This window comes from Crotalus tigris, unplaced genomic scaffold, assembly GCF_016545835.1.
Source record: "Crotalus tigris isolate CLP2741 ecotype Arizona unplaced genomic scaffold, ASM1654583v1 scf7180000017564.2150845, whole genome shotgun sequence".
Lineage (NCBI taxonomy): Eukaryota > Metazoa > Chordata > Lepidosauria > Squamata > Viperidae > Crotalus > Crotalus tigris.
This window is the reverse complement of record NW_024096475.1, coordinates 1,830,947-1,940,888: the sequence shown is the minus strand read 5'-3', so window position 1 is coordinate 1,940,888 and position 109,942 is coordinate 1,830,947. Positions and strand designations below refer to the sequence as shown.

Genomic DNA, 109,942 nt, shown 5'->3' with positions numbered 1-109,942 from the left:
CCGCTACCACTTTTCTAGGATGGTTGCTTGCCACCTGCCAGGTGCCAATGTACCACAGGTGGTACCCGTACCACTGGTTGAAAAGCCCTGTCCTATAGGAGTGTTCCCTAACAGTGATATATATGAGTCAATCTTTTACTAGATTGTAGGCAAGTGTATTCTTAGCAATGCCTTTTGGGGGCCATTATTTATATTCTATTCCTTCTTCCAAGTTTGATCCTGGAGTTCCTTCTCCTAGGTGGAGAAGGTTGGTTGGTGTTCTTCAGACCTTCAGAACCCCTATTGTGAATTGCTGTTAGCTTTCCTCCTTTCCTTCTTTGACCTCATCAGCAAAAGTAACCCTCCTAGAAGCTCTTTCCAGGTGTCTCTCTCAGGCTTAGTGGAGCTGCTGAGCCTTCTACCAGATTGTGACGGTGATCTTTCAAGGGTGACATCCATTTGAAATGGGGCCTGATAGTCTATCCTACCTTGGAAGATTGGAGCTTCATGCGCCTCCTCACTTGTAGTAGCTGAAGGATCACTCCAGATTCTGAAGTGGATATAATATAATTCTAATATAATGGGGATGAGTTGGAAAAAAAATGCCAATGGGAATTACCGTACTTAATTGGGTCCATTGGGATAATATTGTTTCGTTTTTTTTGCTATTACCGTAGAGTTATCTTTAATTTCCTGACTTGAGAGCTTTGATCCTTGTCAGGTCAAAGAAGAAAAGAATGCTAGTAAAAGAATAAAATGGAATAGTTAGAATTTATAATTTTGGAAGATAGAAAATATGAGCTTGATAAAAAATAAACTCGGTGGAATACTCCCCTTGTTAATCCTCTCCTGCTTGGTTGACTAATGTCAACATTGCAGGATCTGCTCTGATGTATTGAAGCTTCACATATACGCCCTTGACCTTAATGCCTTTTTGATGAATTCAGTTGTGAAACAGATATAGCTCTTTTACCTTGATATTTAATGTGACCTTCGGTTACTTCAGAATTGCCTCGCTGGAGACTGAGGATTGCAAAACTACCTGGCAGTTTGGCAATTGCATTAAATACTGAGCTAGAGTAACTACATTTTTGGGGGTGGTTGTATGGCCAGAGAGTACAGAAAAAAAAAATTACCCCAAGAAACTGTTCCCTTCTTGATCAAGCTGTGCTAAAAGGAACTGCCACTTTTTAAATCTTACAATAAATAAATAAATAAAAGCCCAAGGCTCAAGGTAAATGTGGCTCTGGTAAATTAGTAGTTAATGATAGAATTTCATCACAGGTTGTGCAGTAATGTTTCCATAGTTTGCTAATTACAAGGTTCCTTTATTTCTCCTTCTGATATTATCTTAGGTCAGGGGTAGGCAAGCTTGGCTCTTTTATGACTTATGGACTTCAGCTCCCAAAATTCCTGAGCCAGCCATGCTGGCTCAGGAATTCTGGGAGTTGAAGTCCACGAATCATAAAAGAGCCAAGCTTGCCTACCTCTGTCTTAGGTGATTCTTTTCAGATGCCAGCCTAGATTTGATTATAAGAACCAGAGTATATCTTCAGCACAATTTGGTAATAGCACGTTTCTTAAGCCTGCTCAGTTCTTATGGTAGACCAGGGGTCTTCAAACCTGGCCCTTTTATGACTTGTGAACTTCAACTCCCAGAATTCCTCAGCCAGCATGCCTGGCTGAGGAATTCTGGGAGTTGAAGTCCACAAGTCATAAAAGGGCCAAATTTGAGGATCCCTGTGGTAGACAGATCATTTGGAGTGCATGTAGGAATAATGTTAATGGAAACATTGAAAATAAAACAGGTGGAATACGGACCCTTTCCATTGATATACCAAATTTGAAATATGCCTGAAATAGACTGTAGTAGTGGTCTTAGATTGGAAATACACAACTGCATGCACCTTGAAATAAGGCAGTCCAGGAAAATAGTCTACCGTTTGTTCTGCCGATTGTATAAATTGGCACAAGTTTTCTTTGAATAGTCTGAAAATCAAATGCTAAATGATCATGATTTCATACATATGTTGCAACAGTTGCAACATGCAGAGTGATTGGGAACAGAAGCTTGTATGGGTAACAATTACATGCTTTTGTGGGGTAGAGAGAGAAAAGAAAAAAAGATTAGAGAGCACCTATGTACTTCTTCCTGCAAGCAGAGATGTTGACATGGGCTGGGTTTGTACATTTCACTAAGCTACAAATCTTTATTTAGAAACTACAAATAGTCTTTAGCCTAAGCCAAGGTTGCCTACCCCTGGCTTAAGCCATACAAGCCACATTATGACCAAGATGGTTGATGAAGGCTGTCACTCTTAAAATGCTTCTTATGAGGTAAAAAAAAAGTAGACTAGATGATCAATTTAGTTACCCACGTGCCATGTGTAACGTTTTCTCCCAATCCAAGGACAGTGACAGTCATTTTTTACCTAATTTGTTCAGCATAGCACAAGCCTAACTAAAGCCCCATTTTACTCCAAACTTGTTCACATGTTCTTCACAAGCTAGAATAACTACTCTAGAAACTGCCTTGCATGCTAACATACTGTTGACCATAACCCACATGTTAGGAGGTATATGCTGCATACTGACAAAAACTTTTCAATAAATCAGTTAGGAACAGGAGACTAATACTGTGTTTTTGGATTTGTTGGTTCTTATACTGTCTATCCCTTTCACAATTTTAGTTATCTTTCGTTTAGAGTCGTAATGTTTACATCCTGATGAATACAGTTTACCTCTTGTTTTCTCCTTTATCCATCCCTCATTACAAAATCTCTTTTTCATACATTCCCAAATCCATTAGTGTTCAAAAAAAATGCAGATTTTTTTTTTTTAGATTCCAGGTCTCTTCATTGGGCAAGACTGAGCTAAAAGTAAGTTGAGGATGGCAAAGAGGAAAGGGATTTGATGTTATCAATGCCAAAAGGATAAACCCATTCTGCCCCTTTTCTTTAATCTTCTGATAACATTAGTAACAGTAAAAGTTGTTATTAATTGCTGTGTTTTTACTAAGGAGCATCAGATGGCATTCTTTCCACCCAAATAGCATTCAAAAAAGCCCAGGAGCATGGAACAGGCTGAAAGAATGGTGACTGGGTGACGTTGTTGTTAGGAGACAATAACCCCGGGTGCAATTCGTAGGGACCTGGTCTCTTTAGCAATTAGCTCTTTGGAAATGATCTCAGTGATTCATAAATAGGGGCATTTTCGGTCATTTCCCTCCCTTTAATGAGACTCTTTTCTTCATTGTCCCTCCTACCTCCTGATCCTTGTTTGATCATTTTTGATAAAATAGCTATGTGATTAATGGAAAAAAGTTCATTATACCTCGTCCCTAATGCCTGGTAGATAAAGGATGAGATTTGTGGGACTTTCAGTTTGCTGCCGCGGCCACTAGGAATGACAAGCAAGGAGGGGATCTCCGCTTGATCGCGGGAGGGCGGTAGCCCTTCCGCTCCATCTGATGCAGCCTTCCAAACTGGCAGATGAAAGACCAGCCGTAGAAATATAGTTTGTCATTAGGCTGCAGACAGCTGACGTCAAACTTATCACCAGGCACCTACAAAGCAGCACAGATGAGACTGGGTGAGATCTGAACCTCTCTTCAATCCTAATTATTTTGTTCACCTGTATAAGCTGCCCAAAGTATTTTCCCCCTGTGGAGAGAGGGGAAGGAAATTCTATCCCACTCTCTCAAACTTTTCTATCCCACTTTCTAAAACTTTCAACCTTTTCACAGATTATATCACTTTTAGGACATGGCAGTATTTGAGTATCACCAGTGCTTAGCAAGGTGTCAAAAACTTGAATTTATCCAAGTTTATTAACATGCACCGCTACCAGCTAGCTCAGGGGTCTTCAAACTTGGCACTTTTAAGACTTGTGGACTTCAATTCCCAGAATTCCTCAGCCATCATGGCTGGATGAGGAATTCTGGGAGTTGAAGTCCACAGGTCTTAAAGTTGCTAAGTTTGTAGACCCCTGAGCTAGCTGGTCAGCTCTTCTTAGCTCTCCTTTCACAGTGTAGTAAGAATGCACCCCCCATCCCTTCCCTGTACCCTTAAAGACACAGGAATCAAGTGCAAAGCAAGAAAGGCTCACAAAATAAACACATAAACTCTGGGGGGTTTTTCTTTCTTTAAGCTGCCTCAGATGTGTCATGTGTCACAATGTTGCAATCCCAGACTGAAAAGCTCAGGCAATTGCGAAAAGCTTTAGCTTTAAAATTAATCCTGTTTATCTTCAAAGAAAACTTTCTAAAAGCTATAGACAAACTCAAGATAAGGGGGTAAAACTGATTACATTTGTTTAAAGGGATTAAACTTACGGAAGTCAACACTTTGGACTCATTGCTAGCCTAAAATACAGACTAAAATATTCCAATAACCAAAGCACACAAAGGATCTTCTGAATTACAAAATGCTGTAAAAACTGTACAAAAATCCTTATGATAACCCAATCAAGCTGCCAGCTGATCCAGAACTAAATAAACCCACCTCCTTTCCGACATGCCGGCTTTTCATTTCATCAGTGCTGTTTGCATTCTCCTGGCTGGAGAAAATGAACCAGGGGACCTTTTCTTCCAGCAACAGCTGCTGCTTCTTCTCTGTCCCTGTTTCCTCCCTGCCTGCTGACCTCTCCTTCTCTTTCCTTGTTATCTTTTTTTCCCCTGTCCTGACCAAACCACCTCCTTTTATAGCCTCTCCTCTCCTTCCCCTTTTTTCTTCAGTTCACCTCCATGCTGCTTCCAGAAGTGCCAATCAGCTGGAGCCCTGCCAGCTCCTGGGGCTTCTGCCGAGCCCAGACAGTCCTGCTGCTGCAGCTGCCTCTCCCTCAGGCTTGGCTTACTTCAGCTCATTCACCTCCCATGCTACACTTGGCTAGCAGTCACGTGGCAAATTATCACATGGCAAATTACCACAGGTGGTACATGTACCACTGGTTGAAAAGCCCTGCTCTAAAAACAGTGGCGACTGACTATCCAGGGGAGTTTAAAACGCTGAAAAAATAACTTGATTCTAACTGGATTTTTATTTTCCTAAAATTTGAGGACTAAAAGATTTCTTATTTTTATTGAAGATTTGGTTTTTACTTACAAAAAAGAAGTAAAATTGAGAAGGATTATAAAAATTTTGGACTTAAAAAAAAGAAAAACAAAAATCTTAAATGATGTGGGCAACATCTTGTGGCTAAACCTGATATTACAACATTGTTTAAAAGAGACTTGGCTAGAAGCCCAGACAATAGATAAAACTTTTGCAACCTGGACAGATATCAGCTATGAGAAGCCCAGCTGTGTTTTATACTTAGTGAGAAAATTATTTTCATTCCCTGATTGTAAAGCTTTTAATTTAACACACTAAGAAAACATAGAAGAAGATCAGGAACAGATTCTTTTTATGTTGAAAGCAATTTATGAAACTATTCTTACAATTACTGAAGAAATAAGAAGCTACAGAAAAGAACAAGATGTCAGCCTAGATATATGAACCCAAAATTTGATTATAACTAAAGAACCAACTCTACAGAACAATTAAATACTATGATAGAAGATTTAACTGATCAACAAACACAGTTAATGGAAAACCCAGAAAAAGTACTGACAACACTGAAAATAGAAAAGACTTTTTATATAAATCAAAAGAAACCTGAGGATCAAGAAGAACAGACCGAAGGGAAGATAAACATTTCAGGACAACTACATCCAGATGGGAAAATAGAGACACAATTGGTTAGTCCTTTCAAAAAAATGGAGACTGGATGGCCTCTTTGATCTCAAACAACATATATAATAACAGAGGGAAAACTATTTGATGACTTAAAAGCACGGATATGGAAGGCAAGTTGGCAAGGAAAGAAGCTAGAATAAGGCTGAAGAAAATTGGGGTTTTGACTCAGTGAGGATTAAAATAGAATATACTCAAATAGACAGATGTGTACTTTGAATACTAGATTTTGTTATGAACTGAGATAAAGAAAACTTTGGTCATTTAAAATTTGGAAGTATAAATATCAAAAAGTTAAATTTGAATATTGATTGGTCCATAAAGGTTGAATGTAAAAATAATCAAGATATATATAAGCTAAAAATCTACTGATAAATGTAATAAACGTGTTTTTATTTAGCTGATATAAGAACAGTACTAGCTTAAATATGAGATAGTAGACACTAAGAGAAAAAGAGAGGAAGTATTTGATGTTGAAATGAGAAATTTTGGTTGCTAAATTTAAGACATTTGGAAATTAATAGAAAATAAGAATGTTACACTATATTATTAATTAGATTATGTAAGATGGTGAGAAATAGAATACATTCAAATAGATAAGACGTGTATCCTGAATATTATAGACTTCGTGATGAATTGGGATAAAGGGAATTTTGGTCACTTGAAACTTGGAAATTATAAATATTAAATGTTAAATTTAAATATTAATGGGAAACTAAAAATTGGGAAAAAGTAATTAGGACATTGCTTGTCTATAAAGACTGAATGTTAAAATAACCAGGATATATATAAGCTAAAAATTATTGATAAATGTAAGAATGTTACTTTTATTTAATTGATATAATAAGAATTGTATTAGTTTAAATATGAAACAGTAAATACTAAGGGGAAAAGAGAGGAAATATTTAATGTGGTAGTTTGAAACTTTCACTAAAGATGTTTGTATGACATTGAATTTTCGATTAACTCAGCCGCCACATTGCTTTTTAAATACTTAAATGTAAAATTAGAAAATCAATAAAACATTTAAAAAAAAGGATGAGATTTATATTGGTATTTCCTGATTGGGTTCACCTGTCCACTAATGTAATAGATCAGAAAGATTTGAATACGGGTAGTCATTAACTTATGATCGCAATTGAGCCCAACATTTCTGTAGCCAAGTGAGACGGTGAAGTGAATTTTGCCCCATTTTATGACCTTTCTTGCCACAGTTGTTAAGTTAGGAACATGGTTGTTAAATGAATCTGCCTTTCCCCATTGACTTTGCTTATCGGAAGGTCACAAATGGGGGATCGCATGATGCCGGGACACTGCAACCGTCATAAATATGAGTCAGTTGTCAAGCATCTGAATTTTGATCAGGTGACCATGGGAATGCTGTGACGGTTGTATGAAAAACAATCAAAAGTCACTTTTTTCAGTGATGTAACTTCGAACAGTCACTAAATGACCTGTTATAAGTCTAGAACAGGGGTAGGCAACCCAAAACACTCAAAGAGCCACTTGAACACGTTTCCCACCAAAAACAAAACACCGGGAGCCGCAAAACCCTTTTGATATCTAAAATGAAGATAACACTGCATATATCCTTTTTTATCTTTATTATAGGTGTGTGTGTGTGTGTGTGTGTGTGTGTGTGTGTGAGAGAGAGAGAGAGAGAGAGAGTGTTTGTGTATGTGTGTGTGTATACACACACACACACACACACACACACACACATTAAAAATAAAAGTAAAAATATGACTCTTGGGAATATCCATACTATTAAAACAATGATCACCGAGAGAATGCTTTAAGAGAATAAAATTACATACACACACAGGTAAAAAAAGGATATATGCAGTGTTATCTTCATTTTAGATGTCAAAAGGGTCTCTCTTTCTCTGTCTCTCTCCCTCCCTCCCTCTCTATCTGCCCTTGGTCTGCCACTCCTCTTTCCCCACTCTCTTTCTCTCTCTCTTTTCTCTCTCTCTCTCTCTCCCTCCCTCTATCTCTCTCTCTTTTCTCTCTCTCTCTTTCTCCCCCCCCCTCCAATCTGCTGCTCACCTGGCAAGCTTCAAACTGTTGTCCAACAAGCTCAGGGATAAGCAACCTCGTCTCTTTTATGACTCATGGACTTCAACTCCCAGAATTCCTGAGTCAGCCTAGCTGGGCTAGCTAGCTCTCTCCTGCCCTTCCTGCTTCCTGCTGAGACGCAGCAAAGGGAGGAGCTCCGCCCAGAAAGCTTTTCAGCTCCTCGGAGAACAATGTGAGTGCATATACATACATACATACATACATACATACATACACACATACACACACACAGAGAGAGAGAGAGAGAGAGAGAGAAGCAGGGAAGCGCAATTGCCTCTCTCTGTCTCTGTCTCTCTCTGCAAAGGCAGAGGAGGCTGGGAGCCACAGGGGAAGGCTCAAAGAGCCGCATGCGGCTCCGGAGCCGCAGGTTGCCGACCTGTGGTCTAGAACTACCTGTAAAGCTAATGGAAACTTGTTTTATTAATTGGCTGATATAAAAAGTGTAGGCCAGGGATAGAGAGGAAGTAATCAATGCATAGACAAGGTTTCTAGTCCACAGTAGATTTTTAGTTTTCTGTGTGTTTCCAACTTAATGTTTTTTTTTGAAACTTTACTAAGGATTGACCTTTTTGACATTGTTTGGGCAGTGGTATTTGTATACGAGTGTGGCATGTGCTGGCATCAACTCCTTGTTCATATTGTGTTGTATATTCTGAATGGCTGCGGGGTGCAACACTTACATTCCCTTGTTTTTCCTGGCAACTCTCTAGGTTGGTGCGTGGTCTGGCAGCTCTTCTTATCCAAGTTTAAGTTCCTACGAGAGCTGATAGGAGACACGGGATCCCAGCAGGGGGATAATGCAAATGCAGAACCCGAAGCTGAACAGGATGCGCTCCTCACTCCGCAGAGAGGCAGGCAGAAATCTGCACGTCAGCGAAGGGGACCGGCCGAAGAAGCAAGCTAAAATGAAATGACGGGGGTAATTTCCAAACAAACGATGAGCAACGTCGGTTAAATGGTTTGTTTCTACCCAAGTGCGAAGCAAGAAAACCAAACTATTTCCAAAGAAGTGCAGACAACATTTTTTAAAGCAAAATGGCAGTTAGGGGAGAGAAGGAAAATCAAAAGAAGCATCTTGTGCTTTCCGGGCGGGGTTCTGGGGAAGAGAAGTGCTAATTTTCTGTTCCTCACCAGTTTTGCCCAGCTTTTGCACAAGGGTGAACACGATCAACTCCGCTGGCTACAGACATCTTTATAAGACTATCACTAATAGCAATTAACCTTTGATCTTTGTGTACCCATTTTGTATAGAAACATGTTACTTTTATGTATAAACTCTATGAATATTTCTAAGTGGTGTCACCCCACGCCCCCACCCCAGGATAAAACAAATATTAGGTCCGTGTAAGGGCTCCATCAACCAAGTTAAACATAATCAGAACATGAAATTTGGCATTTGATTGTATGCCTGTTTTCAAGCATCTTTAAAAATGAAAACATTTTGCCAGATTAGTGCATAACTGTCAATGTTTAGGGAAATCCCTTCTGTTTTCCCTTAATACAGAGAAGAGGAGCATCTGTTACAAATCCTCATTTGATATCATTTTTTAAAGGAACTAACCAGTTGGCTTTAAAATGGACCTTTTTTTCCCTCTGGTTTGCCTTTTCTTGTTTTGCACCAAAAATCAACTGAAACTAACTACGGAACTACTCCGATGTAGCTCCGGGGATTACATTTTATTACAGTCTCACTGTTGTGCGAAGTGGTTTGACCAAGAACTTTGTTAATTAGTGTTGTTCTTCCAACTTCCCCTTTAAGAGCTGCACCTGATGAACATTCATGAATGTCTGCTTGAATTATGTATACAGCAGCCCAGATAGTAGCATCAAAGTTGTAGCCAAAACTGAACGAGAAGATATGCCGACTTTGAACTTTGAATTGGTGCTAAAGAAGAATTGATCACGATTATGACACCTCCAAGAAACTCTTAACCTGTTTTTTTCTTGGTGCACTTTTGTTCGATGTTCTTGATGCTCTGCTCAGAATTTTTAATTTTGCTCAGCAGAAGCTGTAGAAAAAGCTCTTAATAGTTCACCGTTGCTAAAAGCAAACCCTCCTGATGATAGTGCTGTTCTCTTGACTAGCTATTTTGACCTTTGGAGGCTTAAATGTGGATGAAAAACTTTGTTGATTTTATTTATTTTCTGGTAGCAATTGAATAAGTAAATGGCTTTTAAAGATCTGTACAATATTGACAAGCTCACAAGTGGATTTGAAGCTTCCCCCCTTCCTCCCCATGACATCCTACCATTCAGTTGTATGCAGTGGTTGCCTTAGTGTTCGTCTTTTTGTCGCTGCTGCTGTTCTTTGCAGCGTATATCAAACAGGGTTTAGGATTGCTGGTGATATTTCTCAAGTAGGCTTTTGCCCTTAAAAATTAACATGCAATGCTCAATCCTTGAATACAAGATCTTACTAATAAACATCTGTTTGTTTGTTTGTTTGTTAAAAAAAAAGCCACTTCTAGCTGTACATGGTAGAAGCAAGTACTTGAAATAATGCCAATTGTATTCAGAGTAATCGGACTCAGGTTTTCTCACTTACCACAGACACAATATTTGCCTTACAGGATTTACATCCTGACATGACAGGCTTAATAATGTCAGTTTTTTTTTTTCATGAACCTCAAAAATAGTTTTAGGTACCATTTCTGTTTATCAAAACAAATAATCAATCTTTACTCCTCCTGGAATAAAGTTTGCAAATGTGAATGTTGGGATTCTAATCCGATGGGAGAGATAGTTGTAACTAGGGAGAGGTGGTTCCCTCAAATATCTCAGTCCTATGCCATGTAGAGTTAGGATGACTTGTTTAAGTGTGAAGGTTTTCTTTCATTCAGTAAAGCAAGTAGAATATGTTGGGGAAGCTTTTTGTGTGTGTGTGTGTTTTTCGAAAGGGAAACTAGGAAGTCACTTCTTCCTGACATTATGAATTATAGCTAACACTGTCCCACAAGTGATGCTGCTGGTACAACTTTGGTACGAATAATGCTGCTTCCCAGAACGTAGCACTGTTTGAACAACATTTGCACATTATATGTATGCTTGATACAGTTCCAAGTCTTTTCCGAATCATATAACAAGTAATCATATAACAAGTTTCTGTCTACATAATCTTCTGTCATTGGGTGATGTATGGCCATTTTTTAAAAAAATTGAAAATTGATTCACAGATATGTCCTACTAGTGAACTTTGATCAGCTCATTAAAGGAGAAGGCTCTGAGGACATTGATGAAGGCCTTTGTTTTTCTTAATGCCAAATTGATGAACGTGTGACGTCTGGGATATCTCCAGAGCAGGACAGAAAAGTAAAAATGGTGGCCGCAACTATATAATCGAACTCTTTCCCCTATTTATTTGTATCGTGGGGCTTCACATGGTACAGTCATTCTACCATCTTGGATAGGAGATTAAAATACAGATCAGATAGTAGTAAAAGCACTCTTGCATTTACATGTGCCATTCCCATCTTAGAATTTGGGGAGGGAGGGAGGATGGACGGTTTCAGCATTTGATAAAATAAATTAAAAATGTACTAGGTTACTGCTTGAGCACTTATGTGTCAGTTTTACCTAATTAAGTAGAACTGGGCCAGTCATTTGCCCCAAAGTTAAAGTTACTTACTATGTTAGTGGTGAAGCTGTGGTTTGGTCCATTTCAATGTATTCTTTCAGCTAATCATGGAATGCAAGACGTTAATGCAAACTAAAATACGTATATTTGTATAGTTTGAGAAAACAGAATTTTAGCAATGTAATTGAAAGGATTTTATTTAAAAAAAATGGATGTTCCAAGAAATAAACTTATATCTGTGAATATTAGACACAGCTTTATCTCATGTGATTTTATGATTGATGCAATGCAGTCCTATGCAATCTTATTCAGATTTCAGTGATGTTTAGTGGCAAATCTGTGCGTGTGCTAGACAGTGGCCATTATCCGGTTTATTTGCAGGCTCTCTCTACCTGGGAAATAGCATTGAATCTAGGAATTGATTATGACAAGCAGCAATGGCACCATTTTGTATATGAAACACACAGGCTGACACTGTTTTATGGTTTGAGTTTTGCCATTTCTGAAACGGCTCTTAGCCTCAAGTTTCAGCTGAACGTTAAAAAAAAATAGCTAAAACATTTTAGCTGTCGATGAACACTTCAGAATGTAAACCCCTGGATTTAAATATGCATAGTAAAATACCTATTTATATTGCTAAGTTTTTAGAATTGCAGTAATCAACAAATTGATTGCATAGTTGATCTGTAGTCTACGGTGAAAAAAACCCAAGCGTGGAGACATTTCTTATACAGATAGTCCTCAACTTACAACAGTTCATTTAGTGACCGTTCAAAGTTACAACTGCACTGAAAAAAGTGACTCATGACTGTTTTTCACACTTAATGACCGTTGCAACATCCCCATGGTCATGATCAAAATTCAGATGCTTGGCAACTGACTCGTATTTATGACCATTGCAGTGTCCCGGGGTCAAGTGATTCCTTTTTGTGATCTCCTGACGAGCAAAGTTAATGGGGAAGCCAGATTCACTTAACAACCATGTTACTAACTTAACAACTATAATGATTCATGTAACAACTGAGGCAAGAAAAGTGAATTTTGCCCCATTTTATAACCGAACAAATGTCTCACTTCGCAACAGATATGTTGGACTCAGTTGTATCATAAGTCGAGGACTGCCTGTATATGAAATAAGAGCTGCTGAGAACACTCAAACAAGCACATACATCTAGCTGAAGATCAAAAAGCCAATTGCAATTAGAGTAATAATTAGGGGGGGGCTGCATTCTAATAGGTATATTATTTTTCTAGGCAGATCACCTTTTTAGATTCACTTGCTTGTAAATAGCACATCTATCACTACTGTGGTACAATTATTAGAGGTCCCGTTGCAGAAATGGAGTGGTTCTTCACATAAAAGGCCCATTTATCATTTATTCAAAGCTAATATCAGCATTTTGAGAAGCCTTATAATGAATATGTATACCCTGGCCACTCAGAGTGGACAAGGAACCAACAAGGAAACGGATTATCCCAATGTGTGTTCCATTCTTGGACAAATTCAGCATTACAGCATTCAGCTTTTTCTATGCTCCTTGGTATATGAAAAAAAAAACCTGTACTAATTGCTCTCATGCTTTCTATATTCATCATGTTAATTATTTTTGTTTCTTTATTTAAACTGATTCCATTAAAACATGACAAATAAAATGTAAATAAGCCAACTGGTTGTAAATGTCCTTCTTTCTGCATGCCTATTACAAAGATTTAGAATGAAGCACAAAATCACCCAGCAAACTTTAATCACCAGCAAATGAGAAAAAAGTATTAATCTTTAAAAGGCTGAGGTGCTAACCGAATAAAGTTTATGAATTGTTGCAGTTGAGGAAGGTCTTGCTTATAATTGGATGTAATTTTCATTTGGTACAGTGCGACATAAAAGGGAGCAAAGGATCAAACCTGAACAGGTGATAGGAAATGAAGTATATCTGGTAAATATTTGTTTTAGCTGCTATTTCAAATGACAGTCCCGTATAGGCCTCTGTGAAAAGACATGCGTTCACAAATTTATGAGCAACATGGAATTCTCAAAGGCTAAACTGAATTTCTTCTAAGGCAATTATAAATTTTAAATGCAGAAATGCTGAAATCATTTTTTATATCTGTTACCTCTCTAATATTATGACATTGTGGTGTATATACAGTATACAGCAGGGGTGTCAAACTGCCGGCCCGCGGGCTGGACGTGTCATGCGGAAGTCGTGCCCACCTCATTGCCGGCAATGGCAAAACCATCCACATATCTTGCGCGACGTCACGTGACGTCGCAAGTTTGACATGTCTGGTATACAGTATAGTGTATACAGTATAGAGTAAACAAGCCAAAGATGATACAAATAATAAAATGATCAGATAGAAGCAAATTAAACGTTTGTTTCCCAGAGCAAGGCTCTGGACAAAGCGTCTGCACACCCCCATTGAAAGATGATTACTTTTGTTCATGCATAAGCTCTATAAGATTCAAAATTTGTTGTGGCATGCAAGGTTGCTATACCAATGAGATTCCAACTCACAGAGGACTCAGGCAGAGATGTATCTTAGTCCCTTCTCTGTTTAATTTGTATATAAATTCACTCATGGCCAAATGAATCAATTCAAACAGCACCCACCCACCAAAATTAGCAAACAGGCATATTGCTACCGTGTTACATGCAGATGACACAATATTTCTGTCACAAACATTAAACCAGGTATTGCTTAGAGCAGGGGTGGGGAACCTTGGCTCTTTTATGACTTGTGGACTTCAACTCCCAGAATTCCTGAGCCAGCATGGCATCTTTACATTTTAAAAACTTACTATAAATATTAAATTTAATAACAGAATGCCTATAAAATATGCATATCTCTGGAGACAGTCAGCATTTGGATGAGGCAAAACAAGCTCAAACGAAGCCCTTCCAAGATCGAATAGTTTTTCATCAATAATGTTGAAGAACTCCAGTAACAATATTTCTGGATGAGACCACGCTCTACCTGAATGGGTGGACTTCAACAAGGGGCTCTTTTTAGATTTACAGTCTCTAGTTAAACAGGAGGCAGAATTCATGACCAGAGGGATATATACCAGTTGTGCCCTACCTCAACCAGGATACTTTATGAAAACCTGATTCCTTGATTGCGATGTGGCTGGACTATTGCAATGTGATGTATGTGGGAAAGCCTTTGGAAATGATCCAAAGGCTCCAGTGATACTCCTATTGGCTTCCAGGCCCAATTCAAAATATTGCTAATACAGTTCTGTGTGGTACAGCATGGGGTTACATCAGCCACCATCTTAACTTCATTCATCCATTTTGGAAGACCTGAGAATCCCTTCAGGTGAGGTTTAGGGACTTGGACAAGAAAGCACGCCTTCCCAACGAATGCCCATATATTATGGGAATATTTACTGAATCTTGGACATTCAGATGGTACTCTACTTTCTTGCATTCAGGAAGATTGTGAAAACATTCCTTGTTTTGGTCATCAAGCCCTTTAATTTTTACTATGGTCACAATAATAAACATTTTTTGATACAGCACAAAAAAATTAAACATTAAAATAAAGCAAAACTGAACAGAACCAAACAGTACAAGGCATAGTAATGTATTACAAGTGATGGTGAAATTCTCAGTGGGTTACCAAGGTCTGCCTAATTTTACAGACAGAGGAACGAAAATTTCCAGGATATTTAATCAGGTAGGATGTTTGTGAGTCCCTATAAAAGGGACAATAAATGGGATAGGAGTTGCAGTTTCAATAGCCCCTGGTTTCGGGGCAAACTCTCCGCTCATATGGAACTTTTTTATACCAGCCCTCCAGACCTGCTGTGGGCAGAACGTTATAATGTGCTAAAGTTAATGCCCTCCAAAATTTAGAGACAGTTATATGATATAAATATCTCACTGGTTTGCAGGGGAGGGGGGCTCTCTGTTCAAGAAAACATTTCTGAATCTTTTATACATTGTTTAAATGCACCAAGTCCATGGCTCGTAGCCCACCATTAGGAATTCTTCCTTGGAAGGCCGAGATATTGGAATTTTAATACAATTGTTCTAATCCATATTGATTTATAATTATCCTCGATAAGGAAAAGTGCTCAGGCCTGTGGAGAAGAACAGTGGTTTTGCCAATATGTTATAACGCAGTCCGTGCACCAGTTTCGGTTTTTAACAGCCCTGCCTCCCTATTTAGAATTTCATTAACTGCAAACCCTTAGAAATTTAGACTGGACCTTTTCGAGAGGGGCAAAGAGGAATAGGGTCCTAGCTGGGCACTGAAGAATAGCTATATACAAGGTTTTGTTGAAAATAGCTTCAGTGCTGCTGGTACTGTATATACTATGCTGCTCTACTAAAACAAAGATTGGATTGCAGCCACTTTTTTTGGGGGGGGGGAGCATTTTGTATACCTTGGTTTTGAAGTACACTGCATGGAAAATCATGCCCAAATATTTTAACTTATTTAATATTCTGACCTCTCCTCCAGGCATATTGCATTCTTTGCAAAAATCTGAATTTTGGTTTTACTATGATTGATTTCAAAAGCTTTCCCTAAGCCAGGGGTGGGGAACCTTGGCTCTTTTATGACTTGTGGACTTCAACTCTCAGAATGTCCAGTGAGTCCCACCAGTGATAAGCATACAGGCATATCTATTGGAGAAACACTTTACTAGCTCTAAGAACAAAATCTATTTTCGGATCAGCTTCTTGAATATTTATGTCTAAAACAGCAATTGGTAACTCTTTCAGCTCTGACAGCTATCATATAATCTCATGTTTTGGTTCAGGTGCCATAAATAAACACCCACAACAAGCTAACCTCTCATAAGTTCACCCCTCAGATTTCAGATATTTTAAATGTTTTAATACATTTGCATTTAATTTAGAGGCTATGGGAACACTGTCTGGAGTACTTCAGAGGTTCTGAAGTCTATGGGGAGAAGTATAGCCCATCATTGGCCTATATATTGCCCTCAAAGCAGGTCTATTTTCTTGGTGTGATGACCTCAGGAGGCCCCTCAGCATTCACTGTTTACCAGAATTTATGCTGGGCTGTTGACAGGGGAATTCTGCTGAAAGCAGAAATGCAGACTTTCCTGCTTATAGCAAACAGAAATTTTGAGAGAAAAAATCTTGAGAGATTCATGGAATATCTTGGAGGAAGAAGAAAGTTGACACAAATAGGTCTTCCTCCAATTTCTCTTTTGATTACATTGTCGTCAACGTTCTCACTAAAATTAAAAGATCATTCCTGCATATTTGTTGCCACAAGGAGGCACCTCTCAGCCAGGTTTGTTAATATGTCTTCTCTTCTGAAAAGCAACAGGCTTTTTTTAGCAGGAAAATTCCACTGGTAATATTTCTTCTGTCTATTTTAAAAGCAAACACTGATAATGGGCATACCACATTTCAATCTGCAGAACTATATAGAGTTCATTCCGTTCTCTCTCTCTCTCTTTTTTAAAAAAAGGCTTGTATTGTTTAGGATGTAGTTCAGGCCCTTATCAAACTTCTGTGAGCTGGGAATGTTTCTTCGTTGGAGAGGCAAACACACTGCCAGAAAAGTACCAAGACTGTCAAAATTGTGAACCTGCCTCTCAAGCTGTGTTGGGTATGTACTTCTTCAATCTTCAGCTGCCAATTCAGGCTGCTGCTAAAGAAGCTTACTTCACAGTATGACATTTTGGTAACCAAGGTAATGGAGGGGCATAGCCACACAGGAAGTCAGAATCGGTACACAGAAAAAAAGATGCAGCTTAACACATATTGGTACAATAAGGTTGCCCAATATGGCAAGACTATTCATTCCAGTTCAGTCTCTCTCTTTACTTTCTATGACCCATCTCTTGAAATTCCACAAGGTTCTCCCGTGCTAAGGAGCAATTTATTTTAAAAATTTATATGGCCACACATTGTAATCACCACCCTGGGTAGCGCACAAAAAGAACCGAAACGAGAAATAAACATCAGTAAAAACTTGATAAAACTTATTTTTTAAAAAAACCTCATGGCACCCTGGGGCAGGACTTTCCCATAGGTCTACACATGTCTCTTAACCTCATCCTACCCTCAGTGCTTGGGGGGAAAATCAGCTCTTCACGGATTTCCAGAAGGTAATGGGGACTGCAAGGTTTCTGGGGGAAGTGTCCACATGGCAGAGTCAGCTACAGAGAAAACACACTTGCTAAGTCCTGCTAGATGGCAACATTTAAGGGAAGGAACCTGAAGTATGCCTGGAAGGAAACTGGAAGCCAGTGCAACCTGTGGGCATCATGCGGGCAAACCTGGAGCATCTAAAACTGCCCAAGTCACCACATTCTGGGCCATTTATAATTTCCAGATGTCTTCAAGGGCAGTCCCATTGCAATAATCCAATTTTGCTATGTGAGGCATCAGAAAAGTTGTCTTATCCCTGCCTCCAAGTTCTACTGGAGAGAAATCAATCATTTTAGTATAAATGCCAGTCCTGCGCCCCAATGCAAGTCAGGGCAACAAACTTTTTTTAAAAAAAATGAAGAGGACATTTAATGCCCTTGGCCTCTGCAAATAAGTCAAAGCTAGAGGCTTTCTCATGGATAGCATTGCTTCACAACTATCACAATAGCAGACAGAACTGTCAAGCTTCTGAACTTGCTGGAGATCCTATGTCAGGGGTCTTCAAACTTGGCCCTTTTATGACTTGTGGATTTCAACTTCCAGAATTCCTCAGCCAAGCACGCTGGCTGAAGAATTCTGGGAGTTGAAGTCCACAAGTCATAAAAGGGCCAAGTTTGAAGAGCCTTGTCCTATGTGATAGGAAAGTAACAAGTAATAGATGTTTTCAAGATCACCTTCAGCTTCCTACAGGTCTGCGTGGACTTTTATTCCATGTCTTGCTAGTGGGGTCCTGTAGGGCTGCTCTCCCCAATTGGAAGAAAAGGAGCTCAGAATAAGTCTTTCCAACTGTTAAGCCTATTTTTAAAAGTGGTGTACACGTTGACTTCACAGCCTTTTGGCAAGTCTGTTTTGACCATTAAAAAATATTTCTAAGTTCATCTGGTAGTTCAAATGTTTTCCTTCACGCAGAGGACAAGCATATCTCTGTTTTTAAATTGCCTACTTTAAAAGAAGCTGCTGAGGAAATGTAACCAGATGACTGGAATTCATCTAGATTTAATCAAAGCAGAACAACCAGCTCTAACCACATGTACTTCTCTGAAAGTACGACCTGACTTCTACATTAAGCAGCCTTGGCTGAAGGAAATGTACAAGAGATGACCCATGTCAACGTAAAGCTGCAAAAACCTGTTGACACTACCTGTTTTGTGATAAGCAGAGAGTTGCAAAATATCACAAGTCTATCTTGGGCAAAGCTTTTAAGTCACTTTCAGAGTGCACAGCTGAGAAAAGATATACTTTCTGTAGAGTTAAGGGAAGTGAACTTGACAGAAATAAGCAATTATTACCTAAACAAAGAGGGCTGAAACACTATATAAGTCTTGGGAAGAAAGATAATATTTGGAAGCGCCTGAGGCAAATGTCTCCCCGATTCATTGGGCTGTAAGAAAGAGGGGAGGTACAGCATAATCAGACCTGTGAGATATTTTTATTATAGTTATGCTCAGTAAAGTATAATTCTGGCTTTCCTGTGGAGTTGAAGGTCTGGTCTACCTAGTGCAGGGGTATCAAACTCGCAACGTCACGTGACATATCACAATGTATCGCAACTTTTTTTCCATTGCCGGCAATGGGGTGGGCGTGGTTTCAGCATGACGCATCCAGCCCGTGGGCCGGCAGATTGACACCCCTGACCTAATGGGTTGATGCTCCCTCAAAGTTTTTTAAAGAGGCAGTTTTCTGACAAGTCTCCAATCACCTTGTTTACTCCACTCACCTTGTTTAGTCCTGAACTTACAAACACTTCATTTAATGATTGTTTGAAGTTACAACAGCACTGAAAAAGGGACACGTGCAACCATTGCAGCATCCCCATGACCCAGATCAACTGACTCACATTTATGACATTGCAGTATCCTGGGGTCATGTGATCACCTTTTGCAACCTTCTGACAAGCTAAGTCAATGGGGAAGCCAGGTTCACTTCACCGTGTTACTAACTTAATGATTGCAGTGATTCACTTAATTGTAGCAAGAAAGGTCATAAAACAGGACAAAGTTCATTTAACATGTCTCACTTAGCAACAGAAATTTTGGGCTCAGTTGTGGTCATAAGTCAAGGACTACCTGTAGTTTTGTAGAAAAGAGGCAAACAGGTTTGCTACTTTCAAGACTATAGCTGAACCAAATGTTTGCTGCAGTTTCTCTTATTATCCCCTCCCAAGATCCATTTCCTTTCTTCGTTGGCTGGCAGTTTTAAAAAAAGGTTTTGTTTTATCCTGCCTTTATTTTTAAAAGTTAAGGTGGTGGACATAATGTTCCTTCTTTCTTCTGTTTTCCCCACAACAACCTTGTGGGATGAGTTGGGCTGAGAAAGTGACTGGCCCAAAGTCACTTAGTTGGCTTTCATGCCTAAGGCAGGACTAGAACTCGTTCCCTAGCCTTGAAGTGGACACTGAGTTTAATGGTAGAAGGGAAAACTAGACAAATGAATAAAAAGAGTTTCAATCTCGCTTCCAGCAGATTTAGAGATATAGGGCAGATGTGGCTAATTGGGAGGGGGAAAGAGCTGTGCTTGGCCCTCATTTAGATTTTCTTGGGGGCAGGTGAAATGAACTTCAAACAGCAATTTGATCCTAGACTAGGAAATAGGTGAAGTTGGTTTAATTTCAGCTATGGGATAGAGATGACCTATTTGAAATTTATGAACCTAGCCCAGGAAAATAGGAAGGTATGAGAAAGAAACTGAAGACTTCCCCTCCTTTGGACTCTCCTTGGTAAAACAGGAGGGAAGGAGAAATATGTTATCAGACTTTCAAGATTCTGCTATGGTAGCTACATCATTCAACAAGGTATTCTATTATTTCTTTTGGTGCAAGTTTCCTTACATGGTCTACCTCAAAGATCTGATGGGAGTAAAAAAAAAAAAAAAATTAAGATAGTGGCTACTGCCAATTGAAGACCTTTTCTTTTTGGTTCAAATTGCAGCACATGTAAAAAAAAAAGGTAGGTTTTGATCATACAGTTATGATCTTGATTTTCTAAACTACAGTCCACACATCCCCCCTTGCAGATACTTGGGTTTTTTTTACTTATTTTTGGTTCCATTTTCAGGAATCTTTGGAAAAGACATGATGGTTGGAAAACTGAAAGGCAGGCTAGCAAAAGTTGTCGGTGACATGAGCTTACAATAACACAAAAAAGGAGGCCCCGACAGATGATCCTGATGATCTATGGCCATTGGATAATGAATAGGCAGAAAGGCCTGAATCACTGAGCAAATTCTAATTACCTGTATATAGAGGCAAATTGGATTTAGTTAAATACAACTGATAGGGTTTTCTCCAAATATATGTAATGCTTTGTATCTTCTATGGTAGAAATTTTGATAGGCCCTGAAAAACCACACCCATTCAAAGGCTACTTATGGCTTTTAGGCCTCAGCTTCTATACCACAGTGTGACAGGTTTTTCCATATACCTAAATCAATGGGCTCCAAAACCTGAGCTAACATTATCAGACAGGTCCCAAGGCAACACACAAACAAGTACTCAAAGGATAGTAGTACTACTTGCTACTCCATTTTTTCTACTACATCTCCTACTACCACTCCAACTACTACTGTACTTCTTACAAATCCTACTGCTGGAGAACAATATCTTTGCTTTAGACTGCTTCAGGAACACACACACCTCCTTCCTTCCTTCCTTCCCTCCCTCCCTCCCTCCCTCTCCCCACAACCAACACCACCACACCCAGTTGCCTCTCTGCTCAGCTTTTATAGGCAACAATAGCTGTGCTGGCCAGGGAGAGGCCTTAAAGGGACAGTACAACAACAGCATACTGTAGCTGCTGGCCATTTTGTAGGCAACTTGTCCTCTCACACTTTTTCTTAGCATGGGAATGAATATTAACTAGGATTTTAGGAAGCAACAACTTGAAGGATCCTTAGATGATAACATAGATTTACTTTTTTTCTATAGCTTTTAGCCATTTGTTGGTTGATTGGATTTTTGCAGCCTGAATCTGGTAAGTGGCGAGGAGTACATCTGCCCCTCTAGGAACAATATTTCCCCAACCTTGGTAGTTTCCAGGAATGCCAACTACAACTCCCTGTATTCCACAGCTAGCATGGCCATTGATAAGAATTTTGGGAGTTGAAGTCCACACCCTTAGAAGTTGCCAATGTTAAAAAAAAAATACCTTGTTTTAGAGGCTCCTAAACTGTAGCTCCCGGCATACATTACCATTGATCCTAGTATCTAGGACTGCTCTGAATTATAACCGAGTGGGGTGAAGCACTCAAATTCTCTTAGGAGGAGAGAAACAAAGAAATGATTCTGAGCACTTTGACTCAAAGTACAGTAGTGCCACTTGACCAAAGTCCAGTAAGCAAAAGAGTTTGTAGTGCAGGCAATCTATTTGTTTTCAGAGAGCTTGCCCTGTTTCCTTTAAAGCCAGGACCAAACAAACCAGGGAGGTTATTTTTAATTCTTGTTTGAAGGCTCATTCATTAAAGCTATTGATAGCCAGCTTAAGTCTGTCTCAAAGATAAAAGCTTTTGTGGAGACTGCACTTAGGCATCTTTCAAAAAAAATAAAATCTTGCAGGATGAAAAGGCAATGAAAATCCATTTCTTTCTTTCATGTTCCTTTCCACTCATCTGCCTGGGTTTTTCCATTTCCACATAGCTGAAGGCAGAGATTTCAGATTTAACTAAGCAAAGAGCCCAGAATAGATTGCTCAGAAACCACAAACTGTGACAACATGATTCCCAATTCCTTCTTATATAGTCAAGAATACAAACTTTTGCAGGTTTACTGTTGATTTGTTGTTGTTTTTTAAACATCTAAGCAAAGAGGGGGGGAAAAGATATTCTTGGATCAAAATTTTTGAAAAGCTCAGGCTGAGTTGAATTAATTAAGTAATGTACACACATGGATAAAATGAGATTAAATCAATGGCTGCCAGAATACTTATACATTTGACTGTTAATGCTTAGGAATGTTGAAACTTTACATAGATTAGTATTGTGGGAATTGGAAGCTGGTGCTGGTTTTCAGAACGAAAGTCTGAAATTGGAAGGTTTGGAAGTGTCTCTCTTCAAAGATAGTGCCAAACTATAATGCTTTGTTAAAAGTACGCAGTGATCCAGATTGCCCATCCAAATAGAGATCACTGTACAATCCTATTCTTTAGTGCTATGTAGACTTTATGTCTTGTCCTGGTTAAAATAATCCATATTTCTTCCTGCTTAAGATAATTATATGTAAGGTATCATAAATCATCCATTGAACTGTTGTCCAAATTTGAGAAACTTAGGTATTTTGTTAACAGAATAACAGAATTAGAAGGGATCTTGGAGATCTTCTAGTTCAACCCCCTGCTCAGGCAGGACACCCTATACCATTCTAAATAAATGGCAATCTTTTCTTAAAGGCCTCCAGTGATGGAGCACCTACAACTTCTGAAGGCAAGCTGTTCCACTGGTTAATTTTTCTTGCTGTTAGGAAATTTATCCTTAGTTCTAAGTTGTTTTTCTCCTTGATCCATTGTTTCTTGTCTTGCCTTCTGGTGCTTTGGAAAATAGGTTGACCCCCCCCTTCTTTGTGGCAGGCCCTCAAATATTGGAACTCTGCTAACATGTCACCCCTAGTCCCTCTTTTCACTAGCCTAGCCATGCCCAATTCTTGCAATTGTTCTTCATTTTTTTTAGTCTCCAGACCCCTAATCATCTTAGTTGCTCTTCTCTGCACTCTTTACAGAGTCTCAATGTCTTAATAATAATAATAATAATAATAATAATAATAATAATAATAATAATAATAATAATAATAATAGTTGGAAGGGACCTTGGAGGTCATCTAGTCCAACCCCCTGCTCAGGCAGGAAACCCTATACCGTTTTGGACAAATGGCTGACAAATGAGAAATATTTCTTGATTCATAGTTCCTGCTCAAGGACCAGGTGGCAGTTGTAGCAAGGGGACTTTGCACAACTTGTGTGCCAATTATGATCTTTCTTGGATTAGGAGGCACTATTCACTGTCATTTATGGTTAACCCATAGTCTGGATTGGATTATGGCAATACACCCTCCATGGCGTTGCCTGTGAAGATCATTTAGATTTTAGAAGCTATGACTGAGCCATAATGTTGCGCTTTGGGAAGTTATGGCTACTCATAGTTAATTCATGTGACTCCCCTGCCCTCAAAGCTCTACTAGTTACATTTGCATCCTTGTGTAATTTAATGTGCTAGTTGTCATCTTTAAAATCCTGCATGACTCTGGATCTGACTCTCTTCATGTCTGCCTTCTTTCAGTTGCCTATTAAGATCGGATAGAAGAAGTTGTCTTCAGACCTTTTCACTTGAGGACCTTCAGAACTTTAAAGTAGGATTTTCCCTGAAAGCCATGCAATCTCAACCTTACTGGACCTTAAGGCAATTAAACCTGTCTTTTTTTCATAAGCCTTGAGAAAGAGTTTATGAAATGCTTTTGCCTGGCATATTGCAAGCTGTGGTTTCTTAGTAGGGTCTCTTTTTTTAATGCGTTCACATAAATACTTTGATCTTTCATTATTCCATGGCTTGCAATAAAAAAATCTGTTGGAATCAAGTTTGTTCATTGTCCAGGGTGAGATTCTGAATTATTTGTTTGATTTGCAGGTATATTTTAAACTGTATTTAATGGAACTCAATGTAGAAGCTGCTCAGAACCAGTTATGACTGGAGTATCACATAAGACAGCTACCCACCAGCCAGCTAGCAAGCATGTAGCAGCTTTGTGTGCTATCAGCTACAAACTCAAAGTGATATGTAAGCAGTTTTTCTTGTTCCGTTCAGTGATCACAGATAATTGGTACCCGAAGACGGGATGAAAAGTCGTACATTCATTCAGGACTTCCCAAAAACATTCCTCTAGCTCTGGAATGCAATGAAGACCTTGAAACAAATTCCAAAATCATGTTTAAGAATGTCTGGGTTTCAACAGCGAACTTTGTAATTAGGGTTTTGCTGAATTGGGTCATTTATTTCAGAAAACTATCACTCAGACATACTTTGTGGAATAAGTCTTAGCATTATAAAATCATCTTGTTATGTGAGATAGCAAAATAAATGAAATATATTTGTAGTCTATTTGCAAAACAGTCTTAATGATTTACATGTGCCAAATGAACCTTTAAGGCTTGGAATTTATCCTAGGGAACTGCCATTAGCATTACTGGGATGTTCCTAAGGCTGAGGAAGCAATATCTATGGCCCCCAGAACAACTTAAAATGTAATACATTACTTTATGTTCTGGTCCTTTCAATGGCCCAACATATTACTCCACTTCCACCCCCCCAAAATGCATACTGTTTTTTTTTTTAGTTTTTTCAACTTTATTTCCAAGTTTCAGATGGGGCATATGTGTATCTATGGGTTAAATAAGCAGGTACACAGTACAAGTCTCACCTCAGTCCAGCTATTTGAGAAGGCTCTCAATAGATACAGATGGAATTTGCACAATACAGTAAATAGCTAATAAATTTGAATGAATGGATGAATATGCTTATTTTACTTTACTGTATCTACAATATGGTTAATTTGTATTTTTATATTTTATTCTCATTATGTACATGATTCTGTATTGTTTTATTTTGTTTCAACATTGTAAGCTGCCCAGAGTCACCCTGTGGTGAGATAGGTGGCCAGCTAATTTAATAAATGAGCACAATTGTCCTTCTCCTAATACTATCTTGTAGAAAAGCTGTCAATTCTTAGCCAAGCAACTTAACTGGGTGAAAAGTTCTTGGTGCTCCCTGAGCTTGGTTGTTTGGCTGCAGATGTTTCATCACCCAACTAGGTAACATCGTAGCAATAGCATTTAGACTTATATACCGCTTCATGGTACTTTACAGCTCTCACCAAGTGGTTTACAGAGTCAGATCTTACCCTCAACAATCCGGCTCCTCATTTTACTAACCTCGGAAGGATGGAGGGCTGAATCAACCTTGAGCCGGTGAGGATCGAATTGCTGGCAGTTGGCAGAATTAGCCTGCAATACTGCATTCTAACCTCTGTGTAATAATAATAATAATAATAATAATAATAATAATAATAATGGCATGGAATGCTACAAGTATATCAGATGGTTGAAGAAGAAAAAATGGCTTTGGAAGATTATTTGAAGAACAATGATGAAGATGCACTGAAATTAGTATATTAGGAAGGCTTACTTACTACTGGAGAGACCAAACTGGCCTACAAGAAAGACCAAATGAAGAACAGAATAGAGGCATGGGAAGACAAAGCACTACATGGCCAATACATTAAAAAAATAGCGGGGAAAGCAGATAATAATAAAACCTGGCAATGGCTAAGAGCAGGAAAATTGAAGAAAGAGACCGAGGGATTAATTCTGGCTGCACAAGACCAAACCTTAAGGACAAATGCATACAAAGTCAAAATTGAGAAGACAGCAACAGACAGTAAGTGCCGCCTATGCAAAGAAGCTGAAGAAACAGTGGACCACTTGGTAAGCTGTTGCAAGAAGATTGCACAAACTGATTACAAGCAGCGGCATGACAAAGTAGCAAAAATGGTGAATTGGAAGATCTGCAAAAAATATCATTTGCCTGTAAGCAAAAACTGGTGGGATCATAAAATAGAGAAAGTCATAGAAAATGATAAAATAAACTGCTCTGGGACTTCAGAATTCAAACAGACAAGCACTTGCAACATAACACCCCAGACTTAACAATTGTCGATAAGAAAGACAAAAAAGTCTGGATAGCGGACGTGGCAGTGCCTGGAGATAGCAGAATAGAAGAGAAAGAACTGGAGAAGATAACAAAATAAAAAGACCTACAAATAGAAATAGAAAGACTGTGGCAAAAGCAAGCAAGGGTAGTACCAATAGTAATAGGCTCCTTAGGTGCAATCCAAAAACAACTGGAGCACCACTTGAACACCATTGGCATTGACAAATTCGCTATTAGTCAATTGCAAAAGGCGGCCTTACTAGGAACTGCTTCCATCCTGCGACGATACCTGTAATACCATCAAACATCCACATCTGCCTATCCCAGGTCCTGGATAAGGACTCAATAGGTAGACAAAATGCCAAATCCAGAACATCTGGCTGACTATGCGATGATCCATAATAATAATAATAAAGTTGGGAGGGACCTTGGAGGTCATCTAGTCCAGGGCTTTTCAATCTTTTCACCCATTGTACCACTTTTAGGATATGGCAATATCCGAATACCACCAGTCGCCTAGCAAGGTGTCAAAAACCTGATGACCCCCCCCAAAAAAGGAAAAAAGTGATAAAGTACAGGTAGTCCTCGACTTACAACAGTTCGCTTAGTGACTCTTCGAAGTTACAATGGCACTGAAAAAAGTGCCTCCCAAGCCACAGCCGAGCAATATACCTGCTGCCCACCTGGCGGCGCTCGTCCTCCTGTCCGAGGTTTTCATAGTTGTGAGCATTTTTGTTGAGGATTGGCAGCGGGGGTGGGGTAGGGTGTGTTTGGTTTTTATTCCCCCCGTCTGCTGGGTGGTTGCAGCAGGTTTTGGTCACTTCACATGACCCTGGGACACTGTGACCGTCATAAATATGAATCAGTTGCCAAGCATCTGAATGTAAATCACAAGACCTGGAGATGTTGCAACATTCCAGCTGATCAGTGCTTCTTCTGGGCTGAGCAGAAGCACCAGGATCAGCGCCAAGCTCTAGCTGGAGCCTGGCGCTGATTCTGACACTTTTGCCGAGCCCTGACAGTCCCGAAGAAGCGCTGATCCTGGCGCTTCCGCTGAGTCCTGACAGCCCTGCAGCTCCAGCCATCTCTCGTTCAGGCTTGTGCGGTACTGCCACTGGTTCAGCTCATTCCTCTCCCCCACCAATTTTCTAGAATGGTCGCGTACCATCTGCCAGGTGCCAATGTACCACAGGTGGTACCCGTACCACTGGTTGAAAAGCCTTGATCTAGTGAGTCCAACCCCCTACTCAGGCAGGGAACACTATACCATTTCAGACAAATGGCTGTCTAGTCTTTTCTTAAAAACTTCCAGTGTTGGAGCATTCACAGCTTCTGGAGGCAGGTTGTTCCACTGATTAATTGTTCTAACTGTCAGGAAATTTCTCCTTAGTTCTAGGTTGCTTCTCTCTTTGTTTAGTTTCCATCCGTTGCTTCTTATCCTGCCTTCAGGTGCTTTGGAGAATACAGTAGCTTGACTCCCTCTTCTTTGTGGCAATCCCTGAGATATTGGAATACTGCTATCATGTCACCCCTCGTCTTTCTCTTCATTAGACTAGACCAGGGGTAGGCAAGCTTGGCTCTTTTATGACTCATGGACTTCAACTCCTAGAATTCCTGAGCCAGCAACTGTTATTTATATGTTTTAGCCTCCAGTCCCGATTATCCTTGTTGCTCTTCTTTGTTGTCATACATCTTAAGTGTGTAAGTGACGTTTACTGCCTGTTCATATATAGTGTTGACTAAATGGATCAGTAAGCCTGTTTCAGCTCAGCCTATCCCACTTGTTAGGGAAATAAGTTACCTATGTAAGATGTTGGATACTAACCTAACAAGCTCTCAAATAAAATTTGTAATTCTTATGAAGAATGATGTATAATAACTGTAAAGCAGCAATGAAAGTGCTCCTCACTATCCTTCGTTGGCTAATCTTAGATTAAGGCTACCAGTTGCAGAAATCAGTATGAAACAGAACAGTAGGAATCTCTTGACTGCAATTGGCAGCCCCGAGATCTGAGTCAACTTGCCTAGGATTGTAATGTAAAGCATTATCTGACAAGTAAATATACTGACTACAAAGACCCAGACTGCAAAAACATGCTGTTGAGTGCAGAAAAGACCTGTAGTTTATTTAAGTTGACAAGTTATCACAAGGTTGCAGGTAACATTTAGTTAACAGCAACCTGCTGCATAAGCAGCGTGCAAGAGTTAGCTTAGTTCAAATGTTCACAGAGCAACAGAGACAGAAATGCCATTAAACTTTCAATCATGACTGAGCATTGCTAGTGCATTGGCTCTTTAATCCTCACTGCTAGACTTTAAAGTTACCCTAACTCTATTGCATGGCAGCAACTGTTACTGTTAAAGGAAAAACTCTAAAACAGCAGGCGTGTGTAGCACCATTACTGTAGAACAGGGGTCTTCAAACTTGGTCCTTTTATGACTTGTGGACTTCAACTCCCAGAATTCCTCAGCCAGCATGCCTGGCTGAGGAATTCTGGGAGTTGAAGTCCTCAAGTCATAAAAGGGCTAAGTTTGAAGATCTCTGATGTAGAATATTGATGAAGCACCTGCAACAAAAGATTGAAAAATGTATAAATGTTAATCAACTGTAAATACATAACAAGACTCATATTGATTTTTTTTTGTTACCCAGAGAGGCTAGCTCAGCCTGCAACTGCTGCCATATCCACAAATTTGTGGTATAAGTTTGCCTTGCTTGCATAATTAGATAATGATCTATTGGACTCAGGGCTGAAGCTGTGCCCCATGCAGTAGTCTTGTTCAGCTTCTCCACTTCACAGTTGGTAAGGGCATATGCTAAAGATCATGCACTTTTCAACTGAATCATATCTATTGTCTTCTTGGAAGAGAAAGATAGATATCTAATTGCTGGTTGTGGTTTGTAGCTCCACACTTTGACCTTTTCAAGCATCACTTAGAATACTTTTCAGCCTGTATTATCTGGTTCCTTGTAGCTTGAACTCAATTCAGGGTGGATTCTGACTCTGAACATTATCCGATTTTCACAAAGGGGAAACCAATATTATTGTAAGGACAGCAGATTTGGACTGCTGAAAATTGAAATAACCACGACAAGAAAGGATTAGCATTTAATATGTCTTCGCTTTCATCTAGAGTTAACCTCGATTTCTGAAGTCCAAACTGCTGGCCCTTACTCTTATGAAGTGTACAATTTATGTCTTTCAAAATGGCAGTCTCCAGAATCTGAAGTAAAATTAAGACAGCCATTCTGAGAGTGTCCCCTTTGAAATGAAATGTGTGGAAATAAACGTGCTTTCATTTCCAAATAAAATTTACAGAGCATTAGTGTTAAGGGGGTATAGTTTATTTACTAACAATTATTCCAGATAGGGTTTGTAGGCCTCTTTCCTTTGGACATAAAACAATATTTATTTTAAGAGTTGCCATAGCCTTTACAACATTGTCTACATGACATAATTAAGCTAAAATAAAATATACATTGTAGACCCCGAAAGGGAAAAGTAGCATCAGGTTAATGGGTATTCTAAAATCAAGCCCTTATATACATCACAGAACTGATAGATGCTTTTGTTAAGGTGCTTACATAATAGATTCTATGAAATGTCCTCACATATACATATACGGCAATACCACTTGATATTTATAAATGTATATCAAAACCAATAAACTGAGATTGCTGAAAATCTTTGTAATTTCTAATCCATAAGATGAATTTAAAAATTTCCATATAAAAACTTCTACAGAAAAAAAAATACATGATCAAGTTTGAAATCTGTACATATTATAGAAGACACATTCCAGTTCCTTGTTGATGTGAGTCCATCTTGTGCATCTCAGTAAGAGGTCATGTGAGCCAAAGAACACTTAAACAACTGTGCGTAATGGGAAAGATCTGTCACACGGTCCACCATATCTTGCAAAGTTGCTGTGCTAGGATAATTCAAGGCAGCCACCTTGGTTGACATAACGATGCTTTTGAGCAAGTCACACAGCTGGTTGCTGGAATTCATGATGCTGTTGCGCATTTCCTGAGTGGTCAACTGCCTAGTCAAGGTGTCCCCAATGAAGACCAGTTTATGAGCACTTAAGATGACAAACTTGCTATGAGCGACAAAGATCCTTGGGGGCTGCGCAGCACTGATGCAGCTGAAGAAGGCATCAATGGCGTTCAAGAGGGAATTAAAATGAGTTTCACATTGTTCTGAATAAAACAAAAGAAGCTGCCTCTCCTGAGTCGCTACCAAGTTCTTGGTTGGGTGAAGGCTTTGAGGTGATTTCCACTTTGAGATGTCATTTTCAACTGGCTTTGTGATTTCTTGCTCCAATCGCTGGAACTGATTCAGCTGAAAGGCAAATAGGAACGTCAACACCATGTAGTTCTATCAGTGCTTGATACCTTTCCTTTTAGTAGATTGTTGAGACCTGACAAGTTCAGCCTAGGATCAATGGGCTACAGTGAAGAATCCCAAGATGGGAAGAAGTATAAAACATTTCTTAACTGTTGATTATTATGATCTTTATGATACACGCCTGTATACTGTCATTTGCAAGGAATATAGATTTAGGGATGCATCAGTGAGCAACAATAATCTAACATCATCATGATTATGATGACTTAAAAAACAAACATCCCCAATGGGTATTCTCCAATCATCCAAGAAAACTGAAGAAACACAAACAGGTATGAACTGTTGAGTGGCATTTGGGAAAAGAAGACGAAAAGCTACTGTGGGTGAGGAATCAGAGTGTAAACTAATTATTTGAACTCCTTATAGCTTATAGTATTCTGGAGAAGATCACTTGCAATCAATGGAGCTTTTAAAAAACTCTTCTCCACTCACAAATTCATGCACATTTTTCTCAAACATGTTTCCTTGTAGGGAGAAAACTTGGACTCTTCCTACTCCATGTATGTTAATTCTGTTCTGAAGCAGAGAAAATATAGCCAGGAATTAGAATAGTATCGTACATAATGCACTTCTACTTTATCTCTTTGTAGGTAAATATATACTTGGACAGGTTGCTTTCTTTTATTTTTATTCATTTATTAAACTTATATGCCAACCATCTCACTATCTAAGTGACACTGGGCAACACAAGCTTTTTTTTTTTTAAGCCTCTGTTGATGCAAGTGATCTTTTAGGACAGGCATGTCAAACTCGCGACGTCATGTGACGTCGCGCAATGTATCGGGCCGGTTTTGCCATTGCCGGCAATGGGGTGGGCGCGGTTTCCATGTGACGCGTCTGGCCCGCAGCCTGGCAATTTGACACTCCTGTTTTAGGACAACATTTCTACCTCCCAGAATTTCAGGGTCCTTGTCTTTCTATTTTGCCTTCCTGATTGTTAGGATGCTACTTGTAGGGATCTTTACCTGATGATGCTCCAGCTGCATCTTGTTTTGCTTAATGATGTTTTCTTTTTCCAACAACTCTTTCTGTTGCCTTTCAAACTCTTCCTTCCCCTAATCAGAGAAAATTTGAGATACAAAAAAAAAAAAAAAAAAAAAAAAAAAATCACATCACACAAACATCTCTTGAGATGGCAGTTAACTAGTTTATTAAACAGCAGGTATTTTATTATGTTTACACTCGGGTTTTTCATTGGTAGTGAGGAAAAAGTAAATGAGAACAGTGAGAACTTATAGTTTTGATGTGATCCTAATAAAAAGAGTTGCACAGCCTGCGAAATGGTAGGGAAGGCAGTAAAGGGTTTTTGTGCATTCTGTCATATGGCTGGAACCTTTTCATTTTTATTTCTATTGACCTGATGATGGTCCAGTTGCATCTTATTCTGCTTAATAATGTTTTAACAGGAGAGAGAAAATGGCTGGTTATTGCCAGGACCTATCTCTGGAACCCACAATCCAACTGGCTTATCTTGGTATTTCCATTCTCTGATGCACAAGTAGGGAGAATGGATTTGGGAAAGACAATAATTACTCACTGGCTAGAAAATGAAAGAGATGGCAGATCCATAACACAGATCTTAGATATGTTCCAATATCTAAGGGGTTGCCATGAGTGGTGGGATTCAAATACCTGTACAACTGATTCTCTGCGTGGATACAGGCCTGGGCATCCAAGGCCTAGAACAGACTTCCGGAAGTGGCATCCATGCACTTCCGGCAGGCCGTTCTAGGCGTGGGAGGCCTTCGAGACCTAGAATGGACTTCCATAAGCAGTGTACATTTGGCTGGTTCTCTGAACTCAACAAAATTTAGCCTACCGGTTCTACCGAACCAGCTCAATCCTACCACTGGTTGCCACAAAGAAGAGGGAGTCAACCTATTCCCCAAAGCTCCTGAAGGCAGGACAAGAAGCAATGAATGGAAACTAATCAAGGAGAGAAGCAACCTAGAACTAAGGAGAAATTTCTTGACAGTTAGAACAATTAATCAGTGGAACAACCTGCCTCCAGAAGCTGTGAATGCTCCAACACTAGAAGTTTTTAAGAAGAGATTGAACAACCATTTGTCTGAAATTGTATAGGATTTCCTGCCTGAGCAGGAGGTTGGAGTAGAAGACTTTCAAGGTCCCTTCTAACTATTATTCTGATATCTAATCAGGCCTAAAATATCCTGAACTCTCATATATCTCGATAAAGAAAGATATTTTTGTTCCTCACCCATCAATCAGGTTTGAGGCATTCATGATTGAATGATTGGGAGTATACCTGAAAAGCAACTGACTTGGGAAGTCTGCTTCTAAACAATGTATCTATGACCACTTCAGGCATAGTTTGAAAGGACAGTTAGAAGATGGATTTTATTTGCTATAGCTAAACTGATAGAAGTAAAGCAATAGCAAGAAAGGACTGCTGACTTCAGGTCCTGCTTATAAACATCCCAGAAGTCTCTGGGATGATACATCTAGGTGGAACTTACCTGCAAATGCACATAATCGTAATCGTCCATCCAGCTCTTTTCTAAGCTATTATTGCTGTTGCATTGGTAAGGCTGGTTTTTAGAAAGGAGTGGAGATAGAGAAGTGCAGTTGTCCTGGTTTTTATCTCCAGGATGCAATGTTAGAGCCTGAGGATTATCATACACATAATCAGGCATAGGATTCATGCTCTCTGACCCATTCTTTATATAGGAGCCGCAAGGTCCTTGTTTGAAGAGCACCTCAGCATTGATGCTGATGCTGGTGGTCAGTTGTTTGGCATCATCTGGGATTGTCCTTGCCACCATAATGAAACGATCCAGGTCATCACATTTGTTCTGAGGCTTGTTGAGTGCTAGGACATTCAAGGACCAACTACAATTACTGAGATCATGGCTAGTCTGGGTCAAAATCTGATAGGAATCTTCCAATCTCTGCAGCTCCCTTCTCATTTTATTGTAGAGACTAAGTTCTGAAAGATAGGAAGCATTGGCAGTGGCCCCCTTTGCAAAATGTAGGTAGTCGACCAATGACTGTTCCACTTTGTCAACTGCAGTATGTATCTTATTGATGTATTTTTCCATGTTCTCATACGACCGCCAGTCAGGATTGATGAAGGCCATCAAACTGGAGACAGCATTTTCTACTGTGTTCTGATTCCAATAAAGTCTCTCTATGGCTGTGTCAGGATCTAGTATTATTCTTCTGTCCTGAGAAGGACTAGCTGAAAAAGAAGATTCCTTTGATGTTGTGGAAGATGTGGACATGTTGCTCCGGGTGCTCCCTGTACTTGAAAAAGACAATCGGTTTATCCCATCAGTAACATCCGGTAGCCTTTTAGTGTCCTGTGTGACCTGTGGAGGGACGTCATATATTCCTTCTTTTCCATCTGGGTTCAGGCTTTCACCAAATGCCAGATGCTGTCCAGGAAAGGGAATTCCCCGAGGGGTGTCATAAATATCTGCCTGGGGAACTATTTGCTGTCCAACAAATTGAGTTTGGTAGCTCACTGGAATATCATAGAGGCCTTGCTGGAGTGGTGTCAGCTCAGAAGAGACGGCTGCCTTGGCTATGGGAGGAGGGACATCATATATACCTTCTGAGCTTGCTTCATGCTTTATGCAACCAGCCAAATCAGGCATTCGTTCTCTAGCATCCACATCATCTCTGCATGAGGAAGAGGGGTTGGTACAGATCTGGAACATAACAGGCAAACTTAAGTTACTATGTTAAAAAGAAATATCTTCATGACATTAAGTTATCAAATGTGTATGACTACCATTTACATGGACAACAAGCAGTGTTACTTCGTGGAAGAGCTATTTCTGGCTGAATATGGTCAAATCTCAGAAAAATAATATAATTGTTTGAAAATAGCCAGCCAAAGCTAGTATTGGCATAGAAAGCAATTATTTAGATGGTTTTCCTACAGCACAGTTAACCTGTACATTATGAAATATGAGCAGCTGGAAACATGAGTTTCTGAGCTACAATCTTGTCAAGGACAAACAGAGCCCAACAAATATCAAATCTTGTACAGTGGATACCTGGCATAAACTGACAACTTCACCCTATAATTTACACCTCATGGATACTGAAACATGCTCTGTATAAAAACTATTACAAATTGATCCAGTTTACACATCAGCCTAACAGTCACTGACTACACCCATTCCCCCTGGCCCCTAAATCATCAACATTATTTGCATTTCACTGTGTAGTACTCCTTGAGCTTCCTCACCTTTCCACACTGTAGCTGGCTAGAACACCCTCCAGATACTCAGTGCCCTGTCCATTCCCTTGCTCTTTCATTGCTGTGCATCTAAGTGTGTACGTTTAAAGTTGTTCCCTAGTAATATAGCAAAATTACTTCAGATCAGCAACAATGGAGAAACAAGATTGAAACAATCTTCAATCTAGCAGGAGAAGAAAAATTCCAAGGGCCAGGATGAGGAAAATATTCCTGCCAGTGGAAACCTTCTGCCCTACCACCAGCGAGAAAAACTAGCACATTTATTTTCATTGTGTTAATTTTCCAGAGCAGCAAAAGAGCTGATCAACTTTTAGTGTTAATTGACTTAGTGTGAAAAGACTACAGCAGCCTTACAAGTTGGGGAGAACCTCAAAGCCTGCCTTTTTCCTCGACTGGAGTATGTGGGAGGGCCCTTGCCAAACCAACTGAATTGAAACAACTTGCTAAACCAAATGAGTAATATTAAGGGTTCATATGATGTGTGAATCCAGTCATTGTATCACAGAAGTGAAGTCCAAACAAACTGACTGCATAACCAATGTGCATTCTGATATTAACAATACATAGAGATTAGTGCTGAGGAGCCTCACAAAAGATTCTATCTTCTTCATAGTTTTTGAACTCTCCTTAGATAAGTACAAAGATACAATCAGTCCATTCCATGTGTACATATTTTTTTTAAAAAAAACACTAATTACAAGAATATCTTACCTAAGGATAATAATTATGCTGAGCAATATACCTTTATAACAGTTATAAAAAAAAACCAAACAAAAAATAAATGAGCTATAAAGCTTGAGGGGAATGTTAAGAGGCCCGGAGTTCAAAGCACTCTGCTATTTCTCCCATCTTCTCTTCAATGCAAAATATACTTTTTGTTTAAACATGTCTTCAATCCAGCATGAAATTACATGTTTGCTTTAAATGGAACTTCAATAAACTTACCCCTTTGGTGGGAGGAACGTCGTAGATCCCTTGAGATTTCATATCACTCATTTGAGCTGCTTGTGGAGGACTTTTAACTGATCCAGGGGGGACATCATAGATCTAAGCAGAGAAACAATGTATTACGCAAAAGAAAAACCTCTTCAGCCTTGATGAAATCGGTCTGGGCTCTCTTTAATTGATTCCTTGGCAAATGGCATGTCTCGGTAGGATAAACTAAAGCTGCTCCAGCCAATAGCCGTGAATGTCTGTCCAACATCTCCTGACAACAAACAAAATTTGTTTATGGTCTCTCTAGTCTCCCTTCCATGAACTTTTGAAAACAGTTTGGTTAATAAGCCAAGCAGCTTATTTCAGGGCCAGCCCTACGATTAGGCGCAATGAGGCAACTCCCTCATAGAACAGAAGTTGGGAAGCAGAAATAGCTCTTGCTCATTCCTCCTGACTCTCCAGGATGACCTCTGGAAGACAGTGCTGAGTGTCTCACATTAGCCCCTTCCAAAGAGGTTGCTCCTCTCGGATGGGCTAAGAGTAGGACTAAAGTCCACTTCATTTCTGCACGTAAAATGAAGGAGGAGGGTGGGGGTGGTGGCGAATATCTGTTTGTTCTTTACCCCTTGGCAGTGCTCTATTGCTGGCAGATTTTCTGCCTCTGATGTTTTTAAAGAAACACACCAGAAGCAGATGAGTGAAAGTCCCCTTTGATTATGGGGGGATTAACTGCCATCAAGGCTTGGAAGTGCTCGGGATTTTTTTCAGGGGAAAAAAAGAACCAAACAAAGTCAACTAGTCATTTAAGAATTCTTGCACAGCTCAGCAGGCAGTTGTAGCCAGTCCTGGTTCTCGGATCTGTTTATTTTTATGATCAAAGATGAGGGACAGTACAGTAAAGCAAGCACAATATGCTGTATTGTTCCCCACTTTGGATCCGTAATGGGGGAAAAAAAGATTTACATACTAAAAACATAATGTACACAGTGATTCTCAGCTACAAATGATAAAAAGACAGAATTAAGTCCTTTTTACTTTATAAAACTGTGAAAGACCTTTGGTAGGTCAGTTATTTTTCAGTCCAAATCACTGCTAAGAAGAAAGAACCAGGTAAAGATGTATTTCAAGCAATATATGCAGTCAGGCTCAGGGTGATCCACCAAATTGAAACAAAACAAAACAAAAACAGACCTTGATCCTTCTGAAGTTTGAATTCTTACGATTTATCTCAGCCTCCTCCCTTGCTGTCATCTTTACTTTAAATATGAGCACAGCTGCTGATGATAACCATGCTTAATCCCCACACTGATGTCTAATCCCCAACAATTTTTATGAGGTGCAAGAACACTCCTCACTCTGTTGCCCCAAGACCAGCAAAAAAATATTCTCTATATATATTAGATGTAGAGCTACAAAGATTTTATGAGGTCGTCTGTGTGTGTGTGTGTGTGTGTGTGTGTGTGTGTGTGTGTGTGTGTGTCATTTCTCTGTTCCTGAAAGAAAAGCTCCAATGCCAAAATAGAACCAATTTCATATTTTGTGGATCACAGTATTAATAAAGTCAGAAGCTATTGAATCCCTTAAGGAAAGAAAGATAGATCTGGCCACTTTGAGGCCTCTTTACACCAATCACCAGGAATGTTGCATATTATTTTTGTATGCATGTTCTCCCCCCTCCCTGCCCATCATTATGTTTACTTCAATGAAGTAGAGTAGATTTCATCAGGGCTTGCCCAAATCTTGGTGTAGTATGTGATCATGAATAAAATGGAACTCAGTCTAGTTAGCCCAGTAGACATTTAAACACAAATAAATTAAAAAAAAAAAGACTGATTTTCAAATAAGCACTTCCTGTTACAGTGAAACAGGGGTCTTCAAACTTGGCCCTTTTATGACTTGTGGACTTCAACTCCCAGAATTCCTCAGCCAGGCATGCCTGGCTGAGGAATTCTGGGAGTTGAAGAACACAAGTCATAAAAGGGCCATGTTTGAAGACCCCTGCAGTAAAACCTCAAATTAATAGATGCCAGTGATTTTGGATGTAATGAACAAATACTTGGTATGCATTCAGTCCCTGTTTAACAGTGTAATTGCCTATCAAGTTTTTATTAAAGTGTGTTTACCTACTAAATCAAGACTTAATTGCAAATGACACTATTATGCGAACAACACACATGTGGATTTAATAGACGTTTGTCCATTCTCTCTGTCCCTATAAAGACTCTCTCTCAAGTCAAGTCATAGTTTTACTGTAGTTGAATTGATGTTCCACCAACATCGGCTCTGTTTATTGTAAATGTTCATGGGAAAAATGGTTTCAGCATTTAGAAAAAAAAAATCTATGCAATGGACAATATTTATGGCCTTCACATAGTTTTCATGATCAGTTGAATTAGCTATCTCTCTCACAAAAAAAGAGGTAGATTTTCTTCTTTTCTGCTTCCCAACTTTCACTGTATTTGTAAACTAATCTGGCTATCTAGAGAGGAAAAAAGTTCATCTTATCAAGATTAAAAAGAAAGCAAATCACATGTTTAATTTAGAACAGCGGCTCCCAACCTTTTCTATACCCCGCACCCCTAGAGCACTTCTGATATATTCTCGCACCCCTTATAAAAGTTCAAAATAACAGCAACGAATTATACATATACAGTATAATTTTGAAAATCCAAGTTTTCGCACCCCCTGGAATATCATCTTGTACCTCCAGGGAGTGCGAACACCCCCAGTTGGGAACCCTTGATTTGGAATGTGAGAATGAGATCTGTGCAGAAGGAATAGATACAATGTCAAGACCTTGGTGGCAACTTAATTTCAGAGCTGATGAAATTTTTATTACTACTTACCCCTTGAAGAGGGCGAACTGGTAGGATATCGTAGGTATCCTTCTGGTATTTGCCAGGAAACTCGTAAACATAACCTTGTCCTGACCTGATTGGAGTTACCACCTAAAAGTTAAAAGAGAAGTACACAAAAGTATAAATAGTGACCATTTGTGGATGCATTTTATCTGGTGGTTTTATTAGTGAGAAACTTAATGCTTCTTATTTTGGATAGAAAAATATGCACACCTAGCTAGGATATATAGTTTAGCTCTGTACTGGATCATAACGAATGGCTCCGTTTGCACATTGAACTATCAAGTAAGGTCACAGACTAAGTTCAGTTGACAGGCTAAACTGAATGTGGTTAATTTTAATTCAAAGCCAGTGTGATTACAATTTGAACTGATTCATCCTACACCATCCTCCCAAAATTGCAAGTAGCAAGTGAAGGTTAGGCTTAAGTGTAGGAGTCAGAAAGAATAAAATGGATTAGAAATACAGTGAAGTCAAATCCTTCTGCCTTTTCTGCCAAAATCCCAATCTGGATTAGGCATGTCACATTTTCAATACATTTTTTTAAAAAGCGAATGATGCAATTGCTAATTGCTTTATCCCTGTTTTGATGTATTCTAATAAATCAACCTCATAGTTTCAAGTTAATCTTGGGTAACAAATGAAGGCTTTACAACAAATTTGTCAATGAAATGCAACTTTTTAGTTTTGTGTGTCATTAAAAATATTATAAATCCATCTACAAATAGTGTTTATAGAATAAACTGATACATACATTAAGGAACAAAACTAACTTATGTCTGAAAATGGATGGCTAATCAATGAATTGCTTAGTTTATGTAAGAGAGGGCATCGGAGCAATTGCTTTGAATTCCTCAAATAGATAGCAAAAAACATTAGATTTAATGTATGAGTTTGGAGAAAATGTAAGTAGAATTTATTCATATACCTATTTTTAGTGGGCAGTCACAGTAAACCAGTTCATACAAATCAAAAGTAGTTTTCTCTGGTTTAATTGACATACAAATCTATGCCAATAAAGTTTTTTGACAAATAATCGTAACTGAATCATGGTTTGCTGTACAGTTCACTAATTCTATCTTACCATAGATGATTATATCTGAACTCAGAATCGGTATATAGTATTGGCAGGAACTAACCAAATAATTATTTAATAAACATTATTCAAATGTTATCATAGATTAGAGTTTGGTGTGAAAGTACAGCATGGTGTTTTTTCTGAATTATTATATTAAATCTTATGGTTTCCCCCTTCAGATAGGTAGAATGGCTTGGCTAATCATTTTTCAGTAAATCTGGGTTTATACTTGAATGATTCAGGTTACATGAATATGTCTTTTAGTGGGTTAAACTAATTCTCCATCCAGCTTTTCAGTGCTTCTGGAAAAGGTCTTCACCATCACTAAATATATGATCCTTCCAACTAGCAATGTGAGAGATTAAACCCAGAACCTTCTGTGTGCAAAAAATCCACTCAATTAACTGAAGTTTGGGCAATCCAAATTTGTTCAACCGTTTCCCAAAAATCTGCCATGACCACATGAGTAGGTGCAAAAGAAGATTTGAGAAATCTGAAGGAAAAGCATTTAATAAATCTGACAAGCAGGCAACAAGGAAATCATCATTAGAAGTATCAACATGTCTTCAGGCTCCATATATTTTGCAAAACAAATGCCTATCCTTGGGGCAATAGGCACCTACTCCAAAAGTAGATGCTTTTCTTTGTCATTACCCGATTCAAAAACACAGGTAGCAAGAATGCTGATTTTTCTAAGAATGGAAGTTTTGTTTCAGGTCTCACATCAGACTTGAATGCATTTTGGCAATTTAGAGAACAGTTTCTACCCTGCTATTCAGATGCCCGTGAGCTTAAATGGACTCCAGAAGATGGTAGAAGACAGGAAAGCTGGAGGAACATTGTCCATGGGGTCGCGATGGGTCAGACACGACTTCGCAACTAACAACAACATTCAAGTGCTAGAAGCAAAACCCTTGACATAAAAGTTGCAAGATTTCTTTCCTGGCTTAAGTTCATACAGACACAACAAAAATAGAGTCTAAATAAAAGTGACATGGGTAGACATGTAAACTGAGGATGAATATATAAATAAACATTCTCAGATCCTTATTTTCCATTGAAATACAGACAGGTAGGTTGCCCATTACAGATGAGGAAATTTCATCTCAAGGATTTTCACTTGAAGCGCTTAACTGCATGCAGTCATTTGACTGGTACATCAACTTAGTCAACCAAGCCTATAATGTGAACTTGTGTTTTATGTTTGTCTTTATAACCCTACAAATGTGTTAATATATACAAACACATAGGAAACAAATGCCACAAGCTGTTTCAGTTTCTTTCCCTCCTTTGAACATACAAGCAATTTTGGAGTCAGTCTATTCTTAAGACTGATGCACAAAATAATACAAGTTAGATGAGGGAGAGAGAGAGGGAGAGAGAGAATCTTTGGGCTAATACTAGTTTAGTGTTCAGCTGCTAATACAAACCATAAAGAAAAATTCTCAATCATGGCAGTCTTGAAATCTGCCTACTCTGAGTTCTAGCCAAGGACATCTGTATCATATGCATTTCTGGGTATTAATATTTTCTTAGGAATAATAAAATGACAATATACACCCCTTGCAAACAGGGATATTCTTTCTTCCGTGTATTTATCCTTAAAGGCTTGCTGTTCACTCTAAGGAGGGCTTCCAGGAGTTATCCCAAACCTGTGTGAACGTCTAATCTTTGCAAATAATCAAATCATCTGTTGTGAAAAGCTTTATCCCATACTGTATACTTAGTGTTGTAAATTGTTTTTTAGAGACTCTTAGTTGTGCTGCTATAATTTATGACTTAAATAAAATGATTGAATTTTTTTTAAAATCAATAAAGTGTTGATTCATTGATCCAGCTTCTCTCCTGAACCTGAAATTATGGGCTGAGTCACTAGCCTAAAGTCATCCAGGCGGTTTTCATGCCTAAGGCAGGATCAGAATTCACAATTTCCTGGTTTCTAGCCTGGTACCTTAACTACTACAGCAAACTGTCTCTCCAGTTACGGCCGGGATTGGTTTTGTAATACCATAGGAATTACATTACAGGTGATTACAAGCATTTTTAAAATCAATAATCAACAACTTAACTTCTCTGCTGTCTGGCACATAATTTTTAAGATTCAAAATCCACTGCAAAATGACAAAATGATCTACAGGCTTATTTTTAGAAGCACATGAAAACAGTCTATTTGGAATTCTAAATGTCTTTGTAAATCAACTTGATAGATGTCCTTCAAATATGTAAGTTGTTTTTTTAAAAGAAATAAAATAAAATACAGGACTCATTAATACAAGTAAAGTTTAATCCCTTGATATCCCTTGGTATAATGTTTGCAGTTTTTTGTTTGTTTGTTTTTTTAATCCCTATGTATTGGAGATAAATATTTTCTCACCAAATATTAGCATCTTTAAATGAGTTATAATGACTGCCTTTTTGTCCCTTTTCATATAATTTATAAAAGGGCACGTCCAGAGAATCAGAGCTTTCTATCTCCCATGCCTTTGGATTGCAGTATAAAATGCACCCTTGACAAATTCTGTTGTTTGGAATAGTTTTGCTGATTTATTTTCAGTACACCCCTGAGTTTTGAAGGAGCTGGCAGATATGATCTCACAATCACTGAATGAAAACTTTCAGAGATTCTGGAGCAATGAGGGGAACTGCCAAGAAGACTGGAAAAGAGCTGATATGGATCCAATCTTTATAAACGGGGGGGGGGGGGTTGGATCCAGAAAACTATAGGCCAATCAGCTTGACATCAATACTTGGAAAAATCCTGGAAAGGGTAATCAAGTAGATGGTTTGTGGGTAACTAGACATGAACAAAGTGATCCCTTGAAGCCAGCATGGGTTTGTTAAGAACAGGCTACACCAAATATTATTGACTTCTTTGATACGAAGACTAGTCTTTGACTCATAAGCTTAATGTGGAGCCTGCCCATTATATTTGCAAGTCATGACAGTCATTAAGCACGGTGACCTGCTCTCTCCGATGTGGCTGTTAAGCAACATGTGCGTTGTTAAGTGAAGCACAAGCTACCTCAAGTGTATGGGAGGCATGGGTTAGGGTTAGGCACCTTGGGCTTCACTTCCCATCCCTTGAGGACCCTGCAGGATTGGGCCTGCTTTTCCCCGCTACACACACACTGCGTCACTGTAAGCATTGTGCTGTCACTCTCTCTCTCTCAAACCTAGGAACTAGGGAATGGTAAACTACTTGCGATAACCTGCCAAGATAACTGTAGGAACTGGTCCAGGCAGTCACCAGAAGTCAGCTTTGATTTGAAGGTATCTCCCAGGAATTTAACCATGTCAAAACTGAGACTGAACCTTTGTCTAATAATCCCAGAGTAAAAGAAATTGATATTTATTCCATAATCATTAGGGGTTGCATCTAAAAGTATAAGCTGTCAAGAAGAAAATGCTTATACAACTAAATCTGATTTTTCAGCCTCTGTCCTGCTCCATATATTCTTATACCTTGCCTAGGAAGAGCAAGTATCCAACAGAATTTGTTTTATATTTCTGAGAAACAGCTTATTCGGAGTGGGGGGGGGAGCCCAAATGCAGCATGCCTCTGAGAATGACTGGTTCAAAGAACTTTGAAATCCTTTGCAGTGTAGAACTAAGACCAGGCAAATGCTTCACCAGAATTGTATCTGTTTATCTGGTCATTTATACAGGCTCTGCTGAAAATACTGACCTTGAGAGAATTGCATGTGGGGAGGAATTAAGAAACGTAGGAGCTGCCACTCCTAGGACCCTCTCCCTGAGATAAATATGGCCCCTTCCTCAAACGACTGGAGCAGCCTGCAAGCCCAGAGGTGATAAAATTCCATTACAGAAATGTACTGGAATATTACATTTTGTTTTATGAGTCGGTTCTTACGTTTGTAAATAAATAAATCAAGCTGTCCATCAAAAAATATTCCGCAGCTATTTCCTCATTCACAGATCCAGATTTGCTGCATTAAGAGCAAAGAGAAAAATCTCTTAAAACATGGTTTTGCCAACAGGCCTGGGGATACCAGGGAAATAGGGACTCTGAAAAATGGCTAGATTGTATGTTAGATCTTGAATGCACTATCCCATATTTTTGTTGATTTTGTTGATCTGATATAAATCAGATACACAGACAGATAAGGCTGGTGGATTCTCCTTCTATTCTTTCCAAGACCAAAAATCAATTATTTTTTTCACTTAATTCTCCAGCTCCTGTTTCTGTCCTTAGGTTTCTGCCGTATCCTCCATCACTTAATTCTCAGGGAAACTTTTAAATACAATGCAGCGATCGTCAATAACAGGGAATCAAGCAAAATAAAGCAAAAGTAAAAAAAAAAAAAAAGGCTTGGCAAAAGTAGATTGAAAGCCTTGGAAGAAGCTGAGTTGGTTGGGCAAATAGTTGTGGATTTCTCCCATGCTTGTGCCCCCCTTGGGGGCCTGAAAAAGGCAAGCATGGGAAGGATCCATGTCGGTTACTCAACGTACGTTATTTTTTCCTATCAGATATTGCCAGGATAGTGCGGGTTCCAGCCTTGTGGAAACGGCTTTGGAAAGATATGAACTGGTCTTCAGATTGAACTAGAATGCCAACGCCTATCTGGACCTGGGTTGTAACTGGGCACAGCTGGTATAAGGATGGAGCTGCCACATAACCTCACTTCTGGTTCTACCCTCTCTAGGTCTTCCACTGGGCTGTGCATTTAAAGAAGCAAGCTATCCACAGATTCATTTTGTAATGTACTCCCAGAGGAAGGAAACAGAAGAAGAAGAAAAAACATATCCCCCCCCCTTCCCCAGTTGTCTCTTTGCCCTCCTTGCTTTTGAGCCTTTCTGGTATGCAGAAATCTGTTTCCCGAGGAACGTCAAGGAATTGATGGTTTTCATTTCTCCCTTTCTCTTTCCGAATGCCTGTGGTCATCTGGTTCTTAAAAATTGTGCATTTTGGACCAGATTTTTAAACTTGTTTATGCATTAACAAAACCAGATGGTGTACCCACAACTCCTTTTCCTTCTCTCATATCTCTGACAATTGCCAAATGCTATGATAATTTCTTCTGGGCAAAACAAGAGATTCTTGACTCTGCTGAGGCAAGTAACGTACATGTGTCAGTCCTGCAGCATATAGGAATGCATTAAAGAAGAGAACAAAGTTGAATGTCTATCAGAGTTGTTCCTTCTCCAAAAGTGGTGACTAGGGCCGTTCTTGTGCCAGCTCTGTGTTCTGTTAGCAAGAGAAATGCTGATGGTGCATGTACTGTGTCAGGCATCCAGCTTTGCGGTTCATTAAATCCTTTTTCCTTACCCAAGGAAAAGTGAGTGGAATTCTTCCTTTTTGTTGCCTAATATAGAAGGACAGAAGAGCACTGGAGAAATGTCTTGCAAGATTGGACTTATGGTCTAGCTAATCCAATGTTCTTTCAACATACGGTAGCTAAGAATCAGTTTCATGGAATAATGTAGACAAAGGTGTCATTTAAGTGGAGAATTAGAACTATTATTACTTCAGATGTGTTACTGGTTATTTTTTTTTCTTAATGGAATTCCACTGGAATTATCATTGTGGAGTCAGACAAAAGCGGCACAAATACAGAAGAGAAGAACAAATATATCACTATTATGTTAAAGCCCTAATACTGATCTACTAGCATTCAGTTTATGCATATCATGGAAAATCACTGGTAATGAGAAAGTATAGTTAGTACAGCATCTTGAACATGCTTTCAACTTTAAAATAGGGTTGTGCAATGTTTCAGATTCAATTTCAAAAACACCAAATGTATTGGTAACTCATTAAAGCTGCTGCATCTTTTATATTTTTGCAATAGCCATGCAGCCCTGAAAGTAGATGCAACTGTTGCAGTGAATTTGCAGATAGATGATGCCTTTGCATTCTTGCATAGTCCAAAGCATTTCTTCCCAATCAAAACTAAAGAGATGAACAGCCCTACTTTAAAAAACAACAAAACAACTTGAACAAAATATACACAAAATTCATTAATCCAGGAACGGATCTTCTGGAGAACTCTAGAATATTCTATCTCCCTTTGGATCATGCCATGAGAGGGAGAGGGGGTTCAGCATTTTCCAAAACTAAATTGTTCAAACCTATTTAAGAAGTTCTGGACCTAATGTTCTGGATGAATCAGGACCATCTGAATCAGAGTGGAAGATTTATTTCTAGAAATTGCTAAACTCCCACCCCCCTTACATGGAGCAGTATAATCCTGGGGGAAATGGACAGTTTTGAATCATTTAATTTTGCAATCCTTAAGAACTACAGGTTTAGTTTGCAGATTAATTTTAAAGAAACAAATTTTTACCAATCGATCCCAAGTGTTAATGCTAAGCAGATCAACTCTGAGAGTTGTTACATTTACAGACCAGCTCAGAAGAGTGAGATTTCCCCCTTTCCTCACGGTGCAGTTTTGCTATAAAATTAGACCACTAAGTTCCTCCTTGGAGTCACCCGTGTTTTCTTCTGACTACTATTGGTTAAGATCAATGCCATAATTTCTCCCAATCATGAGGCAGAAGCCACACTATAAACTGCACTGCCCTTCTTACAAAATGTTTAACCATGTTTTTAAAAATGAAAGCCCCAAATCCCACAGGATCCCCATAAAATTCTCCCCACCAATTGAGGGAAAAAAAACAGCTTCACCCACTTCACTCCCCAAAGTGCAGCCTAGCCATCAGAAAGTTTTCCACCCTTGGACTGAAGGACTGCTGCAGTAGGGTTGCAATAAAACAGTGATAGCGAAACAAAAGCTAGATCAAGAGACAATATAGTAATAAACCATCACACTTAACAGTTTCAACTTTTCTGCTGATATTGTGGGTAAGGGGCAGGAATAGATTACAAACAGCAAGTTTCTACTACCAGTTTATAACTGCAGTGAACTTTGAACAAGATTAGAGTTCCCTTATTCTTTCACTCATTACAGAATATTATCTAAGTATGAGATAACTGTGCAGAGTTGTAGAAGTGGGCAAGTCCAAACAAAGTGGTGCATTTGGCAAGATTAGTTATTTATTTAGACCTCTTTCATGTGTCTCCTAAGAGCCTGAAAAGCACCATGGCAACGTTCGACTGTATATTCTCTTGCTGATGGATGGAATTACATTTAGAAGTCCAAAAGATTCCCCTCCTTTTGAAGTCCTCTTACATTCCCCACATCTTGTCTAAAGAGCTGGGGAGTCCTCAAAGAAAGTTTGGGAGGGCTCACAGAGAACTGCAGAAGGTAGAAAAAAAATAATAGAAACGTTCAATAGCATAACTATGTCCTTATCACACTTTTAGTTTCTCCAATCATGTACAGTAAAAATACAGGAGTTTTGATTGACATGGTGAATTACTCAGAAACCACACCACACCTTGGGAGATAAGATAGGACATAAGATGGTTCTTATTATCTCTCTAAGCCCAAAAATCTCTTTATGCCCAATAAGTCTATCATATTATAACATAATAAGCATTATTATATTGTAATGCTTAATATATATTGTTTGTTACACCTTTCTAAAGACTTTCAATAGTTATTTGAAGTTGTTTATTCAGAAGGAAATACTTTATAAACAAACTTTGCTTCCCTGTATTCTTTTAACCTTGTTTAAGGTCAAAAGGAAATGATGATATAACATGATTCAACAATGGCCATTTCTGCCTATACCTCTAAATGTTTTAAGCAAGAATTGGCATCAGATTGAAGAATTTTGGATGAAGGCGCTTTTTTTTATTTCCTGCTATAGGCCAAAGGTCCTGTTAAATGGCAGTTTCTAAAAATAATACACAATGTAATTAAAACAACTTGTTCTTAATGAAAGAATCCAATATTCTCTCCAGCTTTCAGAATGTGGTTAACACTGAAACATGCAGCAACTTAAGTTATATTATAAAACCTAGATCAAAAATCCATTCAGCGTTCACTGTACTGGAACAATAGCAAGTTTGATGACATCTGCATACAAAGAGTTCATTTTGTTTTTGCAAAATAATTTACAAACTGTCAATTCATGGTGATCTTATTATCACAATAGATTGGCCAGAACTGTGAATACCCAGTTCTTTTTTTTAAAAAAAAAATCAGCAAGATCTTAAAAGCATACAACAGATTTTCCAACTTTTCTTAGAAAGGCTATGTATAAAGTAATAGCTAGCAAATCACAGAGATAAAAAATTAGAATGGGCAATTCTAATTACAAATCTTAGCACTTTGGAGTAATATGGAATCCTTTACATATACAGAACATTACCCTACAGACAGTCCTTGACCTATGACTGTAATGGAGCCTGCCCATCATGGCTGTAAGTCCTGATGGTCATAAAACAGGTCACCTACACGACTGATCTAGTTTTACAACATTTTTTGTTGAGGTCATTAAGCTACTGCCGCAGTCATAAAATGAATCAATGGTTTGCTATGGATTGCTTTTTCTGAAAACCAGAAGTAAATACCAACTTTCAGCAAAAACATTGTGAAACATAGCAACAATAATAATAGCATTTAGACTTATATACCGCTTCATAGTGCTTCACAACCCTCTCTAAGTGGTTTACAAAGTCAGCATATTGCGCCCAACAATCTGAGTTCTCATTTTACCAACCTTAAGTTAGTAACATGGTTGTTAAGTGAATCCTGCTTGCCCATTGACTTTGCTTGTCAGAAGGTGGCAAAAGGTGACCGCGTAATCCCGAGCACACTGTAACCGCCATAATATGAGTCAGTTGCCAAGTGTCTGAATTTTAATCCTGTGACCATGAGGATGCTGCAACCATCGTAAGTGTGAAAAATGATCTTAAGTCACTTTTTTTTTAGTGCTGTTGTAAGTTCGAATGGCCGCTAAATGAAGTGTTGTAAATCAACGACTTCACATCACCGAGAATCCATGTTTTATTTTAAATTTAACTAAATAATTTGGTTAAAAAATTGGTTGATTGGCTTTATTGGATTGCTGCCCTTTTGCAAGGCTCACGGCAAAAACCGTCAGGTGAAGCCAGCATCAATTCTGACTCACAATTAGCCAGTTTCACAATAAGTAAAAAAACACCCTTATATATCACCTACACCAGGGGTAGGCAACCTTGGCTCTTTTATGACTCGTGGACTTCAACTTCCAGAATTCCTGAGCCAGCCCCATAAAGAGTTTTATCACCTTAATGGGAGATAATTTCTAGTTACTAAGTTTTGCTTTAGTTTCACAATGTTTCCATGCACAAAAAAATATAAACGTGGGTGGAGTGACAGTTTCCTGAAAGAATCAACTCAGCCACAGCCCACAAGAAAGATTTTTTTAGCACCTCCTTCCATAAAATCTAGTGCAGCAGCCCAGGACTTCCATGTATTTCTTCCAGAGAGAAAGAGGAAAAACATGTTGGCCATCTGTTAGGGTAATAGCTTAATGCTGTAGGTGGCAACACAGAGTTAATCATCTGAGCAAATGTTTGTGCCACTTGTCTGAGCATATGTAGCTCGTAATTATGTATATCTGTACTTTTATGCATGGTGCTGCACATGACTGCAAAGAAACTGCTTCTTTGTAAAGATGAATAAAATTCTGTGAAGCTCTGCAAACAGTTACATTATGAAAAGGATGAAGAAACAGAACCACATTGAAATAAAACAGAAACTTCTCTTCCAACCAGCCTTGTCATTAAATGTTCTTCAAGAGCTCGCTGTGGCCTGTAGTGAGTTTGCCTAGTTAGCAGCTGGATCTTGCTCACAAGTACACTCAGCCTTGGCCAGATGTACTGTTAGATTTCAGTTAGTCTTTTGTAACAAACTCTGTTTGTATTGTCCTTGAAGCCCTTGGGCAGTGCTGTTAACTAGAGTTTTGACAGAAAAAAAGTGTATTTATTCATTTCATTTAGACAATTATGGCCCCTTTATGTCTATGGAGATTCTCAATCATCCAGGTCATGGTTGTCCCAAAGGTGCTTTTCAAAAAGCAACTGGACTTTCTTGGGGTTTTTTTTTCCTTGAAAATGTTTCACTTCTCACCCAAGAAGCTTCTTCAGGTCCATGCTGGCTTGGGAATTCTGGGAGTTGAAGTCCATAGGTCATAAAGGGGCCGTAGTTGCCTGCTCCTGATTTAAACTCTGCATTTCCTTCAAGAGCGCAAGGCACTCCTTCCTGCTATTTCCCACTATAGCAGACAGTTCTGTGAAGGAAGTTGGCCTGCAAAGAAATTATTGGCCCAGTCATCCAGTTGAAACTCCAGGGCTGAGAATGAAGTAGAAGCTGGGTCTCTAAGCTGCCAGTTCTATGCCTGATCCAGTTTTCCATCGTCTGCTGAAAACTCTCCTATTGAAACAAGCATGCGTTTTGTAATTGATTTTATTTGTTTGTTCGTTTGTTTAACAGTTTTTTTTTATAAATAACTCAAGGTGGAGAACATGCAAAACACACCTTCTTCCTCCTATTTCCCTACAAAATAATAATCCTGTGAGGTGGGTTGGGCTGACACAGAGTGACAGGCTCAAAGTCCCCTGGCTGATTTTCATGCCTAAAATAAGACTAGAACTCACAATCTCCTAGTTTTTAGCCGGGTGCCTTAATCAGTAGACCAAACTGGCTCTCTTACTGGATTGCTAATAGGGTTTTTTATTTTTATTACCGTTCTTTACAGTTATTTTTAATATCTTCGTATTTATTGTTTCTATTATTTTTATCTTTAGCAAGGTGCACTGATTGACTTTTTTTGAGAGAGGAAAAGCAAGGTATAATGTCTTCCAAAATAAGAATAGAAAATAGATTGCCTACATTTCTAAAATAAGTAAAAATCTAGACTGCATTAAAATCAGTGGAGCTTGCATTCAAATGGACATATACATATATGTAATAAGCTGTAAGGGTTTATCATTTGTCTTTCATAATCAGGATAAAAAGTAATTAATGCTCTCTTGCCAAATCTGGTGTGAAAATGAATAAATTCACTCACTCAATCACAAAAGACATCATATACAAATTCTGGTCTGTAACTCAAACTTTTTATAGTCACAATAGTGAATCACTCCTTATTCCTGGTTGAATGAGAAAGCCTGCAAGCTAAAGAAAAATCAGGGACATAGATGCTCATGGCTGAAATAAATGACTCTGCTCAATAAATATGTGCAGCAAATAAAAGATGGAGCATTTCAGATTCTGTTACACTGGAAGCAAGCATAATGCATTTAACTGCAGGAGCCTCTTATACAGTACTTTGATATATGGGCAAACCTGTTCACTAGAATTCAAAAATTAACCCACATGAATTTTGCAGCCATCCATAGATCACCAACATCCTAGAAATCTGATGTTTCATATTATAGTATTTTCTTTTCCAATGCTGTACCACTCAGTCAGCTTCCTGCATCAAGGACTCAGTTACTTGATTTGTTTGACACCAAAATTAGGAGGACATGTAACATTTAGCACAGTAAAAGTACATAATATCGGGATATACTTCATTATAGTCTTCGTGGTTATGAACTTATCTACAAAAACACTTTTCTCCTCATAATCTGAGGCCATAATACTCAGGTTGGCTACTAAGGTTGAAGCTCAAGGGCAACAAAGCAAGTTGTCAGCTTTAAGTAATGAATTAATGGATGATACTACTGTATGAATGTGTCAAAAAAAGCAGCTTGGACCAGCAATGAAGAAGTACACTATTTTCAAGGCACTAGTTTAGAAGGATAAAAAGATACTATTTCAATGAAGAAGTAAGAGATTTCCACAGAAAGTAAGCTGGGGAGAAAAAAAGAAGCAGTGGGATGCTGAGTTCATCTTGAATAGGAATACAAGCCTGCATTCAGAGAGTTGCACTACAAAGGAACAAAAAGTCTAAGCGAGCCAAAAATGAAAACAGATTACTTAGGAAATTAACATGTTTGAAAATTGGTTGCCAATTGGTTCGACTCTTTGTTATAACTTAATCATTGGTAACTTCTGAAAACTGAAACTTCACCTATCAAAGGTTAATTGTTGTTACACTGAAATGTAAGAGACAGTCATGAATCATCCTCAGAATGAATGGGAAGGTTCTAGAAAAGTTTAAAATTTTCTACTCAGCAACAGGCTCACTGAGCATGTGCGGGAAAACCTGAATACGTGCCTGGAACTAGGTATGGAATGTCCACATGTAGAGAACAAAAGAATACCCATATATGGTAAAGTAGGAGGTAAGGTAGGATAATTGTGTCGTCTGATAGGTTTGTAACCTGCCACGTCAGGAATAGCTGACGTAGGTATAGGAGGAGATAGGGAGGGGTATAACTGCTGTTACGCTTCTGTAGGAGGTGTGGCTTTTCCCTGCAACTCTTGTGAGTACGGGTTAAGTCCACCACGCTTTGCAAACCGTCTTTTCTGCTAAACTTGATTTTTGATAATAAAAGAAACTTTATTCTGCTACTCCGAACCTCGTCTCTGAATTTCTTTCAAGGAATTCTACAAACAAATTGGGGGCTCGACCGGGATCCAATCTGCGCTGGGACTCTGAGGGGTCCTCCTTAGGTGCACCCCTTTCCTTTTGAAAGGAGGGGAACCACCCAGAGGACTGCGGAGCTCTTGGAAAACCCGTAAAATTTTAATAAAGACGAGTATTAGGAGAAGGGTGAATAAAGTGCGGAACAGCCTGAAGACAGACCGGGTAACATCTGCGCGCAGACCCTGGTGATTACTGGTTTGAAAACACCAGAACACAAGAGTCCAGGGCGGTCGGGATAGAGTGTGTGGATGTGAGAACTGGCAACGGGGCCGGGTGGAAGTCCTTTTGAGGGACCTCGGGGAGGTCTGCAGGACGGAGTGAGTGAAGGGGATATTATTGAATATCCGGAGACGGTGAAGTGTGGAATTGAGAAGGAGTTGCTGGGAGGGACATAGGCACACATACTCAAGATAGGCTGAGCACCCATAAAAGAAATGGGGGGAAATACAGGGTCGACCAATTCAGGGACAAAGTGTGTTAAAAGGATCCGTAAAAACCCCAAACTTAAAATTGACCCGAATGGCCCTTTGGGCAAAATATTGGCTGGATGGGGATCCCCGCCCTATAACCGGGAGATTTTGAGGTTGGGGTTGAATAAAGAAGATATGGTCAATTTATGTTGTTTTATTTGGTGGGAGGAATTGGAACCTATCCCCAACAACAGCCAGAGAAGGAGGAAAGTGTATATTCAGAGAAAGTAAGGCAGAAAGTAAAATGATGGTAGCAAGAGAACAGCAAGTAATGAAGCAGGAAAAACCTCCTAGAAGAGAGTTTGGGGATAAGAAGAGTCCCTTTGAGACAAGATATAGGGGGGATGAAAGGAACCAGTATGTTAATGGGAGTAGAGGAAGGGAATTTGGAGGATTTCAAGGTGGATACCAGAATAAGGAGACAACGTGCTTTGGATGTGGAATGAAGGGCTACTCCGAAAAAAAAAAAAAAAAAAAAATTGCCCTAAACGCGAGAGAACAGCAAGTTTACTCAGTGTGGGAAGAAGAGGATAGTTTTTACTAGGGGAGGGAAAGGAGCTCATTGGCTTTTGAACAGCTCCTTGAAATAATAATAATAGTTATTGATTTGTCAAGAGAAAGTATGAAATGAAATATCCCTATGTGAAAGTGTTTGTACAAGCAGTTTGAATGGAAGTGAATGTATGGATATGCTGATCCTGTCTCTCTCTCTCTCTCTATGTGTGTGTGTGTGTGTGAGTGAGTTTCTCCCCCATTTAAACTGCAGGTTTTATTGTTTTAGCAAGTGTTTGCATGAGAAGAGTTCCATGGAGAATGTGAGAGAATTTATGGCAAATTCATGTGAAGGAGAGAAAGCTATTCCTCCACCTTCGTTTTCAGCTGGCTGTGTTGCTTTAAGAGTGAGAGACAGAAAGAAAAGGGGGGGGGCTGCTCATTTTAACTTTTTTTCTCCGCTTGGAATTCTGCTTTGGGAGGAAGGTGGGGTGGATGTGAAATTTAATACCCATTCTTATAGTAATGAAATATGAGAAGAACTTGAATACACCTATACTGTAGTTTTATTTTTATGTTTTTATGTCTGTGTGCAGGACACACTGATAAAAACATAATATCTCGGAGACCTGAAGGAATGGTAATTCAACCCTTGTTTAAAACGAAGGAGTTGAGAAAATTTTGGGATTATAAATGAGCTATGTTTTGAATAAAGATTTGTATTCAAACAAACTCAAGCAGAGTTGGTGAGCGCTCCTTTGTTGGCTCTTTACTAAGCAATGTGTTTGTAAATACGGATAAAAGAAATGGCTAGGGGAGGGATAATTGATACTTTTCTATGGTTAATATATGGTTGGTTATATGATATGTATACAAATACATAAAATGCTCTATAACATCTAATGGTGAGGCTATTTCAATGCATTCAAGTTGATTTTAAATCATCTCAAGTAGGAAATTCCACAATATGAAAACTAATGACATGTTTATAAAGAATTAGATACTGGGGCTGTTTTCTTCTTTGTCTTATCTCAGGAAACAAGGCTTGCTGATCTAAACACCCCCTTTGAAATTTCCTGTCCACAAGTTTGAGGTGGGACAGTGGATCCTGATCCGAACGTGAAAGGAGGAAAAACTGCAACCTAAGTGGGAAGGACCATTCCAGTGTTGCTGACCTCTGAAACAGCAGTCTGGACGAAAGAAAAAGGGTTGGACTCATTATACCCGAGTAAAGAAGGCTAATCTTGAGGAGTCGGAAACATGGAAAGCATTTTAAAAAGAACCATTGAAACTGGTGTTAAAAAGACAATGACTTATATCCTTTTGAATATGACAATAGTGGCGATTGGGGGAAATTATGGATTGAGCCGCCTAGAATCTTTGAACCTAATGGAACTTGGATACAAATTCGGTGTTATAATGACAAAGAGAGTGAACACTGTCCCATGAACTGGATCTTTAACCCAAAATTTGGTGGTGTGAATCTAAGTTGCAACCAAACTGGCAGCAAGTAGGTCAGGAGAAAAGGTGGGTGACATCAAAAGGGAGAGTTCCAATACTGGAAAACTACTCAATATGGATGTAATCTGACTCTGGAAGTAACACCAAGGCAAACCCAGAGAGATCCAGCTTGGACTTGTAAAAATCAAATTAGAGAGTGGATGAGTGGAATTACCCAGATGTGTGAAAATGCAACCAGGGGAGACCCAAGGTGCCATTGGATAGGGAAGGCCTTGTGGTACAGTGGTTGTGGCACAGAAGGTGAAAGCACTGATTATCTCTACTTTCTATGTAACAATACTAGGAGTCAGTATTTACAACCTGAATGGGAAGGGCTGCGTGAAGTATTATGGGAAGAACTTGTTCAGACTCATCAGCCTGTCCATTCCTTATCCCCTCCTGTTAGAAAGATGAGAACTACTGTTACTATAAAACAGACCACAACGAAGTTCGGACCCTGCCAAGAGTGCACAGAATGTATTAAAAAGACTAAGCCAGGGAATATAGTTACTAGTACCTTATTATATCACACTCTAAGACCAGAGTGTAATGCTACTAAAGTGCAACCTTGTGTATGTAATCAAACTCAATATTTTAGGTGTTATACAGCCCAAGGGATGCAGTGCTATGAACCAAAAGCAGTAGGTCCAATTACTGCTAGCATTTATGTATATGGATATAAAGGGGGAGTTACTGGAACAGAAGGGTTATTTGCTATAGCCCAAACTCAGGGAGGATACGTTGCCCACAATACCACAAGAGGAAATACCAAGCTGTCTGTGTGTTTTGACACTTGTAAAGCTATAAGGATAGGACAAGGACATGATAATAGACAAGGAATGAAGTGTGGTAACTTTGAGTGGGAAAAAGATTATATGAGGGAAGAAAAATATTTATTCCAAGTTGCTATGCCCTCTGCAAGTACAGGCCAGGTGGCTTTTGCCCCAAGTCACACTTATTGGTATACCACTAAGACCCCTTGGGAATAGAGGAAAGGACCCCAGGGGTTCAACTTGTCTATGGCCTCAGTATCAACAGATTGTGAGCCAGAACAGTGTACACGGATTTGCTTACAAATCAAGGCATCTGAAACCCCCTCTACTAATTTTTATTATTTTGGTATTGGAATAAGTGGAAGAGGAAGAGATCCATATGGGTATATTATAGTAAAAGTGAGTTCAACAAAGTTAACTTCAGAGCCAGTAAAATTATATTGGGAATATCAGGAAGAGATTGCAAAATTTAATAGTCTCCCTGTTCCACCAAAGGCTAAAAATATGTTTATCGCTTTAGCCCAAGAGGTTGCTCAGAAGTTAATGCTGAAAAATTGCTTCGTGTGTGGGGGAACCAATATGGGAGATGAATGGCCATGGCATGCTAGAGAAGCTAATTATACTGAAATTGAGAAATGGAAAGGAAATTTCACTTACCAGAACACCTATAATGAAACTTGGAGGATGTCCATTAACCTGGTGGGCAATATATGTTACTCAAGGAGTAACCATAGTGGGAGAACTAAACCTATGGGGTTCATGCGCTGTTTGAATACCTGGGAAAACAATACTTGGATATCACAAACGAATCAAAGTGTCCCTAACAACTCTTTATCTTTAATTCCCGAGCTAGCCTTCCTAAAAGATCCTGAAAACGATACCCTCCTCTGGACCACTCCTGATGGGTTATATTGGATCTGCGGAGCATTTGCATATAATATTCTCCCTGCTGGATGGTTTGGGTCTTGTATTCTGGGTGCTATACAACCCTCTTTCTTCCTCTTGCCATTACAAAGAAGACAATTCTTGGGTGTCCCTGCCTATGAACATGTGGGAAATTTGGTAAGGCGATCTGTGGCTAAAGTGAGAGAAGGGTTAAAAATTGGGAATTGGAAAGATGATGAATGGCCACCCGAACGAATAATTGCTTATTATGATCCAGCTACATGGGCCCAAGATGGAAGTTGGGGGTATAGGACCCCAATTTATATGTTAAACAGAATTATCCGATTACAAGCAGTAGTAGAAATTATAACCAATAGAACAGCTGAGGCTTTAACTAAGTTGGCTAAAGAAAGTGTTTTGTCCAGAACATATATTATGCAAAACCGCTTGGCTTTAGATTATTTGTTGGCTAAGGAAAGAGGTGTCTGTGGAAAATTTAATTTAACAAATTGCTGTATACAAATTGACGATTCAGGCATGGTAATTAACCAGATAACAAAAGACATGGTTAGAATTGCACATGTACCTGTACAAACTTGGACAGGGATATTGGATGATGAAGGGTTCTTGGGAGGAATATTCAGAAATTGGAAACAGGCTCTGTTTATGGTATGTATTATATTCATTGGAATAATGATGTTACCTTGTCTGATTCCAGTAATAAAGAACCTAGTAAACAGTTCAGTCCACGGTATATTACAAGCCCAACAAAATGCTAAGTCCATAATGGTATTAAAAGAAATTGAGGACCAAATCCAGTTGTTGGAAAATATGAATACTTCACATCCAATGAAAACTACCAAAGAAGAAACTAGTAGGTTAAATGAAATAAAAGAAAATATTAAACTAGTGACCAAATAAGAAATGGGGGAATTGAATGGGAAGGTTCTAGAAAAGTTTAAAATTTTCTACCCAGCAACAGGCTCACTGAGCATGTGCGGGAAAACCTGAGTACGTGCCTGGAACTAGGTATGGAATGGAATGTCCACATGTAGAAAACAAAAGAATACCCATATATGGTAAAGTAGGAGGTAAGGTAGGATAATTGTGTCGTCTGATAGGTTTGTGACCTGCCACGTCAGGAATAGCTGACGTAGGTATAGGAGGAGATAGGGAGGGGTAGAACTGCTGTTACGCTTCTGTAGGAGGTGTGGCTTTTCCCTGCAACTCTTGTGAGTACGGGTTAAGTCCACCACGCTTTGCAAACCGTCTTTTCTGCTAAACTTGATTTTTGATAATAAAAGAAACTTTATTCTGCTACTCCGAACCTCGTCTCTGAATTTCTTTCAAGGAATTCTACAAACAAGAAGATAATATTGAATGGGAGATGAATGTTTTTGTGTTGAGTTTCTCAAAGGAAAGAGAAGATACACATTTATTCATTAATTCATCTATGAGATTTACTATAGACACGAGGCTAGAAACTGGAAAGTCTGTGAGTTCCAATCCCAACCTAGACATGAAAACCGGCTTATACATTTGCTGTTCATATGGCCCAACAGACTAAAGACAATGCTTTTATCATCATGAAAGTGTTCTTTAATTCAACTTTTGTTTAATATGATAACCTCATTTTTGCAGAATATTTTCCAGTACTGAATAAAAGTGATAATTTCTATTTGGAAAATAAAAAATGTAAATGATAGCAGAGAATTAGAGCACCCTGCTCACTAGAACCACAACTGTTTTGGCATATTTAAAATGAGAAATGAAACTGTATGTTGATGTTTAGACCTCCTTTTCTAAAGTAAACTTCACTTTGAGAATTATGTAGCAAGAAATTGGGGCATTATGTGACTAAGGTTGAAACGAGGGCACGTAGGGGGAAAAAAATATTCTCCAAATGGAAAAAATGGCTCACGATCTAACTTCAAATAGTGCAGATGTTTTTCCTCCCTTTGATGTTAAAATATCTTGTGCAGAAAGAACAAACAAAGTTTAGCTGCTTTCACCATAACCGCAGCCTCTGGCTTTTAAGGAGCATGTGAACAACAGCAGTAAACAATAATGGTCCAGAGAAAATGTTTATTTTCTATCTTTCCCCCCTCCTCTCTTTCTTCTTAATTGAGGTCGTGATTGCAGCTTAATTGGAAGGAAAGACATGGGAACACGGAACAGTATAATGATGAGACTGATTACTGAGTGAGCCTTTGCCAGTCTCAGATGGGATGGAGAAAAAAGAGAAGTTCTTTTCTTTTGATAAGGGTTTTAACACATTCAGAGTCTCATGAAAAGCACAGTTTTGCTCAGAGATGTTTATATGATCCTATGGATGCTTTTGATTGGGGTTATCTGTTTAGTCTGTGATACAATACTTTAAACACTTGGTAGCATACCAATTTTGGAAATACATTTTTAATAACAAATAGCAGGCTCTGGCTTTGTTATCATACACAATCCCTCTGGGCTGCTTTTGACTGGGATTTAATTATGAGCTAGAGCTCAGCCACAGTATTTGTTGTCAGTGCCAAGATTCAGACCCGGAATAAACAACATTGTAATAAATGGTGCCATGGACACACATTCAAGAATGCATTTAGCTTCCCTACTGACTAATATTCCAAGTGAAATACCTTTTCATTTGAGATAAAATGTCAGGGATGTGGGACAGCACCTATGACTAGATCTAATTAGGTATTTACATCTGGTTCATCATCATCAGACTTATTCTTAATAATTTTAACAAAATTATCCAAATATAAAAATACAAATGAAAATGAAAATAGTGGGGAAATGGGAAAGGGAAAAGGGTGGGGGGAAGAGAAGAATAGGGTAAAGAATAAAATGATTTCCCCATCATCAAACTTATTCTTGATGACACAAAACCTTTCAAGGATATTACATGTTACTTACTAATCATCATTCTCCATATCTAATTTCTAGCAACAATGGTATATTAAGGGATAGTGCAACAGTGTCAGGATATCATATAGTGATTATCCATTAATTAAACCCAAACCAAATCACATAAAATAGTTAAATCTCTATATGGGTTCAACCCATCACATTTTTTATTAGTTATTTGGGTTTATCTATGATGGACAGGTTCAGATTTTGTAAACAAATTACAGTAGAGTTTCATATATTGTTTATTAGCCTCAAGACACATTTGTTTGTTAGATATTTATTTGTTTCTTTAAAGGAGAATATTGATAACTCAGGATTGAAATGAGGGGTCTTTGGTGTTCTCTGAGCTTTTTTTGCCGATATTTCATTACTCAAACTAGATAATATCATCAGTGCTAGTCAAGTATAGCACTGATGATGTTACCTACTTTGGTAATGAAACATCTGCAAGAAAACAACCAAACTCAGAGAGCACCAGGACCCCTCATTTGTTTCTTTGTTTGCCAAATTTATATGGTTGCCTATCTGACAGAAAGTGACTCTGCGTACAGAACCAGGAATTAGAAGATTTTAACATATGAAAAGCAATAAAAATAAATTAATAAGACAATGAGAGGAAAGATGTAACAACACAACCACCATGCAGGCTCCGTATTGTCAGAGATCCCCTGAGCTTTCTAATGTTTTCAGGACTTTCCAGAAGTCCATAAAGATAAGGTTCTGGGCAATTTATAAACATAAAATACAACAGTATGCAAGTAAATCCATAAAACAGAGCCTATACAGAAAGGTGCATTATCAAAATATCAAACACCACCTCTAAAATTCAAACATTTTTCTGAACAAAATCATTTCAACTACTTTGCAGAAGATCTACACAGGAGCCAGACATGCATCTGTGTTCCAAAGAGCTAAGGCCACCAAAGAGAAATTCTGCCTTCAAATCCATATGTCCATCACTGCTGGAGTAGAACGCTCAGTAATTGTACAGGACAAGCAGAAGGAAATAGTTTGTAAGTTCACCTGGGACCCCATTGAATAGGCTTTACAAGCGCATTATTTCTATCCAAATCCCAGTAAAGGTAATCTAACCGAATGGCCAATGCTGTTTCTTTACCATTTGCAGGTCTGAGCCCTGAATGGAAAGGATCTCTAGCTAATCTTCATTTAGAAACTGAACTTTCACCAAAAAAAAAAGGAAGATCGAAAACCCACTGGAAGTTGTCTGTTAAAGCTGAATTGAGAGATAGCAACAGCACTTAGACTTATATACCGCTTCGTAGTGTTTTACAGCCCTCTCTAAGAGGTTTACAGAGTCAATATATTTCCCCTCAACAATCTGGGTCCTCATTTTACCAACCTCGAAAAGATGGAAGGCTGAGTCAACCTTGAGCCGGTCAGAATCGAACTCTTGGCAGTAGGCAGTGAATTAGCGTGCAATAATGCCTTCTAACCACTGCATCATCAAGCTGGCCTCCTTAAAGAGCACACCTTGCCTACTTCAAGATAACAAAATAACAAAAACAGCTTCTTTCAAACATGTAAAAAACAAGAAAAAACTTAAGGAAATGATTGATCCATTAATGGGAGAAAGTGGCAAGGTGGTGACAAGCAACAGGGAGAAAGCAGAACTACTTAACTTGTTTTTTGCATCCATCTTTACACAAAGGGAAAAAACAGTCCAGCCTATCAAAACTGTAAAAAACAGATTACACAAGAAAATGGTAAATGAGCACCTGTCCACCCTAGACAAGTTCAAATCACCAGGACCAGATGGACTACACCCCAAGGTTCTGAAGGAACTGGTAGATGTGATCTCAGAACCACTGAACTATATCTTTCAAAGATCCACATTGCTAGCCCCCCCCCCCACCAGTCCTAGGCTTTCCTAATAGGTTTACATACACCCTGGGAAACACAGTTTATCTAAGCATTCCTATTGATTCTCCTAATCCAGTGGTTCTCAACCTTTTTAATGCCGCGACCCCCAACCAGTCGTAAGTCGAGGACTACTCAACCGGTCGTAAGTCGAGGACTACTCAACTGGTGCAGCACCGTTTGCAGAATGGGGCTTTTGGCGGGCTCAGCAGGACAGAGACAGCCTGGACAATTCCTATTGACTTTCAAAAGCCAATAGAATAAAAGGGAGTAGCACAGCTAAGGAAAAGGGGGAAAAAATGGCGGACTGCGTTGTTTGGCGACCCCCGTGAAATGGTCGTTCGACCCCAAATGGGGTCCCGACTCACAGGTTGAGAACCACTGTCCTAATCATTCACACTCACACAAATGTCTAAATAATCTAAATAATCTACCTGGGAAACTCCCCTCACTCATAGTACTCTCACTTCAAGGGCAGTCCTCCCATCCTTTCCTACCTCCCATTAGAGAGCTGACTCTAAGCCTCCCACTAGTTCATCATAATTGCTACATTATTTGAGTAAGACCTAAGGGACTGCAACATACTGTATTATATTATGAAAATCATGGCTTGTTTATTCCAACTCTGGTCAAACTGACTTCAATTGCCATTCTAAGGGATAATGATAATATATCAAGAGCAGGGCAGAGTAAAAAGCAGACTATGACACAAATCTTCTGCAGATTAACTTCAAACCACTTCTGATTTATTCTGTATTTTATTGATCTTGCAAGTTTCACAACCATTCAACCAATATAAAACAATAGCACTGAAGGATATACACATACAGAAGAAAACCTTTAATAGTATTCTAAAAATAAATATAAATGTGCAGAGAAAAAATTGATAAACTGCACACATTTTCATTGCTGCCCTACAAAAACAAGGTTATGGATCTGGCAAATCTATAAAGAGAGAGCATTTCACAAAATTAGGGACTTTATAATATAATGCAACAAGTTCAGTTCTCAACATCCAAAGAATATTTAGAAAGATTTCATAAGAATCCAAAAAGTAGTTGAGAAGGCCCAAAAAGTCTAAGATTATACCGTTTATAAAGATTGTCTACTTAATTTTAGGCAGAAGTCAGATAAATCTTTAGGCTTATGATACTAGATTGGCGATTTATAACCCATAATTGTTGATTATTCAATTATTGATAGAAATTCAGCTTACCAATCCAGGAAAGTCTATTGTGATTTCAACTCTCTTCATATTTTACTCATGTGATCAAGACAGGTGCTTTGAAACTGTTCTATCATTATTTAAGTCAGAAAGCGTCCAAATACACACATTTGAAAGATCAGCATCTTGTTCAATGGTATGAGGTTTCCCCAAGTGGAAGTGTTCATTTATCTTCTAAGCCCAGATCATTATAGCAAGATAGCATTAGCCCCGATGGATACATCAAATGGGCAAGATGTCAGATTGACAATTTCAAGCCTCTTGTCCACAGCCCAGAATGCCTTGATCCACTAGACTGATCTAAGGCATTTCCATACCATTCCCACAGCTGTTCCTGATAACGGTAAAGCCAGACAGTTCCCATCCCAACACTGCCACAATTTCCCATTTGCCTAAAGTGTCCTAAAAGCTACAGGCAAGAAAAAGGAATTTTCAGATTGAAAAACTAATTTAAGTTACTTTAACATCACCACAAAGCTAAAGAATGAACAATAGCAATGAAATCTAAACATTTATCACTGCTGGTGGGAAAACCTGGATAGCCATCAAAGAACTGAAGATTGTTCAAGAATTATGGCCTTTTAGACAGTCAGAATTATGGACTTTTGAGGCAGAAGTAGCAAATATGTTGTAAATGTAGCTGCAACTCAAGCCTTTTTTAATGTATTTTTGTGACAAACAATCCTGGTTGAGAATCTCCTTTTCGAAAAGGGACTCAAAGACTTATTCAAGCTATCCATCATTGATTCCAGCCAATTTGAAAGCATTTGTTTTCAGAGCTTATTTCAGCACCGTTAAGAGAAGTTGATCCAGCAATGGCCTTTGCATTCCTCAGTTATGGCATCACTCTAATCACCTGCCTGGAGACGTCTCTCTGACCTGCCTTGCCATGCCCGCCAGCAATAACTGCTGTGTGAGCATGGTTTTATAATGCACAGTGCTTATCTAATGGAAACTGTTAAACACTGTGTTCCACAGAGGGAATTAGCCACTTGTAAGGAGCTCAGTGCCCCCTCCTTTTTCATAGGCAGCTTTTCAAAGATCTCTTTGAACAACTGGTCCTTGCAGATATCTGCTATTTTGATAGAGGCACATGGACGAAATGGCACCAAGTTCCTGCCCAACTCATTTCCTGATATGCTAGTTTCGTGACATATTTTTCATGCTGAGAATCAAGTGCAAATGCTTATTCCAGCTCTGCAACCCTACTTTCCATTGTTATGGTCACTTCAGGGTGATGCACACAAATACTAGATTAAATATAATTATGTATGCATGGACTCGTCCTTTCGTCCTTGATGTGTATGCATACTTACATACTCTCTTTTTCTCTTCTGTTGTCTTACACACAGTTGATGTGCTATATCCAGGACAGTACCGGAAGTCTGTTTTTTACATAGATACCGAATAAATAATATGTATCCCTTTCTCCTTTATATAAAGCACATCTCTATCTCTTAAAAGAAAGGTGTAAATGTAGAGATTCGTTGCATTTATTAATTAGTTTATAATCTTGCCTTCTCATTGGACAAGGAGGATGACAAACTGTGGTTTACTGTGTTCAGCAGGTCGGCGGTTCAAATTTCACCGGCTCAAGGTTGACTCAGCCTTCCATCCTTCCGGGGTAGGTAAAATGAGGACCCAGATTGTTGGGGGCAATGTAAATATATATATATATACATTGCTTACTGGTGTATACCGCTTAGAGAGTGCTCGCACTTAAAGCGGTATATAAGTCTCATAAATAAAAAAATAATAAATAAAATAAGATCTTGCTAGAAAATAGGAGTCAGGCATTTGCAAGGCTGGCTGAAGGCTTCCAGACATTTTGATCCTCTGCTATTAATAAGGCTCTCTGAGATTGTGTGAGATGGAATATTTTTAACTCCACAGCTTTGCCAAGACACACAGAATACTTGCAAGTATTGCCTGTATTAAGCACAGCAGCTCATTTAATCTGCTAAGGACAGGTGTTGTCAATTGAATTAACCATATTCATAATTTTAGGTGTCAAGTATTTATTTTTTTATTAAATTTATATGCCACCCATCTCCCCGATAAAGTGACTCTGGGTGGCATGAAACTGGGAGCTCATCAATATAGAGATTTTTCTGCAGGTAGGAAATACATGATGGGAATCCGTGTCATATTACTTAGGGATACAGATTGTGCAATTTGGCTTTGATTTTAATCTTGAGTATAGGTAGGATTCAATTTACAACCATTCATTTAGTGCAGGCATGTCAAACGTATCGGGACTTTTCCCCCATTGCCGGCAATGGGGTAGGCGTGGTTTCGGTGTAATGCATCCGGCCCACGGGCCTGCAGTTTGACATGCCTGATTTAGTGACTATTCAAAGTTACAACAGCACTGAAAAAGTGACTTATGTCCATTTTTCATACTTCTGGCCATTGCAGCATCCTCCATGGTCAAGTGATCAAAATTTGGACACTTGGCAACTGTACGATGGTTCTATTTCCCAGGGACATGTGATCACTTTTTGTGACCTTCTGACAAGCAAAGTCAATGGGGAAGCCAAATTCACTTTATAACCGTAACAACTGTGGCAAGAAAGGTCATAAAATGGAGCAAAACTCACTTAACAACTTAGCAACAGAAATTTTGGGCTTAGTTGTGGACATAGGTCGAGGACTACCTGCATTCATTTTAACTTTGCTTTGGGTTCCACCTGTCCACTAGACGGTCACTCCTCAAATATACGTTTTGCCAAGGTTTAAGTCCAAAAGTCTTTCCAATACAGTGATGTCAGCCTTTGCACTTCGGAGGAGGAGGAGGAGGAAGAAGAGGAGGAGGAGGAGGACAAAGAAGAGGTAGCAGTGGCAAAGAAATTGTTTTGAATCAAGGTATTTTATACAGGGATTTAGTTAAGCAGATGAAATCAAATTAGACATAATTGATACAGTTTCAAAATCCATAGAACCCAGTTGGCCACCTGTCATCTGTTATCCCCAAATCCTACTTTGCAATCTCCAAACCACCCCACCCCACAAGCTGCCCAAGTTTGGTAACAACATTTTCAGTGACGTAATTTGTTAAAGACTTTTTGTTAAGCCAAGGGTTAGAACAGATGGGTTATGCCTCAGTGGGGTTTTTTACACTCCCATTTCATCTCCTTACCCATCCTCGAATCTCTGTCCTCTCCCCCAAATGGACACAAATATTTTCCCCGTGAGTAAGTCAAGTATCTGTGGATGGGTTTGCCTAGTAAAGAAATGAATTAGAAAGTTATTTGCTGCCTGTAGAAAAGATCCCCATTGCAATGGGGGGAAGGAGGGAGGAATCCGCAATCAAAATTATCAGATCAGATTTTCCAAAAAACAAACAAACAAAAAAAAAAGGCTGAACAGAAAATGGAATTCTTAACAGCTATTACTGGTTTTGAGTTTCTCTAAATTAAATAGGGGTGTGATTCAGGGTGAGCCAGAAGGATTTTCTGCCATAGCTGAAAAGGCAGCCAGAATCTCTGCTCCTATCAACTGCAGTGTTAAGATTAAACCTTGGCACTGCCAGACATGGACTTCCTAGCTGTTGTATCTCATTGCAACACATTCGTAATGGCTAAATAATAAGACCGAAGTATTCCCGAGAATATTCTGATAACCCTGCCTTCCAGCCTCATTATCAGAGGAAACGCAAACAGTTTTTCCTCCAGCTTTTAAGAGGCAATTACCTTGACTCATGCAAAGGACACATTCACGCTGTAGAGGAGTGCCAGGTGACACTTCCTTTGCTCTAAATGTTACCCTTTTAATTATCCAGACTTCCTGTTTTTTCTGGCATAGTAATAATGCCAGTCTTGCATCACTTTTTCCACATATCCTGCAGCATAAATTCCTTAAACAAATCTGTACTTTTATCTAAAGCTGGCATTTGCATAAATTTTGGTACAAATAAATAAAGTGCGACTGACAAACTGCGTAGGTGACGTGCTCTAGGGGGCTGCAGATAACGTGAGCCACACTTAGAAAGCATCATCTGTGGGGATTTATGTTAACAAAAATCTAAATCTTAATCCTTTCCCAAAACGTTTCAGGTCTTCGTAACAGCATACAGGCCAGTTAATTTACAATTTGAGTTGAATTAGTTAAACAAAGTGAAGGGTTATTTGTTTACAATTCTTTGCAATCTATCCAGGTTGACTCAGTTCCCCTTACTCTATATTACGAAAGGGAACACAAGTCCCTTGGGTGTGTGGTCAGGCATCATTTGTGCTAGTATGGGACTAGTGTCCAGATGTTGACCCAAACTACTGTTTCTCCTTCTGATTTGGATTTTGATTTGAATACATACATTTAGAAGATAGAATTCAGAGGAATTATCTAATTCTACTATTCCCTGTAATGCTTTGACCATAATGCCTACCTGTCCCTCTTGGTTATTAACATACTTCACTTCTGATACATTAAATGCATACATAAATATCGCTACTGTGAAAAATCCATCAAATCCAGACACTTTTTCAATCCCACAATAATGTGTTCCATGCAAATGCTTTGGAAAGAGATGCTTGAAATATCAGTTGCACCAACCTTGTTGCCTGCATCAACTCCGCCAAAACTTCTCTGCCCGGATGGAGGCACTTGGTAAACATCGTGGGCAGTAGGTACCTGGTAGATTCCCTGATTCAGATAAGAAGGTGGAACTTGATAGATGGGATCCCGAGAAGAGGAATGTGCATTTGGCACTTGGTAGATTTTTTGCTGAATAGGGGATTGAGTTGCCGGTCCTGAATTTGGCAAGTCTTGGTGAGATGGACTCTCTTGTACGGGGCCTATCAGAAGTTTCACACGGTTTCCGGGAACAATGCCTTGTCGTCCATGTAAAGAGCAGAGCCACCATCCTTCCAATCCTTCAGTGTTTTGTTCTATCACGGTCAAAATATCCCCTTTCCGGAAGGCCAATTCTTCTGCACATTCTGGGACATTATCATAAAGGGCTCTTGCCATAAGATTCTGCAGAGAAAACAGACAAGGGAAGGAGTATTTAAGTATAATACTGCTAATTAGTTGCATAATCAAATTTATGATAAATATTTTAAATAAATAAAACAACCTGAATACACCTGCCTTTACTTAAAAACATAATTACCTTTATTTTGCTGGTTGTGTGGAAGAGTTTCTAAGTTAAATCTTAAGATTACTCTCGTGTAATACACTTCGAATGTTTAATTTCTGATCCAGAATTCATAATTTTAGATTGAAGCATTGACTACCCTGGGTGAATTTGAATTTCTAAACTTCAAAATTTATTTATTTATTTATGAGACTTATATACCGCTTTAAGTGCAAGCACTCTCTAAGCGGTGTACACCAGTAAGCAATGTGTATATACATATTTTATATATATATATATACTGGGTCCTCATTTTACCTACCCCGGAAGTATGGAAGGCTGAGTCAACCTTGAGCCGGTGAGATTTGAACCACTGACCTGCTGAACACAGTCAGCTAAAGTGGCCTGCAGTACTGCACTCTAACTACTGCGCCATAGAAGACAATAATTGTAGCTCAGGATTGAACTGTGGGGTCCTTGGTGCTTTCTAAGTTAGCATTGGTGAGGATCCTTCTCTAGTTTGGTAATAAAACGTTTGCAAGAAAATAACCAAGCTCAGAAAGCACCAAGGACCCCACAGTTGGAAAGCTTCTGACACCACTTTTCTTGGTACAATTTTTTTTTAAGTCATTACATTTGTCTTTTCAATATTCATACAGTAGGATTTTCATTCTTTCCAATCATTTTCTCTCTCTTACCAATGTCCTTTACGTTCCACCCCAAACCCATTTGAAAAGCAACCAGCTTAATAACTGCACAAACACAATTCAGAAATAGCAGTCACAACAAAAATGATTCTGGATACTAAAACCTAAACCAGAAACTCCTGGGAATGTAGGAAAACAACTAAAAACCTGATTTCTTGACACCATAGATAAAACAGCTGTTGTCGTTAGTGTTGTTATTATTTTAAATGTATTAGCTACCTAACTTCAATGAATTCTTCATGAGGTTTCAGATTCTCTTCCAATCATTCTGAGCCACTGAATCAGAAATGTTAATATAAATGAATTGTTTAGATTGCTGTCTAATCCTTTACTCGGGAGATAATTCCTTGTAAGTGAATGCTTTATAGTGGACATGTCAAACACGAGGCCCGGGGGCTGGATGCGGCCCGTGAAGTGGTTTCATGTGGCCCGTGAAGCCATCCTGGAAACAGTGAGGGAACGACCCCACTGCCTTGGCCCTGGCCCAGGCTGGCCAGGAGCCAATGTACAATTTTGTGGTGGCCATTTATGCTGAAATGCATTCAATCTTAGGTTCACAAGGCCATCTGGAAACAGCAAGGAACCAGCCCCTTCCATGTTGGCCCCGCCCCCTGGGTGCATGCTGGGGAGGTGTCACCCTTTGTGAGGAATGAAGAAATGCACCATCATCTAGAAGTGGCCAGCAAATGGCCCTCGCCTATTTCACATATCCGGCTTGATGGGCTCTAGCAGAAGGGTTTCAGCAGGCAGTGAGGCTCCTCCGTGGACCATCCTTGGCACTTGCCCCGGTCCCACCCCCTTCTGCCAGAGACCCTCAGATCTGTCCCACTCCTGCCCAGGCCCCCACAGGCACTCTTGAATCGAATGATGTAGAGCTGGCCATGCCCTCCCACTCCATCCACACCCACCCTGGCCACACCCACCTGGCCCCCTGAAGGCAACCGCAATGCTGATGCGGCCCTCAATGAAATTGAGTTTGACACTCCTGCTTTATAGTATGTTTTTTCCTGTCAATTCAGCACAGCATTCTTATTATCTAAAAGACTATTTTTCAATGTTTTAGTATTCATATTCCATCAAAGGTAGCTCCCTTCTCATTTTCAAGATATCAAATAGGAAAATATCGATACACCGAGGGCTCCCAAGTGCCTTTAAGTTTAGCTTCTTGTTCTTGAATCCAGTTCTCTTCTAAATCAGCTTCAGTTGAAGAGGAAATAATCAAGCTAAAGAAAGACAGGCATCTCTAGAGTGGTCCCAATCTTTCTTGCTTTACTTGAGAGCATGAAAGCAGCAACACTACGGTAGGTTCCATACCAAGGAAATGTGAGCATCCAACCTCACAGGTTTTGGCAGACATCGCCCTGCAAAAAAACCTCAGTTATCCCCATCCTAATAGGTCAGTGGTTCTCAACCTGTGGGTTGGGACCCCATTTGGGGTCGAACGACCATTTCACGGGGGTCGCCAAACAACGCAGTCCGCCATTTTTTTCCCCTTTTCCTTAGCTGTGCTACTCCCTTTTATTCTATTGGCTTTTGAAAGCCAATAGAATAGACTCTCTTGAATAGAGTCTAATTCTATTGGCTTTCAAAAGCCAATAGGAATTGTCCAGGCTGTCTCTGCCCTGCTGAGCCCGCCAAAAGTCCCATTCTGCAAACGGTGCTGCACCAGTTGAGTAGTCCTCGACTTATGACCGGTTGGGGTCGCGGCATTAAAAAGGTTGAGAACCACTGTAAGCCCACATGTATTTTTTAAAAAGCCTGCTATCTCCATTCATAGACAAAATGTGCCTTGCCCTCATCACCTCTCTTTTTGGCATATGAGGCTGTCTGGTACCTTCTGTACTGAGCTTGTCAGCCAAGCAGGCTTTCAGATGAAAGCAGACAAACTATAGAGAGTCTTAGTCTTAGAAACCTTGTCATAAAATGCTTCATTTCTTGGGCCCCGCTAGATATAGCAAAGCACAGCTATTCGTTTGGTGGCTTCAAAGAGTAGCAAACTCTGAAAAATCATGAGGAACGTATACCTGGTTCTGCTAAAGTACACAACTTTGCCTACAAAGACATTCAGGGCATCTCATTTCACCTATTTATAAGTTTTGCTCAAATTGCTGCTGCAATTGCAAATAAATAATTGCCTGAATTCACTAAACCATAGCTTGTTCAAGCAATTTAATCTATAAGTATAATAGGATGTGAGAATAACCTTGAGGAACAGAAGGAGGAGCCCCTATTATGAATAGGATTATTATTCATAATGGTTTTTCCTATTGTGATCTACTTCAAAGGGCAGACAATAAATCACTGGATAGATTTGTACAACACAGTAAGCTGTAAACCATGATTTATTAACCACAATAGTCAGGTTCAGGCAAAACACCAAGGTAAAGCCATACAAGTCAATTTATGGCTTATCGCAATCACCAAATCCAACTACTTCCCAGAGGGTTATACTCAAAATCACAACTATCACAAAACTATGAGAGATAGTGTGGTCCAGTAGTTAAGGTACCAGGCTAGAAAGTGGGAGAACCATGAGTTCAAGTCCTGCTTTAGCCATGAATGTCGCTCGGTAACTTTGGGCCAGTCATTCTCTCTTAGCCCAACCCACTTCACAGGGTTGTTGTTGTGGAGAAAATAGGAGGAGGAAAATGTGTTGGATAGGTTTGCTATCTTGTAAAAATAATAAATGCAGGATATAAACTATAACACCCAGTTTGGAAAACCCCAGTTTCTCATACAAACCAATTTAACAATATGTTTATTTTCTTTCTCACATAGTAAAAAAGAGAGCAAGTGTTCTTTTCTGACTAATAAACCATTTGATTAAAAAAAATTGCACACAAAAATGATTCATGTTCTGTTGCTCACACCTTCCCAAAAGTATTTTTCATGCAAGTGGCACTAAGGCAACTCCAATCACTGCATTTGCTGCCTTCTTCTCTTTTGTGTTCTCTAGATATGTTGGGATTATAATTCTAGAGCAGTGATGGCAAACCTTTTAGAGACCAAGTGCCCAAACTGCAACCCAAAACCCACTTATTTATTGCTGGGTGCCAGGTGGGCGTGGCCCACTGGGTGGATGTGGCTATGGTGGTCATGGCAGACTGGGGGTGTGTGGCCAAGATGGGTGTGGTCACCTCGATGTTGCTCGTGGGGAGGGACGTCTGTGGGAGATGGGCAGGGTTGGGGGAGATCCAGGGGATCTCTGGCAGGTGGGGCGGTGGGCAGGAGGCTTGTCCTGAGCCAGGTGGGTGTGGCTATGGTGGTCATGGCAGACTGGGTGGGTGTGGCCAAGGTGGGTATGGTCACCTCGATGTTGCTCATGGGGAGGGACACCTGTGGGAGACAGGCAAGTTTGGGCGAGATCCAGGAGGTCTCTGACAGGTGGGGCGGTGGGCAGGAAGCTCATCCTGTGCCAGATGGGTGTGGCCTACTGGGTGGGTGTGGCTATGGTGGTCATGGCAGACTGGGTGAGTGTGGCCAAGGTGGGTGTGGTCACCTCAATGTTGCTCGTGGGGAGGGACACTTGTGGGAGACAGGCAGGGTTGGGGAGATTCAGGGGGTCTCTGGCAGGTGGGGTGGTGGGCAGGAGGCTCGTCCTGTGGGGCGAGGCGAGGCAGGGCGAAGGTGACATTGTTGCAGGGCAAGGCAAGGCAGGGGCTATGGTGGCTGCTGCCTGACACCATCAGCCCCCGCACACAGAGGCCAGCAGGTGCATGGGGGCTGACAGTGTCCGTCAGCAGTCACAGCCTGCCGGCCCCTCGAGCAGCGCACTCTGGGGCTCCGCAGCCCACCGCCAGCAGTTCAGATAAGCTGCCTTTGAGCTGGATAGCCGATCGACAGCTGAGGCGATGCAGTGGGTCGTGCCCGGAAAAGGAGAGCAAGCGAGCCAGGAGGGACGGAACAGGGGGGAGGGAAACCAGCTGTGCTGGGATGCATCCGGCCACATGGGACCTCAGCAAGTTAGTGGGTGGCTGGTTGAAGAGGGACTGTTGCCATCTCTGGGGCATGGTGCGCATGCCCACAGAGTACCGCCTCTGGCACGCATGCCATAGGTTCGCCACCACTGTTCCAGAGTGCCCAGCCTTTTGCCCTGTAGGCTCTCAAATTCTGGGGAATGATTTTTCAATACATCTGAAGGGAGCCAGATAGGGAAAGCTGAAATCTGCATTGGCCCATAGTACTCCATCTATTTTAGTTGAAATAACACACAGAGCTATGAAGAAAAAAAAATTTTTTTTAAATAAATTGTTCAAGATAATATAAATTTGCTTGAGTAAATTTATCACGCTGTAAATTAATCAAGAATGACAGTGGATCAGTTCTACATTCAGCTTTTTTAGCCTATTGCCTTTTTGTTGTCTTAAATTAAGAACAAGATCATTATAAAAAATTAGGCTAGTTTGATGAACAAGAATTAGTCTGAACATTCTACATAAATGGCAGATTGCATTTAATAGCTCTGTCAGCTAATTAAAGGAGCTTTAGCTGACAAATCACCTGCCTTTTGACAAATTATGAGCTAGATTTAAATACATTTACATATGCCCAAGATAATCAACTCAGATGTTAAAGGAAAGATATTTTTAATGTCATTCAATGTCAACCAAGATACAAGCTCCAGGAGTTCAGTGATATTTTTCTAAGTAAATGAATATATTCTTGGCCTATTTGGAATCTCATGCCAGCTAAACATGTATCCTCCTCTTCAAAGTGATCTCAGTTTCTTTATTTTAAACAGACAGAAGCAGGTTTGAGCCATGCCTGTTTCTGCTGTGAGGGTGCCTATTTGCTCCTAAGAGTGAGAGTCGGTTGGTACAGTGGTTAAAGCACTAGCATAGAAAGCCCTGGGCTAGGAACAGGGAGACTATGGATTCAAGTCCTGCTTTAGACATGAAGCCAGCTGGTGACTTTAAGGCCATAGTTTTTTCTCAACCAAACTGCATGGATTGGTCCAAGCAGTTATCAGAGGTCTTACCTCACATGCCCAAGGCCACAACCATATACAAAGGCTTGTGAGTAATGTATGTTATGTATGTTCTTTTACCTTCAACCTCTTTTTCACTGTTTGTGGCTGGCATTGATCACCAATATGTCCTACTGATGTTTTAACAATTTTCAGAAATTGCTAATCTGAAGTCCTCCAGTTGTCTGACATGATATCTCTCACGGTCCTTTGCCTTTGTCCCAAAACAGGAGACATCAGATTCATGTTCCCCCTGTAGTGGATATGTCTGTCTTTCTAAATTTGTGCACTTGATGGCTTTAAAGACCCAAACTGCTTCAATTTCTAAGCAAAATCTTTTGCTAATCTCACTCAGATTGAAAGAAGCATCATCCATAGAAGGGTAGCATTTTCTAGGCATGCTAGAAAGGGTGGAAAAGAGCTAAATCTTTTGATACATATATTTTTTTAATTCAAAGCAAGGGAAGTTAAAAAAAAAAAGGAAGGCAATGAGCCAACAGGCAGTTAACACTAGGGTGGGACGACAGGGAGTATCCATCCTGCCTGATAAAGTAAACAGGGAGATTGAGAGTGACGTAAGTCGATCACAAGAACATAGTAAGGATATGCAGCCTCAGCGTAAACAGTAAAACAATAATCAATGCACCGTAAGATGAGTACAGTGGCTCCTTTAATATCTGTTTGCATTTAGGGCAAAAGACAAGATTGTTTGTGGACAGCTTCCCTGGGCCTCAATAATTAATAAGAAAACAGCTGAAGAACGCTTTGCCAGCCCTTTTTTCCCTTGCACCATTTGAAAGAAGGGCGAAGGAAATGCTTCCAGGCACGTATCTTTGTGTACCCTGAGCAATATACCAGGCTGACTTTTCTTTTCTTTTTTTTTTCATTACAGACCGACACCTACGCACACCAAGAGTTTATTGTTACAGTTTCCGTGGTAGCTATCACCTTTTCTGAGTAAAAGGAGGCACCATTTCCATCATGAACTGTTGCATCTTTTATCTTGGTAAGCGTGGGGTGAGGGTGGGGAGGTCGGAGGAAAGGAAACAATAAGAATGATGTAAGTGTCTTAAGCAAAAGCTACAGCAAATGATTGCCATTTGCCAGGATTGTTGTTGGTTTTTTTTAAAGGAAGAATTTGCAGCCGATCCTTCATAGACTGCTTTATTTCCCTCTCACTGTTTGCCTTGCTTTTTACTCCAAAAGGGAGATTTGTGTGGCTGCCGCCCTTATGTCAGTTCAGGAAGTTGCCGAAGGCCAGGTTGTTGTCCCAGGCCTTGGGGATGGTGTAATTTTGGAGCTGTCAGTCGGCTTTGCCTTGCTCTATTTGGATTTTGTAGTTTCTTTTCATCAGCTGAATTTTACAGTACTTGTAAGCCGCGTGTGTGGAAGTCAGGCAACCTGTAAATTAAATAAAGTAACAAACACATTTACAAACTGCCAGGAATGGTGAAAGATTGGTGACAATTCTTTGTCAGGAATTACTCTGAAAAAAAATCATTTTATATTCAGGTTTCCCTGCCTTTCCTCCCCCAGTTGCTGGAGATGGTACTGTATATATAATTTTCCCTTTCATTTTAACCTGTGAATTATATCAGACTGAAAGCAAATAAGGGCCACAATATTATACAAACTCTTCCTTTCCACAGACAGAGAAGAAAACTTTTAGGTCATTAAAAGAGCCTTCTGCTTACCTTCCTCCTGGTGTAAGAAATTACATTCCTATAGCTAGGAAACCTGTTAAACCTTATGGGCTGATCCTACTACTTGACAAGATAGAAAAATGTGGGTTAGACAGCATCACCACCAGATGGATCCATAGCTGACTGACTGGCTGTACTCAGCGTGTGGTCCTCAATGAAACCGCATCTACATGGAGGGAAGTGTGTAGTGGGGTGCCCCAGGGCTCAGTTCTGGGCCCAGTGCTCTTCAACATCTTCATCAACGATTTCGGCAAGGGGATAGATGGGGAACTCATCAAATTTGCAGACGACACCAAGCTGGCAGGAATAGCCAACACTCCAGAAGACAGGCTTAAGATACAGAAGGATCTGGACAGACTTGAACACTGGGCACTATCTAACAAAATGAAATTCAATGGTGAAAAAAGCAAGGTTCTACATTTAGGCAAGAAAAACCAAATGTACAGGTATAGTATAGGGGGGTACCTTGCTCAATAGTAGTAACTGCGAGAGGGACCTTGGAGTCCTAGTGGACAATCACTTAAATATGAGCCAGCAGTGTGCTGCAGCTGCCAAAAAGGCCAACACAGTGCTAGGCTGCATTAACAGAGGGATAGAATCAAGATCACATGAAGTGTTAATACCACTTTACAATGCCTTGGTAAGGCCACACTTGAAATACCGCATCCAGTTTTGGTCACCGCGATGCAAAAAAAGATGTTGAAACTCTAGAAAGAGTACAGAGAAGAGCAACAAAGATGATTAGGGGACTAGTGCCTAAAGCATATAAGGAACGGCTGCTTGAATTGAGTATGTCTAGTTTAATGAAGAGAAGGACGAGGGGGGACATGATAGCAGTGTTCCAATATCTCAGGGGCTGCCACAGAGAAGAGGGAGTCAAGCTATTTTCCAAGGCGCCTGAAGGCAGGACAAGAAGCAACAGATGGAAACTAAACAAGGAGAGAAGCAACCTAGAACTAAGGAAAAACTTCCTGACAGTTAGAACAATTAACCAGTGAAACAACCTGCCTCCAGAAGCAGTGAATGCTCCAACACTGGAAGTTTTCAAGAAGAGACTGGACGGCCATTTGTCTGAAATGGTATAGGGCAGTGGTTTTCAACCTTTTTAATGCCGCGACCCCCAACCGGTCATAAGTCGAGGACTACTCAACCGGTGCAGCACCGTTTGCAGAATGGGACTTTTGGCGGGCTCAGCAGGGCAGAGACAGCCTGGACAATTCCTATTGGCTTTTGAAAGCCAATAGAATTAGACTCTATTCAAGAGAGTCTATTCTATTGGCTTTCAAAAGCCAATAGAATAAAAGGGAGTAGCACAGCTAAGGAAAAGGGGGGAAAAATGGCGGACTGTGTTGTTTGGCGACCCCCGTGAAATGGTCATTCGACCCCAAATCGGGTCCCGACCCACAGGTTGAGAACCACTGGTATAGGGTTTCCTGCCTGAGCAGGGGGTTGGACTAGATGACCTCCAAAGTCCCTTCCAACTTTACTATTATTACTATTATTATTTGTGAAATTTCACTCCCTCCCTCCCACCCCAGAAGACAGCCAAAGGGAGTCACTAAGATTAATAACAAAAGAAACCATGGGATTAAAACAAGGTCAGGGAGTAAACCAAGAAAAAAAAAATCATGCTGCCTTGTGTGCCTGATAATGAAAAGCTCTAAATGCCAGCATACAATTTTATGCCGCTCTTTTATGCCTCAACCTAGCCTCCAGCTTCTCTTATCCCTCATCCCTGGGATAAAGTGTCCATTGTATTGCATTCTCAAGGGAAAACCCACTGAAGCATTGGGTGTGACAAATCTGCACAAAGCAAAAAAAGAGGCAGTTCTGTAGGAACTAAAACAATCTGTTCCCACTACAGAGTTTAAAATTGCAATTCTGGAAAAAAAATTGCTTTGTTTTGTCTTCACCATTCAGTAGATGCAAATGGTGATCTTCACCAGACATGAACAAGTAAAGATGTTATCTAAGTTGTGTTACCCACAGAAATACGTATAACTGATTCTTTTTTTTTTTAAGGTGGTTGTTCTGTTTGCAAATGTATAATTATTTCCAGCAAATTCTAGGAAAAGATTTTCTATGAAAATATCCAAACATCTACACAGCTCTGAGAGTCAGTCAAATAGCTGTACAGCATGGATCTATGATATGTTATTCATATACTGTATACTTGAATTTTATACAGTACTACAAAGAACAGGAGAAGTGAGATACGAGGCTACTCCGGTGATTCTGGTAAAGGACTGGGTATTTCCTACTGATCTGGGTGCTTCTCTCAAGTATTATTTAAATACAGTTTTACAACGCTCATTTGGCACCCATGTAAGCATGAATACAAATTTTGTCAGTAACTCATTAAAGTAGCCTCATCTCCTTCCAGGTCATCAAGCTGCAGAAGTTTCTTTACAGAAGCCATTCAGTCCTACAAACAGAAAACAGGTGTTGTGTACATGCCTCTTTATATTTCAAGGCACCTTCTCTGAAGCAAACCCAAAGCACCTATTATGCAGACCTATTAACTCATCACCAATATCCTATTGGGTTTTGGTACAGAAAAATGATGGGTCTCATCATTTAATAGAGTAGGGATGGTAGTTCCCAGAGTCCTAGAGTTTATTCTCTTAATTCTATTTCATTCTAGCTGGTCTTTAAAGGCCCCTTCAAATGTCATAAAGGCTGTGGTCCCCTTCCTTCACCGTTCCAGTTTCCTTGTCCATCATTCTTTAGATCAGGGGTGTCAAACTCAATTTCATTGAGGGCCACATCAGTATTGCGGTTGCCCTTGGGGGGTGTGGGGGGGTGTGTGGCCAGGGTGGGTGCGGCCTACTGGGTGGGCCTGGCCAGCTCTACATCGTTCGCATCAAGGTGCCTGTGGGGGCCTGGGCAGGAGTGGGACAGTTCTGAGGGTCTCTGGCAGAAGGGGGTGGGACCGGGGCAAGCACCAAGGCATAGTGCATTTCTTCATTCCTCACAAAGGGTGACACCTCCCCAGCATGCACCCAGGGGCGGGGCCGACATGGCAGGGGCTGGTTCCTCACTGTTTCCAGGATGGCTTCGCGGGCCACATGAAACCACTTTGCGGGCCGCATCCGGCCCCCGGGCCATGTGTTTGACATGTCTGCTTTAGATTATCTTGTTTTATGACTTCATATCTACTTTGAGAGTCTCCTAAAAGCTTTCATAATAAATAAAACAATAGGATTTAAAAGGCTTTTAAAAATATATCAAAAGAACAGCTAAGGAGAAATGCAGGTGTGTTCAAAGAAAGGAAAGACTCTCACTTCTGACAAAGACAAAAGGTTTTTCAAGAAGAGATTTGTATGTATTTTGTGAAGAAAGAACGAAGGCTTTCTTTGTGGAAAGCTTTGGCTAAAAATAACTCTAAAAGGACACTTATTATCATTAAGAAATTCTGCCTATCCAACTCATAAACTGGAAGATTCATTTTCAATGCCAATAAAAAGCAAAGATTTAAAAATCTTAGAAGAACCATAAGAGGATGCTAAATGCCAAATCTCTGCCATTTCATTTTGGTGCATCTCCCAAAATATCAGCCCTGAAGCGACTGAGCACTGTTAACTTGTCTGAAGGCCACAGGCAGAATTAAACATTTGGGCAGGAAAATGCAAATATTTCTATTTATCATTCCATGGAGCTATCATATTGTAACTCCCTGTTTTCCTATACCACATCACATATGAGGTCCAGCAAAGGCTGCAATGAAACCATCACCAGCTTTAGACAACAGAAGTAAAAGCAAGAATTCAAAATGCATTTATAATCACCATGTACATGTTTTTAAAGGGTAATTATGGCCTTGCTGTTTTAAAAAAAAAAAAGTTAAACCACTTGCATTCTTTCCCCTGGCATAATGTCCTAAATTCACATCCAAGATAAACCCTGCACTGCCAGGCTCATTTTAAGGTGTGGCAGGGCGGGCATCCAACAACATAGATTCCAGATGTTTCATTCTGGTGGTTCAAGGTTTTGATGCAGTGCAGGAATGATTCAGACTTTAGGATAGAACCTCTGAAGGCATGCTGACTAGTGTCTCCTTTTCTAATTGATTGTTTTCCTTTGAAGTCAATTGGGAGATGAATCTGAGAACAATAGTTGATTTCATTCATTCTGCATCTCTAGTACCATGAAAGAAGTTTCTCTAAAGAAGTTGTGTTGGATTTTGCTGTATACCACAGCTAAATGTGAAAGAAAACAAAACAAAAGGGAAAAGATTTTCTATCTACCTCCTTTTAATAAAAATATGATTAACTAATACGATTTCGCAAAGCAACTTACTTGATTATTGGCAATTATGATTATAATATAACATTATATTATATACTCTCCTCTCTTCCTATCCATACTTGGTTGTATTTCCTTTCCTATTATTCCTTTTGAAGGAAAGAGAGAACAGCAAAATAATGTTGGGACAGGTACAGAAATGTTTTTCTGGGAAGTTTCTTAATTTATCTTCAAATCCAAGTCTATTGGGGGGCAATTCTCTCTTCCTTAATGGAACCCTATTCCCATTTCTCTATTAAAAAGCTATACAGGGGTTAGAAGTGATTCCTGAGCAGCAGAAGAAAAAGTTCCTACTGAAACATAAATTAGTTTAAGAAATAAACCCACTGCTGTTTAGTGCTAGAGAGTAGGAAAATGAGAGGTTATTAGTAAGGATTTCTAAAGAATGTCATCTGATCTCTAATTTCTTACAGAATGAGTAAGTTGGAACTGAAGTAACATGTAAACTGGGGAGCATTAATAGCCAAGTGAAGGGAAGAAACAAGTCATGATTACCCTAAAAGGCAAGGAAATTAGGTATCTTTTCTTTCAGAGAAATTGAAGTGACTCCTTTAAAAGCCCCTTTTTTTTTCATTGTCAACTCATTATCCATCCATGTTATCGACTATCCAAGATTTATTCCTGGATAGACCATCTTTCCCAGGTCAGTAGTTCTCTGCAGACCTTGACTGCAAGGAGGGAAGCAATCAGTAGGAATTCCAGTTTGCTGAGCAGATATTCCATCTGTTGGTCTGTTCATTCTGAGAAAATGCTGTTGTAATTTGGGTCACCCACTAATACCACCATTTCCCCTCAACAGCCTTTCTTCTTGAAAGAGCTGGGGAGATCTCAGGCACAGCACAGTTATTTGCAGACAATCAGTCAGAACTGCTTCAACTTGGATCCCGGTGTTGGGACAGGTCACAGTGAGGTATCCTAGGCAACCAATTATCCTTTTACACTGTATTTTGAATTCTTTTCAGCCTTGAAGATTTTGAATATACAGATGGGCAGTTTGCAGAGATGTGGACTACCACCTATTTACTTGTCCCCTCTCTCTCCTGGTTGGTCCAATGGGTCAGGATGAGATTGCCCCCATACTTAACGGACATGATTGATGCTTGGGAAATGTTTCCTACACTAGGAGTTGCCAAATTCCAGGCTGTAGCCCACTATTGGGCCACAGCTTATTCGGAATTGGGCTGCATGAGTGGCTGGCCGGAGCGTGTGAACGTGCTTGCGCACACAGCTCAACTTGTGTGAGCGGCGGGCTGGTGGGCATTCATGCGTGCGCTGGCCTGCCGCTCATGCAAGTTGAACTGTGTGTATATGCACAGGCACACCATTTACATAAGGGCTGCATGTGCGCATACACCAGTTCACCACTTATGTGGCCCAGTTCCCTCTCTCTTCCCCCAAGCCGGGCCGCCAAGCCACAAAAGTTCGGGGCCACTGCCCTATGCTCTTTAAATGATGCTGAAGACATTTCCCCTTGACCTGGAGAATCTGTACAATTACAGGCCAGCCTCAAATATTCAATTATCACATTTCTGAGAAAGGTGATTGGCTTTCTGTTTATTTATTTGATTAATATATTAAAGCAGTTAGCAGAAGAGAAAAAAAATCTTAAAATTTGTTAACAATTAAAAGTCTGGAGGAAACAATATTGGAGTAGTGGGCAGGGAGGATTATGGCAATGCTTGCAGTTGTCACAGTACAGTGTATGTGAATTATAAGTCTGTGTTAGTCTCTGAATGAATGTAGCTGAGGGTGAATGGCAGACATTGTTGGTCCTTTTTAATTCGATTACATTCGTGTTTCTGTATCTTTTTACTTCACACCTCTGTTCAAATGGTAACTGCTGGAATATATTCACATAAGGGGTTATTTTACTTAGGCTCTCTTATACACCCTTTTAGGATGCCTCCTTGTAACCATTTGAATATGCAATGTTTTGGATGAGCAAGAAGCAATCTCTTTTTCCTAATGTGTAGCAAGGATATGAACTATGACAAAATATGGGCTGGTTTTATCCAACTATGCAAGCCAATAAGGATCCATGCAAAAGACCAAGCTTAGTACTCCTAGTTCCTCTCCTTCCTAGCCAGAATTCAAACAATTAAATAGGGCCGAACACAAATTGTGCTTGCCAAACAGGCTGGAATAATATTGAATTCTAGTTTATTTTCTATTTTGGCTAGAGGGAAGGGTAGCATTCAAGGCCAGGGTTTTGCTTATGCTCCTTTCTGCTCCTGCATACTTTGCTAAACCAAGATTACTGTTCCATGTGAACACAGCCATTACCACAAATACCCAAAGCAGCCTTTCCTATGAATTTCAGCTAAGCATAAATGCCTCTTGTGAAGGAGTTGCTATTCTGCAATTCACAGGTGCAAATGTGTAGTTAATCAATGAGACCATTTACAATTTTATGGTAGTCCCTTGTAAGTAAATGTTCTCCTAAGGCAGTGATGGCGAACCTTTTAGAGACCAAGTGCCCAAACTGCAACCCAAAACTCACTTATTTATCGCAAAGTGCCAGGGCTGCATCAGCATTGTGGTGCCCTCAGGGGGGGTGGGGAGGCGTGGCCCACTGGGTGGGTGTGGCTGTAATGGTCACAGCAGACTGGGTGAGCGTGCCCGGGGCCAGTCCCTCGCTATCTCCGGGGCATCCCTGGGGGGCCAAAGCCGCTTGCTCGCTCACTTCCTGCCCTGTCACTTCCAAACGCCACGTGCTCGCTACTCTGGCGAACTCTGCTGGGGCAATGGCACGCGTGCCCACAGAGAGGGCTCTGAGTGCCGCCTCTGGCATGCGTGCCATAGGTTCGCCACCACTGTCCTAAAGTATTGAATGATACTTTAACAACTTATTTTAAGCTAGGCTAGTCTAGATAACGTTGAAACACCGTTTGCTTGAGGAGTGTTGTTAATTTGAAATACCTATGAACATACTTACATCTGAAAATTCAAAACAGATTGCAGGGTGGAGAGTTTCCCGCTTATTTATTTGTTCGGGTTTTTTCCCACATTGTCATCCTAAACATAGTCCTGACTCAGACCCATCATACTAGCCTCATTTATGAATCCCAGCTATCTTTGAGAACATGATCACATACTACACAGTATGAGGAAAGCAAGACATATCTTGCACCTTTTCTCTGTGATGTCCCAAATTATTTGGAACTGACTGCTCACTTTCTTTAATAGATCAGTGTATCAAGAAACTGAATGGAATACTGCATCCAGTTTTGGTCGCCATGAGGTAAAAAATATGTTGGGACTTTAGAAAGAGTAAAGAGAAGAGCAACAAAGATTATTAGGGGACTGGAGGCTAAAACATATGTACATATATGTACACTGTGAGAACAGACTAGATCAGGGGTAGGCAACCTTGGCTCTTTTATGATCGTGGACTTCAACTCCCAGAATTCCTGAGCCAACTGAAGTCTGATCCATCAGGGTACTGCTTATGTCCTTATGTATAAAGCACCTCACAAGAAATGCAGAGGAAGACATTATGACATCTTTACAAAATATCTGATCTGAATTGTTCTTCTTGCAATGGTGTAAGGGGCATAAAGCTTCTCCAAGATATGTCCTAAATGATCAGAGAAATACTTACAGGCAATATGTTTACAGGAAATAGGGAGAAGCAACCAGACTCTGATCATCTTTCCCAAACTCCATGGAGTTTTCCAGAGAATTGAGAGCAACTCTGGAGTGACATAATTTTATTAAAAAAGGGAAGCCTCCCCCTTTTCTTTTCCAGCCTAGTCTAGTCAAGGCTTTACAAGCTGCATAGACTCACAAAATTTGTCCCAAATATATTTAGTTCTAATTTCCTGAATATTGTTACCTCTGAAAGTGAAAAGGCTTTCTTTTAAGGGCACAATACATTATATACTGTAGTGCTTTTGATCATAGACAAAAGTACATAGACAAAAAAGTACACTAAAAGAGAGACAAATAGATTCTGGCAAACTAAAGTAAGATTTCACTACAATTTAAATATTGCTCCACCAGAATCCATAGACATATGGTGCAAATATTTAAAGGCAACCCTAAGAGATGCAGAGTTGACAGATAACAATTGTAACTTTATGTAGTTTATGCTTCTTGGCAAGTAGTATTATGATATTTTGTCATTCCACTGTTTTCCAGTTATTGTCTCATACATTTTAAATCAGTGTTTCTCAACCTTGACAATTTTAAGGCAGGTGGACTTCAACTCCCAGAATTCCACAGCCAGCAATGCTGGCTGTGGAATTCTGGGAGTTGAAGTCCACATGCTTTAAAATTGTCAAGGTTGAGAAACACTGTTTTAAATGATTTAATTTGTGAAGATTTTATTCAACAAATATTTTCATTTGGATTATAACCAATCTCGATGGGTTTTTTTTTTTCAGAATAAAGAGAGGGGGTAAGTGCTTTAAATAAAGAATAGGACTATGGATGAGGAAATTGTTTGTGGTTTAGGAATTCATATTTGCAGACTGAGGTTGCTTGTGTGGTGATAGAATATATTGCGTAACCAACCATTAGGTTAAAAGAGATACCAGATGTCATCTTGTAGTCAACTTGCAACTATCATAGAGCATCACTGGGATAGAAACTGAAGGATAAACTGGTTCTGAATTTTAATATGTGAACATTTTATCCAGTGATAATACTGTAATGCTGTCATTATCAAAGATATCAGACAGATTCCAGTTCTCACCCCCACTACACTTATCAGAATAACAGAGTTGGAAGGGACTTTGGAGATCATCTAGTCCAACTAGTCATGCTAAAACAGAAGATTCTAAACCATTTCAGACAAATGGTTGTCCAATATCTTATTAAAAACCTCCACTGATGGAGCACTCAAAACTTCTGAAGCAAACTGTTCTATTGATTAATTGTTCTGTCAGGCAATTTCTCCTTGTTTCTAGGCTGGTTCTCTCCTTGATTAGTTTCCATCCATTGCTTCTTGTTCTGCTTTCAGGTGTTTTGGAAAATGGGCTGCCCTCCCTCTTCTTTCTGGCAACCCCTGAGATATTGGAACACTGCTATCATGTCACCTTCTAATCCTTCTCTTCATTAAACTACTAGACATACCCAATTCATGCACCCGTTCTTCATATGTTTTAATCTCCAGTATCCTAATCATCTTTGTTGCTCTTCTCTGCATTCTTTCTGGAGATTCAACATCTTTTTTTATATTATGGTCACCAAAACTAGATGCAATATTCCAAGTGTGGTCTTACCAAAGCATTATAAAGTAGTACTAACACTTCACATAAATTTGATTCTGTTCCTGTATTAATGTAGCTAGAATTGCATTGCTTTTTTGGTGGCTTTGCTGGCTCATATTTATGTGATTGTGTACTAGAACTCCAAGATCCCTCTCAGTTACTACTATTGAGCTATATACCATCTATTCTATACCTGTGCATTTGGCTTTTCTTGCCTAAATGTAGCTTACTTTTCTCATCATTGAATTTCATTTTATTAGATAAGGTGTTGAAGTCTGTTGAAATCTTTCTGTATTGTGAGCCTATCTTCTGGAGTGTTGGCTATTCCTGTCAGCTTGATGTCCCCTCATCTGAAAAGCTTCTAAAAAGCTGTAATTCAATGGGGAAGAAGAACAACCATATATGACATTCCCTCTGGAAGGTCTTGAAAAACTACTTCAGCAATGTCTAGTTAAAAGCAGAATGATGTGACATTTTCTGGGCAATCAGCTATAGTCATTTAGTTCTATAAAGCATAACAAATAACAAAGGTACAGATGATGTTTCTGCTATTAAGATGACAATATCAGATTTTTTTCTGCATATACAATTATTCTGAACCAATGGATTAAGCATAACATTTCTTGATTCTTCATAGCCTTTTACTTTTTTGTTGAGACTAGATTCCATTTAGCAAAACTTTATTCTCACAATTATTAAGCACAAGCAGTTCTCAAAGACTACAGTGTATGAATGAATCACAGGGTTTCCCTGCGGAAATTCCAACTTTCTAGTCAATGGGGCACCTCTCAAGAGGTCTCTTATTATGCTGCCTAGATTCATGCAGGCTAAATCCATTCTTATTTCCTCAACTTCATTGGGAGCATACTAATCCATCTGGGTTGCATGAATGAATGAATGAACACATGAATGAATGAACCCATGAATGAATGAACAGGGAAACACACAAACTTCAAATGGGAGGAATGGGCCCCTTTTGTTAGAGACCAAAAAACTAGCCAGTCTCTTCAACTCACACAAAGCTCCCCAGTTTTAGCAAACTTACTCCTCTCATTTGTAAGTTACATCTACCAGCTTCCTTAGGGACAGCAAATAATGAAACCTTGGAAGCTTCACTCTGTTTGTCCCTGTGTCATAATGTTCCATGTCTGAAATCAATGGGGCAAAATTTGCATGGGGATGTCATGATTTTTTTTTTTTTTTTTTTTGTCCTTTTGACAAAATTGTCAAATTCCATGGACCCTTCTAGTTATATCTTGTCATACATCTCAGGCTGTGAATTAAGTCTTTCGCAGATGAACATTTTCGTAGTTGTTCAGACTGAACCAAAGAAAGGAAACAAATTCTCCAAAAAAAGCAGCATATGGGATTCAAATACTCAAACACTGGATCTTGGACCAAGTGTGTGTAAACCTCTTTGCTCAATCTGCATTAGAAATACCTTGTTCTCACTTCTGCTTGGCAGAATACAACCTTCACCACAAAACAAATCAAAGTAATAAAAGCTGACATTCCATTTACGCACTTGGAAATTTGTTGAGACAAGTATAGATCTGAGTATGCATGGTAGGATTGGGGGAATAATTGGATGTGGATAACTGGTTCTATTGTTTTGTTACATTTTAATTTGGATCTAATGAACAGTGAAATATGTATTTCCTCTTTCTCTCAATGTTCCTGCCCACACAGCTTAAAAGAACCATATTGGATCTCACAAGTTATGACGGGGTGCAGAGATGAATAAGCACTTGCACATCATCACCTAGTCATTATTTTCATAAAATTCTGAGTCACCTTTCATGCTCATTCACAGCACCTTTCTGAGAATGTAGCAACCGATATCCATCACAAGGTCATTATGGATTTATCATGCTTGAATTAAGTTGTAGTAAATTGAAGATAGGCAATGTGGCATCCCTGGGTAGGCAGACATCTACTGCAAGCTCCCTTTTAATACTAAAACAAATAAGCAGAAAATATAAATTCCAGCATAATTTCATAGGAATTGAATCTCTGTAGGGCAAAGAGGAAAGACACCCCCAGGAAATATAAATGGTGAATGGCTACAAGTGACCTATTGCCTTCTATCTCTGAAGTCAATTTTCTCCATTATTATCTCACTGGGAATTCCAGAGGTTGCAGTCCAAAATATTTGGAGAATGCTACATTTGACAAGGCAGGCCTATAGTTTAAATCCTGAATATAGCAAAACAATGTTCTAATTTCTTTTGTATGAAACTTATTTGAGATCCCTCTGACACAGTATTGGTTTGGTTCCTGCTCCTTAGCTTGTCTGATAATATTGTTTGTTCCAAAACTTAAGTACAGCTTCAATTTGAACACTTTGTATGAGAGAAATGAAGCAGATAAAGGAGTAGCCTTACTTATTTCCATGTTAGTTCTGCTGAAAGCTGCTATACATTTTCAGAAGGCATATCCAAAGTTGTGCATGACTGCTATCACTTGCTTCAGGTTAGACAATTTACTTTTGGATCACACAACCCAAACACAAAGAATAAAAACTACCGTATATGCCGGCGTATTAGGCGACCCGGCGTATAAGACGACCCCCGTCTTTATAGCCGGGCCGCATTCCTAGAACGTTATCTTATACGCCAGAAACTACCAGTATTTCCGGCGTATAAGACGACTCGGCGTATAAGACTACCCCCATCTTTGGCGCCGATTTCAGCGCTCGCGGAAGTCGTCTTATACGCCGGCATTTACGGTAGTTCTACTGATAAATATGTATAGAAAACCACTTTCATTTCACTACTTTTAAAAAGTCTAAAGGTCACAAACCAAAACTAATTAGTAAACAGAATGCAAATTCCCAATATTTTCGCAAAGCTACCCTTTTCTATGACACCAAACTTTTCTTTCCTATGGCATCCTTTCACCGTCTCTCTAATTTGTCTGACTTTCCTTCAATCAGACTAAACTTAATTACACTCAAGGTATAGGGCATTCATCTTGCGTTCATTTTATGGGGATGCAAAATTGTAACAAGGGAAATATGATGTACGGGTAATCCTTAACTTACTACCCGAATTGAGCCCAAAATTTTTGTTGCTAAGTGAGACATTTGTTAAGTGAGTTTTGCCCCATTTTATGACTTTTCTTGTTACTTAATTAAGTGAATCACTGCAGCTGTTAAGTTAGTAACACGGACCTTCAGTGAATCTGACTTCCTCACTGACTTTGTTTGTCAGAAGGTCGCAAAAGGGGATCACGACCCTCAGACACTGCAACTGTCATAAATATGAACCAGTTGCCAAGTGTCTGAATTTTGATTGTGTAACCATGGGGATGCTGCAACGGTTGTAAGTGTGAAAAACGGCCATAAGTCACTTTTTTCAGTGCCATAGTAACATTGCAGAGTCACTAAACAAACTATTGTAAGTCGAGAACTATCTGTACTAACCGTGCCACACTGCAGATTCCAAAAAGAAAATCAAGACGTGCTTTTCCCCTCCCCCTTCTGCTCCCTGTCTTTCTTTTGAGACAATTTTGATCTACTGTACTTGGCTTCCCTTCAAATTGTGTTGCACTACAACTCTCCATCATCCTAATCTATATGGCTCTTAATCAGGCTGGCAGGAGATAAATACAACCAGAGGGCCACAAGTATGGAAGAAGGTTAATATAATATTTTTGTTATTTATGTCATGTTTATAACATATTTCATCTCGAGAGTAATCCTTTTAAAATAGCAAGTGACAAGGCTGATTTCCTTCCTTGCCCTATCAAGGCACGCAGTTAGGATGGTATGCCTGATGCCTCCTCTTTTGCTGATCTCATTCACCATCCTTTATGTCCTACCAGTCAGAGGGTAGTAATCAGGAATGTCAAGTATAAACAGTACATTAGGATTTGAGACAGTGCATGCCATTCCTATGCCCTTTACAGAGTTACGTGCTTGGGGGGCTTTCATTACCTTGGTTACAGAAAGGGGTTTTTTTTTGCAAGCAGATTATTAGAAACACAGTCATTCTTCCCAGTGACACTGTTTTAGTTTGCCTTGGCAATGGAGACTTTGTATTTAAGGCAGTATGCAATCCAAATGCAGGCATTACAAGCCAATTTGTTTAAGCATCTTTCTTTCCTACAAATTATATAAAAACAGGTAACCAAAACTCATAGTTTCTGCAGTGGTAACAGAAACCATGTAGATTGCAAACTTGCCACTTGGGAGTTCTGTTTCTGATTCTTAATCACCTAAAGAAGTTTCTCTGCAGGGGATTTCTGGTATTTTAAAGGTAATTGGCATGTAAAGTTTCTTTGCACCGTGATTGTGCTAGTACGCATACTCGGTTGTGGTTGTATGCACATTTTCTTTTTCTCCCTTCCAGGCTGCACAAAAAGGGAGCCTAAATTAATGCATACTTGCTTGGGCTCCAGAAGCTCCAACGGGCCCAAGAAATTATATAGGTAGTCCTTGACTTACAACAGTCATTTAGTGACTGTTTGAAGTTACAGAGTCACTGAAAAAAATGATGCATGACTGTTTTTCACACTTATGGCCGTTGCAGCATCCCCATGGTCACATGATCAAAATTTGGATGATTGGAAACTGATACAAATTTATGACGTCTGCAGTATCCTGGGTCATGTGACCACCTTCCGCAACCTTCTGATAAGCAAAGTCCGTGGGGAAGCGAGATTCACTTAACAGCTGCGTTACTTCCTTAACAACTGCAGTGATTCCCTTAACAAGTGTGGCAAGAAAAGTCGTAAAATGGGGCAAAATTCACTTAACAACTGTCTCCTGAGCAACAGAAATTTTGGGCTCAATTGTGGTTGTAAGTCGAGGACTACATGTATTTCCTTCAAATTCTTCGAGGCAAAGCGACTGAGAAAAAGAAATTAAGTGCCTATTAGCCATAAGGCTATATAGGTCTAGGGGTGAAGGCAGACAGGTTCCATACTGCAAATTCACCTTCAGATATCTCCACCAAAAAGGACTTTAGACTGCAGAACCAAGAAAAGCTCTAGTTAGCAACAAACAAGCAGGTCAAACTGAGCTAGATGGGCAGACTCCATCTTCATCTTAGGACACCTTTATGGATATTTCTATTCCATGTACTGATTAATTTTTATAGTATCGTGCTTCAGAAAGTATGATGTTTAGAGCTTGTTACCATGTCACAAAGCATAGATGAGGCCTACAAGGAAGGTCATGAACAAAGGATACGGTCATTCCAAGTTCCAGTCTTTTGAATCCTGATTTTATCTGGTGGTTTGGGGGACAGATTGTAACCTTTTTCTCAGAAGTTGTTGAATTCCAGTACTAACGCAGCCCAGACAAAGGTCAAGCATGATCTCAGTTGTAGTCCCATAATATTTGAAGGGACATGAATTCCCACTCACCCACCTTATCTAATTAGAGGCTCTCAACAACATGTTTTGGAAGCTTCTTTTTCCCCCTGTTCATTTCCCCTGCAATTTATGACACACTGACATCAAAATTTCAGCAATATGTTAAGACTGTAAGATTAACAACCAAATCAACAAGCCCTAAGTCACCCAGTGACCTGTCAGTGAAGGTGAACCAGAACCTGGTCCAACATCTTAATCATTAGTAAGCACTCACTATCTTGGCTAATATAAACAGAAAATTTTTAATTTAAGATTAAATAACTTAGATTAAGCAACAACTTTAATCTAAATTTAATCAACTTAATTAAACAATTATTTAATTCCACTGCCTTTTGCAAATCAGCATAGATAATACTGAGAAGTGAGAAGTTTGTCCTGTATCTGCAAAGCACCAAGACTGAAGAAGACTGTGACGGTAATCCTGACCAGAAGATATAAGGAAGAAAACATGCCCTCATAGTCATAGTCTAAAGTTTTAATAAAACTATTTCTCTGAAATATTTTATTTTTTCCCTTCAGGAACAAATTTCTATCATACAAACAGCAGCAATTGCTAATTTTTCTGCTTCATTATAGAAATAGTTGACTGAATTTCCAGATTACTAAACCTAATTGATTTGTCTTTTTAAAGACTGCTTAAATCACTTATTTCGTGACATGGTAGTATTACTGTCACACAACTGGTGGGGAGTCTGAAATTTTTTCCTGTTTAATAGTTTATAAACATGGCATGTGAGATTTTGAAAGGAAAAATAGTAGGCAACATGACCTATAAAGAACTTCAGCTGAAACAATAGGTTGACCAACTTCTCACCTGCCCTTCCTTGAGTTAGACTGGGTTCACATGCTATATTAAGTTGATTTTATTTGATTAATGCATTATATGAATTGAATCAGTATAGGATATAAACCATGGTTTGTGGATTAGCATATTAAGTGAACCCAACCATTATAACCAATTTACCAACCTTGGTTTGTGTGCGAAGACAACTTCAAGTTACTAACTTGTAGCAGTCATGTAGCTACTGTAGTTGCAAAGTAGTGCACTCTGATATCATTTATATGTCAATATGATTATCCTCCTGGGGATATTTATTACTTTCGAATCTATAGTTTTGCATCTAGTTACTGTTCTGACTATTGCAAGTATCATAAGACAACTCCATTATTCTTTCAGACCACACAAAAACTAGTACATTTCAATAGCCAGAATTTGCACCCATTGGTTGATTAATAGAAAATTGTATAATTTCTCACCTCTTACATTTCTATTTACTACAGAATATCTAAAAGCAAGATTATATGGAATTTAAAGTTAGTTTCTATAAATTAGTTTAGGGAGAAAAACCAGCAGAGCTGTACCAATTTCCTTGAGGCCAAAAAGAGACTGGTTTATTGTACTGTCCTTCTCTGGGAAACTTTCTTATGGTCTCTTGGTTGAAACTGAGAAGCAAATTCAGTCAGGGATGTGGAGGAACCCACCCAAAACCGGCCCTGAAAACATCTTGCTATTTGCATGTATTCATGTATGAGTAGTTATAGCACAAGCTCCTGAACCCTAATTTCTTTTCCTTTGGCCAGAAACTTCCGGTAACTCCTCTTCTAGGGGCAGCTGCCACCATCTCCCAGAATATGGTGATTACTGCAACTTCCCAAGTTACAATTTTCTGCCTTGGAAACGCACCCACAAATCACTCTCCTAAGGACAAATTACAGAGTTAGAAAGGATTTAAGTACCAGAATCTATGCCAGAAAGATGTCAGCAGACAGAGAAGTAACAAAAGGCTTGAGAAAATGCTGATCTAAATCCTTTCTTGAGTTTCCAATAAAGTGGATTCAACTTTTTTGCAATTGACAAAGGTAAAGGGTAAAAGGTATCCCTGCGGGTTTTACTTCGCTAGTCATGATCAACTTTAGGGGGTGGGACTCATCTCCAGTTCTTAAACCTAAGAGCCAGCATTGTCTGGAGACATTTCCATGGTCATGTGGCCAGCATCATATCACACCGCAGCACAGAGCATATGGTGAAACACGCAATGCTGTTACCTTCCCGCATGCTTACCTGGTACCTATTCATCTACTTGCATTTACATGCATTTGAACGGCTAGGTTGGAGGTAGCTGCACTTTTTAAAATATTTATTTCAGCCCCCAAAGGTACCATAGCAGGTGATGTGATATCACTGCAGGGAAGGACAAAGGTGATGGGGGGGGGGGTAAATAGTTTTAATCTAATTTCTTTCATTTTCCACTCCAAGTATAATTACACTGTAATAATTTCATATCACGATTTCTGAAATCTGCAAAAAAAAGGAATGTAGAGGGCCATATGTGGCTTTTCTTCATAGGTTTCCCACTTCTGTAATATAGGTTTACATTTTTCAAGAGAAGCACACTGTATGAAAATTAGATGAAGACAAAGATATTATAGCCTTCTGAGATTGGACTAGTCTACCAGAGACTCCTTGTTAAATACCAACCAGCACTTTTTGGAAATCCAAGTTCTGTATCATCTATATACTTGATTTCGAAACTGCTAGTGCAGTTATCTGAGATACATGCATGAATTTCCCCATAAATAAGCAATTAATGAATACTGATTGAAGTGGCAATTTTGAGCTGCAAGAATAATCTCTAGCCAAGTTACTCAGTTTCAGAAAATCACTGTGGTGACGGTTTAGGCAGCTAAATAAAATACAAATACATAATAGGTTTTGGAAGGTTGATTGGCTTTAAGAAATTATAATAATTGCAAAGACTCCTTTTTAAATATCCCTGGAGTCAATAAATGTATTCCAGAACAAATCACTTGTGGACTTCAGATTAAGAATGCTAACCATAGGTAAACAATTAAAAAAAGACTTCTTATAAAAGATAAACATACTAGTCTGACAGAAAAAGTTTTATGGAAGATAAAAATTTTCCATCTTTTATTTGTCTTTCTTTTGCCTAGCTCAGTGTTTTTCAAATTTGGAAATTAAGATCTGTGGACTTCAACTTAAAATTCCCCAGCCAGCATGCTGGGAGTTAAAGTCCACACATCTTAAAGTTGCCAAGCTTGAAAAACACTGGAGAGTCTGTTCCGTCTAGAATTATATAACAATCTCCTTAACTAGAACTTTTTGATTTTTGCTCAATACAGAGAAGGCCTATTATAGAGCATGAACTATTTTTTTCTGACTAAAATGGGTTCGTTCAAAGAAGCCTGGTATTAAATAGTTTATTAATTTGAATTTTGTTGCAGGAGAGATACTTAGAAATACCAAGCTGCAGTGCATTTATTTATAACCACAAAAGAATTTGTAATCAAACCAAAATATGCCACATTTAATTAAGCGACTGCTGAGTTTGCACATTGCACTAAAACAGAATATACTTTGTTTGCTATTTTAGCATGTTGTGTTTAACCAGCCAATTGTGGTTTTTATTCAAGGCTGCATGATTTAACAAACCATGGCTCACAATGCATGAATAATGAAATAGCCTTGGATTTTAATAGGACCATGCACCTCAAATCAGATCTCCCATTTCTTTCCGAGAACAGGTGTCCTGAACTGATGTGAAAGACCTCTGAAATTTCTAAACAATTAAAAAACCGAACAATTAAAACAAATGAACACTCAAGTCACTTGTTTTGGGGAAACTCAGGCACTTATAGCCTGGGTACAGAATTTACATATGTGAAAAATATACCCGCGAAGCACAAACATTTATGTGCCTACTCAGCAGTTAGTCACCTCTAAATAGATATGCCAATTTAACTTCAATCTCTTGCCTGAGAAAGAGGAATTTACTGAGCAGACTTGGTTGTCCAGCACAAATGGCTGAGATGAAATTATTTGATTCAGTTACACTACTTTGGGATTCTATCCCAAAAGCAAATTACATAGAAACCAGTAAAGTATAGGGCTCCTAAGTAAACTTGGTCGGAATCTCATACCACTTTAGTTAGGGTTCACGAGCCTAAAAATAGAAAGTGAAGTCAGTGTTGTCTCCTAATGACATCACAGACACATCTATGTACCGTTCTTAGCAACAACCTAGCCCAGTGATGGCGAACCTTTTAGAGACTGAGTGCCCAAACTGCAACCCAAAACCCACTTATGCATCGTCGAGTGCCGGGTGGGTGTGGCCCATTGGCTGGGCGTGGCCCATTGGCTGGGCGTGGCTGCTGTAGTAATGGCAGACTGGGTGGGACTAAAAAGTTCAATCAATCAATTCCAACTTTGCAAGATCTTTTTTTTCCCGCGAGAAGTTGAAATTGACTGATTGAACCTTTTTTTTTTTTTGCACATGGTGGTGGAGGCCTAAAGCGAAAAGGTTTTATAAAACCCAGCTGAAGGCCTAGGACTGGGGCAACGGTGCGCGTGCCCACAGAGAGGGCTCTGAGTGCCACCTCTGGCACCCGTGCCATAGGTTCGCCAACACTGACCTAGCCCTTCAAAGTAATTCAGACCAGGAAAACAAAACCAAGAATATTAATCTTTATTATAAGGTTACCGGAACAGAACTTGCAAGTCTGAAAGCACTTCCCCACTCCTTGCTTTTACTTTCCAGAGAACTAAGGAGCCCCACCCTCTGAGATACTTTCTCCACCCCTAAACCTCCTTTGGACTGATATTTCACTTACCAGACTGCTGCAGTGTTTCTTCACCTTGGCAACCTGAAGATGTGTGGACTTCAACTCCAAGAATTTTGGGAATTGAAGTCCAGACATCTTCAAGCTGCCAAGGCTGAGATACACTGGGCTGCTGCCTAAATTGTGTCTCTTCTTCCAGTATCCCAAGTTATTGTCACAGCTCATTACATCTAGTTTATGCTCCTCACATTTCCATCCAAGTTTTAGACTGTCTGATGCTGCTTAGTTTTTCAAAATCAAGTCAGACTGGCTAAATGTCATAATTTTAAGAACTGTCATTCTTAGAATACTGTACTGCCTATCTTGAAGTATGCTGAATTCAGCACAAAATTGTTTGACTACTCCAAGCATATAAACCGCTCAACATCATACATGGTAGACATATGGTAAGATGTACGAAAATATAGTTGTCATTAATTATAGTAATGGCAGCTGTTTACAAAAATGGTATCCACTATATCAGATGAAAACATCGCATGGAATCAGAATTTAGAAGAAGTAGATTTCTGCAGTTGATTAGGAGAATGGAACCAAGCCAGAGTTAGGCCATGTTGCACTAACAGATTATTTTCATACTGTATCAGTGTTATCATGGTCAACTGGATATAGTCCAGTAATTCGAGAAGTTTGATGAAGCTGGTCTTTTTGCAGGATTGATGGACCAATCCTTCTCAGGTCATTCTTTCTAAGGAGTGCATCCACCAAACCATAATATAAGAAAGAGCAAATTTTCCCTTTGTCCCATTTCTTATATATGAATAGACTTAGCCTATGCCAACAAAATGAAGTATCTACTTATGATCTGAGACATTACTTTAAGAGCTAAAATGTGGTAAGAGCTTAACAGAATTTCCATTTGAAAAGGACACCAAAGCTCAATTTTAAGCCAGACTATGCTAGTGTTAGGAGGCTCCAGAATTCAGAAAGCAAACAGATATTTTGAATGAACGGCACCTGCTTCAGTTTGAGGTTTTGAACACTGCAAAGAACAGCATGAAGGTAGACCCTGTTCCTCCCCTCCCCCACTTCTGCCTTCCCATCATTTTACATCTTTTGGGTCTGCTGAATAATTGGAGAGAAGGGCAGTCTTCTTCAATGATCTTCTGGAAGCCAACTTTTGGGAATTCCTAGTCTCTCTCACCTTGTTACATAGAAAGGAAACATGCAGTCCATAAGCCTCACATGATGATCCTTTCTAGGATGAATGCTGGGTGGTCACTGGCTGATACTAATCACAAATTGTGGACCATTAAGCCATGCGATGTCCACTCAGTTTTCACCAGGAAAAAAACCTGAGCACATCTAAAATAACCTTCCAAGAGAAAAGTAAAAGGGAAGACAATCAGCTTTTCTCATTTGTGTAACATTATGTTACTGCCCAGTTCTTGTAGCCTCTAACATCCAATTTGAAAAGTCAGCCAAACAATAATTTCACCCTCATTTGGGACATGTCAACAACATGTCTGAGTAAATGAGTAGTCTGTCCTCTACAAGTCACAGTTACAGTTCCCCTACCTTCCTTCTGTTTTCTTCCTGAGGCTTGTGATCAAATAAAGCTCCTGTCTGGAGAAGACCCTGGCTATTCCTATTGCCCTAACAGAGCTGGGTGGCTTAGATGTAACTGCTTTTCAACTCTTCTAAAGAGTATGATTGGAGATTACAAGGATTGTGAGAAACAGACCCAGCACTTTATGCAGTACCAAACTACAGACCTGCAATGCGCTTTACAATGCTATTGAGGCCCTAGTAGTTGCCTAAAGCCACCCATTGTTGGCCCTAGTGCTATGGCTAATTGAAGCCAAATTGCAGGTAGGCAAGGGGGGGGGGGAGTGTCTTAAGATTGCAGCTGCCTGAGGTTCCTCTCAAGAAATGGGAACAGGCACTTTTAATAAAATTACAGAAAAAAGAGCTAATTACTCTACTCCTAATTATGTTTTTGCAACCCATGGTGTTGCAGATGTGTTGGCCCACAGCTCCAGCATGCACCAATGGTATGATGGGAGTTATAATCCAGTACCTGTGAATGATGCCAAACTGGGGAAAGTTGTACTAATTTCACGTGCCACTTCAAGGATCTTTCTGTCTAAATTTGCTGGTAATCATACAATAACTGGTGATAATTGCAATAGGTGTGCAGTTATTATAATTCTCAAGTGTCTACCAAATGTGCAGTTTGCATGTGCCCGATGAGTTCTGATAAGGCATGGATATATTACTTTTAGGTACTATATTTAACCTGAGGCATGAATCCATATACTACAGGTAGTCCTCAACTTACAACAATTTGTTGAGTGACTGTTCAAGGTTACAACCGCACTGACAAAAGTGACTTAGGACCATTTTTCACAGTTACGGCCTTTGCAGCATCCCCATGATCATGTGATCAAAATTCAGACACTTGGCAACTGGTTCATATTTATGCCCGTTGCTGTGCCCCAAGGTCACGTGATCACCTTTTGTGACCTTTGGACAAGCAAATGTCAGCCAGATTCACTTAACAACACTGTTACTAACTTATCTTCCGCAGTGATTCACTTAACAACTGTGGCAAGGAAGGTCGTAAAATGGGGCAAATCTCACTTAACAAATGTCTCACTTAAAAAAAAGAAATTTTGGGCTCAATTGTGGTCATATGTCACGAACTACCTGTACCAAAAGCCTCATGTCCATTTGAATATTTGTAACCTTCAATTGGGCAAAGCAGTGAAACAAAGGGCAACAATTTTTGAATCAAGCTGTCACAAATGGGTTAATTTACAAAATGCATCGAAAATCCAAGACCCATGACTCCTGTTGGATTAAAATTTGGCAAAATTGTGGCCACCTCAGAGCTGCCACAGTCAGCTAAAGTCACATGATCTTCCTTTCCAAGGCTCCTGCCAACTTTATATAAGAAAAATCAATGAGGAAGCAGGAAGTTGGAAGCCACTACCATTCCTACTGCATCTACCTGCCCATGGTCATTCAATTTCTCTGTTTACTAAGAATATCCCTGAAACAAGGGGTCATGGGTTGTCTAATTATGATTTATTCTCTTATTTTTGCATAACCAGGCTCCTCCTCTCATCATAGGCTCTTAGAAAGAACACAAAACTATACCTTGAGAATATGAAAGTTTATCTATAGCTAAAGACTCCCTCCCCGCCCCCGCCCCCGCCCCCCCCCCCCGCATAACATAATGTGAACATTGTTTGGCAAAAGAAAGAGCTTTTTAACAAATCTTCTGGATCTGTCTTAATCTTGATATGCTTCCTTTCCCACATGCTTGTTGATTTTAAGAAAACACTGGTTGCAGTAGATGTATTTGCTAAATTCATATGCCAGGTATACTACATGGCTGTGCACACATCAGTGCACAGAAGACTACAGTGTCTTCCTAGATCAGTGTTTGTCAAACTTGGCAAATTCTAGGATGGATGGACTTCAATATCCAGAATTCCCCAGCTGGCTTTAAGTTGCCAAGTTTAAGAAAGGCTGTCCTAGATTTTACTCAGGTAAATTTTACAGAGTTCTACTCTAGGAACAATCAAACCACAATTTCTTTATTTGTAAATATATATATTGATGTCTATGTGATTTCTGAGCAAGCATGTACAAATGTAAAATAATAAATAGTTTGGAAATACAATAAATTATTCTGATTGGAATGAACAGATTTTTAGTAAAACATTTGACATTCCAGTGAATGAAATCATAGCCTTTTTATTAAAAGGATAACAAATACCATTTATACAAGGAATTTAGTGTAGAGAAATCATAACAATCATCCCTTGCTCATTTGTCTGATTCCAGATGTCCTGGATTACAATTCCCAACATCCACTATCAAGGCTTGAAATGCCAGAAAGTATAGTCCACTATATCTAGAGGCATCAGATTGAAGAAGATAGCACTTTGCTCCACTGTTAAGCATTTCTACTTAAAGCAAACAAGCAATTATTCTGCAATTATACAGTACTGCTTATCAAAATATGATTTTTCACGGCAAAAAAACCCTTTTCACATTGTCTACGTACATTTCCACAAGACAAGGTGAAATCCTACCTCCTCTCAAGCCAACAGCTGATTGTTATGTCACAAAAACTATTTTCTTCAGTACCAGGAAACAAAATCCTGATTTATGATTTCAGAAAAGTGAAAGAAATATTTGTCTTGCTTAGAATCAAAGCTTGAACAGCTCCCAATGCAACCTTTTTATTATTTTTCTTAGGCAACATTAATACAGGTAGTCCTCAACTTACGACCACAATTGAGCCCAAAATTTCTGTTGTTGAGACATTTGTTAAGTGAGTTTTGCCCATTTTATGACCTTCCTTGTCATAGTTGTTAAGTGAATCACTGCAGTTGATAAATTAGTAACCGGATTGTTAAATGAATCTCATTTCCCCATTGACTTTGCTTGTCGGAATGTTGCAAAAAGTGATCACATGACCTTAGGGCATAGCAATGGTCGTATGTATGAACCAGTTGCCAAGCATCTGAATTTTGATCACACGGGGATGCTTCAAAAGTTGTAACTGTGAAAAACAAACATGAGTCACTTTTTTCAGTGCCGTTGTAACTTTGAATGGTCACTAAATGAACTGTCCTAAATCAAGGACTACCTGTAGGTTGTTTCACAAGTAAGCAGAAGATGTTTATAAGTAACTGAATGCAATCAGAACTGCTTCTCTTTTAGCTATCCATTCAAGACTGATTTACATGGTTTTATGAGTAGTAACCGTTTTTGTCATATTTGTACCTCGCATCTTAGTCAGAAAAGTTAAACATTTGCTATGCTTATGACAAAACTGAGCTAACAGACTTATTTGTAAGTAATAAACTTGGCAGCATGATGTAAATCAAGTTCCTTAGTTCAACAGGATTTAGACTTAGATAAAGGGCACTGCGTGGGACTTACTAAATGCAATGTGCTTGACTCAGAACCATGTCAGATTTTATTCTTAAAAGGAACTTTGCTCCAGGGAAGCAAAAATGATGCAAGTGCCCAGTATGTTGGTATCTCAGGAGCAAACAGTTCCCACATTAGAAGTAATAAAAGCAAAACACGTCCCTCCTCAAAGTTTAGAGCAGCCTTTCTCAGTCAGGCACCATCCAGATGCGGGCAACTATCATTTAGTATGGCCAGTCTAGAGAAAAGGAGGCCTGCGGGTGACAAGATAGCAGTATTCCAGTATTTGAGGGCTGCCACAAAGAGGAGGGGGTCAACTTATTTTCCAAAGCACCAGAGGGCAGGAGAAGAAACAATGGATGGAACTTAATCAAGGAGAGAAGTAATCTGTTATTAAGGAGAAACTTCCTAGTAGTGAGGACAATTAAGCAGTGGAGCAGCTTGCCTTTAGATGTTGTAGGGGCTTCATCACTGGAGGTTTTTAAGAAAAGATTGGACAGCCACCTGTCTGAAACGGTCTAGAGTCTCCTGTTTAAGGGGGTTGGACTAGAACAGGGGTAGGCAACCTCGGCTCTTTTATGACTTATGGACTTCAACTCCCAGAATTCCCGAGTCAGCTATGCTGACTCGAGAATTCTGGGAATTGAAGTCCATGAGTCATAAAAGAGCCGAGGTTGCCTACCCCTGGACTAGAAGATCTCCAAGGTCTCCTCCTTAGAATAGAAGATTTCTAAGGTCTCCTGCTTAAGGGGGTTGGACTAGAAGACCTCTAAAGTCCTTTCCAGCTCTATTCTGAATTGAATTGAAACCACACGGAGGCGGAGAGCCGAGAACACCCGCAGGATGCCAGGTCGGGAAAACTCCGATTAAAAGGCGGGAATAAAGTCGATCTGAAAGATGTCACGGCAGCAAGGTAGCAAGCCACCGCGAAGCTCCCGCTTTCACCCCACCTAGTTTAAATTCCCCCGGGATCCTTCTTTTGACAGACAGACCGGTTGCAGACTGAAGCCGCCTTGGCACCATCCGGGGCGCTCGCTCGGTCCCTTCCTTCCGAGCTCTTCCAAAGCAACTCGGTGCCTCTTTCTTGCAGCGAGCAGCTGCGAAGTTTCTCACTCCGCGGGTGCACTCAGCCCACCCCCGGCGATCTCTTCTTACCTTGTACTTCATGCTCGCGGGGGGGGAGGGGAAGGGTCTCTGCTCGGCGAAATCCGGTTCGACTTAAAGCCAGCAGCTAGCGCGAGCCGAGCGCTCCATTTCCCCGCCGCCTTTCAGCGCAATATAAATAAGAGCCTCCGAGCGCCGAGGATGCGCCGCTGGCGTGCCAAAGAGCGCCTCGCACGCAAACGCCGCCGCTCCGCTCTTAGCCAGTCTGAGCTCATTGTTTTGCTCGCAGCGGGCAAAACGCTCGGCTCGTTTGCATACCGCCCCGTGATTGGCGAGAAAGCCAGCTGAGCTCAGGGGGACGGGGAGGGGGAGGCGACGACGCGGATGTCGCCCCGCCCTCTTGTTTCTCCCCCTTCCCGCCGCCCCGCAATCCTGGACGCCGCTTTTAGAGCTGAATGCGAAAGTCTTCCGAAGTTTTGTTCCGCAGTCGATCGCTTCGGGGGGGGGGGGAAATGTATACAATTACGTTACGTTTTCAGTGCCCTGGACCTGGATCTGTTACTTAAACGACTTCCTCGCCCGAGTTTCTTGCAGTGTTGTGGCGTTATAAACCGCGATTTCCTTAACGGCGACGCGGTCACAGCCAGATACGCTGAGAAAGGTAGTAAGACACGGGCCGTACTCGCTCAGCTTATTCCGCCTTGGCTTGAAGGGCCGTTTTAGAAGGCAGGAGATCTGCTTAGTTATCTTGGTTGCTCATTCGGTTCTTCCCCGATCTTCTCCACAGGCTTCCCTTCGTGCTGCTGCTACAGCAGGTTTACGGAAGGAGGAAAATGCGAGATCTCGCAAGAAGCATACCTACGTTAGGGAAGCCTGCTTTAGAGCGCAGCCCTAAGTGTCAAAAGGAAATTCTCCTTTTTTTAAAGCGAAACTCGTGACAGGAAACCGCTGACTTCAACTCTCATGCCCTCATTTGTCAAACGGAGCCGGAGTTCCAAAAACAACTCGGTGCTTCTCAATCTCGGCAGCTTTAAAACGTGTGGACTTCAACTCCCAGAATTCCCCAGTTGGTAGACACGCTGAAATAACTGATCAGAAATCACAGCTGGCTGAAGCAATGGTCTGATACTTGATATCTGGATAAAATTAACCCCGGGTTAGTGTGTTGTGGAACAGGCTAACACAGTGATGGCGAACCTTTTAGAGACTGAGTGCCCAAAAACTGGCCCCGCCCCCCCCTCCACCACCATCCCCTGCCCTGCCTGCCCACAGGACCACTCACCGCTTCCAGGGCCCACCACAGATTGCCCAGGCAACCCAGCAGCACTCTGGCGGCCAAACCCTCTGTCCACGCCCTGCAACATCAACTGCTTGATGGGGTGTGAGGGCAGAGTCTTGTCTACGCTGCCTGGCTGCCATGTCCTTGGCTGCGTTGCTCCATGTGGGCCACGCTCGGGGGCGACTCTCCTTCAGGGGGGCTGCTGGAGAGGAGGGGGTCGCGGGGGCAGGCAAGGCTGGGGCAACGGCACGTGTGCCCACAGAGAGGGCTCCGAGTGCCGCCTCTGGCACCCGTGCCATAGGTTCGCCACCACTGGGCTAACACATAGAGGTTAGTTAAAAAGTGGCTGGGAGAGACCACATCAGTTTAGAGACAAAAATCTGGTCTTGTAGGAACCACCAACTCTTTATGGTTTTGCTCACCATTCCCTTACAACCCCAAGGCACCTCTGCCCACAAGGGGAATTTACTTTAATCAAACTTTCACAATTGCAACTCCAAGCCAAAGATGGAAACTTGTGAAAGGCTGAGTTAGTGTATTACTTGATCACTTTTCACAGGGACTTTTATGGTTCCGGATTTGTGCGTACATTCTCATGTACCCATCTCAGGCTTGGAATGCAGGAATTGAGTCATTTACTCCGTCATTTATTCTTCCACTGTGAGATGATAGCAAATCTAGCCTCATCTCTTTGGCGCCCCAGTTCTGAGCAGGCTCTTCTATAAGAATATAAGAATAACTCTGCTGAATTAGATGAAGGCCCTCATTCATCCAGGATTTGTTCCTCAACAAGATTTCTGTGCTACAGTTTTGAGAATTGTAAAAAAAAAATAAAAAATCCCTTTGTCCATTTTCTCATGGGATGCATCGCATTGTGCAATTCAGTTATTTTCCCCCTCAGACTCTTTTTATTTTTTTTTACTAAATTATGGAGGCTCAAATTGCTATCCCCTTTTGTTGTTGTAGGAAAAGTGTTTAACCCTCCCAATCATCTTGATTGCTCTGTACTTTTCCCAATTCTAATTCTGTTTCAAATGACACCCTCTAGAATTGTCCATAGTATGCCAGGTGCCAGAATACCATGGATTTGTGTAGGGTCACTCCAGTGATGGCAGTTTTATTTTCAATCTTTTCCTAACGGTCCCTAACATGGACTTTTTTCACAGCTGCCATATATTAACTTTACTTTTCATGGTTACAGACAGTTCAGACCCCAATGGTACATAATGCAGTGTTTCTCAACCTTGACAATTTTAAGGCATGTGGACTTCAACTCCCAGAATTCCACATCCAGCATTGCTGGTTGTGGAATTCTGGGAGTTGAAGTCCACATGCCTTAAAATTGTCAAGGTTGAGAAACACTGATTTAAAAAATCCCTGAGCTGACAGCCTAATATGGCTCATATATGAAATCTCACACATGTAATTACATGGTTGCAGCCATTAAGTTAATTTTTTTTGAACATCAATGACCAGAACAGATCTTACTTGGTTTTTTCCTTTTGAAAATATTTTACTTCTCATCTAAGAAGCCTCTTCAGTTCTAACTGAGTGATGGGATTGTCCTTTGGGACAATCATGATCTGGATGATTGAGAATCTCCATAGACATTTAGCCCTGTTGGGAATTCACATGTCACCTCACCTTCCTTTTCTTGTTTCTCTACATTGATGGTCATGAAGATAATGGTGGCTCAGTTTCATGCTGCTTTTTGAAGGCATGAGGAAAGAAAATGGGAGTGATGGCGGGAACAACCTTTTGATAATGTTGGAAGGAATATTGGTACAGCAGATGCGGAGAAGTCAGACCGTACTTTCACTGAAACTTCCTTTATTTCTCACTATAACTCTTAGAAATCCAAGGAGCCAATCAGTCCCTTTTGAATTTGGGTATAGTACACTACAGTGTTTTTGTTTGTTTCTGTTGCTTGTGCAGCACTTTCTAGTCATGTGTAGGATAGCAACATCTCAGTATCTGCAGGGGCAGCATTTTAATTCTTTGCAGGAATTTAGCAAGTAAGGAAGTGGGCTTTGAATATCTAATTGCATTACACAGGAAACAATTGTCTCGTAGTGGTTAGAACAGTTGCTTTGTCCACCGAGACTCTGAATAAAAGAATCAGAAAGCAAAGTGAAGGTAGTCCTCGACAACGACAATTGACCCAAAATTTCTGTTGCTAAGGGAAATATTTGTTAATTGAGTTTTGCCCCATTTTTCGACCTTTCTTGCCACAGTTGTTAAGTGAAACACTGCAGTTGTTAAGGTCAGGGATCCCCAACCCCCAGTCCGTGGACCAGCACCGGTGTACAGCATGCCAGCAAGCGGGCCACACAAACAAGCAAAGCTCCATCCTCAGGATGCAGGCAGTATTCAAAACCATACCCCCTCTGGTCTGTGGAAAAACTTTTCTCCATGGCACGGGTCCCTGGTGCCCAAAAGGTTGGGGACCTCTGGTTAAGGTAGTAACATGGCTATTAAGTGAATCTGGCTTCCCCATTGACTTTGCTTGTCAGAAGGTCACAAAAGGCGATCACATGATCCCGGGACACTTCAACCATCATAAATATGAACTAAGTGTCTGAATTTTGATCACCTGACCATGGGGATGCTGCAATGGTCGTAAGTGTGAAAAACGGTCATAAGTTATTTTTTCAGTGCTATTGTAATTTCAAACGGTCACTAAATGAACTGTTGTAAGTCAAAGGCTACCTATGTACAGAAGAGCCGGTTAGTGATTCTAGGGCAGCCTTTCTCAACTTTAGCAGCTTTAAAATATGTAGATTTCACCTCCCAGAATTCCCTAACCAGCATGCGCTGGAATTCTAGGAGCGGAAGTTCACAAATCTTAAAGTTGCAGAGGTCAAAAAACGCTGCTGTAGAGATCTGCAGTTGTAGTCCAGTTCATCTAAAAGGTGAAGGCTAGTATCTACATTCTTTGCAGATGCAGCTTTCTTGAACGTAGTTTGCAGGTTAATTTTAAAAGCAAAACCTATGAATTAAACACTGTTTAACTAGAAATGGCAAAAGGAGAAGAATGTAAATGTATTTTCCAGAATTCTGGAGAATTCTTATGTCCTAAAGTGGATGATCATTAAAAGTCACAAGTTGGGGGGGAGGGGGAATCTCTGTATTTTGGAAAGTTGTTTGTAAACTAAGATGGAACAAATTTATTTTCCAAGGAAAAGAAAAATAGACTCCTTTTAAACAAAAGAAGGTAGCATTGCCTTTCTTGATTCTTACTCTTCTTTTGCCAGTTTTCACGTTCACTGCATCATAATTGGCCCTTCCCCCATCCCCCATCCCCCTCCACAAGAAATGGTCTCCAATAATGCTTCAAATATTATCTCTGCATTCAAAAAAAAATCAAACCTTGCAAAAGGAGAAAAAGGAAAAAAAGAGGGGGATTATTTATGCCTTAGTCAAGTGACAAGGGACATAATTGTTTAAAATGACCCAACTTGCTTATTGGTTGCATCTATGAAATAAAGGCCATAGTGAAAAAGTAATCTGAGTTCACTAGGGAGCAAGACAGAGAGCAATCAAATGGTGAAATGCTACTGCCATTCCTTCTAATGAGGTTTAGATGATTCTTGGCCAGACATTCACTATCTTGACTGGGAGAAACTCCAGCCAGACAAAACGATTTGAACTAAAAAAAAAAAAAAAAATACCTTGTCTGAGACTCAAAGTGTTCTGCTAGTAGGACTTGGGGTTTGTTTCTTTTATTCTGACCAAGTTGGACCTGCACCAGTATTCCTGAGACACAGATGGACTCGGATTGCTTCCAGAGGTCTAAAAATGAGCAGAAAGCTGCATTCTCTTTTACCAGATTACTGTACAAAGTTTCCATTTCAGAGTAGATACAGCTGGATTTCCAGCAACTCTGAACAGGGAATTTGGATTTTAGTTCTTTTATTAGGTATCGTCGGGCTATTTCTAGATTCATAAGAGGGTCCCTAAGACACACTTAAAAAAAACCCAATGTTTTTTTTAAGGAGCAGACTGAAAACACTGCATTAAATGTAACACTCCATATATACATAATTATACAACATACTATTGTTGTCAAAGAGCGCAGTGAAAATGGTTTTTTGCACACAGCCAAACAAATGAATGCTTTTGTATAAAATGCATAAATAGAGTGCTAGCAATTTATTTCCTTCCTTTGGGGAACAAGGGAATGAGGGTGTTTTTTTGTTTTGTTTTTTACTCCAGGATCAAGATCAAGCTTGGGGTAGGGCACTGAATGAACGATGCCCTTTATACTGTCTCACTGGTCAGCCAGTAGAAGCTCTGGATTCTTAAATAGTTCGGCCTTTCCAGGTCAGCAGAAGTGAGGAAGACTGCAGCTCAGTTTCATTTCTGGCAGCGATCAAAGAATGGAAGCTAATATCTGGAGCTATTCACCTGGAAGTAACCTACAAGAAATTTGGAATGGACACTGGTGTTGCTTTGCTTTAACTGAAAAGATGAACGGAACGGCTCTATGAATAGTGTCATATAGTTAGTCAGTGGATAGCACTAGAGCAGTGATGGCGAACCTTTTAGAGACCCAAACTGCAACCCAAAACTCATTTGTGCATCGTCGGGTGCTGAGTGGGCGTGGCCCATTGGGTGGGCGTGGCTGCAGTGGTAACGGCAGACTGGGTGAGACGAAAAAGTTCAATCAATCAATTCCAATTTTGCAAGATCTTTTTTTTCCCGCGAGAAGTTGAAATTGACTGTTGATTGAACCTTTTTTTGTTTTGCACACGGCAGCGGAGGTCTAAAGCAAAAAGGTTTTATAAAACCCAGCTGAAGGCCTAGGACTGGGGCGACAACACGCATGCCCACAGAGAGGGCTCTGCGTGCCGCCTCTGGCACCTGTGCCATAGGTTCGCCACCACTTCACTAGAGTATCTCTGCCTGATGTAAGGAATTCCTTGTGGAGTTTTTGTTTAATGGGGATATTTAAGTTCTTCCTTAGCTTCCTGGTTAGTACAACCTCTAATATTTTCTAATCTGAGAAATTTTCTTTGTTCTCTTAACTTTGTATGAAAATTACCCTCTTTGGCAAACTGCCCATCCAGCAGTTTGAAATCATGCAAATGAAAGTAGATGAATAGGCACCACATTGGTGGGAAGGTAACAGTGTTCATTGGCATATAGTCATGCTGGCCACATAACCACGGAAATTGTCTTTGGACAAGGCTGGTCCTTCAGCCAAGAAATGGAGATGAAAGCAGCGCCCTAGAGCAGAGGTCCCCAACCTTTTGGACACCAGGGATTGGTTCCATGGAGAGAGGTTTTTCCGCGGACCGAAGGGTGCATGGTTTTCTTGCTGCCTGCATCCCACAGATGGGGCTTTGCTTGTTTGTGTGGACCAGTTGCGGGCATGCCATGGCCGGGTACTGGTCCACAAACTGAGGGTTGGGGACCTCTGCCCTAGAGTTGGATACAACTGGACAGGGAAACCTTTACCTTTAGAGCAAGGTAGAGGAAAACTGGCAGGTGGAGAAGAGAATCCATCACTGCTGGAGTCCTACCCACTTATTCTGGAAGTCAGAATTATTTTTATAATTAGAGCATTATTTAAGCAGTAGAATTAGACTCCTGTTCTCTTTTTTACTTCTTTTTTTAAAGTAGACAACAGAACTTGTTATGCATTTAGAAGCAAACAATCAGGTTATCTGGAAAACAAAACCAACATTTTAAACTTGGAAGCCCACAATATTTAAGTTCAAGAATATTCAACCCGAACCTTTTATAAATATCCTGCTATTCTTGGGGGTTTCTTCAAAATTGTATTTATTCTTTTCAGGTATAGAAGACTGCAGCTGACTGCAATTATTTTTACCCTGCTCAAAAATGTGATTGTATTTCCCAAGATGTCTGAAACTGAATCCACTACGAAAGTGATACTGAAGATGGTGGAACTGCAAAAGTAAAACAAACTCTTTAAAGGGCATTTGCGGTTAGTGCAACTACTTAAGTTTTCCTAACAACCCTAGATGTTAATGGTTTTACAACCTGATATTATATTACTGTTCCCTTTTAGAAAATTTAGTGTCTGACATTAAGTCTAATAAAACTGGATACTGAACCGGCTATTTTAAAGTGGGCTGTGCTTGAACCTCATAGCAGGCTATGACTGGTTTCCAAGGGCAGCTTAAACACATGGTTAGAATCACTGGGGGTCAAGTAAGTGAAAGGCCAATTAATCTCTAGTCAGTGGAATCTGAGATTTTCCAGTCCTTTATTTATGTATTTCTTTGCTCTGCAGGCCTTCCTGGAAACTGACTCTATCAACAAGTGACCCTTTCTTCTAAGTAAATTTGCATAGCATTCCACTGAGGCTGGATTTTCATGGAAGGAAGGAAGGAAGGAGGGAAGGAAACTTTATTAAACTAAAAGAGTGGTATCTAGTCAGTTCAGTCCTGGTTATGCAAACCAGTTGTTACTTTTTTGCTATACCATTCAGCGCTGCCAATCATCCAACATCCACATGGGGGCTGCATGAACATCTGTCAGACTGTCCTGCCCACATAGCCCAGGCCCATCTTTCTTCAGGACAGTCACAAAGATCACTATGGCGGCCCCATGAGCACCAGATCAAATCTTGGGCTTTGCAAGCCTCTCCCTGCATGGAAGAAGCAGGCAGTTGAGGGAAAGAACATATTTGCTCAATAGGAAAAAAGAGTTCCGATCCAATCAGATACTGGATGGATCAGATGACTTCGGAGGGAGAAAAACAAGTTTAAGTTAGCACAATGAGGTTTTTTTTCTTCTTTTTCTTCTCCACTTTATCTGTTGGAGGTAGACCTGGCAAGACATGTGGCTGAAGTCATTGGCTGTGTTTGTACGGCATGTTAAACTTGGTTATGTGGATCTGTTGAATTGATCAGATTGTTTGGGCGCTCGTGAACACGAAGTGCAAAGAAACCTAACCAAAGTTAGAGAGAAAGTTACTTTCCTTTATTTTATTGTTGAAGGGAGCATCCTTACTTGCCTGTATGTAAAGCAGCACTTTGATCAGATTTCTGATATGCTGCCTTCACAGGCAAGTACCACTATATATTTTTAAAAAATATATAACTAAATATCATCCACATCATTATCTCAAACGTGTTCTGTCTATCTGCTGAAAATGGAGATTTATCTGTCTCTTAAGGTGGCTGCATCTATTTTTTTTTTATTGAAAATTTTTAAAATTTTTACAAGAAGAAAAACAACCCTCCCCAACCCACCCCAACCCTCCCATTCCCTCCCTCAGCCTTCCCAGAGCTGAATATAGGCTTAATTAAAGTTTCTTGAATTCTTAAAAAAAAAGTATAAACCATAGATAAATCTAAATACATTACTTAAACAACTAATAAAATAATTAACAATTATATATATATATATATATATATATATATATATATATATATATATATATATATATATATAAAACATAAATATTAAAGAAAGGAAAAAAATACTTAAAAAGAAAAAAAAAATAAAGAGAAAGAAAGAAGAAAGGAAATATAAGAAAGTAAAATAATAATAAAAAATATAAAAAGAAAGAAAAAATATTACAATCTATACAATATTAAAATTTATATATAAGTTATTGAAAAACTAAATAATATTTTTATATCCAACTTATGTTGTATAAAATCTATCCATTTTTCCCATACCACAAAGAACTTCTCTTGCGATTGATCCTTTAAAAAAAGCCGAATCTTTGCCATTTCCGCCAGATAGGATACTTTAGAAAACCACTCTTGCAAAGTAGGCAAAGATTCCTTCTTCCAATATTGCCCTACTAACAACCTTGCGGCTGTAATTAAATTTAACATCAATACAACCTCCTTAGTATCACAATCAGTAACAATACCTAGCAAAAACAATTGTGGGGTAAATTTTACCCTCCCTCTAAAAATTCTTTGAATATTCCACCATATCTTAATCCAAAAGGCTTTTATATTTTTACACGACCACCAAATATGGTAATAAGTAGCGTCCAAACAACCACATCTCCAACATTTGGGCTGTAAGTCAGGATACATACGAGACATTTTTTGTGGATCAAGGTGCCATCTATAAAACATTTTATAAAAATTCTCCCTTAAGTTCTGGGCTTGTGTAAATTTAACATTTCTCACCCAGATAATTTCCCAGGTATCTAGTAGAACTGGTTCACCAAAATTTTGTGCCCATTTAATCATACATTCTTTAATTAATTCTGGTTCTGAGTCCAATTCTACTAGCAACCCATAAATTCTCTTAATATGAGTTCGTCTTTGATCTTTTACTTGTTTAACAAAATTTTCATCTTCTCTAAGCAAGCCCACATTACGATCTATCTTCCATCTGTCCGCTATTTGTCTGTACTGAAACCATGAATATATAATATTTTCTTGTGCTAAATCTTCCAAAGAT

The 109,942-nt window shown here is 39.7% G+C and overlaps 2 protein-coding genes and 1 long non-coding RNA gene across 3 annotated transcripts in view; 2 read left to right on the top strand and 1 right to left on the bottom strand.

Moving 5' to 3' along the window:
* SMIM13 (small integral membrane protein 13) overlaps nucleotides 1-13,031 on the top strand; it is a 19,624-nt gene extending 6,593 nt beyond the window's left edge. Inside the window, exon 2 of the mRNA XM_039349544.1 lies at nucleotides 8,501-13,031. Coding sequence (XP_039205478.1) covers nucleotides 8,501-8,694 — 194 coding nt within the window. The 3' untranslated portion in view covers nucleotides 8,695-13,031. The remainder of the gene's footprint in view (nucleotides 1-8,500) is intronic.
* Nucleotides 13,032-29,517: 16,486 nt separating this feature from the next.
* Nucleotides 29,518-100,742, bottom strand: NEDD9 (neural precursor cell expressed, developmentally down-regulated 9). The gene is made up of 7 exons (XM_039349527.1): nucleotides 100,312-100,742; nucleotides 66,833-67,255; nucleotides 38,612-38,713; nucleotides 35,775-35,876; nucleotides 33,079-34,272; nucleotides 31,567-31,656; nucleotides 29,518-30,535 (listed from the first exon to the last, which is right to left on the bottom strand). The coding sequence occupies exons 1-7, from the start codon at nucleotides 100,321-100,323 to the stop codon at nucleotides 30,026-30,028; spliced, it is 2,433 nt and encodes an 810-aa protein (XP_039205461.1). The 5' UTR covers nucleotides 100,324-100,742; the 3' UTR covers nucleotides 29,518-30,025.
* A 5,010-nt stretch (nucleotides 100,743-105,752) lies between these two features.
* Nucleotides 105,753-108,654, top strand: LOC120310763. Its single transcript, XR_005557466.1, has 3 exons — nucleotides 105,753-105,862; nucleotides 107,340-107,492; nucleotides 107,802-108,654. It is a non-coding gene; the product is annotated as an uncharacterized LOC120310763 (long non-coding RNA).
* Nucleotides 108,655-109,942: the final 1,288 nt, after the last annotated feature.

Coding starts and splice junctions, on each gene's coding strand:
- NEDD9 (XM_039349527.1), bottom strand. Junction 35,877..38,611: donor CAGTTCGCCCTCTTCAAGGG/GTAAGTAGTAAT, acceptor TTCTCTGCTTAG/ATCTATGATGTCCCCCCTGG. Junction 34,273..35,774: donor ACGTTCCTCCCACCAAAGGG/GTAAGTTTATTG, acceptor GTTATGTTCCAG/ATCTGTACCAACCCCTCTTC.